The 142,955-nt window shown below is 46.1% G+C and overlaps 4 protein-coding genes across 7 annotated transcripts in view; 3 read left to right on the top strand and 1 right to left on the bottom strand.

The window, feature by feature from the left end:
• The window catches only part of PALM (paralemmin), a 73,985-nt gene extending 72,770 nt beyond the window's left edge, over positions 1 to 1,215 (top strand). For both annotated transcript variants that reach the window (XM_034755612.1, XM_034755611.1), the window contains one exon: positions 1 to 1,215. This exon is cut by the window's left edge and continues 5,078 nt beyond it. The gene's annotated coding sequence lies outside the window, so the exon portion shown is untranslated.
• Positions 1,216 to 10,071: 8,856 nt separating this feature from the next.
• Positions 10,072 to 30,845, top strand: MISP (mitotic spindle positioning). 2 transcript variants are annotated; one of them, XM_034755359.1, is made up of 6 exons: positions 14,942 to 15,038; positions 18,363 to 18,417; positions 22,232 to 24,470; positions 25,775 to 25,992; positions 27,363 to 27,401; positions 30,195 to 30,845. In XM_034755359.1, the coding sequence occupies exons 3-6, from the start codon at positions 22,364 to 22,366 to the stop codon at positions 30,282 to 30,284; spliced, it is 2,454 nt and encodes an 817-aa protein (XP_034611250.1). In that variant the 5' UTR covers positions 14,942 to 15,038; positions 18,363 to 18,417; positions 22,232 to 22,363; the 3' UTR covers positions 30,285 to 30,845. The 2 variants fall into 2 exon arrangements, with proteins under 2 accessions (XP_034611249.1, XP_034611250.1); XM_034755358.1 differs by lacking the exons at positions 14,942 to 15,038; positions 18,363 to 18,417 and adding an exon at positions 10,072 to 10,317.
• A 6,589-nt stretch (positions 30,846 to 37,434) lies between these two features.
• On the bottom strand, positions 37,435 to 75,017 carry LOC117869049 (uncharacterized protein KIAA1958-like). The gene is made up of 7 exons (XM_034755536.1): positions 74,846 to 75,017; positions 71,403 to 71,508; positions 49,121 to 49,198; positions 46,443 to 46,587; positions 45,053 to 45,147; positions 43,171 to 44,392; positions 37,435 to 39,094 (listed from the first exon to the last, which is right to left on the bottom strand). Exons 5-7 carry the CDS (start codon positions 45,053 to 45,055, stop codon positions 38,247 to 38,249), a joined length of 2,073 nt encoding a protein of 690 aa, XP_034611427.1. The 5' UTR covers positions 45,056 to 45,147; positions 46,443 to 46,587; positions 49,121 to 49,198; positions 71,403 to 71,508; positions 74,846 to 75,017; the 3' UTR covers positions 37,435 to 38,246.
• PTBP1 (polypyrimidine tract binding protein 1) lies at positions 74,577 to 124,734 on the top strand. 2 transcript variants are annotated; one of them, XM_034755537.1, is made up of 15 exons: positions 74,577 to 74,701; positions 80,046 to 80,076; positions 96,064 to 96,139; positions 97,179 to 97,351; positions 98,687 to 98,833; positions 108,461 to 108,631; positions 110,635 to 110,745; positions 111,153 to 111,327; positions 112,424 to 112,498; positions 114,196 to 114,344; positions 117,115 to 117,148; positions 117,661 to 117,753; positions 118,394 to 118,610; positions 120,971 to 121,048; positions 121,516 to 124,734. In XM_034755537.1, the coding sequence occupies exons 1-15, from the start codon at positions 74,694 to 74,696 to the stop codon at positions 121,646 to 121,648; spliced, it is 1,671 nt and encodes a 556-aa protein (XP_034611428.1). In that variant the 5' UTR covers positions 74,577 to 74,693; the 3' UTR covers positions 121,649 to 124,734. The 2 variants fall into 2 exon arrangements, with proteins under 2 accessions (XP_034611428.1, XP_034611429.1); XM_034755538.1 differs by lacking the exon at positions 96,064 to 96,139 and having other exon boundaries at positions 74,591 to 74,701.
• The last annotated feature ends 18,221 nt before the right edge of the window (positions 124,735 to 142,955 follow it).

Raw genomic sequence — 142,955 nt, 5'->3', positions numbered from 1 at the left:
GGAGGGCCGGGTCCAGAGAAGCAGATCCCAGTTAGTCACTTGCTATTTTTCCACTAGGCTGGCCAGTTCTCTTCGGTCCGTGACAATCATTTCTCCAGGGGTAGACGGAGGCCGACGCTTTCCTCTCCGTGCTCAGCCTCCGACCCTTGGCCTTCAAACACAGCAGTATCACAGATGCTTCTCCCCTGGGATTGGGGTATAGACGAGCTTCCCTGTGTGACCCCTGGAAGAGGCACCCGGCTTCCCAGCATTGGGTTTGGTGCAATCCAGGATGGACACTGGCAAAGCTTCACCTGAAGCCGATTCCACCACCCCTCAATTATTTCATTTAACCAATGGTCTTAGCCCCCATGGCTGAGATCTTTGCCGAAGAATAACGTTAAGGACCCTGTAATCATGTCTATTCTCAGGGGGTGAGGGGGTGAAGAGGGGTGTGGCAGGGCGGTGTGAGAGTGACCCAGCTGTACAAAGAGGGACGTTGCCTGCCCGGCTGCCCTTGCCAGGTGCACGTTGTCCTCCTGTAGCCCCTTCCTTGGTCCCGTCCCAACCTGGGGTGGGGCCAGGCTGCGTCCTCTCCTCCACAGCAGGTGGCTGTCGAGAATCAGCCAGCTTCGTGCCACCTACTGGGCGGAGATCTGTCTCCTAGGGCTCCACGGATCCGCCCTTAGTCCGGCCCCGGGAGCTCTTGCTGTTCTGGGGGCAGACCCGCCCCCCAGTCCACACATGGGGCAGATGGGGAGTTACGCTACGGGGCAGACCTCCCCCAGGTTCCAGTTTAGCTCTGGACCCAAGTCAGTCTTAAACCAGGCACCAGCCTAGTCACATAGGACCCGAGTCTGCTCCTGGTGGGCTTTCCGCTGCTGCTGTTAATGGACTCCGGATCGGGCCCTTGATTCCTCAGCTGGACCAGGGGGAGGGGGAGAAAGCAGGTGCCCAGCACATTCTGAATGGGAGACTGGTGTGCAGCCCCCTCCTCTAGCCCCTTTCCCCCACATCTGCCTGGCCCCTTCCCAGCCGGTGTGTGTACAGGGCGGTCCCTCTGTGAGTCCACACCCACCGCCCCCCCCCCTTCCTCCCCGCCCCCCGCTGCGTGACTCGGCTGAAGTGCACTTCCCGTGCTCCTGTGCTTTTTAATTGTGACGAGCCGTTTGAAGTTACAGCCCCGTTGTTTGTAATACACCCGAACTAAGCCAATAAACTGTGTGACTAATCAGACAGATGCCTCCGCCCTCTGCTTTGGGGCCAGCCCCAGAGGCCCGCGTGGGGAGATGGGACGTCACCCTGGATTCTTCGCCACCCTGGTTCTTGCATGGAAGCATCCCGTAGGGTGACCAGATGTCCTGATTTTATAGGGACAGTTCCGATTTTTGGATCTTTTTCTTATATAGGCTCCTATTTCCCCCCCACCCTCTGTCCCAATTTTTCACACTTGCTGTCTGGTCACCTGTAGTGGGGTGGTCACCCCACTCCTGCCCAGAGGGGTTAAAACAGCCTGGAGAGGGCTGCAGCTGGGAAAAGGCTGATTGGGGAAGCAGCCACAGGTGGGGCCACGCCCCAATCAGACTGCGGCTGGCCCTATAAGAGGGCCGAGGGCCAGAGACTGGAAAAGAGATTCTCTCTCTAGCTTTGTGAGAGAGAAGGACCTGGCTGCTGGGAAGCCAAGGAGGGGACCTAGGGCGGTGCAGTGCTGGGGAAGGGCAGAGGAAGCTGGGGAGCTCCAGGCTAGCTAAGTCCCAGGCTGCAGGCCAAGCTAAGGGCCCACAAAAGGGTACTAGGGCTGCAGAGGGGCAGCCCAGATATAGGTGGGGATAGGGGATAGGGGTTCCCCTGGGGGGGGAGACCCAGACAGAGGGTACCGCGGTGGGCAGAACCCCTGGGCAAAGGGCACCGGGGTCCGGGAGGGACAAGGGGCCAGCGGCAGGCGAGACATCAACCGGCCTGTAGAGGGCGCTCCAGGCTGGAAAGAGCTAATGCCCTGGAGGACCAGCAGGAGGCGCCGCGCCAGTGAGTCGTTGCCCCACCACATCACCCTAAGCGTCCAAGGGCTCAATCGCAGGATTTGCATCAAAGGCTGAGAGGCACAGTAAAGTGTGGGGGGCCATATAAGTACTATAGATAGAGGGGTGTGTATGGGGATGGATGGATGGATGGGTGTGTTTAGGGGTTTTTCCCTTCCCCTGGTTTTTGTCACGCAGACAGGAAGCAGAAGACCAGAAGTCCGAAGTGCAGGCAATGCGATGTTTATTGGCATTCGTTTCAAGCAAGCATACGCATAGCTCTGACGAGGACGCTTCAGTCAGGGACAGGCCTTTCTTTGGCCCTTTAGTGTTTCTGATGCTTCCCCCGCCCTTGTTCCTCCCAACTGGTTGCTTGACCTTCTCTCGGGAGCGGCGTTTGAGGCAGGACTGTCCTTCAAGTGTTCGCTGGTATATTTACACTCCCACCCTGCCCAGCAACACTTTAGCTCTATCATCTGTTTTCACCCCATCTGCTTGCGGGCAGGTGTACCACTCCGTGTCTTTGTTCACACATATTGGTAAGAATAGAAAAGTATCAAATGTCAAATGGGCAAACAAGACCCAAAATTCTCTCTCCGGCAAATATACAGGCCTGAATATTAACACTCCGAACAGGATGGATGTGTATGGAGATGGATGGATGGATGGATAGATGGGGCATGTATGGGGATGGATTGATGGGTAATGTATGGGGATGGATGGATAGATGGGGCATGTATGGGGAGGGAGGGATGGATAGAGGGGTGTGTGTGGGGATGGATGGGTGTGTATGGAGATGGATGGATAGATGAGGCGTGTATGGGAATGGATAGATAGATGGGTAATGTATGGGGAGGGAGGGATGGATAGAGGGGTGCTTATGGGGATGGATAAATGGGTGTGTATGGAGATGGATGGATGGATAGATAGAGGGATGTGTATGGAAATAGATGGATTTCAAACCATGCCCCCTCCTTTGGATCAGGATTTTGGTGCAGGCCATTACACCCATCACCCCATCTTGAGCCACAAAGAGGATAATGACCTACTACTGCTACCAGCCAAGGGGGTAACTCTTGTAGCTCAGCTGGCAGAGGTGCATGCTGAAGCGCCTGGGTTCAAATCCCATGGGGGTGGGAGGTCCATGCCATGGATCGGACCCTTTCCCAAGCTAACGTCCCCTCCTCAGATCATTGAGATGGAAATGGCCTGTTAGTTCCCCTCCTCTGTCTCCTGCAGGGTCTCTGCATGATGGTCTCCTGCTAAGGGCCATGTCTGGCCTCGCATGGAGCATTGGGTCTTCATGAGAGGCAACTCCCCAGCCTGGGCTAGCCCTGTGACTGTGCCAAAGCCTCCAACAAGGGAGAGCGCTAGGTAGGTAAGGAAGTGGGCATCAGGAGGGGAAGGATAATACAGACCTTAATCTCCTTTCTATGCAGATAACGATCTAGGCGCACAAGAAGGGGAACCATGCTGACCAGCTGGGAAGCCATTAGCTGCTGGCAGCGACAGCCGCCCCACGCCCCATTAGTGCTGACGGCAGATCTGCTGGAGCGATGCTGGTATTTCCAGCCGCTTGTGCACGGTCTCTGGTTAAAAAGGAAGCGGGGAGGGACAGTCTGTCTCTTGTGAAATGGGGAGCAGAATAAACTGGGAGCTAGGGGCATAGCAGGATAAGTATCTGCATAGATCCCGCAAGCTCTTTGCATGCTCTGTGGGGAGCTTTTTTGGCAGGGTGGGGCTTACTGGCTTGGATCCTGGGGGTGTTTGTCTCGTCTGAGCAGCAGGCTACGGGGAGGGTAAGGGAAGCGTTCCCCACCACATCGCTCGCTGCTCCCTCACCTGTGCTGGGCTTTTCAACAGCCGCTGCACCCCACCCCAGAGGTGGCTGCATGTCAGAAGTTGGAGAAGTTAACCCCGATCTGTTGCTTCATGAGGATGGCCACGATAGGGGTTGTGAGGCTTCACTGGTATGGTCTATAGCGTGACCATGACTTGAGCTCCGTGGCTGGAGGGCGCTAGAAAGATGCTAAGCGTGGTGACAAGTCCATGGGCTCACTATGCTGTGTGTCACAGTGGGGCCCGAATGTGTCTCCTTCTCTTGTGTCAGCACTAGGCCCCCACCGATTTGAGCTCAAGGAGAATCCCCAATTGCTGCCGGCAGTATAGGGTGTATGACACACACCGAGAGTTAAGCATCCCTGATTCTGTCCAGTAGAGGACAATGGTGCCACCTACATGCTAGCCACTTCATGACACACATTACATTTTCCTTGGGTGATCTAGGCTGGGGCGTCCTGTCCAACTTCTCCTGCTCTTCCCTTCCCTTGGGGGCTCGGGGTGAAAGAGGATGCGCCGGGCTCTGGCTTTTCCTGTCCTGGTGCAGAACTTTCCTGCATCCCTTTTTATCCTGATGATTTGTTTGTTCCAGCCCGGGGGGAGGGGGAAGGGGGTTGTTGTCGATGCTAAAGCCCTTCCTTTGATCAGCAACATTCCCATGGTCTCACTGTCAGCACCCCTCTGCCCCATTGTCTGCCCTTCCCTACAGCACCCGGGCTGGCATTTCCACTGTCAGCTCCTGGGCCTCTGCCCAGCCATCAGCTATTGTTGTCTGCAAATCCCGGTAAAGCCCGGCTTTAGCTGACAGATGGTCCAGAACCTCAGGCCTGCCGAGTCCTGCAGCTGCAGACTGAGGGCCGCAGGGCCGTGATCCTGGAGGCACCGGACCCCCTGCCCCCCCATGGGACTCCCCAGAGATGCTCCCCTACAGCAGGTGGGTGACTATCCGGTGCAGCAGGGCAGGGCAGGGGATCCGTCTGGCTATTACTGCTCTGAAATGGTTTAAGATCCGGTGTGTCCATCCGGCTGGGCTGGGCTGCTCCCGGGTGGCAGGGTCGGGGATGGGGGGGCGGGCAGAAGTATGTGGGGAGCTCTTCCATTTGGCTTCTGCCACCTCTCGGCCCAGGAGACCTGGCTCCTGTCTTCATTGCAGGGCGTTGCCAGAGCCCCTCTGCCCCAGCACGGAAGAAGAAGCCTCCGTCCTTGGCTAGTTCTGCCGGGCTCCTGCAGTGTCCGGACAGAGCTGGAGTCCCCAGATGCACCAGGGACTGCAGAAGGGAGCTGCCCGTGGAGCCTGATCCTGCAGGGGGCTGGGCACTGGCAGGGCGCTCAGCACCCCCATGGGATTGAGCTACGCTGTCGGGATGGGCAGCCCGGTGAGCTTGCCCACCTCTTCGCACCGGCTGATCCCTGCCAGCAGGAGACGCTGACCAAGGAAGCCGGGCTCCTAGGAGCCCTGTGGAAAGGGAGCTGCTCTAACCTGGCTGGGAAGAGGGGCGTTCTGGGGAACCCTGCTTTAGCTGTGATTACCCTCGCTAAGCAGGGAGGAGCCTGGAGCCAAACCCAGACCAGCCCCTCGCCCCAAACTCTGGGGGTGACTTTCCCAGTGGCCCAAATCCAAACCCAACTTTTGGGGGGGACTCAACCCCAAATCCAGTTCCACCTTTTGCAAATGGCCCCTTGTCTTCAGAACGGGCTGAAGCCAAACCCAATTCTGAAAACATTGGGGGGGAGGAGGGGTTCAAAAGCCAGAGCTGGCCCCTGCCCCCCGCTGGAGCCAAAGCGGGCCTCTGGCTAGCCGGAAAGCAACGTGGCAGGTGGCAGGGGCCAGCCCTGATATCGGCGATCCCAGAGCACTGCACCAGCCCCAGCGGCCTAGTGGGTGGGGCACAGTGCTGCCAATCCGCTGCACTTCTGCCGGGTGACCTTGGACATGCGCTGCCCCGCTCTGTGCCTCGGTTTCCCCAGTCACAGGATTGGCTAATGCAGCTGCCCCTCTGCCGCATGCTGAGGCCAGAGGACTGGGACGGTGCACTGTACCAGGAGCTCAGTCCGCACCCACCCGCCCCAGTGTCTATTCCTGAGGCTCTAACGGGAGGCCAGGCAGCTGCCCGAGGGTGTCAGTGAACTGAGCAGGGCCACAGCCGAATACAAAGTGACTGGATGAAACAGGGGAAAGCAGCTGCAGTTTGGACTGTGCCCTGTGCGAGAAGCACGCGGGGAAGCTGGTTGGGCCCTGTCACGCGATGTAACCCCACTGCAGGCTGGGACCTGCTGGAAGAATACAATCAAACACGGTGGAGGGGATGGAGAGCCGGGGTCGGAGTGGTGAGGCCGGAAAAGCCCCTCCAGGCTGTGACAGGAATGACAGACGAGGCCTCCTCGTTCTTACTGAGTCTGGGTTTATCTTGAAGGGAAAAAACAGCTCAAATAGGTGCCGGGCTGCAGCCGCGATAGGACTCCCGCGTGAACAGCCCGGGAGAGCGATTGGCTGGATCCTAGACCCTGCCTTTGCCACGCTCAGTTCTGTTCTATTCCCTTCCCGCCCTGGACAGCTGAACCTCCCCGACGGGCTGATCTCCTGGGATTTCCAGTCCAGCTCGTTCCCCGCAGCAGCAGAAACCTTCCCTAAAGGGGCCTGGTTTCCTGCTCTCCTCAGCGGGAGGCAATGGGCCCTTTGCCTGAGCAAGGACTGCAGGATCCAGCCAGATTTCCAACCTGGAGCAGCTTCGTCCCCGAGTCCCTGCCCTGAGCGTGACAAATCACTGAGGTCCCTCCTTCCCTGGGGGAGCTACACTGATCCATACATGGCTACCCCTTTCCTCAGACGGCAACTACAGATCCGCCTGCCAGCCCCTGGACACAAGGCTCACGCAGGCACTTCTGGTGCAACAAAAAGCATCCTGTCGGCTGCCCCGATCTCTTTTCCCCCTGGGCCAGACTTGGCACAGCGCCGCCAGCTCCACACTGGTCCCGCCCCAAATCAGGGGCTGCAACTGCTGGCACAGGCGACAGTTGCCTTGGGGGCTGCCCGGAATTGTGCCCCTGCTTCAGCAGCCTCTGGACGCACCTGGTGTTGCCAACTCGTGCGATTTTTCTAAGGAGTCCCGCAACGCTGGGATGTTTTCCTTGCAGCCCCAGCTCCTGGAGTCCTGGGATTATGGGAGATTCTCCACTTTCATTGGAACAAATGTCCATTCCTAGCCCTCCAGCCTCCAGAACTGTGACCCCGACACACACACACACACACACACACACACACACATACACACACACACACACGGAGGTTCAGAGAGCGCAGAAGGCAAATAAAAGGAACCCCCACTTTTATTACTGCTTTAAAATGGTGTGATTTTTAAGCCAATCTCATGATTTGGGGGCAGGCCAGACTCTCGGTTTTTCAACGCCAGAGGCTGGCAATAGCTCATCTCTGGCCCTGTTCATCCTTTGGCCATCTATGGCTCCTTCTCCTCCAAACTGCTCCTGGCCTAGAGCAGGGCTTCTCTAGCCGTCTTCCCAACCCGTGGGGTCCTCCTAAGCACGCTCAGGCTAGCTAGCCTGCCAGTGACCCACGCAGACCCTGTGTATGGTAAAGGCCGGACGCCAGTGGGTAAGAACACCACAGAGGCGCCGCCGCATTCTCCAGCGCTTTCAGTTTCACTTTGCAACCCCTTTCGAGAGGCCTTTGCATTTCCTGGAACTCGACACACACAGAGCAAAGGTCAGTGGTGCAATCTCTGGGTTTTGCTTGGCACCAGCAAGGCTGCAAACAGCCATGGGTCCAGCACTTACCTTCTGCTGAGCCGGGCTCGGCCTGCTGTCCGGGCCCTGAACCCAGAAGTAAAGGCTCCTCTCAGCTAGGGTCAGACGCTCCCTAGAGCTCCCTCAATCCTCCGGAGTTTCAGCCCCCCATCCGCACCCCATTGTCCTGGGCGCCTCATGTCCTGCTCTGCCAACGCATCTCGGTTCTGACCAACAGTACCCCTGGCCAGTCCAGCCCTGGACTTCGGAGCCGGACGCTCTTGGCTCTGCAGTGGCTTTCTGATGTCGACAGATGTCCACTGGCTTGAGGATGAGAAAGTCCCAGCTGCTCCCACCCTCTTCTATCACCTTTCTTCCGACTGTTTCCAGCCAGGCGAAATCACATCACGGCAAAGTGTGACGTCGCGGCCGGTTGTTTCTTGTGCTGCACGATCCAAGCGCCGTCTGCCCACTGGGCCATCTAGAGAAGGCCGCTGGTTGTAACCAAGCCTCTAAGGGTCTCATGATCCTTTGCACCCCGACGGAGTGACTCTGCTCCCATTCAGAGCTTTCCCATCCTGTCATCCCACTGGTTTCCATGCCAAGCTCAGCGGATTGACCAAACCCAGAGTGGAATGCCACCCAGGGACGCTGGCTACTGCTTTACTCCAAGGCGCCATCTGCAACCCATCAGTGGTATCTCCCTTCATTTCAACCTTGCGCTTCAGCATCATCTCTTCTTACCAGTGTGGTCATGGGGCAGAGGAATCTCGGGGGTTCGTGGTTGTGGGGAGCGGGTGTCGTATAGCAGACAAGCACTAGCCTAGGGAGAAAGGCCGTCAGCCTTCCGGAGGAGTCAGAGGGGATATCCCCTCAGCTAAGCTAACTTCAACCACAATCAGGATGCAGGAGCAACGTGTGGGTGTCTGTGTGACCCGGGGCTTGCCCTGGTTTTTTGTCAGACAAAGGAAGAAAGAAGAGACCCCTCCATGTGCCTGGGGTGGCGGGAGCAAATCCGTCACTTGGGGCAACCATCCAAGATTGTTTCGTTCTCCCAACACCAGGAAACAATTTCTCCCTGGCCCTGGCAAACAAGCCATGATATAACGCCACATTCTGCCCCATAGGGCTTGGCTGGGGCAGGGCAGGATGGGGCTGGGGGCCAGGCTGGGAAACAAGGAAAAGGAGCTGATTTCCAGGGCTGAATGAATGAAAGCGATTTTCCAAAGGGTTAATTTCTGGATGCCGCTGGACCTCTCTGCCGTTGAGGAAGCAACATTAAGGTAAATTAGATCTGATCAGTAGGAATGTCAGACTGTCCAGGCCTCCGGGCCACCAGGTGTTTCAGATCATTGGATCCCAGTGGCCCAGGAATTCTGGGGGCTTTCTTGTACATGTCTATCCCTGAACCTGGAACCAGATCCAGCTCTGTGTGTTGTAGGGACACGCATGACGCAGACATGTGCAGAAGACAGGGAAAGCTGTGTAATCAGACAACTTCAGCCTGTCTCTCTCACACTCAGGCGTCCTATGTGTTCACAGACGCACACCAAGCACATGTATGAGTGTGGCACATAGGATCACACCACTGAGGGATGGGAAAGACCTGTCAGTCTATCCCTGTACAGGGGACGGATCAGAAACTGTGCCCAGCCTTTGCCAAAAAGCTAGCTGGGTGTTGCTCTGCTCAGATACCCTGTTAAAGCACATGAGGCCTAAACCCTCCCCACGATCTAGTCATGTGAGAGCCAGCCGGGTCCCTGTTATACACAGCCACATGGGAGCCCAGCTCTCAGCCCATCCCTCAAGGAGCCTGGGGGCTCACATCAAACGTGGTCTGCCACAGAACCATGCACAAGAAACAGGTGTAAGTGATGCCTGGAGCCCGTTGTCCCCTGATCCCGGGGCATCCAGATGAGGTGGGCCCAGCTCCTCCCTCTGTTTCCCTGTCCCGCCCACCCCCTGCAGCCAGTTCACCTCTCCCAGGGATACTCACTCCTTTCTGATGATCACGACAGGTGGGATACTGTGGTGTTAGTGCCACCCCCCTGCTGCCTTTGGAGATGACAATCTGGGGGTCCAGGTTTCCCAGGGAGTTGTGGGAGCCCAAGGGAGTGTGTGTGTGTGCGTGTGTGTGTGTGAGAGAGAGAGAGACACACACACACACAACCTAAAGCAGGCAAAGTGGTGGGGACACCCAACCAGAAGAGCAGAGGGCTGGATGGGAGCTCAGAAGCACAAGGGAAGGGAGCAGCCAACCATGAGGTTCACCTGGCTTTTCCTCTCCCCCCCATGACCTACCCCTGCGGGGCTCTTGGCTGGGCTGCCTTCCCCATTCCTGCTGAGTGTCGTGCGGCTCTTGCTTAAGAGGGTGCAGCCAACTCCCTGCAGCGCCTAGAGAGGAAGTGGAAGGAGGAGCGCTCGCCAGCTGGGATTGGCTCCAGAATAACTGGTCACTCCCCAGCCGGGTGTAAACAGACTAAATCCCCTTTCTCTTTCTGCTCCAATCAGTCCTACGCGCTGATGGATCGCGGTAACCTGCAGAGGCTGGGAGCCTCATCCCCATCAGACTGACGGCCGTGGGCCTGCCCTGGACAGCGGCTCTTTCGCCTAGGACCCGGCATTGTGTGCCACGGGGCAGCCTTCCTGGCGCAAACTGTGATTCCAGGGGCGAGAGAAGATGTTTAAATACACCCCGCCGTGGCAGGTCCTGTGTTCCACCCTGGAGCCCAGGGCACAGGTAAGCGCAATGGTGAGACATTCTTAGGCTGTTTCTTCATGTGAATCTTCACCCCCCAGCGCTAAGAGGAGGCTGTGTGACCTAGTGATTAGAGCAGGGGGGAGATGGAACTGTGAGCCAGGACTCCTGGGTCCTACAGCCTTTCCATCCCTGGGCTGGAGTGTGCCCTAGGGTTAGGCTGGGGATCCGGACTCCTGGGTTCTGTTCATGCCTTGAGTACAGTTTAGTGATTAGAAAGGGGTGGGGGAATGGAAGCCAGGATGCCTGTGTTTTCTATTCCCAGCTCTGGGAAGGAGTGCACCCTATGGGGTTCAGACTGGGTGCCAGGACTCCTGGGTTCTATTCCTGGGTTTGGTTGGGGGTATGGTCCAGTGGTTAGAGCAGGTGGGTCTGGGAGCCAGGACTCCTGGGTTCTATTCTTGGTGAGTGTTCTCTAGCAGGTTAAGCAGGGGATTGGAAATCAGGATTCCTGTGCTGGCCCAGTGCTTGGCTACATTCCACATCAGCTGTTGTTACCTCCAAGTGACCCTGGCGGACACCAGACAGACTGGTTAGTTCACCGCTCCCCTGGAAGCTGCTGGCTTTCTAACAGCCCTGGCGCTCGCAGGTGTAAGAGGAGAGCCGGTTGTCCGTGCAGGGAGCCCTGCTGGGATCAGGACTATGCGAACATCAACATCCCACTCACATCAGAGGGAAGTGAGAGCCTAAATCACCTCTCTGGAGCACCGCAGCATAATGGGTGCGTCCTTCCTGGACTTACCTGCTGCAGGTGTGTTCTATCCAGACTCTGCTGGTACGCTCACCAGCGCGGCAGGGACCTTCCACCCGCATTCACCTGCTGTATTCAGCCACACGCCAGGTACCTTCTGTCTGCCCTGCCGTGAAACACTCAGCAGCTGGGAGGTGTCCTCTGCCTGCACTCACCTGCTGTGTTAAGTAGCTGCGCTCTGCTTGAAGCTGTCTGAAATGTCCAGCAGCCGCTAGCAGCGTTCTGTAACACGCCCCAGGGCTCTGAGACCCAGAGCTAGAGCATCGGTGACACCTGCCAAGGGATACAAGAAATCCCAGCGCCTGATTTTGAACTAGACACACCCTCGTCCTGAGGGTGTGGTAACTTTCTTACCCACGTTAACAGACAGTGGACTTTGTTTCAAATCCATGGGGAACGAGACCCTGTGCTCCCTGCCCAGAACACATCTGCTTCTGCATACTGGAGCCTTAGCCCCGGTCTACACTACGAGTAGGTCAAATTTAGCAGCGTTAGATCGATTTAACCCTGCACCTGTCCACACAACGAAGCCATTTTTGTCGACTTAAAGGGCTCCTAAAATCGATTTCGGTACTCCTGCCCGATGAGGGGATTAGCGCTGAAATCGACATCACCGGGTCGAATTTGGGGTAGTGTGGACGCTATTCACGGTATTGGCCTCTAGGAGCTATCCCAGAGTGCTCCATTGTGACCGCTCTGGACAGCACTCTCAACTCAGATGCACTGGCCAGGTAGACAGGAAAAGTCCCAGTGAAAAACAAGAGCGACACTCACTAAAAAGACCCTGCCCGAGCTGGGTGAGGCCTGGGGGACTGGGCGGGGAGAGTGTTTTTTCACTGGGCTCACAGCAGAGCTGGTCAATCAGAGGGCGTGAGCCTGCCTAGAACACCTGGGATTTTCAACTACAGCTTAACAAGCCCCGATCTAGGGTTTCGGCATCGTTTCTCCCAGGCAAAGGAGAGGCGGGATTCTGCTGTGAGCGGGGATCCCAGCCCTGGAGCGATGCCTAAATCTGATGCCGGGCGCCCTGGGCGCATTGTAGGGAGTGATGGGGAGGTTGGCTGGGGAGGGGACATCGCGGTGTCGCTCTCTCGCGCCCAGTCGCTCTCATTTACACACTGAGAAGAGCTTGGGCCCCGTCCCTCTGCTGAGACGCCACGTTGTTGCTCAGCAGAGTCTCCCTGGGGGAGAGGCCAGGGCCCGGCAGAGGGTGAGGTGTGCCCGGCACTGGTCTGAACTTGCTGCAATGCCCCCTGGGGAGTGGGTTTTCCCCTCTCTTGTTCAGCTTCCAACTGGGGCAGGAAATCAAAACAGGGACGGGATTTTTGTTCGGTGTTTGTGCAGCGCCTGGCGCCTGGGTCTGACTGGGGCTCTTAGGTGCTAGAGTAATACAAATACTAAGGAATAATAATCATAATTATAAAGCAACGGAAGAGGCCACTGTACCACCACGGATCAGCTGCTAAGAAACACCAACCCCCCGGACACCCCCTGCCCCTGGAGGCATTGGAACGTGGGGCTTCTCTGGAGACCTCTCTGGCCAGGGAGAAGCGCAGTGCTGGGACTGGCCTTGAAGGGGTCGAAGCCACGTGCCGTTGTCAGGACGGGGCTCTGGACGGCACTATCAGGCAGCAGCGCTATGTATCAGGAGGCGCTCTTGTCTGGTGCCACTGTTGATTGGCAGGTAGCATAGGGTGCTGCCGTTTACTGGTCGCTCGCACTAGGTGGCACTTCCAGAAGGTGGCGCTGTGAGCGTCATGAGGCTTTCCCCCAACCCGTGAACTCAAAGGATGCCGGAGAACGCCCCCTCTCCTGCCCCTGGCGCTGGCTTGTTAGATGGAGGATGCACAGGGGTCCTCTGCAGAGAAGCATTGATTGCATCAGCATACCCATGGAAAGGGGAGGCCTTTCCCCTTAGTCTGACTTCCTCTTTCCCCTTGTTGGTCTTGCCTCCAGGAGACGTGAGATGTTGCTGAGGTTTATTACGAGCTGCCCAGAAGCACCTCCCGCCAACTGGTCCTTAGCAGAGCAGGGTGATGGTGGCAGCGCCAGTCCCGGGGCCGGGGAGGCTTCCGAGTTAGTGCCACACCCTAAGGGGAGGCAAGAGAGGCCAGAGTTCGATTCCCAAGATCCCCAGGATGGCATGGCCTGGGAGCAGCAAGGCAGCCAATGAAAGACTCCTGAGGGATAAGCCCTCTCCCAGGAGGCTTTGCAGCTGCTGAGCTGAGTGTTCGGGGGCTAGGGTACCGTGCGTTGGCGAGAGCTCCCATCTCAGCTATGCAAGAGCAAACACTTGGGGTATCAGACATAATACACAGCTGGGACAGGAGAATCCTGGCCGGGGAGAGGCGCCCATAATGTAAACAGGACAGTGCGTGTGCCTGAACCCACCTCCTCCTGAAGTGTTTGCTGAGCAAGGCCGTTTTGGTACCCTTCAAGGGCTCTTGGGCACAGTCCTGCCCTTTCCAGAAATTTGCTTCCTTTTCAGCAATAAGCCACAGGTAAAGAGCTCTGACTACCACGCTCAGGTATTGGGGCTTTGTTCTAGCATCTCCACTTGACAGTCACTAATCCAGTGTCTCCCACGCACCGGCTGATGTGGCAAGGAGCTGTATGATCTCCCAGCCCTCGGGCAATTTATATGACGTGGGTGACAGTTACAAGGGTGCAGGTAGCAAATTCCAGATCCAGCTTTGAATCCAAACAACCGTCGCCCTTCTCTGGTGCTGTGTGTCGGAGAAGCTCCAAGCTCTTTACATAGAGAGAATGTAGCACTTGATTGGACCGTGGCCACAGGGGCTGCTGGGTAATAGAGGATGTGGTGCTTGGCTGGGCAGTGGCCCCAGAGGCTGCTGGGTAATGGAGAATGTGGTGCTTGGTTTGGGCAGTGGCCCCAGAGGCTGCTGGGTAATGGAGAATGTGGCGCTTGGCTGGGCAGTGGCCCCAGGGGTGCTGGGTAATAGAGAATGTGGCGCTTGGTTTGGGCAGTGGCCCCAGGGGCTGCTGGGTAATGGAGAATGTGGCGCTTGGCTGGGCAGTGGCCCCAGGGGCTGCTGGGTAATGGAGAATGTGGCGCTTGGTTTGGGCAGTGGCCCCAGGGGTGCTGGGTAATAGAGAATGTGGTGCTTGGTTTGGGCAATGCGCTGCACTGCACTGATGAACTCACACTCACAACTCTACTCGTGCAATGGGTCAGCGTCATCTTTATACAGATGGGGAAACTGAGGCCCAGAGAGGGGAGGCGACTTGCCCAAAGTCACAAGGCAAACCTGTGGCAGAGGTAGGGAAAGGATTTCAGCCACAAGATTTCCCTCAAATGTCAGGATGGTTTAGATCTAGGGCCTCCCTAGGGTCTGGATCTAAGAGGGTCTAGTTTGCTGCATCAGAGAAGCTGATGGGTGGTAAGGGATGGCATCAAATGTATTAAACCGTGGAGCCCGTGTCTCTGCCAGGGGAGGGGGTAGTTTTCCCAGCAGATGTCTCAGTGCATTCCAGGCTGCAGGACAAAGGATCGAAAGCCACCTCTCGATGCAGCCAATGCGAGGCCTGCCGGAGAAGGGCCAAGCCTGTGGCCCTGGCTCCCTCCCGGTGAGTCTCTGCAGTAACTCAGCTGCCGGATAGTTCCAGGCTGCTGCAAAGTGCAGGTCATCACGATGAGGTGCACGTTGGGGGAGGGAGCAGGGCACTAGACTCAGGTTCAATAACCCTTTGCCTCCAACAGCGAGCCCAGGCAAATTCTCAGAATTCCTTCACTGACTTGGGGCCAGGAGCTTATCAGGACAATGCAGCCCGTGGTCTCCTGGCAGCTCCGGCAGCGTCACCCCACCCTGCCCCCAACCCAGACCTGCGTAGTTCAAAAACACACTCGCTCGCAAACACCAGCCCAGCCGGATGCCCCCTAAGAGGTCTCCATGGGGAACTGGAACGCCCGTTCTGGAGGGTCCATTTGACAGTACGTGCATTGTGCTCTGGGTGGGGTGGGAGGGCTGGATCAGGGGTGGGGCCTCAGTAGACTTTGCAGCTCCTGCATAACTTTCTACTGCTACTGGTAATACAGCCTAGCTCTTCTATAGCGCGTGTAGCCAGGACTCTCAAACGCTTACACTGTACTGTATGCGTCGTCTGTACACCAGTCCAGTGTGTGCAAATGGGTCTGTGTGTGTGTTTATGCATCTTTGTGTCTGTGTGTGTGTGTGCACCTGTGGGTGTGAGTGTCTGTGTACGGATGCCTGTGGGTGCTCTGTGTGTATGTTTTGGTCAGTGTTCACGCATGAAAGGAGCGAGAACCAAGCCAGTTGTGTTTGTGAAGAGCCTGTGGTGTTAAGTCTGGGGAGGGACTGGGGGCTGCTGGGTAATAGAGGATGTGGTGCTTGGCCTGGGGAAAGCCCCAGGGGCTTCTGGGTAATAAAGGATGCAGTGTTGTGTATGGGCAGTGGACCCAGGGGGTTCTGGGTAATAGAGGATGCAACGTTGGGTCTAGGCAAAGGCTGCAGGGGCTGCTGGGTACTAGCGTGTGCGGCGCTTGCTCTGGACAATGGCCCCAGGGACTTCGGTGCCCTTTTTAATATTTGCGGGGCAGACCCTGAGCAGTCCATGAATGCTACAGAAATGCCAGCGCCCTGCGGGGTCGCTCCCTGCTCGTCCCTCTCACAGTAACGAGGTGATGGCGCTACTTCTGGCCTCTCTTTGCAGTCGTTCTACCGACCAGGAACCGGAGGGCAGGAGAAGGGGGCAGTAAGGAGCAGGGTCTGGGAAGGGTTGGGTTTTGCCCCACTGCCTCCTTAGTTTCTCTCCCAGCCTTGGGAAGCAGCAATTCAGGTCTTGCTTTTCTTGTCCATGTTGCTGGCAACAATACATTGCTGAGGAAATTATTACAGAGAGTGGGGGTTGCTGTGGGCTGAGTGTGTGGGGGGCCGGCGCGGCCCAGAGCGATGGGGACCGGGCACGTTGGGGCCAGCGCGACCCAGAGCGATGGGGACCGGGCACATTGAGGCCGGCGCGGCCCGGAGCGATGGGGACCGGGCGCGTTGGGGCCGGCGCGGCCCGGAGCGAGGGGGACCGGGCGCGTTGGGGCCGGCGCGGCCCGGAGCGATGGGGACCGGGCGCATTGGGGCCGGCGCGGCCCGGAGCGATGGGGACCGGGCGCGTTGGGGCCGGCGCGGCCCGGAGCGAGGGGGACCGGGCGCGTTGGGGCCGGCGCGGCCCGGAGCGAGGGGGACCGGGCGCGTTGGGGCCGGCGCGGCCCGGAGTGATGGGGACTGGGCGCGCTGGGGCCGGCACGGCCCAGAGCAATGGGGACCAGGCGTGTTGGGACGGCCCATCCCAGCGCCCTGGTGAGGAATGTGCTGTAAAAGAAACTGGCCCTGTGACCAGAGGCCCTTTAAATATGAGAAGCCACGATCTCTAATGCTCCTAAACGTTCCATGGTCCACAGCTACACCCATCTCTGCCCATCCTGTTGTGCCCCAGCTCCCCTCTGGAGCTGCAAGGGGTGAGTCCCTGGGCATGCAGTGTGGGGGCTGGGTCCAACTGCACTGGGCTTGACACCCTGTTTTCGCTCAGCACCCATGGGTTGTGTGGCACTTTGTGACTCAGCCCTGGCCAGCAGATGAGAGTTTCCCCAGTCAGCAGGTCACCGCCAGGCAGGGATTCCCTCCCTCTTGGCTGTACCAAATTCTCCCACGGAGGGGGGTATGATTTGGTCTGTGGGCTCCTGTCCATGGTCTCTCATCCCCTCCCTCCTCCTCGCCTAGGCCACCAGTGCGCTGCTCATTCTCCCCCTCAAACTACAGGGCAATGAACCCCACAACTAGCAGAGGCTTGCCCCATATCTTCCTATCCGGGCGTTAGAAAAGGTTCAGAGAAAGGCAATTAAAATGATTAGGGTTTTGGAACGGGTCCCATATGAGGAGAGATTAAAGAGGCTAGGACTTTTCAGCTTGGAAAAGAGGAGACTAAGGGGGGATATGATAGTGGTCTATAAAATCATGAGTGGTGTGAAGAAAGTGAATAAGGAAAAGTTATTTAATTGTTCTCATAATACAAGAACTAGGGGCCACCAAATGAAATTAATGGGCAGCAGGTTTAAAACAAATAAAAGGAAGTTCTTCTTCACACAGCGCACAGTCAACCTGTGGAACTCCTTGCCTGAGGAGGTTGTGAAGGCTAGGACTATAACAGGGTTTAAAAGAGAACTGGATAAATTCATGAAGGTTAAGTCCATTAATGGCTATTAGCCAGGATGGGTAAGGAATGGTGTCCCAGCCTCTGTTTGTCAGAGGGTGGAGGTGGATGGCAGGAGAGAGATCACTTGATCATTCCCTGTTCGGTTCACTCCCTCTGGGACACCTGGCATTGGCCACAGTCGGGAGACAGGATACTGGGCTGGATGGACCTTTGGTCTGACCCAGTCTGGCCGTTCTTATGTTCTTATCCCTGACCACCTGCTTTAATGCTCTCCATAGAGAATCCTCTTCCAGCGCTGTTCCGAGCCACAGTGCTACCCAGTGACCACTACGGAAATCCCCAGGGTGGAGGGGGCCATCCTTGGGGATTCCCACCATCTGCTGAGCGACTCTTAGCATGACCAAACTCCCCTTCACGTTCACACACGCCCCATTCGCTATCTGTCCCCTCCCCTCTCCTCCTAGAAAGAGCCGAGAATAGAACCCAGGAGTCCTGGTACCGCTGTCCCTTACTGTAAACATAACCCATAGCCCTCCCTCAGCCCCCTGCCCCCAATCCTCTGCTTGATCAGCTCCCCTCACAATGTTCCTCCCTCTGTAATTGGGAAATCTGGCAGGACGAGCAAAGAGCCCTGTTGCTTCCAAAGACAATGGAAGTGGGCGTGGGCCTTCCTCGGAGGTAGGTCCTGGATCATGAATATCCATCCAAGGGTTAGTGCTTCTTCTCCTGCTCCATTCCCCGGGCTCCCTGGGAGTGGGGCAGGGAGTTTAGGAACCTGGCCATTCATTCAGGTGCAGGCCAGGGTGTATGTAGAGGGTACAGGCCAGGAGTATGGTTGTGACATTGTTCCCTCTCAACGCACAGAGTGCTGCATGTGTGGATCCCGTGCACGTGTGACATACGGGGTGGGGGATCCTGGGTGGGGGATCATACAGGGACATATTTCCTGCCTGCCCGCCCCACTGCACAAAAGCCAGAAGCAGGGAGCCAGAAGCAGCATCAAACTCTCATGCTCTTCGTTGAGGATTCCCTTCGTAGACCTCGCAGCACTTCAGAAAAGTGGTTAAGTCTCATTATCCCCATTTTACAGATGCGGAGACTGAGGCACTGAGCTGGGACATGACTTCTGCGCAGCCAGCCAGCAGGTCTGTGGTAGAACTGGGCAGAATATATTTCCTGCCCATGTCTCCCCCCACTTGGCCACGCTGCCCCCAGACCAAGATTTCCAAAAGTGACTCGGGACTCCGGGTGCCCAACTTCAGACACCTTACAGGGGCCTGATCTGCTGAGTGCTGTCTGGTAATCGGGCTCCTTTAATGTGTCTAACGCTGAGCACCCCAAAAATGGAGCCAACCCAAATCACTAGTCCCTAGGGTCCTTTCCCATCCGACACGGCATTGCAACAGTGGGGAATGTTTTCAAAGGCCCACTTTGGAGTCTAAGTCCCATTGGCTTTACCCCCTGAGGTGCAGATCCTCAAAGGGATTGAAGCGCCTGACTCCCACGCGCTTCCCACTGAGGCTCTGGGCTTTGGAAAAGGTTCCCGCTCCAGGGGCCTGCTCTAGCTGGCAGCTCACTCCGTGGCAGCGCCGTCAGAGGAACGTGGAGCGTACAATGACGTGTCCAGTGCTGACAGCCACCCACATTCCACAACGGCAAAGCCACTCCCAGCAGGGACTTTTGACCCCTGGACAGGAGATAAGCTGCAGGCGGGTGATAAGTTTCCAATCTCCGTGTAGTCAGGAGCTATAAAGGAAGGATAATTACCTGCCGGTATGAAATGAGAGAGTCATATAAGAATTCAGCTGAGCATAAACTCTTGGGAACTGCAGCTCCATTGGATTTCGGTTCCCAGTGTGCACCGGGCCCAATCCATCCCTGGAGTCAAGCATCTTACACCTGCTGTCCCCGTGACTCTCTCTAAGCAGGTCAGTGTCCGTGCAGTGAAAAGCCTATGGGAGCCAGTCAGACCTGCTAGAAGCAGAGGTGGCTTCAGTGCCAGTGCATTGCACCTGCTTTCTCCAGGTGTGAATTTGACCCTTTCATCTGGGGGCAGTGGCTTCCCAGAAGCACTGCAGAAATGGCTTCGGAACGAGTCGGAAATAGCTCCAGGGTCTCTTCTGCTTGGAGCAGATGTTCTGCACCAGTCACGCAGTAGGAAGGGCTGCAGATACCGTTGCCAGAGAGGGGGTGTTGTAGTTCGAGTAGGGGACAGGGAGTCAGGATTCCTGGGTTCTCGTTCAGGGAAGGGAATGGGGGGTAGTGATTAGGAGTGGGACTCAGTTCTGGGAGGAGAGTGGGGTCTAGTGGTTAGAGCAAGAGATGAGGCACCCTGGGTTCCATTCTACACCCTAGTATCTCGCTCTAATCTGTCAGTCAATTTCCTCCACTATAAAATGGGGTGTCATAATATTGACCTCACCTCCAGCTGGGAGGCTGAGTTAACTGTATTTGTAAAGCCCTCAGCTCCCGGGAGGAACAGCTGTGCAAAGTTCTCCAGTGGCTGGCAGAGCCGTCCCTCACATAACTCAAACATGAGGCTTGTCGCTTCTTCGTGCCTGACGCATGCAATGGCTAACCTTAGCAGGGGACACCATTTTACTGACCGCAGCAACGTCACAGCTGGGAGAGATGCGACCGCATCACAGCAGCCCTTTCATCGAGCTGTACAAGGCATTACAAGGTCCAGTGGCTGGAAGCTGAAGCTGCAGGCTAGAAATAAGTGGAAGTATTTAAAAGTGAGGGTGAGGGGCATTAATCATTGAAACAACAGACCTACGGTGCTGGGGGATCCTCCAGCACTTGAAGTCTTTACATCAAGAGTGGGTATCTTTCCAAGAGTCGCTGGGTGACTTTCTCTGGCTTGGGTTATACAGCTGGTCACACTCGATGATCATGAGGGTTTCTGATGGCATCGAGAGACCTATAGTCAAGGTTGTGAAGAGATGTTGTGAAGGCCAAGGCTATAACAGGGTTCAAAAAGGAACTAGACAAGTTCACCGAGGATAGGTCCATCAATGGCTATTAGCCAGGCTGGGCAGGGATGGTGTCCCTAGCCTCTGTTTGCCAGAAGCTGGGAATGGGCGACAGGGGATGGGTCACTTGCTGTGATCTGTTCATTCCCTCTGGGGCACCTGGCATTGGCCGCTGTCGGCAGACAGGACACTGGGCTAGATGGACCTTTGGTCTGACCCAGGAGGGCCGCTCTTACGTTCTTCTTATGTTCAAGGTGCAATATACACCTCTACCCCGATATAACGTGACCCACTATATCACGAATTCGGATAGAACGCGGTAAAGCAGCACTCCAGGGGGGCGGGGCTGCGCGCTCCGGCGGATCAAAGCAAGTTCGCTATAACGCGGATTCACCTATAACGCGGTAAGAGGTTTTGGCTCCCGAGGACAGCGTTCTGTCGGGGTAGAGGTGTACTTACTTTGAGCCTGATGCAAGACCTCCTGAAGCTATTTCTATTAACTTCAGTGGGCTTTGGGTCAGGCTTTTACTGGTTACATGTAATCACGTCTCCTTCTAGTGTCCCCAGCTATGATAACAGCTGGCTACGTACTACCCCTGGATGGAGGGTCCCCTTTAGCTCAAAGGGAGAACTCTGGTTTTGGTGCTGTTTTCGATTGCTGCTGACGTGTGTGGCAAGGATTATTACATAGATAGCCTGGACTCCCAGCCCCGCCCCAATACATAAATGAATGCACTGCGTAGATATCTATGGAGCTCCCCATCCCTGAGAAATCTGTGCTCCACTAATCGACTCCGGATGCAATATAGCTCCTGCAACAACAAAGGAGGTAACTGGTTTACAGTCATCGGAGGATTAGCCTAGACTCTCCTGCTGCTGTCGCCACCTTCAGCAGGTTTCATAATGAACAATTGGCATGAGAAGGCATAAAAGCCAAGGTCAAGGGCTGGAATTTATTTCTGTTTTGCACGATACTTGGGTGAAAGTTCGCTGCATTTTATGAGTCATGGAACTGTGTTTATGATCCACACCCTTTCGATCATTTCAAATATATACCCTAGTTGCTGGCGCTTATCGTTCCCTGGCTCGAGAGGGGGAAATCTGCGAGAGCTACAAAATGTGAACGCTAAATGACATTCTTTTTCCATCCACAGGTTCATTCCCCTTTGCTATCTGAGCTTCGTTGTCTTTCCCTGCCTAGGTCTTCTCTAAATATGATCATTGCTGAACAACCTGTGTCCATAACGCACCCATGGACATAATCATTGTGCTAAGCACCACAGCCACAGAGAACTTTATAGCCATAGAACTCAGATCCTCCTGCTCCAGACACATAGGTCTGTAGCACTGAGCTAAAGGAGAATCCCTTGTGCCAGCAATATAGGGCCTATGACACATAGTTAAGCAGTCCTGATTCTCTCCAGTAGAAGGAGCATTATGTGGGTTATAGCAGCTGTCACCAGGTGGCGCTTTTCCAAGTTCTGAGTGTGTGAGCAAGTTTTGATTCTCAAGAAGATACGCAGTGTTGTTGTTAGTTTTGGCTTATGCAAGGGTTTCGGGTAGGGGCAGCTTCAGGAGAGAAGGGGCTGTGAGAGCAGCACGAGAATTTGCTGCCTGCCATGGACTCTGATTTTAGGCAATTCTTGATGCAGAGTTGCTCCCGGGGAAGCAGACATTAGTGTTGGGCTGAGATTCCTGGAGGACTGCCCTGCATGCTCTTTGACCACCTCTGTTCGGGAACTGGTGTATATGTGTAAATAAAACAAGTTACACTGAGAATATATCCATATTCTGCATCGCTGATTTTTCCTCCACTAGGAAGCTGACCTGCAGGGCCCTGGACATCAGCTACTGATCAGCAGAGGAGTAACTCTGGGGTCAGAATGGAACACTGGTGTCAGGAGAATGAGCAGCGTTCTCATACTCATTTGTGACTTCGGCTCCTTGTGTTTCTCTCTAACATGTGACTTCCCTCCCGCTTTAGGGACAGCAAAACGTCTTTCATGCAGAAGGCCTTCAGGTGTATGAGGAACCCGTGATTAACCCCACTGGTGAACCGCAGCTCAGAGTCCAGGAAGACGCTTCTGAAGAGTTGATTGAGGAATCGCCCCAGGAAATGGACAGAGTCACCAGAAACCTGATCTTCCATATCCCTCACACGACTCCTGAATACAACACTCACCAAGGCAGCTCGTCTGCAGAACTGAGAGCTGAGAGCAGCGATGACGTGTTTGCTCCTTACAGCCAGGGCAAGGCTGAAAATGGCCACGACTGGAGACCCGGCTGTCTGCCAGAAGACAGATCTGAATTAGCAACAAACTCCCTGGATGCTGGAAGGGATCTCTGGACTCCACCTCCAGACAGAGAGTCCAAGCTAGAGCTCGTGAAGTCGGGGATGTTGTATGATGTCAGGGCTTATAAAGAGGAGAGGAAGCCATCCAAGCTGTACTCGGATGATGAAGAAGAGCTGAATTACCCGCTCACCCATTTGGACATCTCTCCCGAGAAAGCAAAAGAGCTCGAGGAGGAGAGGAAAGAGGTCATCCAAAGCCAGGTGGTGAGGAGAAGCTCCACCATGGCTGAGAAGCAGAACTCCACAGAGGAGCTGGATTCTCTAAGCACAGGCTTAGCTGGTAGGTATGAGGCTAAGCAGGGAGGAAGCTATGCCACCAGCTTTGCCCTTTGCTTTGATAACCCTTCCCCGGCTCAAGTGAGGACGACCGTCGACCCTGAAAACATAGACAGGGAGCAGATCAACTTTGCCGCTGCCCGGCAACAGTTCCTCACGCTGGAAAAGACTAACCCAAGCTTGCTCTTCAGCCCGAGGCAGCAAGTTATGCCTCCAAAGCCAGAATCAACTCAGAACACCTTTGAGGGAGCGTGGCACAGCGCTGAGGCTGTAGTAAAGATGTTTATGGACTATGACGATGCCAATGCACCCAGCCAGAGAGAGATCAACGGGTATGATGTGGTGTACAAGACACCCATGGCTGAGGAGCTGTATGCTCCCAAAAAGGCTGGCATAGAAAGGGACGATCCCAACGGGAGAATGGCCAGCTTGACCAAAACCTCTTCCAGAGATGACCTGGACTCCGGCTTGGGTGAAATGTCCAATGAGTCCAGCGGGGGTTACGTTAGCGATGGAAGCCTGTCCAATGAGGTCTTCGACACTCAGCTGGATTTCAAAGCCAGCAACCAGGATCCTGCCAAAGAGCTGAAGGCCAGGAATGAGACGCCCATAGAACGGGAAATCCGCTTGGCAATGGAGAGGGAGGAAAGCCTACGGAAAGAGAGAGGGATCCAGAGACAGACCAGCAGCCGTGAGCTGGTGGAAATCCAGACCAAGCCCCTCCTCTCCACGTCTCTCTCTTTACCTTCCTCCAGGAAAGTGAAAGACAAAGGCCGTGTTTCCTTCTACGTCCAGAGGGAGATCGAGCAGGAAACCAAGCGGGAAGAAGATCTGAAGAAGGAAGGGAGGCTACTGGGGATGTATGATAAGGGGACGCAGCAGGAACTGGGGGAGCGCAAGAAAGTGTTTGAGCAGGAGGGTGCCTTCCCGGCCCCACACAAAACAGCGTTTGCAAAGAAATCAGAGGACCTAACGGGGACCCTGAATGGCAAATTTGCACTAGAGCAAGCCATGGATGGCAGCTTCAGCCCCACGGAGAGCACCACAGATGGAAAGAGAGTCCCTAACCACAATGTGAATCTAATAAGCTTCCAGGCTGATCAGCCATATTCTACGCTAAACACCAGTCAGAGAACCCCGGCGGATGAGCTGCTGTCATGCAATCAGCCCTCCGGCCGCTGCAGCAAGTTGGTGGATGAGGATTCCTTCGGGGCAAGGTGCCCCAGCAGTACAGAGAGGGCAGATTCCACACCAAGTCCAGAGGAGAGGGTCAGGGTGCACAAGGAATCCTTTGCCACACCGTTCTGGAAACCCAAGATCTCCTTTGTGAGCGACCCGGGGACACAGGGCCTGCTCGGAAAGGAAAAGATGCTGGAGCCAGCGGGCACCCAGGAGGACCAGTACACCCTGAAGAAGGGCAAGCCCCAGACGTCTTGGCTGATCGAGGAGGAGATCCGGAATGCTCTGCAGAGGGAACAGGAGCTGCAGGAGCAGCGGAGACACAGGCTGCTGACTGACAGCTTCTCTCCAGCCACCGATGACGGCTCTGCCTGGGAGAAGGGCTTCCGGTCTCAGCTTTCATCTCAGAGTTCAGGTGAGGAGAGAGAGACAGAACTATGGGGCTTCGCTCCCTTGGGGCCAGCGTGAGTCCTATGCATCACCAATGTCCTTATGCCCTGGGATTCTTGGCGACAGCAGGGCCCCTTTTATCTGCCCTGGCTGCATAAGGGGGCCTTAGAGTGAGTGGAAACAGCCCCAGGATGATTTTTGCCCCCCCGAACACACTCCGGTGCCCCCCCCCCGCCCGGCCCGGTTCCCAGTGTAGCAGGTGGATTGGAGTCATGACCAAGAGCTATTCTGTGCTTCCAAAGGCCCCTAGGAGACCATGGGAACCATTGGGCAGGTCCCTGCACAGCCCCAGAATTGGGGGAGCACAACCAGCCTACCTCACCTTCCCCCCTGCATCCTTGTCCTAAGCCCAGGAATGGAGTAACTGAGAGCCAGGCCTTTAGGCTTTAGATAGTGCAGAGAGTTGGTGCTGGCCCCCTGAGCAGAGAGGAGTTTTTCCCTCAATGGATATCCAAGGAGCCTGCAGCCTAAGAGAAGGGCTCACAAGGAGTTAAACTGGGACCCCAGATCCTTGTCCCCCTACCCCACCCCACCGCTTCCCACGTTTGAATTCAAATCCAGCTCCAAAGTTCATGGCTCAAGCCCCATCTCCAGCGCACAAGCATCTCCCCAAGGAGCGCCTTCTGGTCTGACTCAGGCAGATGCCATGCCAGATCACCTTCCCCTGTTTGCTCATTCCTCTCCCGTGTCAGCCTCCCACACCCCTGGGAATCCAGTCACGGCTTGCAAGCTGCCCAGCTGCAAGCAAACAAACAGAGTAAAGGTTAAAAATGCCACGTCCCCTCCACACCTCTGGGGCAAACATCCCTGAGAACAGGAGTGGGTGGGGGTGGGGATTGGGGGGGCAAAAAAACTCCTCCCTGCAAGGACTTGCTCAGCTCTCCAGTAGGATGCCCATATCCTGTTAGCAAACAATGCCTGCTGGAGGATTCCATTACTGGAGCACAGAGCGGCTTGATCCGGAGCCCACTGACGTCCCTGGGAGTCTTTCTGTCGATTTCCGTGGGCTTTGGATCCAGCCCAGACTGCCTGGGTGGAGGCCGGGTTGGGGTGGAGAAAGCATAGAGGGCGGCCTTAATAGAATTAGGGATGGGTCAGAGCAGGAACTGCAGACCCAAGACTCCTCTGGATTCTGGGGGTGCTCTGGACTCAGGCCAAAGGAAAACTCCTGAGACCTTGCTCCTGTTTTTTATATCCCATGGGCCCAGTGACCTCTGAAAACGCATCCCCGGTTTCTGCTCCCTTTGCACGTGTGTCTTTCTCTTTAAGCCGCCTCGGGCATCGCTGACAGCTACTGGGTGACTGAATCACCCGTCTCTGTTCCTGCCTCGCACCAGTCAGGGACGCCGGGGTCAGCCTCTCCACCTAACGTGCCCAGTCCTTATCAGGGCTACACGGGCAGACACGCCTCTGAAACAGCCCATGACGGTCCCACGGGGCCCCCGCGGGATGAGAAGAAGAAGATGAAGCTGAAAGAAGACAGGAAGGTGAGCGCTCCTGCCTGGCAGCCTCGGGGCCGGCCTGGGGCACAGTCACGTTCTAGCAGCGGGCTGGGTGTGGGAAGCATGGCCGTGCAGTTGCTCAGGTATAAAAGGCAATGAAATTTTGTCGACGTTGCGCGTGGTGCTGGCTGTGAGAGGAAAGGCTGAGTCTCCCCTGCTGCCTTATTTCACCTGCCACTTGGAAAAGCGGTAGGTTAAGGCACCAGGCCAGGGCTTAGGTGACCTGGGGTCTATTCCGGGCTCTGCTGCAGATTCCCTGGGTGTGACCCAGCTCAGCTCCCTGCCTGTGAAACCTGCCTACTTCCTGGGCCTGCGGGTGCCCACATCCTGCAGGGAGGGAGGCTGGCTAGACGGTGCAGCAGCTGCACTGCCTGAGGGCCTGTCTGTGCCACAGTCAGAGGGGTGAGTGCACATGGAGACCTGCCCACGCTAGCTTTGATTTCGCTAGCAATAGCAGGGACGCTGTGGCAGCCTGGGCTAGCCGCTTGAATACGTCCCCAAGGGGCTGGGTGGGCTTGTACCAATGCTGCCACGTCACTGCTATTGTCCTTGGAGCTAGGCAGAATCATAGACTATCCAGGTTGGAAGGGACCTCAGGAAGGGATCCAGTCCAACCCCTTGCTCAAAGCAGGACCAACCCCAACTAAATCAGAGCTCGCTTGGCTACGTCCACGCATGCTTGTGCCCTATTCCTCCCCACCCACTTTGGGAGGGCTGGCGGTGGGTGGGGTCTGTGCTCCACCGCCCCACAAGCAGGCGCAGACTCCTTGAACCTTCCCCTCCACACACACTTGATGCAGGCCCAGCACCGTCTGTCTCTGTAGGGCAGGGGTGGCCCACGTGTGGCTCCGGAGCCACATGCGGCTCTTCAGAAGTTAATATGCAGCTCCTTGTACAGACGCCGACTCCGGGGCTGGGGCTACAGGCGCCAACTTTCCAATGTGCCGGGGGGGGTGCTCGCTGGTCAGCCCCTGGCTCTGCCACAGGCCCTGCCCCCACTCCACCCCTTCCCGCCCCCTCCTCTGAGCCTGCAGTGCCCTCGCTCCTCCCTCGTCCCACCCAGAGCCTTCTGCATGCCATGAAACAGCTGATTGGGAGGGAGGGGGAGGTGCTGATCAGCGGGGCTGCCGGTGGGTGGGAGGCGCTGGGAGCAGGGCAGGGGCGCTGATGGGGGGCTGCTGACGTATTACTGCGGCTCTTTGGCAATGTACATTGGTAAATTCTGTCTCCTTCTCAGGCTCAGGTTGGCCACCCCTGCTGTAGGGGGTTGCCCCTCGTGCCTGTATTCTCTTTATCACCCTCCCTGTTTCTCTGCCAGGTTCCTTTCGTCTGACCCTTTTTTTCCCCTCTTGCAGTATGCAAGCATTGAAGCAAGCGATGACGTCAACGCAGAGGTAAATACATCAGACACTTAAGCCTTGCCTCAGATTTCCCCTGTCTTCTCAGACCCGCCTCCCTCCTCCCAAATACCCACATGGTCCAGACCACGTCTGCATTTCTCTGGCACTCATTTCCTTCTAGCCAGGAAGATTCCAATCACTGAGCAGAGCTCCGAACGTCAAGTCCCCCTCCAACAGGCACTTCGGGAAAGAGAACTGTGAGGGCACCTCTATGTGTGGCTGTGGAATGCCACGGGCAGGGAAAGGGTTAACAGCCTATCCTTGCGCAGTGTAGCTACTTTGTCTGGCGTTGCATGGAGGAAGTTATTCCATTGTGAGAGGAGAAGAATAGAAGTTTTTTTCTAGCCAGTCTCTCACTCCAAGGTCAGACTGTGCTAGGAGCCAGCCCCAGCCAGGGTTAAGGGAAACTCCAGTGGGTTAACACTAGTAGTGAGTTCATTAGAAATAGGCCGGATCCAAACAGCCTCCAGCATTGGGGAACATCAGATGGGAATCCAGCCCCTGGAGGCTAAGAGACCTCTTGGCCGAGTCCAGGTCTCTGATCGACTTTGGGAAGTCCTGATCTGAGTCTCAATCCAATTCTAGGTTTAGTTTTGTGAGCTCAGGCTGTGGGGAGCCTTCATTGGTCCTCTTGGGCACACATCGCAAACGCACCATGTTAAATTCCTAAAGTTTCAAGTCAGCTGATGGAAAAGGAACGTTACTGAAATACCCGAAACAGACAGGGCCTTGAGTCTCTGCTACTCTGCACCTTGTGCTGTTGTTGACATCTGTGCCAAAGGGATGTAAAGGGCTACTCAGCCGGAATGGTAGCGGATTACACCCATCTGCCACTGGTGTCAGAGATGGCACAAGGTCCTGGGCAGCAGTGAACCAGGCCTGTAGTGTTCAAGCCACGCAGTGGCTTAGGCCTGGCGTACGCTGGAATATTGCAGAGAGCTGGTCTCTGCTGGGGATGGAAAATTCTTCTCCAAACTTCATGGATTACTAAAGAGCATCTTCAAACAGCTGAATTGGGCTGACTAAACACAGCACTTAGGCAACAAAGATGTTTCCAAGCATGAGAGAGAGGAGTGGGCTGACAGAGACACCTCCAAGAGTGAACGCTCCCGGAAAAGAAGAGGAAGGACAGTCTGGTGGTTAGCAGCCTGCAACTTGGGAGTCATGGAGTTTAAAGCCAGAGTGGACCACTAGATCATCTTGTCTAAACTCCTGTATATCACAGGCCAACACCAACACCAGCCAGCACTCGCTCACTAACCCAACAATCGGAACGAGGCCAAAGTATTAGAGCTTACAGGAGACTAGACTGTTATGTGCCACAGGTAGAGAAGGAGGAGCTGAGGTGCATCAGTGCCCAAGGCCCTCACAACGGCAGGGAAATAATTAAATGAGACTCAGATTCAATTTCCTTCTCTGCCACAGACTTCCTGCATGGCCTTGGGCAAGTCACTTAGTCCCTCTTTGCCTTAGTTCCACATCTGTAAAATAGGGATAATAGCACTGCCCTGCCTCATAGGGGGCATTGGGATGATAAATACATTAAAAAGAGTGAAAAGCTTAGACACTACATTAATGGGAGCCATGTAAGTATAATAGATAGATCCTGCTTTCTCGTTCTGCACAGAGGGCAGGGTTTAGCTGGACAGGTGTCTCAGCAGCCTGGCCCTACTCAGTGCTTGTTTAAGACACTTTCCTTGTGGATGTAGACATGTGTAACTAGCCAGTCAGTCTGGCAGATGTGCCTGGTTCAAAAGCAAAACTCCCACCAATTTCACTGCGAGCAGGACTGGCTACCTTATCACCGCCTTCCTCCGTAAGGGCCTGTAGCGGGGTGCCTACTCTGCTCCTAAAATAGAAGGGGTTAAAAGCAGCCCTGGAGAGGGCTGGGCCTGGGGTTGGCTGATTTGGGAAGCAGCCGCAGCTGGGCCACGCCCCAATCAGGCCACAGCTGGCCTGTATAAAAAGACTGTAAGCGAGGCCCCCAAGCAGTCTCTCTCTGCATTCAGAGAGAGAAGGGTCTGGCTGTAGGGAGCTAGAGACAGGGTACCTGAGTGGAGCAGGGCTGGGGAAAGGCAGAGGAGCTGGGGAGCTCCAGTCGGAAAAGCCCCAGGCTGCAGCCTAGCATTAGGCTAATAGGTACTGGGGGTTGCAGAGGGCAACCCAGGGGTAGGCCAAAGCAGCAGGTCCAAACCCAACCTTGACAGTGATGAGTAGGCTGATACTGCTGTCTGCCCCAGGGTGTGGGGCTAGACAATGACTGGCAGTAGCCTTATGGTGAGGTGGGAAGAGTGGGTGGGGGTTCCCCAGGGAGGGGAGACCCTAAGACTGAGGGGTCACTGCTGGGAGGGTAGCATCCCAGGTACAAGGGCACTGGGGCTAGGGAGGGACACGGGGGGCCAGAGGACAGGCAGATCACAAGCCTGCAGAGGGTGCTCCGGAGCTGGAGTGAGCTAATTCCCAGGAGTCACCAGCAGGAGGTGCTGCAGGGGTGAGTTTGCTCCTCTACAGGGCCTGATGTTGGGATTTTTTTAAAAGCGGCCTCCAACTTGAGTCACCACGAGTCAAATTTTCCATGAACTGTGGGTGGTCAACTCTTTTGAAATCAAGACAGAAATGTGTCAAATTAGGCACTCTGAACTTAAGACAATTCAGATCAGTGCATGCTGCTGAAAATGTTAGGCCTAAGATTTGGTGGGAGGAAGGGAAGGTTAAGGAACAAACAGTTTTACAAAAATAAAAAGCCAGTGCATAGGAATCAGTCTATAATTTTGTGTTTAATTTTAGATTTTAGAAAGCACCAGAGTGACACGCCACAAGAATGCCATGGCCAAACGCTGGGAATCAGGACAGTTCTTCAACAAAGAGAATGCCTGAGGAAGCTCTCGCAGCCAAGGGAAGAGCAGTGACCCCGCCAGACTCCGCTTTGTATTTACATTTACTCCGCTTTGGATTCAATCTATGCTAAGTACAAATCATCCAATTGTTTCTCCACATGATGATTGTAAGACTCATGGACTTTTGAAAATTGCATATGTTTAAATCTCAAAAGGCGACTGTTTAAAAGTTTTAGCTTGTGCTTGTATCCCCGCCTGCCAAAGGAATATTTTTAAGGTGGAGAAATGGATCACTTTAGTTTCTACTTCTCTGCAAGTAGATACAGGCTAGATGAAATGAAACGCGGACTGTAATTTAACTCCGAGCTGTGTCCCTGTGGCTGGCAAAAGGAGTTATTTCTGAAGTTGTCTTAGGTGCTTAGCTACCACGCCATTAGAACGTCCCTTGATAGACAGATGTCTTCGGATCTTCACAAGCATCAAAATGGGAAACAGAGGAGAAGTTGATATGATCTGTGGAGATGAGTGCTATATAAAATATATATATTAATGCTGTTGTTTATTTTGCTAATAATTTATTAAAGAGTCATACCTCCCCTCATTCTTCCCAGCCTGTCTTGTCAGTAGAGATGTTCAGGTGAAGTTGTGTTGGGGATTTGAAAGTGTGTGTTTAGGGAGAATGGGGGGAAGGGAGGGGAAAGCCCTTGAACTGCAGTGACAAGCTTTCCTGGAGGAAAGGGTAAGTAGGAATTCCCAGGAGGCCTCTTTATGTCTGGCCCAAGGCATTCAAAAAGCGGAGGTGCTGCCCTGCTCACAGGAGTGGGAAAATATAAGCAAACCTCAGGATACTAACTAGGGCTATCAAGCAATTAAAAAATGAATCGTACAATTAATCGCGCTGTGCAACAATAATAGAATACTATTTAAATAGTTTTGGATGTTTTCTACATTTTCAAATGTATTGATTTCAGTTACAACACAGAATGTAAAGTGCTCACTTGATATTTATTTTTTATTACAAATATTTGCACTGTGAAGAAATAGTATTTTTCAATTCACCTCCTACGCATACTGTAGTGCAACCTCTTTATCATGAAAGTTGAACTTACAAATGTAGAATCACATACAAAAAAATTACTGCATTCAAAAATAAAACAATCCAAAATTTTAGAGCCTACAAGTCCACTCATACTTCTTGTTCAGCCAATCACTCAGGCAAACAAGTTTGGTTGCAATTTGCAGGAGATAATGCTGCCGGCTTCTTGTTTACAATGTCACCTGAACGTGAGAACCGTCCTTCACATAGCACTGTTGTAGGTGGCATCGCAAGATATTTATGTGCCAGATATGCTAAAGATTCATATGTCCCTGCATACTTCAACCACCATTCCAGAGGACATGCGTCCATGCTGATGACAGGTTCTGCTCGATAACAATCCAAAGCAGAGTGGACTGATGCATGTTCATTTTCATCATCTGAGTCAGATGCCACCAGCAGAAGGTTGATTTTCATTTTTGGTGGTTTGGGTTCTGTAGTTTCTGAATCAGAGTGTTACTCTTTTAAGACTTCTAAAAGCATGCTCTACACCTCATCCCTCATAGATTTTGGATGGCACTTGAGATTCTTAAACCTTGGGTCGACTGCTGTAGCTATCTTTAGAAATCTCACATTGGTACCTTCTTTGCGTTTTGTGAAATCTGTTGTGAAAGTGTTTTAAAACGAACATGTGCTGGGTCATCATCCGAGACTGCTATAACATGAAATGCAAGTAAAACAGAACAGGAGACCTACAATTCTCCCCCAAGGTGTTCAGTCACAAATTTAATTAATGCATTTTTTTTTAATGAGCATCATCCGCATGGAAGTACGTCCTCTGGAATGGTTGCCGAAGCATAAAGGGGGCATATGAATATTTAGCATATCTGGCATGTAAATACCTTGCAACACCAGCTACAAAAGTACCATGCAAATGCATGTTCTCACTTTCAGGTGACATTGTAAATAAGAAGCAGACAACAGTATCTCCTGTAAATGTAAAAACAAACTTGTTTGTCTTAGCGACTGACTGAAAAAGTAGTGGGACTGAGTGGACTTGTAGGCTCTAAACTTTCACATTGTTTTGTTGGAGTGCAGTTATGTAACAAAGAAAAATACATTTGTAAGTTACACTTTCACTATAAAGAGATTGCACTACATTACTTGTATGAGGTGAATTGAAAAATCATGTTTATCATTTTTACAGTGCAAATATTGTACTCAAAAATAATATTGTATGCTTTGTATTCTATGTAGTAATAAAATCAATACATTTGAAAATGCAGAAAAAATCCAAAAATATTTAATAAATTTTAGTTGGTATTCTATTGTTTAACAGTGTGATTAATCATGATTAATCTTTTTAATTGTGATTAATGTTTTTGCATTAAGCGCGTGAGTTAACTGCGATTAACTGACAACCCTAATACTAACATAACCACTGGCATGTCCATCTTCCAGAAAAAGGATCCCAGTATGGTGGGCCAGACTGTGTTATGTACATTCCACTAGGGGGCTCCAGAACAGAAGCAAAAGCAGGATTTTCAGGAAGGTGGATGTATTTCTTGAAGCAGCCACAGTAGGGAATTGAAGGGCAATAGTCAAAAGTACCCTTACTTGGGGTGAAATTCACCTCAGTGGAGACAGCCCAGTGACAGACTCAATCTCTCACTTGGCGCTGGTGTAAATTACTACACATGACCCAGAGTAATGGAGAATGGGGCCTGTGGAGCGTCCACCAAATTGTCTCACCAGGGAAGGGAGAAGGTGGAACAGGCAGAATTCAAGAGAACTCCTATTGAAGAATTGGCTTGTCACCACTAGAGATCTACATCCAAATTCTGACTAGGGGTAACATTTTCAAAAGCACCTGTGTGATTTAGGAGCCTAAATCCCCTTGGTTTTCAATGAGATTTAGGCTCCTAGGGCCCAGATCCTCAAAGGTATTTGTGGCGCCAACTCCCACTGAAGTCAATGGGACGTCGCTGCCTAATACCCGCTAAGAGCCTATGCAGCTTTTGAACATGGGACTCAGGCACATGTTACCGGACATCACAAGTGAAATGAGCATGAAGTTCTCATTCAAATCAACGTTGCCCCATTCTCTCAAGCCCACCATGCAGCATGACGCTGGCTCTATTTCCCAGGCTCTGGATGGAGCTGCTTGGAGGTCAACGGTAGAAATGAATGGGGGAAGCCAACACACCATCTGCTTGGACGAGCCCTTGTCAAAGCCAGCGCTGTCAACCTCAGCTCTAAAGTCAGGTAGAAATTGACAGGGAAGAACAGACTCATGCGGTTGGATTACTTTGTGTAACCACTGAGGGCAAACATTCCCTTCTTTCACTGCCTCTTCTACTTCTCAAGTCTTAAAAGCAGCACCCGGGAGGACTCGTTTTATTAAAAGCCGTATGCACAAAAAGAGGAAGGGAAGCTGAGTTTTGCCTGAGTTCTGCTGCAAAGAGTGAAATTGCTGTCTCCATTCTGCAAATGTTAAACTCAGCCGGGCTCAGAGGGGTAGCCGTGTTAGTCTGTATCAGCAAAAACAACGAGGAGTCCTTGTGGCACCTTAGAGACTAACAAAATTTATTTGGGCATAAGCCTTCGTGGGCTAGAACCCACTTCATCAGATGCATGGAATGGAGGGCTCGCCTCTCCTCTGAGCAGCCAGTAGGGGGTGTCAAGCCCTATTTATATCTTGCTCCACCACCTATTGTTCTCCACACAGCAGCTAGGAAAGCACTGTGTGAGTCCTGTTCCGCCATGTGTGCAGGAGGCTACGTGACCGATCTTTTCTCCATCAAATTCTTGAGCCCTGTGTTTGGGAGGGAGCCCAGTCCAGGGGCTAGGGAACTAGATGGGGAATCACAAGACTTGGGTTCTCGTTCCAAGTCTACTACTGACATGCTGTGACCTTGGGCAAGTTGCTTCCCCTCTCTCTGCCTCAGTTTCCACATTTGTAAAATGGGGAGAATGACACTGACTGTGCTTTGAGATCTCTGTATGACAAAGCACCCGTATAAAAGCTAATTTACTGTAAACATTCCCAACTTCCTTTACAGTCCAATATTATAGCATTTGATTCCTTTCTGGATATGTGAATTATACAGACCGGAAGTACTGACAATTACTCAGACCGGTGTATCACTACAAATCTCTAATCTTCTCTGTTTAGGAGGTGGGCAGCTAACAGGTGCAGCTTGTCTGTCTGTAAGCCTATCCGTTCATTTGCGATCACAGTGTATCCTGAGAGAGAAATGACGGCATCATAGCCTTGCAGTATATGGATGACTGGCTCGTTTGCAGATTAGAGGTGGAAATATTAGAAAGCCGCAACACCGCAAAGGTTTTCTTTGGAACTATTAGTAGGATGGACCGCTATTTATATTTAAGGAGTCAGTGCCCTAAAAATTTTTTTTTGAGACATTTGTAATTCAGCCACTTTAATTTGCAACTGTGTACAACTTGGCATGCAAGCAGGTATTGCCTTTTTTAATTTAGATGAGAGCATTTCAGTGATTTGTGTTTTGTTTTTTTAAACACACACGAACTAGAGGGAATTACATAGACTTTTCAAAAGAAAATAAGGAAGGTAAATTTAATTCTGGGCCTCATAACCCAGTCTGAGTCCCTTTAAACCTGCATCCTCATTGTTCCCCTTAAAAAGATGAACTTGCATCAGCCAATGAAACAGAAAAAAAAAATCCCCTGTAATAAATTAAATTTCCTCCTGGAATTCCTCTAGCAATCCTATTAGTGGATCACAAGGATACCCAAATCACCTGTTATCCCAGTACTCTGATTCTTGCAATGAGGACAGCTCTTCCCACATGTTGTATGTAGCTCAGAGGCTACCTCTCCTGACTGCCTGGTGTCTGATAGTTCTCCCCCCCCCCCCCCAAAAAAAAAAAAAAAAGCTTTAGGAAACCAATATGGGGACAACTGACATCACCTTCCAATGCAGGTAACCATTTGTAAACTATCTTGTGTGCACAGAAATCCCATTGATGTCAATGGACTAAGGATAGAATGTCACACCCTAAAGAGTAATGTGGTGGAAAGTCTGGAGGTAAGAGATGGTTTAAACAGCATAATGGTTTCTTAGGTATGAGATACAGTATCTGACCTGATTTACTCTGGATAGAGTAATGGAGAACAGCTGTGCAACAATCTACAAGGGAATGATGTTACTTTGGTCCCTCTGTGTATTCAGAATTGGATGTATTTACATAGACAAATGCATTCCTTTTGCTTAACTTCTTACTCCCTATAGCCTACAGAGCTAAAACAGCTAGAAGAGTGACTTGGAATTCATTATCAGAGGGGTAGCCGTGTTAGTCTGTATCCACAAAAACAAGGAGGAGTCTGGCGACACCTTAAAGACTATCCAATTTATTTGGGTATAAGCTTTTGTGGGTAAAAAACCCACTGCAGATGACTCCATGCATCTGAAGGAGTGGGTTTTTTACCCACAAAAGCTTATGTCCAAATAAATCGGATAGTCTTTAAGGTGCCACCAGGCTCCTCATTGTTTTTTGTGTTTTATTGTTGTGTTGTTTTTTTTTTAATCCATTCCTTCCTTGCTTACTCAGTACCAATCAGTAAATTCACTGACAGCACTGAGACTGCACAGGTGCTAAGTGGCTTAACTGGATATGTGGCTATGCTTATTTTCTCTTCTACAACAAGTAGCAATTAAACTCATGCTATCTACTTCAGCAAATCTAAACAGAATGCGACCAAGGCATGTGAAGTGCACTCAACTAGATGTTTAGTTTAAGAGCATTGTGAGGCAGGAATAGATGTGATCTGGGACAATCTATATACAACTGCTAGCAGATGGAATTAGAAGAAATAAGCTTTGTTAAATGAACCAGTGCTTCTTTCACAACCCTAGCTCCTTTTTGCTACTTCTAGGGCTCTCTTTATGCTGTTTCCTGCACACGTTTTCTTGCCGATAAAAGCATAAGTTATGAAATTCCCATAGAGGTTACTATACCGCCCCCATCACTGCTGTATCTGAGTGCCATCCAGCCATGCATTAAGTGACATGACTGACATCTGCCACATATGGTTTGTTCTTTCTCTCATCCCATCCCCCAGGGGAGGTTTGTATATGCAGTGTTTGAGGTTTTTTATATGAATATGCTGCTCTGTGTTTATACCGGAGAAGGTAAGGTCAAAGTGCATCTTGCTCTTGGAGCAGAAGTTTGTGATGATCCTCCAAAAAAATGAATGATCTTTGCTTTCTAGAGCCTTACTCTAAGTTACCTGTACAGGCTGGCAGTGTTTTGACTTCTAACAGCCTCCATTGTTAAGTATTGATTTGGCTGAGAAAGGGTTAAGTGGGTTCTGATGACTCATTGCCCCACCTGAATATAATGGAGGTAGGAGTGGCTCTAGTCTCTAGGGAGCGGCTATGGAGCCTGGGGAAAAGTTTTGAGCTGCTCTTTATCTTGTTGTTGGCTTTACTTTATTAATAAAGCCAAATCCCCCTAGAAAAGGGGGGAGTTTGGATTTCACACTGTGATTGCAGAGCAATTTGGTAAAGGTCCCTGGTTACGCTGCCACTTATATAGAATCTATATATATTAACTTATGTTGATGAGATACTAAAAATGCTCCAATTTTTTTTTTTTTTTTCCAAAACGAAAGAGGTAGAGATTCTGCCATAATGACTCTCCCATCGATACTGCAGGCGAAGCTCTACAGCATAGGAAAGTTAGGAAATATGGGATATGCCCCAAGGTCTGCCACTGATTAGTTTTATATACCTTTGGGCAAGTTAGTTCAGTCCTCTCTTTCAACCCCTGTAGAAAGGGAAGAAAAATTCTTACTCAGCTTTGTAAACTCCTTTGAGATCTATGGATTAAAAGCTGCTATGTACAGGACTGGATCCTACAATGGGATCCACCCACACGGATCCTCATGCCTGTGTGGAATCCCACTGCAGTCAGATGGACTTCATATAGCTAGATTCCTTGGCAGGATCAGCTCCAGAGTACAAATATTGTTAGTCACTTGAAGAAAAGTCAATATCTGATTACTATTAAACATAGTGATTTGAATGACAGAAATGAAGCGATACCAGTTCTGGGTTACTAGTTTCACCTTCTTGGAACAGACTGACAGTAATGAAGTAAAATTTTGTTTATTATGAAATGCCAACAATTATGACTGGACATTAAGAAAATACATCTGTTAAACAACTTTTGAACTGAATTACAGAATTTGACTACTGACTCTAATCCTCTACAGACTATGGTTATCACACAGAGGAAAATAGCTGCTATAAAACTTTTCAGTGCTATTAACTGCATTTGGGAGGTTGGTAACTTACTAAAACACATTCAGAACTTCTTAAATGTAAGAATTTCTTCCTCATTTAGAAAAATAAGAATTGATCTAAACACTTATGTATAAAACATTCTGATTAGCTATAGATTATTAGCTGGCAACTACTGGTGATCTTTCATCATTCTTCTTCATTCCCAAAGCCAATTCCACCTGTTTATCTTTTTATTGTAAAGAGAGACAGATAAATTACACATTAGACCACAAGCTTGGTTTACAACAGGATCAATTTCTCCCCGCCCTATCCCAACTGAACATACCTGTAATTCTCAGCCAGGATATTCAAACACAGGTTCTTTCAACATTAACATTACTGAGTTAATTCAGTAGAACATTAACAATGTTTTAAATCCAGGATTCAGATTTAATTCAGTAAATAGAATGTAAGAATTAATTATATGCTTGGTCTTTTTATTGATGGAAGTCCTTCATGTTGAAAATGAAGGTGGTGGTCAATTTAACAACAAAACTTTGTAAGTACTTTGGGCAATCTGCTGAGAAGAGGGGTTCCCTCGCTACCTATACTAACTACTGTCATTTTAAACAACTCCAAAACGGATTTAAAACATACTTATACCAAAATAGGCACAGCAGAAATCAAACTGGTAACTCTTATTTCATGGACTTTTTTTCAGATCCTTTAACTTGCTGGACAATGACTTTCATCATTTTCTCCATTTTGGTTTTTGTCAGTGATTTTCTACAGTACCATATTTGGTCCCATATGCAGCACAAAGGTTTAGGAGATAAGTAAAATGGATCGCGGTCATGATGCATATCCAATGGCCTTCTCTTAGCATACTCCTTATAGTCCCTGACTGGACAGTTGCCTGGATTATCAGGTTTGGCATAAATACATAGAACTGACTCTTCTGTGCTTGCCTGTGATTTCCGATCATCTTTCCACTCCAAGTACTCTAATCCCTCCTCGTTCTTTTTTAACACAATCTGCCCCCACCACAGATTTGGGGTCTGACTGTGTGTGTTTGTCCCAAAGCCTCGGATGATGTTTACAAGCATTAGGTGCAGAAATCCTTCGGGATGCATTCGACTCAGTATGCCCTTTTTACGAAGATCCTCTACATCTTTATCTGTCAGGTTTTCCAAAATATTCCAATCTCTCTCCCTCTCCTTCCGTGCTAGATTCTGGCATTTTACTTTTAAAGCTTCCTGAGATGCTGTGAACTCAGGCCCTTTAATCACATTATACTCGTATTTGTGTTCCTTGAGGTATCTGTCTATACTGCTCTGAAAGAAGAATAAAGAGTTGGCGGAAAACTCTGTGCCATTCTGTTTCCTGACCCTAGTATAGAAGGAGGCGAGGTAATTATCAAGGTCTGCAGGTGGCAGTGTGAAGATCTCACGCGTTTCAGAAGGATAATGTGACGCCAACCAGTCTCTGAACATTTTTATATCACCAATATTACGAATTCTCTTACTCTCCGACTTCTTCAATGTCTCTAAAAGATAAGAGACAACTCTGTGGACAGAAAGAACTACAGAGGCTATCAAAGGCATGTAAGGCGATGCAGAGCCATGTTCATCTTCCTTATTAAAGCATTCAAACATTCTGGGACTATTATGATCCTGCTCCGTTTAAGTTTTGTGTGATCGCATCCTCCCACCCATCCCACTGTTTTGTTCACCTGTTGCATCCTGTCTGACACCTCAACTGTAAGTTCTCTGGTGTAGGGAACTGTCATCTTTGTTATTTTTCTGTGCAGTGCCTAGTGGTTTGAGCATTGGCCTGCTAAACCCAGGGTTGTGAGTTCAATCCTTGAGGGGGCCACTTAGGGATCTAGGGCAAAATTAGTACTTGGTCCTGCTAGTGAAGGCAGGGGGCTGGACTCGATGACCTTTCAAGGTCCCTTCCAGTTCTAGGAGATAGGATATCTCCATTAATTTAATTTAAATTTTAATTTTACAGTAGGGTCCTGATCCTTGATTGGCATTCCTAGGTGCTAACATATCAAATATTTAAAAACTCATCATTCAAGGGGAGCAGGCTTAGGCCTTAATGAAATTTTATACCACTCACTGAAATTATGAAATTCATCCCTATAAGTGAGACATCTTAAGTTATATGCCACACTTAAGACCTCAAAATAGGGCTTAAGGTGGAACTTGAATTTGTGTGTTGGGAAGGGGGTGAATTTCACCCTGTATGATCTAAAAATTGAGGCCTAAGGCCACAATCTGCAGCTCTTCCTTATGGAACTAGTCACATCACTAAGGATTGCATGATTGGACCTGAAATGTGGACTCTGAAACTGGAGCAATCCAAAAAGGGATAGTCTGTATAAAAATTCCTCAATTTGCAACTATTGTCATGTGTATACGTTTATAGTTAAATAAGGCACAGCAGCGAGTCAAATTGTGTTCTGTTATGCTCAGGCAGTCCCCGGAAAATCAATGGAACCTGGCCTGTGTGCAGATCTCAGGATTTGGCCCAATATTAAGCTGCACTTATTTTACATGTTGGATGTGCTGCACAAGCCGTTAAGCAGAATACACTTCGAAGTGGTCTCCAGCACAGACGCTTCTTTATTAAAAAGGAGCTCTAGACCTGAAACATAAATGTCAGCTGAAAGTTAGCTCTAGGGGCTGAGAATCAGGAAAAGCCCACCTGTTTAAAACGGAACAAGTAAAAATATCTCTTAAAAAGGATTGCCAGGATTCCAGAGGGGTTCTTCTCAGATTGTTATGAGGTTGTCACATCTCTATAGTTCCATGTAGCCTAAGAAGAGAATCACTTAGGGTGAAATTCGTCCGTAGGCAGAGGGCCATCCCAAGGTCTATGCATTGCCTAACCCCTCAAGGTGGGATGTAAATGGCTTGAAGAGTAAGGCGAGGGAAAGCAATCTCAAGAAATGGTGGAGATTTTATCGGCACTCATGGGAGTGGGTATCCCTGCCATTAGCTACACAGGCATACATCCTAGGGGGCTTATTGGAACGCTGTTGCTGTTGGATCTTTAGGTAGCACTTGGCAAGGAGACCTTTTCTTTCAGATACAGACCTCACCACAGTCACCCTCATCTTTCCTACCTAACCTTCAAGCTGGATTACTGGTAATGTGCTCTGAGGAGGACACCTTGTTTAAGACCATTTGGGAACAGCAGCTAGTGCAGAATGTAGCTGCCAACCTCTACTGAGTGGCATTTCTATATGTAGCACGCTACACCGCTCAGCCCCATTGATTACACTGGCTACACAGTGGTTTTCAGATGAAGTTTAAGGTGGGTTTTCAAACCTGGGCGGCCTTAAATGGTTTGTGCTCCCACCTACCTTTCTCTCTCCTCCTATGACTTCACTTCCCACAGCCCACGTATGATTGCTTCAGGGTATGCTGCAAAGGTCCATGTGCTCTCCTGTGGGTTTTTTCCAGGTGTGAAGAGGTGGGTGCTGAGTGGGGTTCTGAAGCTGATGGCTGTGAATGTCTCTTGTTGGTAGTGAGTCATTTGGTACATGATTTTTGGTTTCATTACTATTGTTTCTGCACAGAGAGTATGGATCTAGAAACCTAAATATTGCTGCTCCTTTTTTACGAAAACTATTGCATGGTCTACTTGAAGAAATAAATGGATTGTAAATCAATGAACACTGAGACTGCAAGCTAAGGCTGAAATTAAGATAAAATGGCTTATGATTCATTGTTCAGCAAAAACAATTCTTGCATAAATGTCCCCAGGTGAATTTACAGCGGCTGTTGATGAGATACACTATCAAGTCAATTTCAAAAATACTCTAACAATATATTCACCAAGTGTAGTCATGCTGCAGATTTTTAGTTTTGTAAGGGCTTGTCTAAACAAACACCCTACCTTAATCCAAATTCACTCTCAAGAGTAGACAAGCCTTAAAACACTATTCCAGTACTTTGTTCAGTCAAGGGAGAATTCTATCCAATCTTCTGCATCACAGAATCTTACAGCAGCTTTTTTCTCTCTTTAATGTACTAGCTAATTTAGCAATATGGACATCTACCGCCAAGTGGATGAACTGAGAATCATTCAGGCATGTCATAAGCCCTAATAATGGTAGAGCTAAAGACTATGTTTCTTTTAGCTCAAGTGGCTGGGGATCTGTAACTCAAGAACTATCCATGTTCTATCATGGCTTGCTGTCACTGTGACATCTCAACAGTCACAATGTGCAGTTTACTGGCAACCATGAAATCCTAAGGGGCTCTGGATCTGCCACAAAATCTACATATACATTTATTAAGCACCACCCTGAATTTTCATATTGCTCTTGATGGCCATCAGTCAGGTAGACGGAGTCATCGCACCAAACAATTGTGGAAAATTAAACCTACAATCCCGACTTTTGGGACTGTTTGCCTGAACATTCAAAAGATGGCTCTATATTTGCACCTGCATTTTTGCATGCATAAAAATCATTTGCATAAAGATCAGGTAGACATCCAGCTGCCTGATATTTTATGTGAAGCACCGTTTGCAAGCAACAAAAAAATCAGATGCAAATTTATTCGCTCTACTGAATCCTCTTTAAAAACTTGGCCCTTTGCTACTGCTTTGATGTTTTTAATCACTAAATTAAATCAGTATGTGTGTAACTGGCACTAAAAATCCATTAGCCACACCTATGCTAAAATCACAATTGTGTTCTGGTTCACTTCTAAAATGAAGCAGATCCATTTATTAATGGTTCCCAATATTTGGCAAGAAGGACAGTTTGTTTAACAGTTTATACATACACTGTACATCATCCATTTTCTTCTTGAACAAGGCAGTAACTGTCTTAAAAGCTACTATAATCACATGCCACATTTTAGGTATTCATCAAAGAGCATATTTTTATGAGGAATCTTATGACATTGTCTCATGTAAAAATGTGCTCTATGCTGACACATGGCATGAACGGCAAGAAGTGAATTTATTTTACAAATAAAAAAGTCTGTCCATTTTTAGTTACCAAAAAATGTTAAAATCCCAAATTATAACAGGATACACAAGACATCAAACTTTTAAATTAATTGCTTTAATATCTTTAGCGCTTTTAAGAAAAAGGGTAAAATTCTGGGCTCATTGAAGTCAATGGGAATTTCGCTACTTACTTCAATGGAGCCAGAATTCCCTTGCAGTTACTACACTAAATCGTTTTAAAGATCAGTTCCTCTTTCTCTTTCCTGGGGAAACCTGAGTTCATACTCCTGGTTACAGCTTATTGCAGGGACCACATCTTAAGAGGTACAGTGTGTGGTGCTATTGTGGTAAAATCAAAGTCTAAAATGTTCCAACTTAGGTGGCTAGCTTTAGCAACCCAAATGTATATTATAGGGCATCTAAATAAGTGGCTTGATCTTCAGAAGTGCCGATTGCTTAAGGCTCCTATTATGTCCGTGGGAGATGAGGGTATTCAGGATCTCTGGCAATCAGGTGTTTTTATTTAGGTGCTCAGATATGGATTTAGGTGGCTAAATGGAGCCACCCAAATTGTAATAATCTGGCTAAAAGAGACATATACTAAAAAAAAAAAAAACCACCCAGGAATAAAACTCCAGAAATTCTTACTTTTGTTTGAAGCCACAGGCAGACTGTCCTCAGAGTTTTCATTCTCCAGAGTAGGCAGGGCTAAAGAATTTGCAGCATTCGGTGGTCCTGGCTGTTTGTTCTCCTCGGTAGGTATTTCAGCACGGTTCCCAGCTAGTCCCATTCCTGATGTGGTGCACACAGACGGGCACAGCTGGAGCTGCTGATGGACAGCTCCAGTGAGTGCAGTGTCATAGAAAGCCAAGATTGGGGGGGGCTCAAACTGGGCCTTTGTTTCCATGCTGGAGACAGGAAATGGCTTCAACTGTTCTTTGGATGGTGTTGATTCACAGGAATTCCCTGCTTTAGAGGTTTTGCTTTTGGACTTTGTAGGATGAAAAGCTGTTAACTTCAAGCAGTTGCTTTCCAGGCTCCTATGATGGCTGTCTTCTAAAGTCGCCTGTAAACAGGGAATGACTGCAGCCTTTTCTTTAAAGACAGAAACTGATGTCTGGATGGCTGCTCGTTTGCTAATGACCTTACTATCTCCATGCATTTGCAGTTCCTCCTCAGCAGATGCTTCTTTATTCTGGAATACTCTTTCAGAATCACAATTACTTCTGCGTAGTTGGTCTCCTGTATCTGTTTCAAATTCTTCTTCATCAGAGATGTCTTGCAGGTCCTCCCTGCTTTCTGGCTCTTCATTACCGTGGTCAGTTCTGGCATGATAGTCAGTTGATGGAAGACTCCGCTCCACAGCAAAGCATGACCTCATGGAGTAGCTGTCATTCTGAGGAACTACTCCACTCTGCTCTTCTTTTGTCATTGTTGTATCAGAGATTACACAGAATGCGTCCTCTTTCTTGCGCATTATTTCGGGGGACCTGCTGCATGATCCCAGGTTAACTGAGTCAGCTTTCTTTTTTTCAAAAGGTGAGGCTCCCCTGTACTTCTTTTCACTTAAATTATGTTCCATTGACCAGGAGTCATAGCTTCTGGACCTCTTTTTCCGTTCTGCAGCTTCCTCCCTTTCCTCCTGGCTTTTGAAGTATAATGCCCCACAGGGCCAGTGATATGCATGTCCAGATTCACATATCCACAAAACAGAATTGTCCCTGGTGGGATGTCCCATATTCTGTATAATTTCCAAGCTTGGGATTTGACTGCATATAGTTCCATGAGTATGTGCCCAAGTCACTAAATTAGATAGATCCATGGCAACTGAGCTGACATTGTTGTACATGTCATCACAAACGTTCTCGTTCTGCAAAAGGGTTAGAATTATCTTAAGATACGTAAGAAACAGGATGATTTTAGCAACAGTTAATGGGAGCTGTTTTCAACCCCATCTATTTAAATTTTAAATATTAGAATAATTAGCTTGACAAAACTTGTGAAACCTTTCAAATTATTTGTTTGAACAGTTTCTTTGCTCAGCTATAAGAGATGGAAGGGAATTTGTGGATGTATTTATTAACTTATTTGATGAATTTCACAATAGATACAACATACAACTTGCACATGTATCCTATGATCTGAGCAAACTTACAGCTGAGGGGATCTTATACAATGAAATGGGAATTCTGAATGGAAGATGCATGTATTGGGAGAAACCATTCAGGTTAGCATTCAGCCAGTTTGCCATCCTGAAAATAATTATACCCATTCAAAACTAAAAAAATAATTTATCAATCATCCCCCATGCACCACGGTGTTCAGTGGCCCTGTACAATAACTTCATAATTGATTTATATAATATGTATCTAATAAAACAAACTCAAAACTACTCACAAGGATAAACAGCAGGGAATTTTTACATAAGAAAAAGGGCAAAGGATTTTTTTTTTGAGTTCACATAAGTATATATTTAAGCAAACACAGTTGAATGTGCAATAATCGATGAGGTCATTTAACGTGTACTCACCATGCTGCTGTTTTTATTTGATGGAATATGCTTTCAATGGGAATTCAAGGGATAAATGTCTCCATATATTTAAGTAGTCCTTTCTTTCACAGAACCTAAAATAAATTATCATATATATTTTTACTTTTTTTATTTTTGGAGGCAAGTTCCATTCCACTAAACTTTTCAATATTCATTGAGCACAAACTAAATGGTCCCAGTCTTGCAAAGACTTCACTTATGTGAGCAGTACCATTGAGCTTAATGGGACTACACACAGGAGGAGTTACTCATGCCAATTTAAAGGGAAACAAAATATTAATTATGAAAACAGAAGTTTTAAAATGTAAACGTTCTTCGGGACTACTGGAAACCTGACCACAATAGCACTGTGATGGGTCTTGTTTAATTCTTCAAGCGGAGGGAAAAAAAGCAGAAAGAAATAAAAACGGTGAAAAGCAAATTAAATTTTAATAATTTAACTTTTAATAAAGTTGCTAGCTACACAAGTGAGGCATTTTCTATGTAATTCCTATTTATCCCAATAGACTTAAAAGTTGCACCTGTCTATACATAGGCTCTTTTGAAACTCCTAGCCTTAATTAATTAACACCTGTGAGGTGGGATGGAGAAGACCATCAGTCAAAGTTACTGTTAGTATGTACGTGGTGGTAGAGTCAAGAGCAGCGGTTCTCAAACTCTGGGTCAGGACCCCAAAGTGGGTCATGACCCTGTTTTAAAGGGGTCGCCAGGACTGGTGTTAGACTTGCCTGGAGCTGAAGCCAAAGCCCTGACCTCACTGCTCGGGGCCAAAGCTGAAGCTGAGCCCTACCACCAAGGGCAGAAGCCCAAGGGCTTCAGCCCTGCGCAATGGGGCTCAGGCTATAGGCCCCCCACTTGGGGCTGAAGTCCTTGGGCTTCGGGTTTGGCCCCTCCCTCTCACCCAGGGTGGTGGGGCTCAGGCTTCACTCCCTCCTCCTGGGGTCATGTAATTTTTGTTGTCAGAAGGGGGTCACGGTGCAATGAAGTTGGAGAACCCCTGGTCAAGAGGGTTTATTTGGGAAGAGTCTGTCTTCATGTACTCCTTTTTGCCTACAATGGCTCTCCCAGACCTGAAGAAGAGCTCTATGTAAACTTGTCTCTCTCACCAACAGAAGTTGACCCAAAAAACAATATTCCCTTACCCACCTTGTCTCTACAATGGCTTCAGACAGCTACCCATCTACCCACGCTTAGGGGGAGAAACAAGAGCTGTTTGCTTTGATGTTCTACCTCTGGCCCCTTGCTGAGCTCACTGGCCTGGTTTTGGGCAGCAGGGCAAACAGAGCTGAAAAACTGACATCAAGGAGTATTGGCTGGATAAAGGTAACGCCCGCTCTAGGGTGTTTGGGGGCTGTTCAGGGGAACAAACCTGCACAGACACACACCCGCTGGGGGCTGAAGATGGTAAGCTGTCCTAGGTTCACGATGGGTGGTCAGAATGGTAAGCCTCTAGGTAAGTCAGGTGTCTGTATAGACTATTTTACAAAACCTCTTTCTCTGATGCTTGGTTCCTCCTGCAAAGATTAAACAATACTTTGGGGTCAGAACGTGGCGTGGTCACTGTTTTCCCCAGTGATCAGACTCCTGAAGGGGTACCGAACCCAGTCAGACTTGCTGGGTAAGCATGTGCGGAGTACAGTAGCCCAGGGCCTGGTCTGAAAGCAGCAGAATTGCATGATTCCACTGCACGCAAGTGAAAGGCGTGAGACCTGACAGCTGCGGGTGTGCCCTTAGAGAGGGTTCAGAGATGCAGCTAGCCCTGTAGTTGTGACACCCTGTACCCATAAAAAGCAGGTAGTTGGAGTGGGCTGGGGGAGCCAGGGCCTCTGTGGGGAGAGGTTGGCAGAGACAGACAGAGGAACTGGGGACGGGGGAAAACTGGAAGGAGCCTGGGGCATCCGGGGGAGGTGAGAGGGTTACCAGGAGAGTGACCCTGGATGTGGGGGGGAGATCCTGGCCCTGCTCCTCCTTTTCAACCTGTTCCCTCCCCACTCGCTGCCTGGCCCCAGCCTCCTCCCTTCTGCCCCTCACCTCCCTCGCAGGGGCAGACGCTGCCCTGCCAGCCTCCTGCACCTCCACACTGGCTTGGCTGGCTCCAGCCCAGGGAAGCGGTGGGAGAGGAGGCCAGCTCAGATGCTTGCAATTCCTCTGTCACAGCAGCCCCTGGCAGCCAGGAGGAGGAACTGAGGGGGAGATCACTGAGCCCGGCTGCAAGCCATTCCAGCAGGTTTCTGGGGAGGTGCCATTGGAGCTGCCACATGGAATGGATGTCATGCTGTTGGCCTGAGATTTGGCGCAGACTGGGAACAGATGAGTGATAGCAGTGCGGGCTTCCCCACAATACCCTGCAAATGTGCCTCAGGCATGACCTGAAGGGAGCCCATGGAAGATGAGAGGCCTCTCCCTTGGGACTGCCCAGCAAGGGGCTTGTTAGTGCTGGCGAGGATGAGCATTCTGTGATATATGGGCACCTGTCCACTGGGAACTCAACTGAGATCTACCAAACTCCTAACACATTTTTCCAAATCCTATGGGGCCACGCCCCTCAGAAGAGTGAGTAATAGATACACATTTTACCAATCTACAACTTCCAAATAACTTGGTTTTGATGCTCTCGCCGTGTAAGGCTCTGAACTGGCAAGGCACTGAAGCGCACTTTTAAAGTTAAGCATGTGCTTAAGTCCCAGTGACTCAAAAATTAAGCATGTGCTTTGCTGAATTCGGGTTCAGGGCCTAAATGAGGGTGAGATCAAAAACAGTGAGAAGTTTTAAAAGCCCATCATCACAAGAGGGAAGAAGGCTTTAAAAATGGCCTAAAACAATTAATCAAAAATAACGAGGGAGATCTTGTTCCAGACGATGGGGACTAGGGTTAATAACTAAATGACAAATACCTGAGAGGAGCATTGAATGAATTTGCAGCAGCTCAGCAAGGTAACTACAGTTCTAACAGGAAGGGAAACAAAAGTGCCACTGATGCCTATCTGGACCTCCCCAGCACTCGGGTCACATAACAGGGTGTCCCATTTAAAGAGACCGTGCTGGGTCAAATTCTCTCTTGCCAAGTTTATTTTATCGCCTAACAGGGAATGGGTAACAGTCAGGAGAACACTTCCTGCTTAGGAGTGAAAAGTCCTGTATGTTAGCAATGCTGTATCATTGCCACACTGGGTCCCCTTGTAAAGGTCTTGTACACAAATGTATCTCACTAGTGTGTCTCCCCAGCTTTTCCTATTGATGGCTTTCCAAGGATGATAGGGATAGCTTTAGCCTGGAATGCTGTTTCTAACAGGATGTTTGCCTATGCTGGGCATTTGAACCACATGTAAAGCTAAGATTTTCAAAGGTGCTTGAGGGAGTTAGGTGCCCATTCCCACTAAAATTCTTTGGCTCCTTTGTAAAGTGCTGCCGAAAACATTTTAGCTGAAACCATGTTTAAACTGAGTCTTATACCATTTCAGCCAATGCACTTTGAACCCCAGGCCTGTCTTAATTTAGGGCAGGCATTACATTGAGCCCACCATGATCCTTGTCCCATTCTTGCCTATGGGTTTGTTCCTGCTCCCATTGATGTCAGTGGGAGTTATGACACTACCTTTAGTGAACAGTTTCCCCCTAAAGGGCTGCACTACCTGGACAGAGCAAAAGGAACTTTGGCATTTACAATTACTGTGGAACAAGGGTAATAAAAACAGAAGCTTTGCCTGGTCATAAAGCATGGAATTATTAACTTGGCAGCTGAACTTCTTGATTGCTATCATGTCCTACTCAAAATTGGACCTTTTGATCTCTCTCTATCTGTAAGCATGTCTTCCCTTTCCTGATCTCTCCTGAAAAGCCTTTTCTTTTGATCCTTCGCTCCTAATAAAACTCCAGTGATCAGCTATAGTACCTTCAGAGTCCAGATCTGCTCTGACGTTAGTGTCAATCTGGAGTCACTCCATAGAAGTCAATGGGGTTACTCTGGATTTACACCAGTGTAACTGAGAGGAGAACTTTGTCTTAGCAGTTAAATATTTACTAAATAAGAATGAGTCAGATCCTCACCTGGTATAAATCAGCAAAGCTTCATCAAAGCCACTGGAGCCACACCAATGTACCTCAGATAAAGAGCTGGCCCAATGCCTATAATTTAAAAAAAAATCTTTATAAATAGCAGTTGCTGCTTCAGTATCTCTGTAACTGTGAATACTGGGGCATTTTAATGATATTCCAGCAAGCACTTCCATTTGATAATGGACTTGAGAGCGTGAACAGGATATTCCAAAGTTGTGAGGTAAATGCTCTCTTCAGATGAAATGAGCAGGGGTTAAAACTACAATTAAATAAACCCCCAGGATTTAGAGCACTGTCCACTTAGTCCTATGAGGGACAGCAGGTTCTCACTGCATGTGCCAGCTTTGGGAGACACTCTGCTGGTAAGTGCTACTCCACAGAAACCTCATTATGTGATTTCATATATTTTCATAGAATCGGGCACTATTTTTTGTTTTTACTTCCTTCAGATCCCAGATCATCTTCCCCACAGTTGCCCTGAATTACATCTCCTCTCTCAAGTTCCTGTTACGGAGACACTATTCTTGCAGCATGACTAAGCTCCTTGAGGCGATTATTATTTATTATTATTACTTTTATTTTTTAAGTATGACAGACACTAAAAACAGATGTATGGGGGGAAATTAATTACAAAATATCCAAATTTTAACACACTGAGAAGGAGCATGAGGGAAATTGAAATTAATGGGAAACAAATTATGAAGCAGCTCGTCAAACATTTTTACTAAAAACTCTCAAATGTAGAAAATAACTTCAAGTCCTGATCCTGCAAACACTTACACATCTGAGTAACTCCATGAATATGAGTAGTTGCACAAGGGAACAACCTGTGTTATGTAAAGTTACATGCAAGTTTGCAGAACTGGGGCCTTTTTTCTTCATAAGATTTTCTCTGGGCATTACTCTTGGCGTGTTAGGCCCCAATCCTGTACTGTACATGAGCGTACCTCCGCAGTGCTCATTGCAGGATCGGGGCCTTACTTTGTTCCTCAGACCCATATATGCAAATAGAATCATAGAACTGGAAGGGACCTCAAGAGGTCATCTAATCCAGTCCCCTGCACTCAAGGCAGGACCAAGTATTAGACCATCCCTGACAGGTGTTTGTCCAACCTGCTCTTAAAAATCCCCAATGATGGAGATTCCACAACCTCCCTAGGCAATTTATTCCAGTGCTTAACCACTCTGACAGTTAGGAAGTGTTTCCTAATGTCCAACCTAAACTACCCTTGCTGCAATTTAAGCCTGTTGCTTCTTGTCCTATCCTCAGAGGTTAAGAAGAACCATTTTTCTCCCTCCTCCTTGTAACAGCCTTTTATGTACTTGAAAAAATCCATCTTTCATCACTGAAGAACTGGAAGAGGGATGTGGGATGTCAAAAGTGCATTTCTCAAAGACATTAAAGCAGTGTTGTCAACTCTCACAATTTTCAAAAATCTCATGATATTTTAACTTCCTTAAAGTACCAGCTTCTGGAGTCGTGTCCTCCGCTTTAATTTATTTAAATAAGTTTCAGTCCTTATGATTGCAGAAAAACGCTTGAGCTCAAAAGGCAAATAAAAAAAAAAACAAAATGCATAATTTTTTTTTAAATCATGATTTTGGGGGCTTGACTCATGATTCTTGAATGCTGGGGTTGGTAATCCTGCAGTAGTAATTTGTTTTCTGAAAACAACAGATGCCAACTTAAATTTAAATTAAGGATGTGTTTTGTATTTAACAATTTAGGTGGCAAAGTCTTGCTGAAATTTACAGCTGAACAAACCTGTGAATTTACAGATCTTCTCCACCAGAGGCTGCTACATTGTTAATAATAATAATAGTGAAACCCTGGCTAGGAAGAGCCAATTGATTTCAGTCCTATTTTAGGCTCACACCCAATCCAGACAGAAAGCATTCCGTTTCTGCAGGGTAGGCTGACTGAAAAGAGTGTTTACACATCTCCCTTTGGCCTAGGCCTAACAAGGAAAGCAATGGCCTGATCCTGCTTCCGAGAAAAATCTTACTACTAATCCAAGGTCCACTTATGGTGACCAGATAGCAAGTGTGAAAAATCGGGACAGGGAGTGGGGGGTAATAGGAGCCTACATAGGAAAAAGCCCCAAATATCGGGACTGTCCCTATAAAATCGGGACATCTGGTCACCCTAGTTTCCACTCTTCTGCTAAACGTTAAGTTTGCAAGGGTGAAAATACCCTCCCAAAATACTGTTCTCCATAGCTGCAAAAAACAAACAAAGAAAAAAAACACCCAACTACACACATGAAGTACCAAACACACCAAAAATAGCAATAATTAATATAAAGTCCTAGACTTAGCTTTCCTGGCTGCTAAGCAATGCTGATTCGGGGGGGGGGGGGGGGGGGGGAGGGATGTTTAAACCTAATGCTACAACTACAATGCAATTCTAGGTTGACTAATAGTGTTATTTTAATAGTGTTATTTTAGCTGAATACAGAAGCATCTCCATTTATAATCCTTGTATGTAATGGGTTTGTATTTTAGTTCTTTTCTATCTGGCTGAAAATTGGCATAAAATTTCCTCAATCTAAGACTGCAGATTTTGTCCCTTCAAAAAATCCCTTCTGAATTGGGATAGTGTGCGTATATGTGTGTATATATAATGCCTACTATTCCTATATACATATAGATACACACCGCTACCCCAATATAATGCTGTCCTCAGGAGCCAAAAAATCTTACCAGGTTATAGGTGAAACTATGTTATATCGAACTTGCTTTGATCCGCCGCAGTGCGCAGCCCCGCCTCCCCCCCCCAGAGTGCTGCTTTACCGCGTTATATCCAAATTTGTGTTATATCAGGTTGCATTATATCGGGGTAGAGGTGTGGGGTGTGTGTGTATAATTATTTATTTATTTTCCAGGTATTGCTGAGCAAAATTTTTTTTTTTTTCTCAAAAATTCATCTACAAATAGTGAAGTAACACAGGCCACTTCCCTACTCATCTCTTAACAAAGAAATTAAATGGTGCTTTATATTGGAGATAGCACATTCCAGTGCTTAGGGGACTAGAGTGGGAGCTGGGAGCCCTGAGTTCTAGTCCCAAGGATATGCTGTGTGCCCTGGGGCAAATTACTCTTCTCCACCCCCCCCTCTGTGCTTCACTTTCCCTATATGCAATTTGTGGGTGATACCCTACCACTGTAAGATGTTTTGAATAAAGAGTGTTCTGTTATTTAGTGGGGAAGATGTGCCTTGTAACAAAACTTTTTTTTTTCAGTGAGACTTTGCCACCTAAATTGTAAAATACAAAACACATCTTAACCATTAAGATTGCATCCTTCCACCACCGGACCCGCCCCAGGATTTTGCCTTTTAAGAGCACTTTTTAAATCTACTTGATCAAGGGTGGCTCAGTTTAGGGATAGGGTGCAGAAGGCGAGGATCTTATCCTCCTCTGAGCACTCCCCTAGGCGTACAGAGTATAGTGATGAAGTAGAACTGGGGACTGTAGGGCTAGTCAGCAGGGCAGTCAGAGGAAAGCCAGAAGCTTCTATGAAAGTAGCTTTCTGATGTCCAAAGAGGCCTTGGAGGATGCAGAGTTCCTTTTATGCAGGGGTATCTTTCACAGGATCTTCCCTGGGGGCTCCGGAAAGAATTTGGATGCCCAGTTCTGGCACTGAGGACAACACTGGGAATTTTCAAAGCAGAATGTGTATGGGAGGGATGCGTGTTCTTTGACAAGCTGATCTCAGCACTGGGTGCCTGGGGCTCAAAGCCTCCATGATCTGCATGGCTCCATGTGTGACGCTTTTCTTCGCAGGGGGAGAGAGCCACAGATTCTCAGCTCGAGGGCACCTGAGGGAGAGTGGGATGGCATGAGGGGAGCCTAGCCCTTGCATCCCAAAAGGTGAAGATTGGAGGGAGCCTAGAAAAAAAATGGGGGGCTTGGGGCAGCCTGTGGGTGAGGGAGCCTTGTTGTGGTCAGGGATGGTGAATGGGCAGGAGAGTCTGGGGGAGGACCTTGTGCAGGAGAGGACCTGCCTGGAGCAGTCTCCCATTCTCTCCCCTTCCTTCCCTTCCCAATTCCTTTGCCTTCAGCCTCTGAGCCTCCTCCATTCTGTACTTCTCCTGCCCCCACTTCCTTGAGCTTCTCACTTCCCTGATGGCAGCAGCTGTCTTCATCTCCTCCCTGCTGCCAATGGTTTTACGATTGTTGGGCCCCAGCAGGGGGAGCATTGAGAGTAGGGAAGGAAAAAGGCTCCAAGTTCTCAATGCCAGTGTCCCCACACTCACTGGATGCAGACAGATGTATCAATGCATGACCCTTAGCCGCCTTGCAAGCTGTCTCAGGCTCAGCTGTGTGCCTAGGTGATGGGCATTTGGAACCCTCATGCCATATGATGCTATAGTATTCTCCCTGATTATAAATACCACTACTTCCCCTCCTTGTTCCAAAATCACCACCACCACCAAAATCACTTCAGCAACCCTCTCACAGGGCAATCATAGCCTTTGGGGAACAGTACAATGGTCTCATAACACATGGGGTGATAGGAAAATCTTGGAATAAATAGGGAAGAGTGGGGAATTGGTTACTGTCCTTCAAAAATGACAAAGCAGCTTTCCCATGTGCTGCTCAAATGATGCAGGAGTGAAATGGGAAGCAGAAAAGGAGGCAGTTTCTCCACACTATGGCCAACATTTTCAAAAGTGTGAGGGGAGTTGCCCTACTAGAAATTTTTAGTTATTAAAATTTAGTTCGAATTTTTAGTGCCAAAACTGCCTGAGTACACAATGCTGGATGCAGTTTTCAAAAGTGCCCTTAGAAATTCCCTGCTTTGGGTTGAATAGAAATGCCCACAAGGTGCATATTCACTTATGTAACTAATCACTTTACATATGCCAATTAGGCCTGGATCTTCAGTGGTGAGCAAGGCTCCTGAAGATCTGCCTTTCTATCTTCCCCCCCTCAGCTCACCACAGATGCGCAGGCTCACACATGAAGCCATACACCAGCACATCTGTATGACCCATGCCTCAGTGAGGGTGAAGAATGTCCTATGAAGCAAGGAAATTCAATTAAACTAAATTTAAACTAAACTAAAATTACATTAATTTAGCCTTCTGGAGAAATATTGTAGCACTATTGCATTGGCAAGGGCATCCTGTTATCTGAGAAACCTTCAGTACATAGGTAATATGAAGTCAAAGACAGACCTACACCATATTAAAGATACCATTTTGGTTTTTTGGTTTAAATAGTTAGTTATGGTTTCAAAGTTTAATCTTACTGGTCTATGCTGTGCCTGCAGAACATGCACAAGCATGTAATAGTATATACAAACTAGGAAGCCGATCTTACAAATGACAATTGTGCAAACACGCATCAATAAATTGGTACAATTACCTAGTTTTGCACACACGGATTAAGCCCTTATGATTGACATTTCAGGCCCAATTCTGTAAGGTATTAAGTTCCTCCTGCAGGGTGCTATCTGTCTTTATGTTCACATTATACTCATTGCCAGAGTATCTGAGCATCTTAAACATTCGAGAGGATATGTTGTTGTTTTTCATTCCTTTAGCTGTTGAAGTCTGAGTGCCTCCAATTCCCACCAACGTTAGCATCTTGCAGGATCAGTCCTTTTGTCCTCAATATTCTTTTAATGCTCTAAAGGTATTTTAATATGCAGCAGAATTGGAAATATGCACTACACTAACTTTGGATGATTTGAAAATTCAGCATAAACTAAATAACAGCAAGGATTCCTAGCATGAGGCAAGTAGCAGCATTCATTTTCAGAGATTATCTGGAAATGTGAAAATAATGTAATGTGACTATATGGCCAGCCTCTCTTGCGTTAGACCCATTGTTTAATTTATTTATGACACAAGCCATTTCTCTTAATGCACTTCCATCTAGACAGTTCAAGTAAGAGTAATGATAGTTTAATTATCAGACCAAAATTGGAACATTAGTTCTCAACATTTTTCAGCTGAAACATAAGCAAGTCCTCATGCCACAACAGAAAAACCGCATAGCTTTGGGAACGAAGCACCACTGTGTTTTTCCATGACATAACATCCTTCAGGAACATATGGGCCGGCAAATAGAAGACACCCGCTGCATAATTATGGCACTGACAAACCAATTGAACCTCAGCAGCTGCCACTGGGGAGGTTTAATTCATTCCTGGTATTCTTGCCTTTTAAACTTAAGTGGCACTGGAACAAACCCATCTTTGATCCAAGTAGAAAATCACTTGGAGCTTGATGTTTAATAGCACTTAAGATCTGGGAAAATGATGTCTTTATTAGCCTGACAATGCAGGACTCATGGCAGGCATGGTATACACAAGGGTTTGGTGTCTGAACTGAACTCTATTATTCTTTTGGACATACTTGAGTATATGCGTTACTATGCCAATACAGAGATGATTACAATAATACATTGTGTTTCGTTAGCACACGCACTGAGCATCCCTGACTCTGCAGGGAAGCTTAAAGGAGCTACACAACTCTCAGAACAGTGCCAGCTGACTGCTTCCAAACAGGGCGAAGACCTCTCTGTAGCCTGGACAATAGAATGAAGGGGCTGGGATAGACCTCCCCCCACCACAACTCCCTGTGGGGACCACTTAATTTCTCCTTTTATCTCCCATGGCAGCTCCACAGGGGTTACTACAGCATCAGGCTTAGAGCAGCTTCCATAGGACTTGTACAAAGAAGAGAGAGGGCACCAGGATCCCCATAATAAGTCATCAGGTGGGCATGGGAGATCACTGGCATGAGCGCCTCACCCCATCCAAGAATTTGAGTCCACTCCATGCCCTTTCTATGCCTGCCTAGCTATCCTCAGGATTACTCAGGGCAGTATAGAGCCCCAGTCTGGGGGGCACGATTCACCCCTGCCATTTACTCTAGCAAAAGATGCTGTCAGTATTTATCCCTAAGAGGAAGGTGATCCAACTTCATTTTGATGGAGTGTACTTTTCGCACACAACATAAGGATGATACAGTGTGTTGCATTACATAATTCAGTAATGTATGAGGTGCTTAGATACTATGGTAATGAGGGAACATATAAGTACCTTAGATCAGTGGTCTCCAAACTTTTTTGATCCCGCACCTCTATCAGTAAAAAAATGTTGAGCACGTACACCCTGCTGTGCCAGCTCTACCATTTTTGCCAAAGCAAAAAAAAAAAAAAAAAAGCCACTCGGACTCCCGCCCAAACTGCTGAAGCAAAAAAAAAAAAAAGCTCCTCCGGCCGTGCACCCGCAAGAATCCTATAGCCCACGAAAGCTTATGCTCTAATAAATTTGTTAGTCTCTAAGGCCTTGTCTACACTACGAGAGTAGTTCGATTTTACTTAAATCGAATATTTGGAATCGATATTGCAAAGTCGAACGTGTGTGTCCACACTAAGGACAGTAATTCGACTTTGTGAGTCCACACTAACGGGGAAAGCGTCGACATTGGAAGCGGTGCACTGAGGGCAGCTATCCCACAGTTCCCGGAGTCCCCGCCGCCCATTGGAATTCTGGGTGGAGCCGCAAATGCCTTCTGGGTAAAAAAAAAAGGGGCCAGGGTGCTTTTGGGTAACTGTCGTCATCCGTCCATCACTCCCGCCCTCCCTCCCTCCCTGAAAGCGCCGGCGGGAAATCATTTCGCGCACTTTTCCAGTCATTGACAGCGCGGACGCCACAGCACTGTGAGCATGGAGCCCGCTGCAACCATCGCTGCAGTTGTGGCCGCTCTCAACGCCTCGCAGCTTATCATACAGGTTGCCCTGAGGCAGATGCAGAAAAGTCAGGCGAGGAGGCTACGTCAACGCGGTGATGGCCTGAAGTCTGAGAGTAGCACAGACCTCTCAGAAAGCAGGGGACCCAGCGCCGAGGACATCACGGTGGCAATGGGTCATGTTGATGCTGTGAAACGGCGATTCTGGGCACGGGAAACAAGCACTGAGTGGTGGGACCGCATAGTGCTGCAGGTCTGGGATGAATCACAGTGGCTGCGAAACTTCCGCATGCGGAAGGGAACTTTCCTTGAACTTTGTGAGTTGCTGTCCCCTGCCCTGAAGCGCAATGACACCCGGATGCGAGCAGCCCTGACTGTCCAGAAGCGAGTGGCCATAGCCCTCTGGAAGCTTGCAACGCCTGACAGCTACCGGTCAGTCGCGAGCCAGTTTGGGGTGGGCAAATCTACCGTGGGGGTTGTTGTGATGCAAGTAGCCAAGGCAATCGTTGATGTACTGCTGCCAAAGGTAGTGACCCTGGGAAACTTGGAGACGATCATAGATGGCTTCGCAGCGATGGGATTCCCAAACTGCGGTGGGGCCATAGATGGAACTCACATCCCTATCCTGGCACCGGACCACCAGGCCAGCCAGTACATTAACAGAAAGGGCTACTTTTCCATGGTGCTGCAAGCACTGGTGGACCACAGGGGATGTTTTACCAACATCAATGTCGGATGGCCGGGCAAGGTTCATGACGCTCGTGTTTTCAGGAACTCTGGTCTGTTTAGACGGCTGCAGCAAGGTATTTACTTCCCGGACCACAAAATAACTGTTGGGGATGTGGAGATGCCTATAGTGATCCTCGGGGACCCAGCCTACCCGCTAATGCCCTGGCTCATGAAGCCCTATACAGGTGCCCTGGACACTGAAAAAGAACTCTTCAACTACCGGCTGAGCAAGTGCAGAATGGTGGTGGAGTGTGCTTTTGGACGTCTCAAGGGGAGATGGAGAAGCTTGCTGACTCGCTGTGATCTCAGCGAAACCAATATCCCCATTGTTATAGCAGCTTGCTGTGTGCTCCACAATCTCTGTGAGAGCAAGGGGGAGACCTTTATGGCGGGGTGGGAGGTTGAGGAAATTAGCCTGGCTGCTGATTACTCACAGCCAGACAGCCGGGCGATTAGAAGAGACCAGCGGGAAGCGCTGTGCATCCGGGAGGCTTTGAAAGCAAAGTTCCTGAGTGAGCAGGGTAACCTGTGACTTTCTAATTTTGTGTACAGAGAAGCCTTCACCCCACTTCCAACACACGTTTCAAAATAAAAATAGTTCTACTTTGTTAAAGCACACCGTTTTCTTTAATACTGTTTTCGCGGGAATTTTTTAAAACTGGGACGCAGACTGTGGTGCGGAGTGGGTGTAGTGTAGTCGCGCGAATGCAGCTTCTAAACTCAAGGACTGACAGGCTCCGCTGCGGTGGGATGGTTCTTTCAACGGAGCCTGTCACCCCTCCTGATACGGACTGTGTGTATGGGGGGTCTATGTGAGTTTGTGGCAGGGGGGGGACGGTTACAGATCCCCTGCTGTGTGGCTCTGTGATCCTGCCTAAGGACCGCCGCTTAAGATCTCTAACTGCCCTCCCCTGACACAAAGTCACAGAGCAACCCACCCCCCACCACATAACATGAAAAGAACCTCCCAGACTAACCAGGGTAAGTAGTCACTGCATCACTGCACTATGTATGTGCCCTGCTGCTGTGCCTGCCCCCGACTATGTACCCTGCCAAAGGTGACTGTCCTGTCCAATTACCAACCCCCTTTCCCCCCCTCCTCCAAAAGAACATGATGGAAACAGTAGTTAACAGAAACATATTTTTTATTATCAACTACACATGGGACTGGGAAGTGAAACTTGGACGGGGGCTTGTGTCAGGCGGGAAGGAAAGAACTTGTCAAACTTTGGGGAATGAGAGCCTTCTGCTGCTCGAGCTCTCTGCAGGGGTGGAGTGAGAGTTAGCAGGGACTCTGCCGCCTCTCCTTCTGTGCACTTTGGGTGAAGGGAGTATGGGACTTGGTGGCGGGGGAGGGCGGTTAGAGATGGACTGCAGCGGGGCTCTGTCCTCCTGCCTCCGTTCCTGCAGAACATCCACAAGGCGCCGGAGCGTGTCCGTTTGCTCCCTCAGTAGTCCAAGCAGGGTTTGAGTCGCCTGCTGGTCTTCCTGACGCCACCTCTCCTCCCGATCCATGTTGGCTTGGTGCATTTGGGACAAGTTCTCCCACCACTGGGTCTGCTGTGCTGCCTGGGCTCGGGAGCAGGCTATAAGCTCTGAGAACATGTCCTCCCGTGTCCTCTTCTTCTTATGCCTAATCCTCCCTAGCCTCTGGGAGTGTGATGACAGGCTAGGTTGTGAGACAGTCGCAGATGGGGCTGTGGGAATGGGAAAAAGGGAGTGAATTCCTCAGAAAGATAAATGTAGTTGTGAACAAAAAACATAGTCTTTCTCTGTGAACAGGACCATGCACAGCACCTATCACATGCGCACTCAGCACAAGGTCGAATTCTCGGCCTTCGCATTCAGTGTCTGGGGTTTTGCAGAGCACTTTTGAGAACCCTGTCAGGACAACGGAATTGCTCTTGCACGCAGACATGGTAAGCCGTAGATTCGTGGCAGCTTAAAACTTTAATATTAGCAATGGCCTCATTTCACATTGAAATCAATGTCGGTCCCTGCTGCCAGCAATCCGGCAAGCAGGAAGTCTGCTCCTGTCCCACACCCTCGCGGCTGTCCCCGGGAACGATCCCTTTCGGCTGACCCTCTCCCGCCTCCACCGCGTGGCTGCAAACCAGCGGTTACAGTTCTGTAAAGGAACGGTAAAGCAGTCCCAACACTAACATTCCCCTACCTCATTCAAAGCAGGTCATCATGAGCGACATCACCCTCATGAGGATCTCTGAGAGCGACAGACAGAGAATGCTCCGGGAAAGCCTTCAAAGACCAGGGCCGTATGCCGCCATGCTGTGCCAAGCAATGATTCCGGAGTACTTGCTAGTCTCGTGGCGCGGCAACGTGTCCTACTACGGAGGACCCAATAAGGCCGCTCTCCCCAAGAACCTAATGCAGCGGATTTCAAATTACCTGCAGGAGAGCTTCCTTGAGATGTCCCAGGAGGATTTCTGCTCCATCCCCGGACATATAGACCGCATCTTACTGTAGCTGCAGTAGCAGGGACTAAACAGTAGAGCGGCTTGGGCAGGACAATCATGCAAAACCGGACATTGCTAGATTTTTTTCAAATAGTTGCACTGCCCATGACTGAACCGTTAAGTTAATCAAACTAATCATGAGAAACCCATTTTTTAAATTGTTAATAATCATGTTCTGTTACAAATAAATGTTTAGATGTTTACAACACTTACTGGATGATCCTTCACCAGATTCTGTGTCCGGGGTAACGGCTGGGGAGGGTTGGTAGGGGATCTCTGTAAGGGTGATGAAGAGATCCTGGCTGTCGGGGAAATCAGCGTTGTGAGCGCTGTCGACTGCCTCGTCCTCCTCATCTCCTTCCTCATCTTCCCCGTCCGCTAACATGTCCGAGGATCCGGCCGTGGACACTATCCCATCCTCAGAGTCCACAGTCAGTGGTGGGGTAGTGGTGGCGGCCGCACCGAGGATGGAATGCAGTGCCTCGTAGAAACGGGATGTCTGGGGATGGGATCCGGAGCGTCCGTTTGCCTCTTTGGTCTTCTGGTAGCCTTGCCTCAGCTCCTTGATTTTCACGCGGCACTGCGTTACATCCCGGCTGTATCCTCTCTCTGCCATGTCTTTAGAGATCTTCTCATAGATCTTTGCATTCCGTCTTTTGGATCGCAGCTCGGAAAGCACGGACTCATCGCCCCACACAGCGATGAGATCCAAGACTTCCCGATCAGTCCATGCTGGGGCCCTCTTTCTATTCTGAGATTGCACTGCCATCAGTGCTGGAGAGCTCTGCATCGTTGCCAGTGCTGCTGAGCTCGCCACGATGTCCAGACAGGAAATGAGATTCAAACTGGCCAGACAGGAAAAGGAATTCAAATTCAAATTTTCCCGGGGCTTTTCCTGTGTGGCAGTTCAGAACATCCGAGCTCTTACTGCTGTCCAGAGCGTCAACAGAGTGGTGCACTGTGGGATAGCTCCTGGAGCTATTAGCGTCGATTTCCATCCACACCTAGCCTAATTCGACATGGCCATGTCGAATTTAGCGCTACTCCCCTCGTCGGGGAGGAGTACAGAAGTCGAATTAAAGAGACCTCTATGTCGAACTAAATACCTTCGCGGTGTGGACGGGTGCAGGGTTAATTCGATGTAACGGCGCTAACTTCGACATAAACGCCTAGTGTAGACCAGGCCTAAGGTGCCACATGTACTCCTGCTGTCTTCACACAGCTGTGTAACTATGTAGTGTGTGCTCCAGGACATGCATTATAACTTGCAAGCTTAGAACTAAAATCCTACCCAGAATGAATCTGGTACAGGGGAGGTAGTGGTGAATTGCCAGCTGCATGAAGTTGTTCTACCCCACCAGGGCAGGATGTCTCAGAACACATGTTACTGATGGTGGCATATGATCTACTCACTCAGAACTAGCCTACCCCTTTTCCTGCATACCACACCCCTGCAGACCACAGTACACAGCCTTGCATGTTATGGGTGCATTATGATAAAAAGGAGAAAACCTGTTGTCTGTATCCTATGTAACTATAATTTGATAAGAAAGGGCAGGATTTAGCCCTAATACCACAGCAATGGATTGTGCATTTGCAAGCCTTGCAACAGTGTAGTTATTGAAAATCTAATAAATCAGAGTCATAAAAAGACCAATAATGATTCAGTGAATACAGTCAGAGAGAACTTATGCTCAGAGTTCATTCATTAGAATAGTTCACCAGTCTCTGGTTGTGAAACATTAAGAAAGGTGCCAGTACTCCCCTTCCGAAAAGACAGTATCAAGTGTGTATTTAAAAAAATGAATTTCACTTCCCTCTTGCGTTTTAACAATATTCCACCTACATACTTGAGACACCATTTTAAAAAATCCTAAATACATTATGTTTTCAAAAGCTGCTTCAGAAATGCTGACAAGGAAGTACCCAATCAAGCCACGATTGACCAAATTCATTGGTGGATTTAATTTTAAAAGAGATGGAACCAAGTTCCTCTCTTAATTTGTTCAACTAAGAGCAGAATTTGGCTCATGCTCAGGGCAAATTTTTACATCTTTAGACAAGGTAGTGAGTAGCTTGCAGATATATTTGTCTATAAAGACACAAAATAAAGAAACTCTCTGTATAGGGCCCCAGTTTCATTTACATTTGCTGCATTCAGATCTTGAAATTAGCCTGTTGTAGTCATCTAGCATCTGTGTAATCCCCAATTAAACAGCAGATGCAATGGGAGGTGACCTGCTGCCACAAGCACACAGGTGATGAGCTAGCATTTCGGTGAATGATACTCCTATCTGACAGGTGAGAGATGGAGAACTGGAAGAAATAATATATGAGCTTTAACTCTGAGTTGTGTTACCCTTCTTGGTGGTGGCCAGATGCTGTTTCATCTACCACTCTGATCACTTTCATACTGTCAGCTTGTGCATTCAAGAGTTGAAATAATTAATATACCTCCATGGCCTGCTCAGAGGTTTGGGGAAAACTGGATTCTCAGAATGACTGAGAACAAACAAGCCCTAGGATTCTGGAGATTGAGTTTCTGCAAGATACACAGAGACACTGGGATCCTAACCTGCACCAGGACTCTTTTTTGAAAGGAAATTGTCACCATCATTAGAGGGTACAAAAAATATAATCTGTGTAGGGAAATGGACCAGAATGCTCTTTGTTTTTTAACAGATTTGCAGCCATGGGGAAGTGACTGAACTGTGCTAATCTTTAATTGAAGAATTGCCTCCTGATAAAATGTCTAGCAAAGCAGCTTTGCAAAGGAGAACAGAAAGAAAAATGATGTTTATTGCTCTGCCTTAGGATAGCACACTGAGATGTGCTTGCAAGGATGGATGTTTGTATAAATAAATGTTCATTCTTGACTGTGGAATGCAAACTATGCTGCAGGGTTGGAAACAAACCACTTTATAAAGCTGAGGCCAGGGTAAGGGAAAGACACAGGGATTGCGGGGAAGAAATTCACATTCATTTTTAGCAACTTAGAGTTTCTCAAGCATTTTTGACATTTTTAATTATGGTGTGGAGTCTATTCCAAGAACAAAAGTCATGCTTTTTCAGGGGACTAAAGGGTAAACAATTAAGAAACTTAATGCAGATCAACCTAATGGTGGTGGTATTGGTTGTGGGATGGGAAACCTAGCTTCAGCACAACTTCATATCTTGTGTTTTGTGGACAAATGGACTTCAGATGCATTGTACAAATCATGTGCAAGGGATAGTGGATTCCTAGGGAGTTAGGGCCCAATCCTGCAAACACTTTCTACTGGGATAGTAACTACTACTAAGAGTAGTCCAATTGCATTGAACAAGGCAAGGAATGGATGAGTTCATGCTGTTGCTATTTGATCAGAGAATTTCCTGCAAGGCTGGGAAGCAACACATTGCTGTGTTTACATTAGCCAAGTTAGGACCTGTAACTTTGCAATGGGAAAAGGCAGAAACTAAAATTTCTTTTTTTAGACAAAATATTTAATTCTGCTGAAAGGCATTTCCACAATTTAAAAATCACAGAAGCCACAGGGGTTTTTTTTATGTCCGTGATTTTCTACTAACCTTGCTAGTGCACCTTTCATGGTTATACCATTGAGAAGGGCGTGATGGAATACCCACCCACCTTCCTTACTGAAGAAAGACAGGGAATTAGAAAATATTGTATATAATATAAAAATATTATAGTTCCATCTGGCCTGACTCTGGTTAGGTCTGGCATTGGAACAAAATGCGCTCCTATTCATGGCTGAGTACAAATATTACTGAATAGTAAGGGAGCGGTTTTGCGCACACGCACCTGCTCTAAGTAGTTTTGATAGATGCCACATTTTGAGTGCTAATGAAGAGAAGACAAGGGTTGCTGTGGGTACTTGTACAATATATTCAATTTAATAGGAACTTTCATTCTATTACAGTTAATGGAAAGTCACAGAGGAGGTAACCAGCTCTTGTGCATGAATCAATCATTAAGGGTATGAATTATTCAGTGATAATCCACACAGCAGTGCTATATGCAAACTCAAAAAGGGCAGTATCCCTAACCCAACAATTCTATTGTTTAATATCCTTCAACACATAACAGATGTACGACAGGCGAGTAAACAAGAATATTCAGAAAAAAATCATGGGAGAAGACTTTAAAAGGAGCAAATCGCTTTGTAGCAACAAAGAGTTGGGACACTGCAGGCTCAGGAGAACACTACTCTCAATTGGGTCACCATAGCAAGGCCAGCCTCTAGAATAAGACATTTTGCCCAAGGTGGCTTTCCACAACACAGTTATAGGGTCGCACTAAGATGAAAAACTGGGAAATAGTTGTGCAGGAAATTAAGGGTGTGGGGATGGAGATGAGCTGAAATTATGAAAACAAAATTAAGAGAAAAGAACAATGTCAAACAGAAGAGTTATTCTGGTCCGTATCTACTATGAAAACCAATATCTCTGTGAGCTGAACTAGTCAATAACAAAATTAATTCCAGTGCACATAATCTTGCTGCCATTTATTAAAATAATCAAAAAGTCATTGGGCCAGATACCTCCTGTAATTTCATTTTCTTCAATGCCATTATCCTCTGGATGAATTTGGCACATCATATCTTTTTAAATGTCCTATTTGCATGCATTGAAAATGATTGGATGAAATTAAGAAAAGGTTTTGCTTCTCGTGCACTAAGATATAATACCATGAAATTTGGATCTATGGAATTATTTTAATTCCAACACACAAAAAAGGATACTGAAACCCAGACTGTAGGGGGCATGCTAATGATCCCAAAGCAACATTGTGACAATCTGGCAATATTACCCTTTCATAACATTGAAATCAACATTCACTGTTCCAACCTAACTTGGAGGGGGGGGGGCAGGGAGGAGGTCTGACCAAACAATAGATCAACCCACTCAGAAACTTAGCGCTGACTGGTAGAAGAAGTTCCTGAATTCAATAGCCAGGAAATGGCTGGTTCATTCTGCACAGGAAATGAGTCACCCAAATGCATCCAAGAGGAGCAATGAAGACAGGAAAGAGCTGAAACAACATGAACTGATAAAGACTGGAATAGTATAGACCAGTGGTTTTCAACCTTTTTTCATTTGCGGACCCCTAAAGTATTTTGTATCGAGGTACGGACTCCTTTGGAAATCACAGACAAAGTCTGCGGACACCACAGATTGAAAACCACGGTTCTGTGGTAATGACAGCCTTTTGCAGACACGTTTAGACATAGTCTGCAGACCCCTAGGGCATAGACAGATAGCATTCTCTCAATTTGTAATAGATTAAAGAGGGAAAGAAAAATAATCACTAGATTCTGTAGTTAAACTTGGAATTTTAATTTGTTCAGTTGTATACATACAAAGTATATCTAGGTTTGATTTGACACGGTTATCACATTAAAATCCCAAACCCAAAATTTATAATGGAAACACTGACAGACATTTCAAGACTAGTGCTTGGGTAGTACAATGCTTAAGGCCCTACTTGAATTGCGGGATGATTGTCAAAAAATTGTAGCTGAGTTGTGGACATGCCTTGGAAAATTGGAGAAAAGTAATAATGGACCTTATTATTTGGGGTAATAAAGTCCATTATTACTTTTCCATGATTTTCTACTGTGAGGCGCCTGGGGCTGAGAGCTGGAGATCCCGCTGTCGGCTGCCCAGGGCTCAGATTGAGGGTCCAGGGCTGAGAGTGGGGACTCTTGCTGTCGGCCACTTGGGGCTGAAAGTAGGTTCCCAGGCCTGAGAGTGGGGGGGTTGGGGTTGACAACAGGGGCTCAGCTTTCAGCCTCCGGGTGGCCAGGGCTCCCACTATCAGTCTTCTGCATGGTGGGGGCTCCCGCTGTCAAAATTATGGTGGAAGCCTAATATTGCGGAATTCACAGTTTCCACAATATTACAAGTTAAGTTGAGCCTTAACAATGTATTAACTGATCCTTGAAAGTCAGGTATCAGGAAGAACCAGCATTTGGCTGTGCCAACAAAGCAATTCCATTATAAAAGTCTATTTTAGGGAGTTGTTAGCCTGGTTATAAAAAATTCACTCCTCGTTGAAACTTAATATCAATATAAAGGTCTCAGTTCCAAACCCAATGTATTTAGGAATACAGTGTTGCTACTTGTAAGATACAGTTACAGAATGCAAGCCCACTAATTTAATTTATTTTCATTTTTAATGCTTCTGTATCCCCAAACCTTTTGAACCGATGGGGAAAATCCTCCAGTTTCTAACTATGTAGGTTGCTTCTGAATCCATATCTGAGAAATATGTAAAAAGAAAATCAAAATCAAACGCAAGGAGTATTTTAGCAGGACTCAGAGTAGCAGCCGTGTTAGTCTGTATCCGCAAAAAGAACAGGAGTACTTGTGGCACCTTAGAGACTAACAAATTTATTAGAGCATAAGCTTTCATGGGCTACAGCCCACTTCTTCGACTGACAGCAATACAAAGATACTTCTGCAACAGAAATACAACAGGGAGTGCTCTCTCCACTAGGTCTAGCCTAAGGATTTCCAGAGCTGCACTGTGATATCATTAACAATGCACAAGAGAACGTTCTGGTATCTTAATGACAGGTTTCAGAGTAGCAGCCGTGTTAGTCTGTATCNTATGATGTCCTGCACCTTTCCTCATACAGGCATACTGCAAGTTTCCAAATTAGAGTTCCAGACTTCCCATATCTATGGGTCTGAGAAAGTTGGGTCTGGATTAGCTGTTACACTGTGGTGGAGGGCCTACATCGCTTTATGTGTTACAATTACCAGTTGTGTTTCATGGATCTGTGCTCTCCTTAACCATTGCAGTACACATTGCAGAATTAGTCTATGTAATAATAGGCCATTAGCCATAATAATCCACAGTCACACTGAGAGCCCTGACCATTGTAATATTGTCCATCATATGGGTCACCGCCAGAAGCATTGCTTCTCCTCTTTGGACAGGATTAAGATTCTTCTAACACCATTCTGGAGAACATATCGTAAATGTGTCCAATTGTTGGCTGTTCTATCACGCTACTCCTGCAGGTTTTGCAGGTTTTTGTTCATATCATGAGTCCATTGAATATCCATGTAATATTATAATCACTTTAAATCTATCTTTTGTAGTCATTACATTTGTTTAACTGTTTATCTTAATGACAGGTTTCAGAGTAGCAGCCGTGTTAGTCTGTATCCGCAAAAAGAAGAACAGGAGTACTTGTGGCACCTTAGAGACTAACACGTTTATTAGAGCATAAGCTTTCGTGGACTACAGCCCACTTCTTCGGATGCATATAGAATGGAACATATATTGAGGAGATATATATACACACATACAGAGAGCATAAACAGGTGGGAGTTGTCTTACCAACTCTGAGAGGCCAATTAATTAAGAGAAAAAAAAACTTTTGAAGTGATAATCAAGCTAGCCCAGTACAGACAGTTTGATAATAAGTGTGAGAGTACTTACAAGGGGAGATAGAGTCAATGTTTGTAATGGCTCAGCCATTCCCAGTCCTTATTCAAACCGGAGTTGATTGTGTCTAGTTTGCATATCAATTCTAGCTCAGCAGTCTCTCTTTGGAGTCTGTTTTTGAAGTTTTTCTGTTGTAATATAGCCACCCGCAGGTCTGTCACTGAATGACCAGACAGGTTAAAGTGTTCTCCCACTGGTTTTTGAGTATTTTGATTCCTGATGTCAGATTTGTGTCCATTAATTCTTTTGCGTAGAGACTGTCCGGTTTGGCCAATGTACATGGCAGAGGGGCATTGCTGGCACATGATGGCATATATCACATTGGTAGATGTGCAGGTGAACGAGCCCCTGATGGTATGGCTGATGTGATTAGGTCCTATGATGATGTCACTTGAATAGATATGTGGACAGAGTTGGCATCGGGGTTTGTTACAAGGATAGGTTCCTGGGTTAGTGGTTTTGTTCAGTGATGTGTGGTTGCTGGTGAGTATTTGCTTTAGGTTGGGGGGTTGTCTGTAAGCGAGGACAGGTCTGTCTCCCAAGATCTGTGAGAGTAAAGGATCATCTTTCAGGATAGGTTGTAGATCTCTGATGATGCGCTGGAGAGGTTTTAGTTGGGGGCTGAAGGTGACAGCTAGTGGTGTTCTGTTATTTTCTTTGTTGGGCCTGTCTTGTAGGAGGTGACTTCTGGGTACTCGTCTGGCTCTGTCAATCTGTTTTTTCACTTCAGCAGGTGGGTATTGTAGTTTTAAGAATGCTTGATAGAGATCTTGTAGGTGCTTGTCTCTATCCGAGGGATTGGAGCAAATGCGGTTATATCTTAGAGCTTGGCTGTAGACAATGGATCGTGTGGTGTGTCCTGGATGGAAGCTGGAGGCATGTAGGTAAGTGTAGCGGTCAGTAGGTTTCCGGTATAGGGTGGTATTGATGTGACCATCGCTTATTAGCACAGTAGTGTCCAGGAAATGGACCGCTTGTGTGGATTGATCTAGGCTGAGGTTGATGGTGGGATGGAAATTATTGAAATCATGGTGAAATTCCTCAAGGGCTTCTTTTCCATGGGTCCAGATGATGAAGATGTCATCAATGTAGCGCAAGTAGAGTAGGGGCGTTAGGGGACGAGAGCTAAGGAAGCGTTGTTCTAAGTCAGCCATAAAAATGTTGGCATATTGTGGGGCCATGCGGGTACCCATAGCAGTGCCGCTGACTTGAAGGTATATATTGTCCCCAAATGTGAAATAGTTGTGGGTGAGGACAAAATCACAAAGTTCAGCCACCAGGTTAGCTGTGACATTATCAGGGATACTGTTCCTGATAGCTTGTAGTCCATCTTTGTGTGGAATATTGGTGTAGAGGGCTTCTACGTCCATAGTGGCCAGGATGGTGTTTTCTGGAAGATCACCGATGGATTGTAGTTTCCTCAGGAAGTCAGTGGTGTCTCGAAGATAGCTGGGAGTGCTGGTAGCGTAGGGTCTTAGGACAGAGTCTACATAACCAGACAAGCCTGATGTTAGGGTGCCAATGCCTGAGATGATGGGGCGTCCAGGATATCCAGGTTTATGGATCTTGGGTAGCAAATAGAATACCCCTGGTCGGGGTTCTAGGCATGTGTCTGTACGGATTTGTTCCTGTGCTTTGTCAGGGAGTTTTTTTAGCAGATGGTGTAGTTTCTTTAGGTAATCCTCAGTGGGATCAGAGGATAATGGCCTGTAGAATGTGGTGTTAGAGAGCTGTCTAGCAGCCTCCTGGTCATATTCCAATTTATTCATGATGACGACAGCACCTCCTTTGTCAGCCTTTTTGATTATGATGTCAGGGTTGTTTCTGAGGCTGTAGATGGCGTTGTGTTCAGCATGGCTGAGGTTATGTGGCAAGTGATGTTGCTTTTCCACAATTTCAGCCTTTGCACGTCGACGGAAGCAATCTATGTAGAAATCCAGTCTGTTGTTTCGACCGTCCGGAGGAGTCCATGCAGAATCCTTTTTTTTGTAGTGCTGGTAGGGAGGATTCTGTGGGTTAGTATGCTGTTCAGAGGTATGTTGGAAATATTCTTTGAGTCGGAGACGTCGAAAGTAGGATTCTAGGTCACCGCAGAACTGTATCATATTCATGGGTCTGGAGGGACAAAAGGAGAGGCCCCGAGATAGGACAGACTCTTCTGCTGGGCTAAGAGTATAGCTGGAAAGATTAACAATATTGCTGGGTGGGTTAAGGGAACTACTGTTGTGGCTGCTTGTGGCATGTAGCAGTTTAGATAGTTTAGTGTCCTTTTTCCTTTGTAGAGAGGCAAAGTTTGTCTTGTAAATGGCTTGTCTAGTTTTTGTAAAGTCTATCCATGAGGAAGTTTGTGTGGAAGGTTGGTTTCTTATGAGAGTATCCAGTTCTGAGAGCTCATTCTTAATCTTTCCCTGTTTGCTGTATAGGATGCTGATCAGGTGGTTTCGCAGTTTCTTTGAGAGTGTGTGACACAGTCTCTCAGCATAGTCTGTGTGATATGTAGATTGTAATGGATTTTTTACCTTTAGTCCTTTTGGTATGATGTCCATCTGCTTGCATTTGGAAAGGAAGATGATGTCTGTCTGTATCTGTACGAGTTTTTTCATGAGGTTGATGGATTTCCATTCCATACGGCTAAATGCAGTGCCTTGCATAATGACAGGTTTCAGAGTAACAGCCGTGTTAGTCTGTATCCGCAAAAAGAAGAACAGGAGTACTTGTGGCACCTTAGAGACTAACAAATTTATTAGAGCATAAGCTTTCGTGGACTACAGCTGAAGAAATGGGCTGTAGTCCACGAAAGCTTATGCTCTAATAAATTTGTTAGTCTCTAAGGTGCCACAAGTACTCCTGTTCTTCTTTTTGCTGGTATCTTAAGTTGCTGCAAAAGTTGCAAATTTTGTTTAAAACAAAAACAGCCATGTTAATTGTAGGTCACTTTTAAAAAATAAGGGGACTATTTTTTTCCATTTTGCAGAATGATAGAAGTGCCTTGGGGATGATTTTTTAAAAAGTCAAAGGCCTCATTCCTTCAAACGCTTGCAAGCATGCATCGGCACTGGTGGACACCCTTCCACCCCCATTTACTACTGTGACTAGTTCAATTGATTTCAATTAGACTAGTCACAGCAGTAAAGTTATACAAATACATGTTTGCAGGATCAGGACCTAAGAAACTATTATAAACAATGATGAGGATAAGGAAAAATAGAAAGGGACTATGTTTTTTTCTATAACAAATTATTTAGGATGTTATTATCATTGTGTACAGTATATTTGAACACAGACGACCTTCTTGGAGAGAGAAGAATTGTTTGTTTTCATTTATCTTGAAAAGCAGGGCAGCTATCAGGAAAGCAAGGTCATGGGGGCTGCTGGTTTTCACAGAAAGTAACTGCATGGAAAAATTACCTGCACAAAGCATTTTCAGCTTGAAAACCATTTTAAAAAATACAGAGAGAGAGATGCAGGGAAAGTTTCTGTGAAGAATGTGTTAAACTCAACAGAAGATAACACATACAGTAAAGGTTTAAAAGGGGGAGGGGAAAGCTGGGTGTCTCTCCCAAAAGAACCTTCAACCGAGACATGAACAACCACAGGACTGGGGGGGGGTCAGGGAGAGGCTCTGTAAATCAGACAGGGCTCCCTGCTGACTTGTACAAAAGAGGCTGAATCATGCTGGAGTTTAGCCCATTTTCAGTTGGGTGGCTGTTTTTTGTTTCTGGTGGAGAGAAGGTGAGGCAATTCCTAGGGAATGGATATTTTTAAAATGCATCATGTTCGCTCCAAAGAAAAATTGTATATTACCAGATGGTATATTTACTACATGCACTGATTTTCTCTGTCAAAAGAAAAAGACATGATAAAAAAATAATAAAAAAAAAATTAACTGAGTAACTTTATTACCTGGGCAACACCCTTACCAGTGCACACAGGACTGAACAAATGAGTAGCTGAGTAACCTAGGACGCTTCAAAATCAGACTTGCTTTTATGTTGTCCACAATCAGGCGCTGTAGGAAGAAAGCTGGTAAAATATTGCTCAATCTGAAAATCTGTTTATCTGATATATTGATGGGAAATCTGAAGATGAGTGCATGACATTAAATAACAAGTTTCAGTTACATTTCATTCATTCTTTCGGTTTTTAATAAACCACATCATGACCATGCGAAAGATGGCTTGCACAAGCAATAGGTCCTTGATGTTGAGTGCCTGTTTTTGTTCAAAATAAGTGGGATGTCTGCATATGCTATAAATTGATTTGTTAATTTTAATAGTTGTCAGTTAAATTGGGTTTATTTTTTATAATTAATCACTGGATTTAGTGCTAATGAAATTTCCCTTGCTAATTTGTTGCCTCCACATCTTTCCATATTGTGAAATGGGGATGATAATCCTTTCTTTCCCCCCGTCCTTTGGATATGTCTATGCTCAAGCACTACAGTGGCACAGCTGCAGTGTTGGAGTGTAGGCACTACAGTGATAGAAAGGGTTTTTCTGTCACTGTAATATATCCCGCACCCTAGAGAAGTGGAAGTTGGAAGAATTCTTCCATCAACCTAGCTGTATCTACAGCAGGGGTTAGGTTGACCTAACTACATTGCATAGGGTGTGAAATTTTTCACAGCTCTGAGTGAAGTAACCTAGATCGACCTACATTTTAGATGTAGATCAGGCCTTTGTCAGATTGTAAATGCTCTGAGCACAGTCTGTGCTTCTTATTTTTAGCACCTAGAACAGGACTTTGATTTTGGTTGAGGCCATTAGGCGCTATTTAATACAAATAAGCATTAACAGGTAAGAACTTACCTTTTCCCCACCTCAGAAGCAGCAATCAACACAGTGATCCATGTGTGAGGAAAAGTGATGGTATGTTCCAACACTTTCACAACTTTTTTTTACCTTTTCTTTCAATCTGGCAGCAATAAAACCTTAGCCTAAGAAATGCACTTATGGTATACCTGATCAATTTGCCTGAAGCTACATGGAATCAGCAGCCTGCAGGATTTGCCTCCAAATCTATGCTAGACTATTATTTTTATATATCTATATTTATATATCTTCTGTCATTACAGATCCACCAGTGGTAGCAATGATGGGATGGCTACTGTAGACAGAGTTCAGGTGTTTCTACCACTGTGTCACTGGCACTCTTTTAGCCCGGTGATTCCATTTTGCTACGACCAGTGAAGCTATGCTGGTGGAAGTGCAACAGTGAGAACTTTTAAAGAAAAATTTCTAGTGTGGGCCCAGCAAGAGAAGGAAACATGTCATACTAAAGGTCCTGTCTACATGGCAATCAGAAACATGTAAGTTACAATAACCTTTCAAACACAGTTTTAACCCGTGCAGCTCTGATCCCAGGGTGGATGGAGGAGCATTTCATTCAGTGCTGCAAAAGGGGATTTCAGTGAGCTCTGAGCCTTTACTGAAGGATATGGCAGTAGTTAAGAGATGGGATTATTACAAATAAGAACAATGAAAGTGAATTGCTGCTAGAATTCCAGATGAACAGACCTTATCCACATTTAAGCAGAAAATTGTCATTGCATCTATGGAAGCATGCTGCTGTACAGCAAAACAAGCTAGAGAAAGGAAACCAAATAACTATGGTGCACCATAAATAGGTTAGTCAGGGCGAAGAAGAGTGATTATTATTTGAATTACAGTAAGCACTAGAGGACCTGATTAGAGTCCCCTTTGTGCTGCATAGGGGCAAAGTAAAAATACAATGCCTGTCCTAGAAAGCTTACAGTGGGACTTCATTTGGGCACAAGCAGCTATCTGCATGAATCATTCTGAAGGAGTGGGGCCTAAATACATACAGCATGAATGAAAGACAGCTACCTCTGGAACGGAAGGCATCAACTAATCCAGGGGTTCTCAAATTTCATTGCACCGTGACCCCCCTTCTGACAAAAAAAAAAATAAAAAAAAAAATTACTAAACAACCCCAGGAGGGGGGACCGAGCCTCAGCCCGTCCAGCCCCACTGCCCCAGGCAGGGGGCCTAAGTCAGAGCCTGATCCCTATCGTTCCAAGCGGGGGTACCAAAGGCAAAGCCCAAGGGTTTCAGCCTCAGATGCGGGACCTGTAATCTGAGCCCCTTCGGCCCTGCGTGGTGGAGCTCGGGATTCAGCTTTAGCCCCAGGCCCCAGCAAGTCTAACACCAGCCCTGGGGCCCCCCTTAAAACGGGGTTGCAACCCACTTTCGGGTCCTGACCCACAGTTTGAGAGCCACTGAACTAATGAATGCAACCCATGATGGGTGTATGTGTGTGCGGGGTAACAAGAGGGGAGATTTTGGGGTCAAGGAAGCTGGTGCAACCCTGACTCTTATGAAGAGAATCCTAATGTCTGGACTGAGCAGATAATTCTTTATCTCTTTCATAAAATATTATTGTGCTCTCACAGGCAAATAGAATAATTTTCTCCCCAAAACACCAACTCCAGTTAAAATAAAGTTGATTTTATTATATAATTTTTAAAAAGTAAAAGAATTCGACGTATTTGTAAATGTTAATTAACTGCATTTAAAAAAAAAACCCAAATGACAAAATGTGTTAAATATTTAAGTAGTTACAATGTACTTGTATAACAGGCACATGGACCTTTTAGCTTCCTGTCCACACTGGTTGCCCAGTGCGTGAGGCCTTTTGGGGCTTCCTTGCCCACATTCACTATGGCTGCTTAGCGTGGTCTTTGGACGGTTTCCCCATATTTAAGATGGCTACCCCCTGCATGCGTACCCATATTTAACATGACAACCCAACAGGCGCGTTGGAGATCTTGCCCATAGTCAAGATGGCTGCCCAGTGTGGTTATTCCGTTCTTTGCCCCTATTCAAGATGGCTACCCAGTGTGGCCATTGGGCTTCCTACCCGCTCTCAAAATGGCTTCCCTTCACAATGCCGGACGTTCATCCAATCGCGCTGCGCAGCCACGCTTCAGCCCGCCCCTGGCCTCCCTTGCAGCCAATAGACTTCGCAGCAGCCGCCCCAGGCCCCTCCCCGTGAGGCGAGTGATCCCCGCCTGTGTCGTCAGGCCGACAACGGCGGCAGCCAATGGGGTGTTGGCGCGGGTGAGGCGGGCCGGACGGCGCCGCCATTTTGTGAGTCTATAACACGGAGCCGTTGGGTTCGTTCCTGCTATTCCGGCGCCTCCACTCCGTTCCCTGCGGGTCTCCTCTCTGTGCAATGGACGGGTGAGTCCCCGCCGGGCCGGGCCCGGCGACGGGCGGAGACAGGAGGGGAGTTGTTTGAGCCCTCACTGGGCCGTGGGGAACTCGGCACCTCCTAAGGGGGCTCGGGCGTTACCTGCGGGGGCGAGCGTGTGGGGGGAGGGTTACCTGAGAGGGGTCCGTTGAGGCGGCGGGTGCCCGACGGGCTCCCCTCCGTCGCCGCCGCCTCCTACTTCTGCCCCGGGCCCCTGTGTCGCCGGGTGGGGGCCGCAGTAAGGGGGAGGGGCGGCCCCCCCGATGCCTCCGCTCCGAAAGTGAGGCGCGGCCCAGAGAGCGCGCGCGGTGCCTCGTGCGGCCACCCGGGCGTTCGGAGCCGCGCGCGCGCTCGGAGCTCCCCTCCCCTCCCGCGTGCCTCCGGCCGCCTCGCGCTCAGCTGCCCGGGCGGGATCGCCCCCGGTGCGTTTGGAGACATGGGCGCGTGAGACTGGCTTCCTCGTCGGCGCGTGGCTGGGCCCTGCCCCGGTCCGTGCACCTGGGGGTGGGGGACGCGCGCGCTCACCCCTTGTGGCGCCCCCTTTCCGTGCACCTAGGGAAGGGGGGGTGGCTCTTCTCCCCCCTTTCCCCAAAAAGAATCCAGACTCCCCCGTGCGGTCGCGGAGTGGGAGGAGGATTGCCATGTTTCCTGTAAATTGCCTGGGTGTGGGCCGTAGCGTCTGCTTGGGGAGGTGCCTGGGAAGCGCTGCAACAGGCACCCACTCACCTTAGGAGTAGCAATCACTCACGATTGTACCGGGCGGGGACTCTTTGCAGGCGCCAAGATTATGGCTTTGGTCGCACCCAGAGCTGCCTCAGTAATGGGTTACACTGCCATTGCCCTGGCCTTTCCACAGACGCTTTTTGAAGTGTAATTTGGCTTATACACGCTCACGCTACAGCTTTGAGACGCTTTAATGCCTTCAGGCATAGTTAGGGAATTTAGTGGGAGTATGGCGTCCCTTGCCGTGTACCTGGACATCTCAGGTTAAGCTGTAACAACACAACAAGCCTTGTGGTAGTGTTTCCTTACCCTTTTTCCAGATAAAAATTGCCATGCTAATGATGTGGCTCCCGTAGTTTTGCAGGGAGCAACTTTTGTATGCCAAGTAATGTTGCTTCTCTCTCTAGAGACCACCCCATCTATTTTAGAGGCATTTCCAAATGTGGTGCTTAATGAAGACATCACTTAACAGAAATGAGGCCTCTTCCTACTTACCTTGACTGGAAGGGTAACTACCGCAGTGCGCTGACTTTTAAAGAGAACAAGGTTGTTAGTCAAGCCAAAATATTTGGCACTTCCAAAGAGACAGTAATTAAGTATCCCAAAACCTTAAATTAGAGAGCCTAAATTAATGACTGGCTTCATAAAAAGTTTAATTCACAACTCTAGATTTGAAAGGGATCAGAGTCTGGTTCCTTATGTAAAGACTACCTTAGTTTGCTCAGGAATTTCAGTTCAGCTTGTTACATTTTTAACAGATAACTGCTCAACATGTTAAGTTGGTATAAAACAGTTATAGAAAAACCTTAATAATTTACAGCTGTAACTAATTTGAAAAACTCTATTGTTTTTGTGATGAGTATTCTTTCTACTATTCAGGGTAGATTGTAGGAAAGCTGGCTTAGTTATGTAAGTTAAAATACTTATTTAGACAGTTGTAGCTTTTCATCCTGTGCAGCAGAAGTGGCAATATGGGCTGAAGCCTAAAATTTTATTTATTCCATGTCAGTTAAAGATCCCAGGACATGGTTCACTTTTTCCTTTCAGAGCCTAGCTGCTGTTTGCTGGGCTCATGATGAGATGTGGAGAGTTTCTTTCTTCTGGAAATTGTTCCACTTCTGCATAGCTAGCTGTCCATGACCTTTCATCAGTATTTCTCATGCTTACAATCCTGCTTAGTTGCATTTTTTGTCCTTAAGTTGTTTTTGGTATAAATTGTCTTGTTAAATATGCAAGGGAGCTTGATATGGCAAAGATTGCATATTAGAAAATGGCCCAAAAGAATGTCATCCCAGTTCACTACTTTCAGTTTTCTGTCCATCATTCCAAAGGGAGTGTTGTTCTTTCTATGTGAAATTAAATTTTGCTAGAAGTGGTGGCCTGTACTGTTAAACTAGGAGAAAACTTGGTAACTTAAACTTGGTTGCCAGGACCAGTGAAACTTGCTTGAGAAACAGCTGTTTAAAAGTATATTCAAACTGAAAATTGATGGCGTACTTTTTAAAAAATTGACTAAAAGCTGTTGTGTTGTGTGCTATTCATGTGGCCTTAGTTATCAGATAGATTTACAAAAATATTCCGGAACCAAACAGTTTTGGCAAATAAAAAAGCTGCTGTTGCTGGATAATTTTAAATACCATTCCCTGTAAAGGCTACTTTATGTAAAACATTTCCTGTGTGTGAGGCCCTCAAGAGGAACAGGAAGCAAAAGAAATTGCTCAAGGATAACTTTGAGAGGCTTGGAAACTTTAGATGCTCCTCATTATTTTTCTGCCTCTCTGGGAGGTTTTTCTTTGATTCAGGTGTGCATAAAGCACTCTGGTAGAAATGGTATTTTTTTAAACTCAAAAAACACCAGTATGTTAAATAACTTTGGAGTGGTTATGTGCAGCAGCATTCAGTTGGATTTTCCACTGATGTACAGATGGGTTTAATTACTCCACTAAAGCTTTCCCCCTCAAGATAAAACAAAACGCATCTGTCTTCATTGGTGACTCTGAACACCAGTGGGATTGTAAAATCCTGCAGTCTCATTCAGAGCTTTTTTTAATAGCAGTCTGAGTTAGAGAAACCATAGTGTAGTTTCCTGGCATCAGCCATTGGAGTAGATTGTGACTCCAGCTGTAAAATTGCTGGGTTATGATGACATGGCAGGCTGGTTCTGAGGAGGAAGTATGAGAAGTTGAGCTGGCTTATGCTTGTACCAGGGATTGTTTAAATTGGTGAAACCTGAATGATTTTGTAACAAGTGAGAATAGTGTTTAAGTACCCGAAAAATTACTAAAATGCAAGGGAAAGTGTAGCAAATGTAGGTTGTGGTAGAATTAAATCCTTTGAATACTAAAATGTTTCTTGATGCAAGCATGGTTACTTTTTTCATATTGCTGTGCAGGATTTAGTAGAACCCAACTTTTAGCTGTTTTCTGTGATTCAGTAGTGGGTCACTGCAGACCTATTGGCTTGTGACTGACTGCAGGATCCTCTGTCATTCCAAGTATTTGTTCAATGTACCCTGTACTGGGGAAGGATGACATAAGAATTCAAGGTTTGTGGCATGGTGTGTACCCTGAAGGGCTACAGGGTCAATGGGTATGTGCTGCCCAACTTTACATCACTACTTTACCATGTTTTGGACTTCCTCCAGCCCAGTACTTTAGTTATGCTCAAGCAATGGTTCTCAAACTGTGTCGGGATCCTGAAGTGGGTCGCAACCCCATTTTAATGGGGTCGCCACAGGTGGTGTTAGATTTGCTTGAGACCGGGGCCAAAGCCCTAGGGCTTCAGCCCTGGGTGGCGGGGCTCAGGTTACAGGCCCCCCTGCTCAGGGCTCAGGCTTTGGCTTTGGTCCCCCTTCCTGGGGTCGTGTAGTGTCAGAAGGGGGTCACTGTGCAATGAAGTTTGAGGTTCTCTAGCACAAGGGTTTTCAAACATATTGAAAGAATTCTCCCTCCATCTTGAATCGTTTTACAAAAAAGGTGTAAATGTTGGTAATATGAGTATCTCATTACCTTGAACTGCATTCTCTGTTTGGCAGACTAGTGACTCTCAATAACAGGAGTTGCTATACAAGATCTGATCAGTGGTCCATATAGTCCAGTATCCTGTCTCTGATAGTGGCTAGTGCAATATGCTTTGGAGGAAGGTGTAAAAACCCTGCGATAGGCAGATGTGGAATAATCTGTACCCACCACTAGGTGTCATCCAGGTCTCTAATGGTAGTCTCCACAGGGATACAAAACCTGTGGTTGGCCAAGGTCAGCTGACTCATGCTTTCAGGGCTCAGGCTCTGGGGCTGAAAAATGGCTATGTAGATTTTTGGGCTGGGGCTGAAGTCGAAGCTCTGGGACCCAGCCTGGGTCTGAACATCTACGTAGTGATTTTTAGCCCCGCCATCCTGAGTCAGGTGATCTGGGCCAGCTGCAGCCGTGCCAGGGGTCTTTCATCCCTGTGTAGACGTACCCCAACAGATTAACCTCATGCATCAGGGCATACGTCAGTGTTCTTTGCAACATTTATTAAGCTGTGTCTGCACTGCCACTTTCAGCGCTAAAACTTGAGTTGTTCAGGGGTGTGAAAAAACACCCCACCGAGCGATAAAAGTTTTAGGCTGAAAAGTGCCAGTATAGACAGCGCTTTACTACCAGGAGCGACCACCCCTCATTCGAGGTGGGTTTTTTTTTTTATTGCCAGGAGAGCTCTTCCCCCAGTGATAAAGCATGTCTACACTGCCCACATCACGGCGCTGCCAAGCTGTAACGTGGGCAGTATAGACATACCTTTAACTATAATCACACTCAATATCCATATAACACTGAGAAATCACCTTTGTTGTTGTTTTGTTTGCTGGGTGGAAGTTATTCATTGTAGGAAGTGTATCCTCTTTTGGGTGTTTGGGAGGGTTAACAAGGTTTTGTTTTCACTAAGCACTTCTAACAGTCGTCCTGCTAGTAGTCTAATAATTGCTGTCACCAGTGGAGCTGCACTGTAGTGGAAGGGGTACTGTAAATCAGGCACAGGCTGTTTTATTCAGGTTTAGATGAGGCAGTGGTAAGCCTGTCCACCGTAGCTTGCACCATTAGTATTGCATCATTCTTGGGTGAATTCTGGATGCATTACTAACCCATCTTTGTAGAGGTAGCCACCCCGAGGGTCAGCTCCCTTGAATTCTTCTGCTGAATATTTGTGCCAGCTTGATAGTCTAAGTATAAAGTTTTGTTTTAAGAATGCTCTAGATATGGATTGTATAGACTATACAGGTGAAGAATACTAGTGACTGTAGGAGAGTAATTTTGACACTTCACGCTTGCTGTGACTTGGCTCTTGGTACACTGTTTGACTTACATTCCTGTGAAGAATACTGGCTTTGGTACCTGCATACTCCTTTCTATGGTTCACTGGCAAAAAGGGGAAAGTTCCACTGTTAGAAGTGAAAGAGGTGCACATTCCTAACACTTCGGGGCATTGGGTCTTCACCGCAACCTTTTTTTTTCCTTGTATGAACTCTTTGGCTCACTTGTGAAGATGGGTGCACTTTGACTAGCTTTTTTTCTTACTGCTGGATATTTGTGGCAAACCTATGTAACTTAATCCTCTTCTTTCTTTTTTCTACAGCATTGTCCAAGATATAACAGTTGGTACAAAGGTAGGCACTTCTCAGTTTTTCTCTTTTTGTACTTGCTCAGCATTTGACCTAGTTTAGTGTTAGTTATAAACTTACAAAAATTAACACTTCAGTTTTTAAAGGGTCTGTTTCTTATACTACATCTCAGTTGTTTTTTAACCAGAAGGCATATTTAATTTTCATATGTATGGCCTTGTTTTTACTCTGCTGTTGGAGGGCAGAAAGACTGTTGGAATTGTCGGACGAGATGTTTAAAAACAGAAAACACAAATGATGTTGGTGTTGAGACAAACTTGTGTTGTATCCATGTAATGGACAATATATCTTGAAAGAGAAATTGACAGTTCATTGGATTGAGACTACTCAATTTACTTCACGTTTTTGTGGATCTCCTGTTCATTTGGATGTTGTGATCCTTTTAATGCTAAAATAAAAAGCATTTTACACATTGATTCTTATCTCTTGGGAGTACAGTAAATAGGACTTTTACCCTGCTAGTGTTTGGTTTTGAAAGTGCAGCCCTAACCCTGAGACTCAAGTGCTGACAGGAGCCTCCTTATCAATGGAGAATGATAATAGGCTGCTGTTCATAGGAGGAAACTTCGTTCCTGAGAACTGCTAAACTGGAATGTTCAGGATAGACTAGCACTCCTCAGCTTAGTTCATTATCAGAATCATAATTGTTAGTTTAAAGAGTTAAATTGGAAAGATTCATCAGATGTGACAAATGTGAAAAGTGGAACTGTCGGTGAAATGTTGCAGTTTGGGACAGGACTAAGAATTTAAACTGAGCTAAAGATTCATGATGAGACAGGTAGTTTACTTCATTTATCTATTTTATATATTGTCTTAAGCACAGGGCTATTTTTGCTCCATAAAATCTAAAAGCACAACACGGAAGCTATTAAAGCGTAGTGTCTTTCATATTGAAAGAACAGAACCAAATACTAGTAATACCATAACTGTGGGCAAGTCTGTTAAAGTTCTGTGTGGTTCCAGTGAGCAGCAGACAGATGGAGAAGAGATCGGTTTAACATCTATAGGGGGGAGGTTACTATTTGTGCTACAGTATTTAAAACTTTATTATTAAAAAGTATGAAAATGGCTTAGTGTGTAGTTTCTGCTGTGACTGAATTTATCCTGGCTTTCAGCCTATCTGCTACAGGGAGTTCACATTTTGAATAGGTTGCCATGCTGCTTTATGGGGAAGGGAGAAAAAAACTGAGTTTTGACATTAACAAGAGAGATTTTTTTATTAGACTAATATAATCATATAGGTTAGACTTCCTGGAATGAGTCAGTCACCTTACCCCTGGAGGATCTTTCCATGTAGTAGAACTTTTAATGATTTCACTGTAATTCTACTGTAGTGCTAAAATGTACTTAAGGTGCTGTAGCCATAGGAAGATCTCTAGTTATGCAAAGGAAAGCTTTTGCCCAGAAGGGTTGTGAAAGGTTAATTTTTGATATTCAAGCTCCAGTGATGGCAAGAACTTCAGGATGTGTTATTACATTTTGGGCATGCAGTTCTTGTATGTTGCATGATTTTAATCCCTTAAGGAGGGTATGGTTTGTCATCTAAATGGGGATTGGAAGAAATCACATGTCAGCACTTCCATTTCTAGCACAAGACAAGATTCACTTGGGAATGAAAAGCTACACAACTAGTATCCGTTCCTGAAAGCTGTTCTGAGAGAGCGATTGCTGGCTGTGCCCCTAAATTGTTGGCATGGGTATTAGAGTTAGATACAAATATATTTCTTTTAAATCAGAAGTGTTAAATGATCTCCCTCCCCTATCATCCCAAATTATATTCAGGATATGCATGAACGGAGATGGAAGAAACCGTATTCCTTTCAGTTCATTATTAGCTTGAAAGATCGTTGATTTTTAGTGACTTTTTTCCAGACTGTCTTGGTCCTTTTGTTAAGCAGCACTGTAGAGAGAGAATAGTAAACATCTCTTGAACTATACTGTTAGTCAATATACTAGAAAAAAGTGAAGACAAACCCAGCAGACTAATGTGGAAAGGTGAAAGGAGGGAAAAGCAATAGGGGAATGAAAAGTTACAAGTTATTTTCCTGAAGTCTCCTTTTAGGTTGTCAGTCCTAATGTTTTAGAAGCTTACAGGCAGCTCTTGTGTGGTGTTCACACTCACGTTCTTTAAATCAGGCACTTAAATTAGACCAGTGTGCTGTACTTCATTCAGCCCAGCAGGCACACAGTAATTGAGTAAGCATCTCCACCCTTAATTAACCTGTTTTAGATACTTGGGTGGGCTCTTTTTTATTATTCTGAAGTCTTCGAAATATTGTACTCCAGTAATTTTGCTGTTGAGAACACTAAGCAGTATTTCAGTCTCGAGAATAATAGTCCTGTAATTAATTTTATTGTGCTTTAGTGCATTGCTAGATAATCTTAAGTATTTTCTGGATCATAGTACAAGTTAGCCAGTCCAGAGGTTTAAAATATGCATATCACGTGTCCTAACTGTGGGTTTCTTCACATCTTAATATGCAGATACAGCTAGTTTAGGAAATGTATTACTGTTCTGTTGCTCACAAAGCCCCACAATTATTGGAGACCCTGATGGAAAGAGTGCTGCAGCCATAAACATGTGATCTGCTTAAGACTTCCTCTTTCAGTTAACTGACTCACTATCTGAAAAGAAAGGAAGGGGATAGCATTGTGGTTGAGACATTAGATTTGGACTACAAGCTGGATTATTTTTCTGGCCATGTCGAAGACTCCATTTGATGTCGGGTGAATTACTTAATCTCTTCATGCTTCAGTTCTCCATCTGTAAAATGGGGGTAATATAGCCTCTCTGTTTTGTCTGTTTAGATTGTAAGCACTTCAATTCAGAGATTGTTTTATTAAGGGTGTGCAGTGGGACTTTGATCTCAGTTGGCATTCCTAGATCTTCTAGTAATACAAATAATTATGGTAATTTACTATTTTGTGCCAATGCACCATTCTTTGGGAAGAGAACAAATGGTATTGTATTTCATAACAATGAATTGCTGTAAAAATAGCTACCTATTGGATAATCCTAAACGTAAAGCTCCATAGTGGATAGGCCTAAACACAAAGCTCCATAGTACCAGACCCCGAGCTGTGTCTGCACTACCATTTATGTTGCTCAGGAGTGTGAAAAATACCCTTCTGAGCAACGTAAGTTTCGCTGGCGTAAGTGCTTATGTGCACAGAGCTTCTCCCGCCAACATACTACTGCCAGTCGTTGAGGTGGTTTTATTATGTCGACGGGTCCCCTCGGCATAAAGTTACTACACGAGTGATCTTGCAGTGGTGCAGTTGCATCGATACAGCTGTGTCACTGTAAGTCCGCTAGTGTAGACGCAAGGCCTTAGAAATATACAGTTTGAAAACAGAGAAATAGCATCTGCAAAATTAACTCTTAAAATATTGTAGAACAAGTTTGGTTAGAGTATGATACAGGCTGACTGCATAGAAGTGGTTTTGTGGTCAAGCCAGGCTCTTTGCCATGGGAACAAGTAATTATGGCTTCAGGCAGTAGGCCAAGAATGTGGTGAGGAAATTCCAGTCCCCTCTTATGGCTCTAGTTCAAAGGCTGCAACAAGCTGGCTCTTGTGGACTTGCTATTACAGGCGTGATCACACATGTAAGCCACATGTGTTTAATATGGACACAAGGAAAGCAGTATCCCAGTGGCATGGTGATCAGAAATTGAGGCAAATAGCTGCATGTAACAAGAATGGTAACATGTTTTTGTGGAAGGAACATAAGGAATCTAATGTCATCTGATAGATTTTTATGTACAGCTACTTCAATTTATGGATAGATTATTCATCTTTATGAGCAAATGGAAAACTCCCTCTAATGGAGTAAAAGCAACATTTGAGTTCCTAATCTGCAACAATGAATTGTACATATTACTTCAACCTGCATTATGGGTTGTAAGCAAGAGATTCCAGGTAGCACATATTCATCTGCCAATAAATCATTGTTGAGAAGTGCCTTGAATCACATCTAAACCTTAGTTTATTCTAAATTACTCATTCATTCTTACGTAGAAATTAATTAGAATGACTTGATTCATAGCTTGCTTAAGCTCCTGCACTGGTTACTACTATAACTTTATTTTTCCATAAGGGGATTCTTAAGGAAACCCCATGTGATGAAATGGTTAAATGAAAACATTTTCTCTCCAGATCTGAAACTTGAATTTTTATTTTGTAGACTAGCTATTATAGTTAAAAATACTTGAGACAATATTTCACAGGCATTCAGTAATCCTCCTCACTCCTGTGATTTATCATCTCCATTAATAGGTAAGGAAACTGAAGAGAGATTCAGTGACTCATCAAAGGCTACAGAAGGAGTCAGAGTCTGTGGTGGAATTAGAATTAATGAGTTTTCCTGGCTCCTAGTCCTGTGATCAGTGTACTTAGACCAGAATAAAGGAGCTCTATCTAAAACCTAAAATCCAAAGTGATCAGTTTCTTTTCCAGCTTCGTAATCACAATCTGATTTGAAGTTGGTCTTCATCTCTAACATAACAATGTTTTGTTCATAGAAATTCTGACCTAAAGGTTGCTAGTATTTACCAAAGCAGGTTTTTGACAAACCACCTCACTATTGTGTAATTGCACTTTTTAGGTTAGTTTTTGATCTAAACTGTGTATGCATTCCTTAAACTGTATGTACAGGGTGAAATTTTATAGAGTAATTCACGTAATCAGAAGATGTTAGAGCTCTCCTAAGTGATCCCTTATTTTGCTAAGCGAGGTGAGTCATTCAGTTAACAATTATTTTCTGGCATGTAGAAAAGCACTAATTGTACTAAATGTTTCCTATTAATGCTATGTAAAATATAACCTTTTGGTTTTAAGCACTCTCAAATAATCTTTAAACATCTTGTTGGTCACAAAGCAGTTAAGTTAGGTAGGAAGCCTGGAACATGATATGAATGCTGAAGGCTATTAGCTGGGGTGTCTATTACCCTATAGAGCAAGAAATGACTAGCTTACATCACTACTTTTAGCACAGGAATTTTGGGCCAGTTAAAATGGCCACACCTTTTATTGGCTCAAAGGGCAGGTTTGTTTTACAGGGTGTCTCCATAGTAGCTGTCAAGACTAGTTTTCGTAAGAATGAAGGTTAGGGAGAGGCAGACTAGATGAAAGGATTGAGGAGCAGGGACTTCCTGTTAGTGCAGAAAGTTTTTAGCTTATCATTGAGCTGAGAGGGGAATAGAATAGGGGTTTAAATTTTTTAAAAGGGGGCAGAAGCAGCAAGTAGCCATGGTACCACTGTAAAAGAGCATGACAAAAGGTATACTTTGATACTACAAAAAGCCCTCAATAGCTGTACAAGTTGCTGTGTACTTAATCTTGTAACAGATTTTAAGCAGAAACCCTTTAAAGCTTTGATTTACTTATGTTAACTATATACTGTTCTGCATTCAGGACCTCAAGTCATCTTGTTTGTTGCAAGGTGTAATCAGAAATAACTTTTTAAAAGTGACTAAAGTAGAAACTCAAGGATGTGCTAACCATCATAGCAGTGCTTAAACTAGGAAAAAGGTATTTTTGAAATTGTTAGCTAAATATATTTGAAACATCTCTTAAGATCTAATATAGGTGCAGTTTAATCTCTTCAGAGTTGGGTTAGCTATTCAGAGTGGATCCTAGAGGTAGACTCCATTTTTACTGGGGGGGGGGGGGTTCTCTAGACAAGGGTACAAGTCTTAAATGTGTTAAAATGTTTTAACTACAATTTTTTTAAACTAACCCTTTATCCTAATCTGCATATGCCTTAGGGTAGTATTAAGTAGTGTTTCAAATGGGACTAACAAGCAGGAGATGTTTTTTAAAAAAATCTTTTTTGCCTAAAAGAATAAGGTTCATGTGGTACCACTTGTACGCCAATAACATCTGAGTGCAGCCAACAGGGAAGAGGCATTACAACCACCATTGGTTTAGATTTGCTTTGAGTTATGATACACACTTGATTATGGCTGAATTTGAAGATCACTGGAGCCACTACAGAGAGTGCAAAGCACTTGTTTTGAGTTCAGTTGGTCAGAAAAGCCTCCAGAAACATCTAAGCTGAAGTTTAGATGTTTGACTGTTTGAAGACTGATGCCTGCTTTGCAATCATGGCAGCAAACAAATTTTAAAACTACTGGTCTAAAGTATTAAATAGACAATAGATGACTTTCATGTACAGGTTGAACCTGTCTAGTCAGGCACCCTTGGGACCTGACCGGTGCCCAACCAGAGAATTTGCCAAACCACGGGAGGTAAATGCAGACTGCCAGCAGATCTCCATAGATGCAGGGAGTAAGTGCGGGGACGGGAGGTGCTGCAGCACACCCAGGCTTTGCACCCAGCGTGGCCCCCCCCCCCCCGGGGGGGCCTCACTGTCACCCGGGGGCCTTGCCGCCAACCCCCTGCCAGGAGGCTCCGATGCTGGTCCCGACTGCTGGCCCCTCGCCCGGGGTCCCAGCTGCCAGCCCCAGGTTCTTCCCCTCCCTCCTGGAGCTTGAATGCCCCGAATCAGCTGTTCGTGGTGCTCTGGAAGTGCTGGGAGAGAGGAGGAGGAGTTGGTAAGTGTGGGCCCGCCAGTGCACAAGAGGCACGGGGGGAGGGGGCAATTTGGCACTGGTGGATGCTCCGCACCCACTAATTTTTCCCCATGGGTGCTCCAGCGCCTATGCTGGACCAGGGCGTGCCCGATTAGAGGTGTTCAACCTGTACTATAATCACAGTTCATTTGTAAGATCTGATGGTGAACTCATCCAACGTTGAGATTCCAATCTTTAGACTTGGCACAAGATCATTTTGCACCATTTTGTCAGAAGCTGGGACTGTCCAACAGGATGGATCACTCAATAGTTGCCCTGTTTTGCCCATTCCCGCTGAAGCATCTGGCCACTGTTAGAAGATTAGATACTGGGCTGGGTGGACTTGGTCTGACCCAGTATGGCCATTCTGATGTTCTTAATGTTAAGTTCGGCTTCAGTTTCAATTTTGAGCTCAGGAAGGAAGTAATTCTGTATTCCAATTGTTCTTCGTAACTGATTTATGTGAAAATGCACCAGATTGCTGCTTCAGTGTGACCCAGACTGTTCTAATTTCCTGTGACATTGATCAACTTGCCCAGTAGATTACTGGGAGGTAGGAGGGAAAGACTATGTGACTAGGAGCAAGTCCCTTACTAGAGGCAATCTCCTGTATAAAATCAAGAAAATAGACATGAGATTTGCCCTAGTAATTCAGACAATTCCTTTTTCTGGGTGAATTCACTCTTGTATCTTAACTCCACAAAGAGTATTGGCATATAGCAGCATAATTCGTGTTCATGCCATTAAGCATTCATTTGTCCTGTTATCAGATACATTAGAATGGAAGTTATGTGAAAGCAAGTCTCATAGATGCACACTTGGTTGAATCGTCTAATGAAAAAACTCTAGCAGTGATCTTTTTCTGGGTGGTGTTTTTTAGGTTTTTTTTAGAGGGGGAAAGAGAGGAGGGGGTGAATCATCCCCGTTGAAAGAGAAATGTTTATCTAGCTGAGACAACCCTTGAATTTTCCTTCCTACTCATAAAGAAGCTTCTACAAATACTGACTAAAGAGCATGTATATCCAGCAAGTGTTTCAAAATTTGTTCTTGGTAGATCGCTTTGAAAGTTCCCACAGTGATAGTTTTGAAGAGCTCACTGTTTTGTGTGCTATTACAATTTAAATTTAGTGTCTCATTTTACTGACATGGATCCCTCTTGTATCTTGAAAGTCTAACTTAACCCTTCAGAAACCAGATAAATCAGTTAATTTCTCAGGGCCTATAGACAAAATTTCTTTCTGCAAGGAAAATGGCCTGTTGACAATGGCTGTCAGCCACAGTCTCCCAGGGGACCTTATCAATTAGTGTTGAAAGCTGTTTAGCTAGCATAGCTATCCAGTGTGTTACAAAATGTGATAGATGGTGAAGCATGGTGTCTGTCATGGTTTTTGTAACATTGTTTCAGCCTGCGCTATCAGTTCAAACTTTTTACATTGGACAGAGGGCACCTGATTTTTTTAACTATTTTTTGTTTGTAGTACCTTAGTGCACAGGAACCCTAGTCATGCATCAGAACTCCATTGTGCTAAGTGCTGTACAAACAGAACAAAAGGATGGGCCCTGCCCCAGAGATCTTACAATCTAATTATGATTCATTTTAGTGTATATGTGACCTAGGAGGAAGCTGTTGCAGGGCATGGACTTAAATAGTCTGTCTCCCTCGTTCTCACAACAGTAATTCTGGCTCTCAGTACCACAGTTGGATGGCCGTTTTAGTGCAAGCCTTGCAGCAGGTCTGCACTTAAAAAGCTGCAGTGACTGGTGCAGCTGTGCAAAGATGCTACTATGCCAATGGGATAGTGTTTCCTGTTGGTGTCGTTAATCCACCTCTGTGCAAGGTGGTAGCTATGTCGATGGGAGAAGCCCTCGCATCCACATAGCGCTGTCTACTCTTCTGGGGAGGGAGTTGGTCAGTATGATTGTGCACTCGGGGTTAGGACTTTTCACTCCCCTGAGCGATGTAGTTATGCTGATATAAGTTTATAGTGTAGGCCTGGCCTTGATGGTCTATCAATTCAGGAGTTTTGGGGTACATTTCATAGAAAAGTAAAGCACTGTGGTGCAGCAGGAAGCCTTCTTACTGTGTTTTTTTAAATTGGTGTCCGTACTGTCTCATTGGCATAAACAATATAGGGGTTGAGAGCTGCATACCTGTACAAAAGGATACATTCTTCATGATGTGTACAAGCTTGACTTCAGACATTTATGCAAGGGAAACGGAGTATGGAAATCTCCGAGTTGTGGTTGGTCACTGTGATAAAGGACGAAAGCCTTAATTGGATATTTTCTTGTCTGATTGTTAAATTTTATCGGGTCAAACGTTGACTTTACCAGTTGACCATTTTCTCTACAGGGGGGTGTGTGTGGGGAGGGCGTTATTCAGAGGTGCAAATGAGTTGTGTCCAACTCCCATTGAAAGTCAATAGGAATTAAGCACTTTCCTGCCTTTTTGTGCCTTTGAACATTTCCCCCCAGGATCCTAAAGAGAGGTGGGTTAACAAATGCGAAGAAGCGGAGTAAGGCACTTCCTATCCAAGGGCTGGGTGTACTGCTGCTTTGCAGTATTTACCACTGTTTGACCCAGAGTTAAATTGATTTTGTATATCTGTATTTTATACTGCCAGTAAACCAGCAGAGTAGCCTTTTTCTAATTCTTGTCATAGCTTAAACGTTACCTCTGCCCCCACTGACAGGCTGTGTAATACAATATTCTGGAAGTACAGGTTTAATTCTGTGTAATAACTTGAAATTGTGGGACTCCTCCACATTTTCATGTCCTATCTAAATGCTTGCTAAAGCTTTATTACAGTTTTCTCTCATTAGTAGCTTTGATGCAGAACATACTGGTATTCAGGTTTTCAATTAGCTGCCACCATGGAACATCACTAGGTTTAGTCTTTAAATTATTCATGACTAAACAGTCTGTCTAGCTTGGATTGCTTTCTAGCCCTTTGCTCAGACAGAATGCAACTAATTTATTTTTTATGGGTGACTAGTCTTTAAGTAGATGAAGGATTATACAGATCAACTGAAAATTTATGGAGTTCCATAGGTGTGCTTTGAGACACATGACAAGGCCCTACCCTAAGATGTTTGTATTCATACAAGCACTCTGTCTTTGCTCAGAAACTCAAGCTAGCTAATTGGAAGTAAAATTCTAATGAAGACAAGGCAGTTTGTAATTTTCACATGAGTTAGTGGGTTGAATTAGATTGGGTTTCCCCCATAGTGTTTAACTTGACCCACTAACTTATGTGAAAAATACCAACTGCCTTGTGTGCTAACTCAAGGTAAAAGACACTTTTTTCTTAGTGAAGACAAGGCTTTGCCTTTATTTTACAAGAAGAGGGGAAAATGGGAGCTGGCATTTGAGAATTCAAAACTATAATTTAGAAAACGTGTGCGAATGTTTATATATTTTATCCCACAGCAACTTCCACTTTTGGTAGTATAGACCTTCCTTTCCAAACATTTTGAGGAAGGAATTATTTGAAGTTAATATTGTACAGCTAGCCTACATGGTTTATAGATGCATTTTATTAGATAAATGCTGCTAGAGCAAAGAACCAGTAGCTGTGTGTGTGGTAGACAAAAGTAGGCTGCTGCCATAGAAACACCCACAGTCAGTATTTAACCTGTTAATATTTTATGATGTAGCTAATCATCAGTGATTTTTTTTTTGGACTACAAAGACAAGGTATACAGCTACCCTGGACAAGACTAATCAACATATTTAAATACACTTGCTATGCTTTGTTTTCTGCAATCAACAAGAAAAGTAATATTTCAGTAGATATAATAGAAAATATGAATTAATAGGAGTTCTTACACTAGCATTAACTCCATTCCTCATGGTGTTCGGTTACTCTTCTGAAATACCAGGTGGGTAAGGGAGGTGGCTTTCAGAAATTGCACTGCAAGATGAATAACGTAGTGTTAACATTTATGATGGGTAATTTCAGTATCTGAAGAGCTATTTGTGCAGAGGTAGAGTACAATAGTCTGGGAACAAAATTGCAGTGTTCTTGTAAAAGTGATGATGCAGCAATTAGAAGGGGAAGAATGCACTACAGTAGAAGATCTACAGGAAGTAGGGCTGTTGATTAATCGCAGTTAACTTACGCAATTAACTGAAAAAAAGTAATCACGATTAATCACACTGTTAAAACAATAGAATACAAATTGAAATGTATTAAATATTTTTGGGTGTTTTTCTACATTTTCAAATGCATAGATTTCAATTACAATACAGGATACAAAGTGTACTGTACTCTATTACTTTTGATTACAAATGTTTGCACTGTAGAAATGATAAAAAAATATTTTTCAGTTTACCTACAAGTACTGTAGTGCAATCTCTTTATCATGAAAGTGCATGTTATAAATATATTTTTTGTTACATAACTGCACTCAAAAACAAAATAATCTAAAACTTTATAGAGCTGCAAGTCCACTCAGTCCTACTGCTTGTTCTGCCAATCGCGAAGAGAAACAAGTTTGTTTACATTTACAGGAGATAATGCTGCCCACTTCTTAATTACGTCACCCGAAAGTGAGAACAGGCGTTCCTATGACACTGTTGTAGCTGGCATTGCAAGATATTTACTTGCCAGATGCGCTAAAGATTTATATGCCTCTTCATGCTTTGGCCATCGTTCCAGAGGACATACTTCCGTGCTGATGACGCTCGTTAAAAAAATGTGTGAATGTTCTAGCAGTCTCGGATGACCCAGCATGTTGTTCGTTTTAAGAACACTCACTGCAGATTTGACAAAACACAAAGAAAGAACCCTATGTGAATTTTCTAAAGATAGCTACAGCACTCAACCCAAGATTTAAGAATCTGAAATGCTTTCAGAACTCTTAAAAGAGCAACATTTTATGCGTAAACTAGAGAACTGCTTTGCATCATTATGGAGCAGAACCCATCATCAGCGTGGACGCATGTCCTCTGGAATGGTGGATGAAGCATGCAGGAACATATGAATCTTTAGCACCTCGTAATATCATGCGATGCCGGCTACAACAGTGCGATATAAACACCTTTTCTCACTTTCAGGTGATATTGTAAACAAGCAGGCAGCATTACCTTCTGCAAGTGTAAACAAACTTATTTGTCTGAGCAATTGACTGAACAAGAAGTAGGATTGATTGGGACTTGTGGGCTTTAAAGTTTTACATGGTTTTATTTTTGATTGCAGTTTTTTGTACATAATTGTACATTTGTAAGTTCAGTTTCCATGATAGAGATTGCACTACAGTACTTGTGTAAGGTGAATTGAAAAATACTTTTTCTTTTGTTTTTTATAGTGCAAATACTTGTAATAAAAATATAAAGTGAGCACTGTACACTTCGTATTCTGTTGTAACTGAAATCAATATATTTGAAAATGTAGAAAACATCCAAAAATATTTAAATAAATGGTATTCTATTTAATAGCGTTATTAATCATGCAATTTTTTTGTAATCGCTTGACAGCCCTAACAGGAAATAAAAGGGGAATCAGTTTACTAAGCTTTTTTTAGTTATTTTGTTTTTTAAAACACATGTAGACTTCTGAGTCTTCAGACATCCAGCATTGAGTGATTCTTAATACGGGCCCTTTAAATATAAACTGCATTCCTTGGTTCCAAAACTTAAGAAATGGGTGAACCTTTCCTTGTGTTTTTTGATGGCAGGAGACTTTAAAGAGCACCAAATTGGTTGGCTGGCTTCCTGAAGTTGCTTTTTGTGGAATAATATTACTAGTACAACTTGAAGCTTATGCATAGCATAGCTTGTGCTAAACTGAAAAAGGCCACTGTTATTCTGAACGAGTATATACACAAAGTTATACTGGTACAGTAATTCTGTAAATTTCCCCATGTAGGCAAGACAGTGTAATTGTAGTTTTCCAATCTCTTCAATTCTCCCTCTTCATTAGCTCACATTTCCAGCTGGGAAGCTTACAAATAGACTGCTGCTTCTTTTGGTGTAAAGCAGTCTTCCCCCTCTACCTTCTGGCTCTTGTCACAGCAGGCATTTAGAATGTCTTGAAGATAAGAGGGGTGTGGATTTGTGAAGTTACACTTTGATTAAAGGAACCCTGAAGTGTGGAAAACTAGCAGCAGTAAGCATTTCATGCTTATATACACTTGACATATTTTTAAGTGTAAGAAGAAAATGGTGTAAATCTTCAAAGTACTACAAAAGCATCCTTCAGGTTGGCAGATTTGGAGGAGCCAAATTCTTTTTGCCATAGTACAAATGTTTGTTTTTCCAGTCGATAGTTTCCTAAACTTACCTCCCAGAGAGGGCAAATAAGTGGCTTATTCTTCTAGTGTTTCTATAGATGTATCATGAGGACTTACTGTGTGAGCAGAACCAATCTCTGCATGCGATCAACTTGATGCTGGAGACTTCTGATTCCATGAAACCTTGCCTGGTCATTTAAATAGAAAATTTAGCAATCATGGTGATTTTTTTTTTTTTAAGATACTTGGGTTAAAACCTGGGATTTGCAAAAGTATTTGAGAGGGAGTGAGACAGTCAACCTCCCTTGGAGATTTTGAAAATCCCAACCAAGTCTTTTTATTTATTTTAAAAAATATATATATATCTTATGAATGTCATAGTAGATGGACACTTAAACAGTGAAATGTGAACCAAGATTATGCTGCTTTAGCTTGTATTTCACTGTTTGGACAATAATAAGAGACTAATTAGGTGCACTTGTTAATAACCAGCTGCAATTTGACTCCTAGTTTCTCATGCAGTAGCAATGTTGCAGTGTTTAGGTACAGCAGAGGAATGTTCCTGAGAACAGATTTATTGGGATTTTTTAAATATCATGGGACAACTTTATCTTAAGTTTTACGAAAGTTTATTTTCAGATTTTTTTAAAAAAAGAACCCTCTAAATTTAAAATGGTGTAATACTTCAGTTCCAATTGCTGTAGTTCAGGGGTTCCCAAACTTTCGCAAGATGGACTCCATCTTAATAGTGAAGTTCTCTTAATGCAGTTTATTGGTAGGAAACAAGGAGAGACAACGTAGTGTGCCTACTCCACTCTCTACAGACCCCAGCAAATGCTTTGCAGATGACCGGTGACCCATAGACCACAAACTAGATCAGGTTCCCAAGTTATCTTGTGGTGTGCACCAAAGTATTGCGTTTGGCTTTGGAAAGTAGTTAGCAAGTCGCCCAACAGGATATTCAACACACAAATAGATAAAATGTATCTAGAATATAACTCCAGTTCATTTTGAGCTTCTTGTATGACCTACTTTTTTAAACCTGCTCAGATGCAGTGAGGAGAGTGCTTTCATCTTTACACAGATACTGTTACTCCTTCAATTGTCACTAGATAGCTGCCATGTTAAGAGAGATTGTTTCCAGTAATTGGAGTGTGAGATGATAAGGGAGTATGGTTTCATCAAGATGTTGGAAAACAGAACAACTTCCCATTTGATTGAGGCAGAGACTATAGAAGTAGATAAACCAAGTTCTCAGTTACCAGGGGAAGTCTTTGTTGTGCAGTAATTTCATGTCTGGATCAAGATAAAAAATAATTGACCTACAGCTAAAAAAATGCCCTTTTTGGTACTACCCAACTTACTTATTCTGAGTGTATAGATGGCGTGTATAATTTTTTTTAGACTTCAGTGTTGAGACTGTTTTGCTGTGTAGCACTAACTTAAATTAAAATTAGGGAGATGATTAGCTTGTTCTAAAACTACATACACCAATATGAATATAAGCCAGACTGATAGTTAATGAGTTTGAGGTTATATGCAGTTTTGCTTTTTCTTCATAGTTTTGCTTTTTTCTTTATAGTAAAAATAGTATGACCAGCTAATGCTGTTTAAGTAAGATTGGCCTTGATCAATAGAAGTAAACTAGGTGGTTGAATCAGTTGAATACTTACATCAGTCACTGTCAACTGTTTCACAGATGTGTCTGGTTTCTCTGGCGATGTTCTTTTGACTGTCGATTGCAGGGTATTGGGAGATACTGAACAGTCTGGTACTTCTTTATTGTAATTGCATTAGTGTCAAGGGTCAGAATTGTCATAGTTGTGATCTGTGAAAAATGTGGAATTTTTAACTGTCTCCATTAAATTTACAGTAGCAATCAGAAGTTTGTCTATGTAGTCTCACTGGTAGAAACACAATTTCTGTTAATGAAAGCAACAATAGTTTGTATCCAAACTGATTTTAAAAATCTGCTCTAGAAAGAAATTTGCATGTTGTCCCATATAGAAATATAACTTTACAATTAGTTACTCAGAGGTAGCACAGCTGCAGGTTGTGCTACCTTTATGTTCATTGGATAGTTACTTGCTCAACAAGGAGCCCTGCTGATTGCACCGTACCTTATGCCTTGAGTAGTCCCACTGAAAAGTGATGGTATCACAGTCTGGCCCAGCGCTTTGGTAATAAATATCTTCTGTATTTCGAAGAGTTTAGTCTGTTCAGCATTTTTATTAGACTAAATGTGTACGTTATCCAAGTGTTTGATTCTAGTTCTCCAGGCACTTATTTTATATGGAAATTTGGGTGCTCTTTGTTACTCTCCAGACTCTAGCTCCTGAGATACAAATTAAAGGACTTAAAAGTAAGATGGCAGACAAATGGCCGCAATACTTTTTGCTGAAAGTGTACACTTGGACTCGGATATCTGGAGATAATTTAATAAAATAAAACATCCCTTAGGCTTATAATAGGACAATATCAAATAAATGGCAAAAAAACTATCTGGGGAAAGACTTGTAGCATTGCATTTTCAGTTCCTGATCTGTCTTTGTAACCTGCGTCTTCTCCTTGCCACTGAAAAACATGCATCATACGTCTTGTTTAGCAGCACCTCACATAGTGTGTGACTTAATGTCACGCAATAGCATTTTTAGATGGCGTGGTTTTAGACCTTATAAGTAAGGGTTTAACTAGCTGTAGTATTTAGAGCTTTTTGACTCGTTCTTTGTAACCTAAGGCAAATATTAGGAAGGGTGGGTTAGTTTAATGTTGCTGCCAGGGTGAATGGAGTATTGTTGTCTTTTTAAACTAAAGAGTGGATGAAAATCTTGCCTGGTATAGGTAATTCTGCCACTAGAGTTTCAGTGCCTGTTATCCTAATAGCTCAGGAAGGTATGCAGTCCAGAGGTTTTTGTTCCTAGTGGTCTTCACACTTTACTCCCCCCACCAAATTTATGTAGCTCTACACATTTGCCTGACTTAAAATTACATACAGGTGAATGAAAGGCCAAGTAGATCTACTGTCAAAGTATTTTCCCTTACACACTTCTGCTTGGTTTCTCTACCATCTTAATTTCTGAATTGTCCTCCTGTTCTCAAAGTACCTGAATAGAATTTAGAAAAAATGCTGTCAACTTACCCTTTTCCATCTTTTTCTCTTCCAGCGGGGATCTGACGAGCTTTTCTCTACTTGTGTTACTAACGGACCCTTTATCATGAGCAGCAACTCTGCTTCTGCAGGTAAAATTGCTAGCAAAAAAGTATAGCAGCCCACGATGAGTGTTGAAGGTACAATTAGCAGGGCTACTTTATTCCACTTGCTCTTGGTTTAAAATCTCTGCTTTCATTCTCACTGCTTGTTCTGGTTAGGGTTTGTGTAAGACCATACAAAATATCTGACTAGCTGCTGTCCTACATCCTTGAAAGGCCTAGCAGCTTGAACAAAATTGGTATCACGGGACAACTGCTAAAATGGCCCTTTAAAGGATTAGACCACACAGTTCATACTATAAACCTCTGCCGTTGAGCATAAATTGATCCTTTGGTTGATTTTGGACATATGTAGTCACCATGATGGGTATTATTGAAACAGTCTTACGCAGTATGGAGGTGAGTTCATAATCCTGCTCTAGATAAACTCATTAGTATTTGAGTACAGAATGCTGCATTTCATGATTTGCTTTATTTGCCTCAAATTCTGCAGCTTTGAGCTAACAATCCTCCAGAGTTATCTTATGTTCTGCTTAACTTCTGGCCTTTCTGCCAAGCTGTATCATCTAGTGTGTGTTAGTATACTGCTAACAATGTATGACTAGCAATCGGCTGATGCAGAATCCAGCTGAGCTAAGATGAAGTCTAGAGTTGCCATATGTTTGCTGTTTGATATTGCCTATTTAAGGCGTGAGCCCCCTCAAAAAGCAGCTTCACCACCACTAATACTCGTCAAAGTGAAAAGGAAAAAGCACACAAAGTGTCTCAGACCTTAGAGTAGAAATATGGGCTGTGACATACTGTAAACATAAATGGTAAAATGGCCACTTGAGAGTTAATTTGTGATTCCATTGCTGCTATGTCACTCAGCTCACTTACATAATTTGAAAAAATGAGTAGAACCATGTGTCTTCATATTTGGGTTGCCTTAGTGCCTGGAATTTCTCTTAATTTGGTGAGTTGAAAACTGAATGTGGGAGGCAAAATGCAAGACACAGTGGTAACCTGATGCCCTGTCTCAGATCAACTGGAACTGTAACAACCAACAATGCTTGTTCGTTCTTTTCAGCTAATGGAAACGACAGCAAAAAATTCAAAGGTGACAGTAGAAGTGCGGGGGTCCCTTCGCGAGTAATCCACGTCCGTAAACTCCCCAGTGACGTCACAGAGGCAGAAGTCATTTCTTTGGGATTACCTTTTGGCAAAGTCACCAATCTTCTAATGCTGAAAGGAAAAAATCAGGTACTGTCTCAGCAATTGAAAGTGGGGATTTTATGGGAGATTTCATTGAAACCATTGTCATGGCATCAGCAAATAAGATGTTTGTTGCTAATACAACTGCCAGATAGTAGTTACTAAGTTCCAGATAAATTTTTTGTTTCAAGATTATTTTAATTTAAGAACTATTCAAAAACACCGCCTCTTCTGACTTCAGTGGCTTCGAACACTGCTTGCATGCAGTCACTTCTCTATATTCTAACTGATTGTAAAATACAAAGCAGGAGAGTAGTTTAGACAAGACTGATGTGAGCCAGCTCTTAGTCATGCTGGCCCAGTAGCCTCTTTGGACTTCTAACCTTTGAAGTTAAAGGAGGCCTAAAAATGTAACGCGTAAACCCCAGTTGGACAATGTAGTAGGTTAGCACTAATTCATGGTGACCAGGAAATCCATTGTGGATTATAAATTAGAAAGCAAAGAAGCAAACAGTTTTACAGTTACTGTATCACATGAAATACTTTTATACTTGAAGAAAAAAATCAGAATAAAGTGTGTTGCTCTTTTGATTTGATATTTCATAGTATATAAATTGCATTTATGCTGTGTATCATAAAAGTAATAACTCACTGCAGCACATTTGCATCTTTGTTAGAAGTAGTATGAGATCATAAGAATAAGCAGATTGTAAGATTAGCAGAAAATTAGTGAGGTTCTACGTTATGTGTGTTAATACATCATGTGGTTTCATGCAACACTCAGTTATTGTTTAGTTTTTTAAATGCTATTTTTAAAAAGTGGGAGATTTTAGCTATTAAATTTAAAATATACAAGAGTAAGGCCTGATTTATATCTACAAAAGAAAAAAGTGAAAGTAGGCTGAAATCTGGGGTAACGCTTCAGTCTGAGCTAGTGTCACTGTCACACTTTTGGCACTGTCAGAATTGATGATCTCTTCAGTCTGATTACTGAAATTCTTTTGCGAACCGTTTTTTATAACAGATCTGTTGCCAAAAATTGATCTGAAGTCCTAAAAATGAGACCCAAGCAAATGAAGCTGGTGTTTTTAACTGCATAGTGAAAACTCTCACTTGTTTTCAATATGGTTTGTCTCTTCTAAAAACAAGACTTAGTTGAAAACTTCTTGCAGTTCTGTTGTACAAGCAAGTGGCCTTGATAGCTTGCATGTCAACACACTCCGAACACACTACTACTGTACATCTTCCTGAATCTCACATAATACCCTGTACAGAAGACCTTCCATCAGTCACATCATGGTATCATCCAACATTCAAATTGCCACCTTAACGTAAGCAGCTCTGCTAATAACCAGGACATGTCACATTTGTGATCCTATGCAGGCTTTCATAGAAATGAACACCGAGGAAGCAGCCAACACCATGGTAAGTTACTACACCACAGTCACTCCAGTCCTTCGAAGCCAGCCCATCTACATTCAGTTCTCCAACCACAAGGAACTCAAAACAGACAACTCTCCAAACCAAGCAGTGAGTAGTAATTCTTTTTATTGTCCTTCAATAACAACTGCCTAGCATGTCATTGAGTACCCTTAAACCTCCAATTGTCAGAAGCTGGGTCTGGATAACAGGACGAATCATTCAAAATTGCCTTGATCTTTGAGCAGTGTCCCTATGGGTGCTCCACTTCATGTGCACGTGTGCCCCATGTGCCTTTGGAGATTTTCATTAGTATTGTCTGTCCAGCCTGCGCCGTTGATATCCTCATTTTGTGCTGAGGGTATATCAGGCTGTGCGAGTGAACTGCCCTCAATTCCTTCTCCACCACCTTGACCTGAGGTGGAGCTTGGCACGTTTGCCTTGGCTTTTGCAGTGCTTGTTTATCCCAATTTAGCTAGCTAGTTAGTTCTTAGTTTGTAATCATAGCTTGTAGTTTCTTGGGGGAGAGGGGAGGAGTTTTTTCTTTTTCTCTGGGGAAATCCTACCAGTGTGGGGCATAACTGGTTTACTGGGATTTAAATGTTACACCTCATGTAGAGGGAGGCTATCCCTATCAGTTCTGGACACTCAAAGTGCATTTGCTGCCTGGGAGAGTCGCTTGTTCCTCAGAAGTGTAGCTTCTGTTTAGCCCCTAATGTAGGGTTTGGAAGAAGTGAGAAGGGAGGCTGTGACTACTGATGGTGGAGCATTCCCTTCACCCTGATTCGGAGCCAGGTAAGAGCTCCCATGTACATCACTCCCTGGGGGCCTCTAGCGCCCCTTCAACTTTGGCACAGCACTCTTCCAGAAAGGGGAGATCCTCAGAGTCCTCTTCTAAACATCCTAAGCAGAGGAGCGCTATCCCTTCCCAAAGAACCCTCCTCAGAGATCTCATTCCCTCACCAGGTCAACCGTCTCAGAGACTACATCCTTGAGGCTCAGTACCATGGAGGCAAAAATATCCTCCAGTGCTGGTAAGCAGGAAATCAGGTTTAAGTCCAGGCATGGTTCTCTGAAGGCCCCATACTGTCTCCAGGAGATTGATAGACCAAACACAGAGGAACAGTACTGTTGGACTTAACTCCTTTCCCCATACCCCCATGGAGTTCTTCAGTACCATGTAAGCCTCCAGCCACATCAGCATCCTAAGCAATCGGTACTGACAATCAAGGACGACCATACTGATCTGTTGGTGCTGCAACAATACTTGGTACCGCAACATCAGTCAGAGCTGCAAGATTTTTAGATACACAAAGGACTTATCGGTGACTGCCGAACCAATCTCCTCATTGCTGGTGGTTACAGAGTGCCTGTTGGTACTGAGTCACTCAGTCTTCAGAGCTCTATACATTTCCAGTACCATCACCCCCTTTTCAGTTGAATATCTACCAATAAAAGAAGAGGATGATTATTTCCCTTCAGCATAGATTGCTGTTCAGGGCTCCCTTATGTTACCCATATATGGACCTCCTTTCTCAGAGTGGTAGGAGCAGTACTCAAGGACCTCAACTCCTGGTGGGAGCAACCCTGGGTGTCGCCCCTTCGCCCATATGGTCCTCAGTGGTGATATTGGAATCCTTGAGTGCTTTATCACAGTTTTCCAGGCCCCCAACCCTCTCCCATCAGAATGAAAGGAAGACTCAAGCTTTTCTTCTCCAGCAAGAGGAAGAAACATTTGAATCCCAAGAAACTAGGTCAGACTAAGCCAATCCTTATACCATTTTGTACCATCTTCACCAGATGAATCTGTAATGCCTCCTCCATCTATGGTGGATGGCTTTTGGCAGTTCCAGGATCTTGTTAGGCGAGTGACAGACTCCTTAGATACCTTGTTGAGGAGGTCAGAGAATCCAAACACAAGCTGCTGGATATCCTTTACTTCGCAACACATCCAGAATTGCCCTTCCTCTCAACAAGGCTCTCCTGGAACCTTCTAAAACCATTTGACAAACCCCAGCTACAGTAATGCCCACATGTCAGAGGACTCGGGGGTCTTATTCTCCCACCCTCCACCTAACACTTGGTGACTGATGCAGTTAATGAACGGGGCAAGCAACATTGTTATAAGTCCTCCCCATTGGACAGAGACCAGAAGTGCCTGGCCCTGCTGGGCAGAGATTCCTGTTCATCAGCAACCCTACAGATCCATATTGCAAATTACTGGGTACTGGAGGCAAAATACGAATACATCAATAAACTATACAAAATTAGGATAATTTAACACCTTCCTCCTAACCCAAAGGGAACAATTGCAGGCCACTATTGTTGACAGACAATTACTGGCCAGGACATTTCTTCAGGCAGCTCTGGGTGCTGCAGATATTGTAGCCCCCTTGAGCTCTACGGCAGTAGAGCTCAAGGGGGCTACATGCTTACAGCTTCCCCAGAGAAGTCTAGAATATGGTGGTGGAGCTTCCATTTGATGGACTGAAGCTGTTGGTGGAAAATACCGATGAGTTTTTTGCATACCCTTACGGATTCCAGGGCCACATTACACTTGTTAGGTATCTACACTCCTACAAGCAAAAGGAAGTTTAGATCACAAATGGCTCAAAGGTGATGCAGTTCTTCCGGTTTCAGAGGGTGAGAGAGCCTCTTGAAAGACACAGGTTTCAGAGAAAAAGATCTAACCTATCTGATGCATCTGCGCAGCAGGCTTCTTCATCAAAGCATCCATTTTGACCGGGTGGTTGAGGGTTCAAACCTCAGACTTCCATTAGCTTGTCAACTCCAGTGTTTTCCCCATTTCCCCCCTTTGGAGACAGAGTCTTCCATTTCCAACAAGCCTAGGAGTGTATCACCTTGGACAAATGGATGTTGGATGTAATATCGGGCAGCACCACCCATTTTACCTCCCTCCTGCCCCCTCATTCCCCTCTTCTGTCCTTCATGGATCCCTCTCACAAGTCCCTATTAGGACAGGAAATAAACTCTCTTCTTTGTTTAGGAACGATAGTCTGGGCCTTGTTCAGCACAGGGGGAGAGGCTTCTATTAATGGTATTTCCTTGAACCAAAGAAAAACAGAGGGTGGAGACCCATCTTAAATCTAAGGCTCATAAACAAATTTGTGAAATCTAAACAGTTCAGGATGGTGATGTGGGGAGCTATAATTCCTTCTTTAACGTCAGGGGTTTGGTTTTCAGCCATTGACCTTCAAGATGCACAGTTCCATATAGTGATGTACCTATCTCTCAGAAGGTTCCTGCATCTTGTCGTAGGCCAGGCTCATATTCGGTATCGGGTGCTCCCGCTCGATCTCTCCTTAGCTCTGTTGGTGTTTCAAAAGGTTCTCTTCGTGGTGGCTGCCTACCTGCATCATCGGGTGGTCATAGTGTTTGTGCCTTGACAACTGGCTGCACAAGGGGTTGGACATACCAAGAGGTGTCATCTGCCACAGCAAAAACGCTTTTCTTGTTCTTAGACTTGGGTCTTCAGTTGAATGTGGAAAAATCCACACTGATACCCATTCAGAACATACAATTTATAGGGACATTCATGGATTCTTTAGCAGACAGGACCTTCCTTCCCATGGACAGGCTTGTGACATTATCAGACCTTGTCAGAATTATTCAAGGGAGCCCCCAGACTTCAGTCATAAACAGTCTTCAACTCTTCAGTCATGTGGTAGTTTATACCATTGAGACAGAACATGCGAGGGTACACCTTTTCTGTTTCCAGGGGTGGCTTGGATCAATTTACTCGCCAAACAAACACAGGTGTCAGTTTCCCAGCTGGTGAAGCGTTCCCTAGACTGGTGGAAGGTTCTTCGCAGTGTAGGGGCAGAGGTTTCTTTTCTTAAACTAGCCTTCCTAGTGGCTATTACCTTCACCCTGTTGATTCAGAAAGACTGGGGCCTTTATGGCAGACCCTCCTTTCACAATTTTCTACATGGCTAATGTCCTTATCTGCATCCCCGAGGCCTTCCTAAAGTGTCTTCTGAGTTTCATCTGAATCAGATCATTTACCTACCAATTTTCTTTCCAAAAACCTCACAAATCCAACATGGAGACAGTGCCCCCTACTCTAGATATCAGAAGGCCATTATCTTTCTATCTATATAGGACTAAACCATTTAGTAAATCCCATAGGGTGTTCGTTTTGTTTGCAGACAGATCAAAAGGCTCTGCTGTTTCTAACCAGAGGCTATCAAAATGGATTTCAGGGCTGCTTATATAGTTAGTATTGCCAGCATTCCACCTTCTGGAATCTTGTCCGCTCACTCCACAAAATCACAATCTGCAGAGCTGCTACATGATCTTTGGTACATACCTTCTCCAGACACTCTGTTAATCGATGCCTCCAGATCTGAGGCAGAAGTTGACAGTGTGGTTCTTTCCTCTGTAATGGACTCGACTCCAAAGCACCCTCTTCCTGATTGGATACTGCTCAGGAGTCACCTCAAATGGAGCACCCATATTGACACTACTCGAAAGAAAGGTTACTCCCCCTTTGCAGTAACCGTAGTTCTTTGAGATGTGTTTCTGTGGGTGCTCCACTACTTGCCCTCCTTCCCCTTTGTTCGGAGTTTGCTTCTGAGACTCGGCATTGGAGAAGGAACCCGGGGGTGGTTCGCCTGCACAGCCTGATATAGCGTTGATGTGGGGCACAGGAATATCAATGGCTCATCCATGGGCTGAACAGACACTTAATGAAAATCTCCAGTCACAGGTGCATATGCACATCTAAAATGGAGCACCCATAGGTGGACACATCTTGAACTACAGTTACTGCACTGGGTGGGTAACTTCTTTGTTCATTCCCTCTAAAGCAGTGGTCACCAACCTGTCAATCATGATCGACTGGTCAATCCTAGAGACTCTCCCAGTTGATCGCGATCTCTGGTGGTGTAGTGGGGCTGCTGCTAAGGCAGGTTCCCTGCCTGCCACGGCCCCACGCCACTCTCTGAAGTGGCCAGTGTGACCCCCATATGGTGGGGGAGACAGGTGTCTCAGTGCGCTGCTCCTGCCTGTAAGCACCGACCCCGCAGCTCCTATTGGCCGGGAACTGTGGCCAGTAGGAGCTGCGGGGGCAGTGTGTGAAGCCACGTGCCCCCCTCCCGCCCCCCAGGAGCGGCACGGGGCCGGGGCAGGCTGGAAGCCTGCCCACAGTAAGTGCCACCTGGTGGGAGGCCGCACCCCTGCCCGGAGCCAGCACTCCGAATACCCTCCTGCACCCCAAGCCCCAGACCTGAGCCCCCTCCCAGAGCCAGCATCCCAAACCCCCTCCTGCACCCCAAGCCCCACCCCAGCGCCAGTATCCTGCACCCAAAGTTCCTGCCAGAGCTTGCACCCCTCACCCCCTCCTGTACCCCAACACCCTGGTTCAGGCTCAGCCTGGAGCCCCCTCCCACACTGCCTAGAGCCCACACCCCGTCCCCGGCTCCAGCCTAGTGAAAGTGAGTGAGGGTGGGGGAGAGCGAGCGATGGAGAGAGGGGAGGATGGAGTGAGTGGGGCTTTGGGGAAGAGGCAGAGGAGGTCATGGATTGCCCTTAAACTCAAAAGGTGATCTTGGGGGCAAAAAAGGTTGGAGATCACTGCTCTAAATCATCGGGCATTGGCCACTGTCAGACAGGGTAAAAAGCTAGATGGACCATTGGTGTGACCCACTGTGGCCATTCTTAACTGTCCGTTTGGTTTCATTGTTGGTCCTGATGCTCCACTAATGCTGTGGCTCAATGATCTGATTTATTAATTTTATACCGTGTATTATTTAAGCACCATTATATGGGATTGAACATTCTGCTGGTTTGAGGCTCAAGCTGGATAAATTCAGTCCTGGATTAATGCTAAAGCACTGCTAGTCCTGATCTACTAACATGCTATCCCGCCTTTATATCCTCCTGTGCACAAGACCCTAGACTGAGGCTGACATGACAGCCTCCAAGGTATGATAACTTGAACAAACAGGACAGGTCTCCAGTAGTCTTACATAATCACTTCTAGTCCTGGTAGATTGCAAAAAATTGGACCTTAGAATCACATGTTTTTGATTGCCCTCTTGCTTTTTCCTCCACTTTCTGATCATTTTCTGTTGCTAACTTAAACCGGTAAAACTAGAAATTAATAACTTTTGCAATCTAGAAAGCTTGAGGATGCAGCTCTCAGGTAGCTAATGCTGTTTACTATTCATTTCTGCATTCTATGGGAGATGAACTGCTAAAATTATCAGTTGAAATGATAGGGGGTGAAGAATATGGTAGCATTTTCTGAAATGCTTCCAATTCCACACTCAGGGCCAGTTAGACAAGCAGAACTGCAGGGCCTCAGTGCATAGATGAGATGATGTTCAAAGGAGAGATTTAGGTTTATTAGCAACTCTGGAACTTTTGGGAAAGGAGGAACCTTTACAGGAAGGCTAAACCAAAACAGAACCAGATTGTTCTAATTTTATATGCCGCCAATCATAGAGGAGACTTTAAACTAAGGGCTGGGGGAAACAGACAGATGTGGAGGTGCACACAGTTCAGATATCCCTTAGGTGAGGATTTATTAAAGGGGACAATCTGTATCCTAGTAAATATGTCATATAAAGACAGATACTTAAATATTGACAAATTTAAGTGCTTGCATACAAATGCCAGAAGTCTAAATACTAATATGGGTAAACTTGAGTGCCTGATATTAAATGAGGATATTGATATAATAGGCATCACAAAAAACTCAGAACAATGATAATCAACAGGACATGGTAATACCAGGGTACAAAATATATAGGAATGACAGAGTAGGTCATGCTAGTGAGGGAGTTGCACTGTATGTGAAAGAAAGCATAGTCAAATATAGTAAAAAACTTAAATGAATCACTGTACCATAGAGACTCTCTGGATAGAAATTCTATGCTTGATTAATTTAAGAGTATAGCAATAGGAGTAGACGACCAACCATCTGACCAGGATGATGATAGTGATTGTGAAATGCTCAGGGGTATTAAAGAGGCTACAAAAACAGAAAAACCAATAATAGGGGGTGATTTCAACTATCCCCATATTGACTGGGTACATGTCACCTCAGGATGGGATGCAGAGACACAATTTCTAGACCACATTAATGTCATCTACTTGGAGCAGCTAATCCTGGAACCCACAAGGGAAGAGGTAATTCTTGGTTTAGTCCTAAGTGGCACACAGGATCTGGTCCAAGATATGAATATAGTTGAACCGCTGGGTAATTGCAACCATAATGTAAATTTAAAATTCCTGATAGAGAGGAAAATATAAAAGAAGCTTTTAACTTCAAAAAAGGGGAACTGCACAAAAATTAGGAAGTTAGTTAAAAGGAAAAGTCGTGAATGAAATGCCTGCAAGCTGCATGGAAACTTTTTAAGCACCATAATAGAAGCTTAAACTAAATGTATACCCCCCCCCAATAAAAAAAAAAGCAAGAGGACCTAACAAATGCCACTATGTAAAAGAGGAGGTTAGAGACAGTCTTCCTTTAAAAAATTGGAAGTCAGATCCTACTGAGGAATATCGAAAGGAACATAAACTCTGGCAAATCAAGTGTAAACATATAATTAGGTAGGCCAAAAAAGAATTTGAAGAGCATTTAACAAAAGACACACAAACTAACAGGAAAACATTTTTAAGAACATCAGAAGCAAACAATCAGTGGGGCCACTGAGTGATTGAGGTGCTAAAGGAACACTCAAGGAAGACAAGACTCTTGAGGAGAAACCAGATGAATTCTTTGCATTGATCTTCACTGCAGAGAATGTGACTGGTAACAGAATGGCAGGTGAAATTCAGCATTGATAAATGCAGAGTAATGCACATTGGAAAACATAATCCCAGTTATACATACTAAAGGATGGGGACTAAGTTAGCTGTTAGATCTTGGAGTCATTGTGGATAGTTCTTTAAATCCATCTGCTCACGCTGCAGCTGCAGTCAAAATAATGAACAATGTTAAGAACTGTTAGGAAAGTGATAGATAAGGCAGTAAGTATCCTAATGTCACTATATAAATCCATGGTATGTCCGCCCCCTGAATACTGCATGCAGTTCTAGTCGCACATCTAAAAAAAATAAAGATATATTAGAATTGGAAAAAGCACAGAGAAGCGCAACAAAAATGATTAAGGGTGAGGAACAACTTCCATTTGAGGAGAGATTAAAAAGAGTAGGATTGTTCAGCATGGAAAAGACATTACCGGTGGAGATATGATAGAGGTCTATAAAATCATGACTGGTATGGAGAAAGTAAATAAGGAAGTGCTATTTACCCCTTCACATAATGCAAGAGCCAGAGGTCACCCAATGACATTAATAGACAGCAGGTTTAAAATAAACATAAGGAAATATTCCTTTGCACAATGTGAATCTTGTTGCCAGGGGATGTTGTGAAGGCCAAAATTATCACTTAGTTCAAAAAAGAATTAGATAAATTCCTGGAGGATAAGTCCATCAATGGTTATTAGCCAAGATGGTCAGAGATGTAATCCCATTTCTAGGTGTCCCTAAATCTGTGACTGCCAGAACCTGGAACTGGATGACTGGATGGATCATTTTGAAATTGTCCTGGTCATTTCCTCAGAAGCATCTGGCATGGACTGCTGTCAGAAGCCAGGATATAGGGCTAGATGTACCATTGGTCTGACTCAGTATGGCCATTCTTACTTTCTTAAGTAAAGTGAACATAGATGTGATTCTGAGAGCCCAGGTATCTAATTAAATAGTAATGTGCACATTCCAATTTCCATTGTGTTCTATAAACAGTCTCAGAACAGGAACCCTCACAAAGGGAGACTTTCTCCATTTAATGAAAGTATTTTTTTCAAGTTTCTTTTAACTTCACTGTCCTTAAAACATCAAGGATTTGTAAACTTGTTTGAACTTCCTAAATAGTTTTAAAAAAAGGTTGCTCATTAATCATTGTTGTGTCAGTTTCTATAGCTTGTTGAAAGCTCAGCTCTGACTTGCCAGTTGTAGTATTACTTTACAGCAGAAGACACTTGCAAACACCATAACTAAAGAACCTTAATTCTAGTTTAATTCTCAATCCTGGGGATGAGGAGTATTCTTTGCACATTTAGAAGGGTGAAGCCCCAGTGTGTCGTGGTGTTACTTTTAGGATAGTTCTGTCTCCATGCTTTTTCTGTTTTCCTCACTCCTGTTCCATGTGTTTCTAGCATGTCCCTAATAAGTTATAAAACGAAATGTGTAATGTTACTAGTGCTGCTTGTTTGGCGTGGTTCCAAGTAATTATACTGGTAATCCAGACCCTTCATCTAGCGTGTGGGCGTGCTCAGCCTGAAGTTCTTTATTCTGGAATAACACAGACCTTGCATCAACAAATGTTGAACAAGATCACTCGGTTTAGGCTTTTGGGAGGGTGGGTGGAGAGGAAGCAATCACTAGTAACAGGATCATAGCAAGTGTGAACTCTAGCTGTCTTCACACGCATGAATTGCTTACAGGAAAACTTCTAGTTTGCATTTTCATGTTGCAATGCTCTTATTGGCTCTGAAGTGGGCAACCACTGCCAGAAACTTTGAAATGTACTGTTACATGAACAGGCTCTTAGTTGTAAGTTTCCTTATACAAACTCCTAATCTCCAATTGTGGTGATCAGTGTTGTGTTCTATGGTAGTTTCCAAGTAGGAAACTTGCAACAAAAAATTAAACTTGAGTACTTCTACCTGCAGTATTATTAACCTGACAGGATGTTTCTTTCCGCAGCGGGCCCAGGCAGCTCTGCAAGCAGTGAACTCTGTTCAGTCTGGAAACCTGGCACTGTCAGCCTCTGCTGCTGCAGTGGATGCAGGAATGGCAATGGCTGGTCAGAGCCCTGTCTTGAGGATCATTGTGGAAAATCTCTTCTATCCTGTCACTCTGGATGTCCTGCATCAGGTGAGATCATGCTCAAATTGCCTCTTGCAGATCAATATGGAAGAAATGGCAACAGCTGTTTGTATGGAGCAGTGTTGCTTTACCCAAAACCTCCTTCATGTGATCATCCCTTCAGTTTTTTCTCCTTTGTCTTAGGTTAAGTCCTTGCATCTGGGAATGTTTACAGCTGTAAAGCACCATGTACATTTACAGTGATACATAAATGTGTTTTAGCAATGTAAAACACAAAAGCATCTCAGAGAATCCAGATAAACTGTTGGCTGGCACATCAAAATTTTCACATTGCCAGCTGTTTTTAAAGCTGAATAGTCAATGACGAAGTATTTGACAAATATTAAATATAGAGGCATTTCAGTTAATAGCACTTCCTGTAGTATCCTCTCATTTTTAATTGCCAAGTCACATTCACAGTATTGGATTGCATTGTATTAATTTGCTAGTGTTCACTCCCCACCTGAAATCTAGCTTTGTGAAGTCTATTGGGGTGATTGGTGTTCAAGACTTGTGGCCCAATAAACACAAGAGCATCCTTCATGCAGTGAAGCAAAAAATTCTGTCTAGGAAAACTTTGAAGTGTAGGCAGTGGTAAGGAAGACTACACTGGGCAAAACTGTCTCAATGAGAGTACTGGTAAAGTTAGGGAGTTTGTGTCAGTGAAATAGTGTCATGGCTTAAACCAGGAAACTTTAGTTGATGGGCATTACATATAATGCTACTAAAATGTGCCACATTTAAATTCTTGTAGATGCTGTCAACCATAACAAATAAATTAGCCTGGTTTAGTTGCACAAGAGTAAAAATTTGTTTCTATTTTAAAGGTATGCTTTTGTTGCACTTGTGCTACACTAGTTTTTTTAATTGCACAGGGCACTGGGGACAATTTTGCTCTGTTCAGTGTCTTTTCAGTTTAAAATGCAAAGCTTGATTTTTGTATGTGAAACATCCTTTTTCTTCAAACCCTCATTTAAAAATACACTAAGTGCAAATACTACAACACATGATTTAACAGCACCAGTTATCCAGCTAGAAGTTGAGTTTAAAGTAATTTTGAGAAGAGCTACAAAGAGTCCTGTGGTACCTTATAGACTAGCAGATGTATTGGAGCATAAGCTTTCGTGGGTGAATACCCACTTCATCAGACACGTGTAATGGGAAAATTCCAGAGGCAGGTATAAATATGCAGGCAAGAATCAGTCTGGAGATAATGAGGTTAGCTCAATCAGGGAGGGTGAGGCCCTCTTCTAGCAGTTGAGGTGTGAACACCAAGGGAGGAGAAACTGCTTTTGTAGTTGGCTAGCCATTCGCGAAGAGCCACACTTCAAAATAGTAGCTGGTCGTGATTCGGAAACAAAGGAAAAGGACCTAATTGTATCTTTTAAAAGGTAGCTAGTTATGCATGCATAATATTTTTCTCATGTTGGTAAGCATGCGTGCAGTGGCACGTACAAAACTGTCATAGACGTTTCTATTCGTTGGAGGAAGCATTCAGGTCTCTTTTGTGAAGAATCCATATTAAACTGTTTACCATACAGGGTATTAGTCACCTTGACTGCAAGAGAAAGATGCAAATTAAAGTTACCAGTTATTTAACCTAACAAAACAGGAAAGTGCCTTTGCTTAAACATCTTTAACTCCAGTGGAAGTAAATAATTTAGTAATTTCCTTGAAGAGTTATTTCTCTTAGCAGGGTTTCAGCATTATCGTACTAAAGTTTTTTACACAGGAAAGCTAAAATCATGCATAATACAGCTTTGGAAATTCAGATTCAGTAAGCCTTTGCAGAGATCCCCAAGCCATTCATTAAACAGAATCAGAACATAGTTGAGAAATATGTTTTAACACCCTATTTCCTAGGTTACTTTTCCATTCTGATCTTAATAAAAATTAGATTAAAAGATGAAAGTGGCATTATTTGCAGTTTCTTATTGTGAAAAGCAGAGATACAAAGAGAAAACAACTATTAGAAACGTGAGATGACATGGTATGCAAACTCTATCTTGCAGATTTTTTCCAAGTTTGGCACAGTGCTGAAAATAATTACATTCACCAAGAACAACCAGTTCCAGGCCCTGTTACAATATGCTGACCCTATGAGTGCTCAGCATGCCAAACTGGTGAGTACACTGGCAGCTCCACACACCTAAACTCGTTAAGGGATGACTTGTAAAAGAAAGGGTTTCAACAGATCTAGGAACAGCTGTGTCTTGCTTCTGTCACATGGAAATGTTCATAATAGTACAGGGTCAAATTCTGCTCTGTTACACATGTGCAACTGTTTCACTGAGGTTTTCTGTGTGTAATTGGGAGAGACTTTCACCAATAAGTGCATTGAAAGTGAAATTTTAACAGTCAGTGTCAGGATCTTGTTAAATAATTTTATAGCATGTTATCTAAGCAAGCTATTTGCGCTTATTCTTACAGTTTTAAGATGTCTGAATAACTATCCAAGTTAATCAGATTTGTTCTTTAGCATAAAGGTACCTTTGACAAGGTAAAAGAGCTCTGGTTTGTTTTTCTGCAGTCTTTAGATGGGCAGAATATCTACAATGCCTGTTGCACGTTGCGCATCGACTTCTCCAAACTCACAAGCCTCAATGTTAAATACAACAATGATAAGAGCAGAGATTACACACGACCAGATTTACCTTCTGGGGATAGCCAGCCCTCTCTTGATCAAACCATGGCAGCTGCTTTTGGTAAGAAAGCCCCTCTAAGAATATATTGACTTCTTCCTAAAAGTCTGTGTATTGTGGGCTTCAACATTCAGAACTTGAGTCAAGTAGTGAAGGTATCTGAGTGTTGACACCTCACAAATCATAATTGCTCATTGCACTGTTGATTCAAACCACTTTCTGTACAGAATGAGATGTGTTGTTGTTCCCTGAACAATACTAAGTATCAATCTTTAGTGGAGTACATCTGGTTCCTCCTTTTCATTTCATAATGACCCCCTCTATAGTGAAATTAACTGTTGGCTCTGAAACTGCATTTCGCAATGCGGAATGTTGGCATTAACCCATGAATGCGTTTTTAGCAACAGCTCCTTACCTCCATTCAGAAGAGTTTCAAATACTGTCTATGGGGGTGAGTCTCTTTTTCCTGCCGGTTTGATTTGTGCGGTAACCAAGACTTCTTGTGTCCAAAGTTGGATTTACTGCTTAACCAACAGATTATTCTGCATTGGATCAGTCAATTTAATCTCCATTTAGTCTCTTTGGTGGCATATAAGTCTTAAGCTAATAACATGGAACACTAATATGGTTGTACTAAAAAAAAAAAAGACCATGCATCTCTGATAAGCCATCTCGCTTCCCTTTACCAAGAATCCTTGCAGATGCTTGTCCATTTGCTGTGCTATTAGTGCCACCTGCTGTTCTGTGAATGATTTGGAGTGACTGGTGTTACTAGTTATATCCCTGGCTCTTTGAGAATGGTGTTATACTGAAACTGCAATGACATAGGAAAAAGTAGCAGACTTTTCAAAAGTGCAAAGTAGGTAGAGAGAACTGTTTTTTAATTGCTGCTTCAAAGCTGGAAAGTGGCTTCAAAGCAAAACTTGGAATAGGAAACTGGTTCTTGGCATTCAGTGGTGACACTCTCTTAAAAGAAACGTTTAGCAGCTTCATTGGATTTTAGAGACGGTTCTAATTTTGTGATGTGTCTAGGAGCTTAGTCTGTCCTCCGTTATGTACATGTCAAGACGTGACGAGACAAACTGGCTGTCTGAAGTGGGGTTGTCTTGTCTATTGGAATTAGATTCATAGACTTACGGTCTTACTCTTTCTTTCACAGGAGCTCCAGGAATAATTTCTGCCTCTCCATATGCAGGAGCTGGCTTCCCTCCTGCCTTTGCAATTCCTCAAGCAGGTACTGTATTTCAAACATTAAACTTGAATTCCTTAGGTTGCCTGGCCATTGCTAGAGCAGTGCCTTTTTAAATGTTTTGTCACTGAACAGCCACTTCGACCCAAGTTGTCTCAAGATCATTAGGTTAGAAAAATAAATATTAATTCCCTCTGAACTGTTAAGTCTGTGTGCTGATTACAGGGTATAGAATGAGATGGTCCTGTAATAAGTAGACAAAATGGGGAAATGGAAGATACTGAAGTCCTTGAAGCCATCTACATGGACAAGTGTGGCTGTAGTAAATGAAGTAATCAACGTAGTGGGAGGGGAAAGAAGGCAAGACACAAATAGTCATGAGTAGTATTTTGAAAATCCAGATAATTACATCTGTTTCTGAACTCTCTACCAAGCGTAGCAAATTTGGTATGTTAGTGGCACTAGAATTTTAACTTTATAGCACTTACATGAAAGCTTCTTCTGAAACTGGAAACCCCTTTCCATTCTGTTTTAATACTTTTAATTGAATAAAGTTCATATTTAAACTTAACTGTGGTAAATAGACAGCCCTATGAACTTCAGGGCTCATTGCCGATATCAAAATGATGCATATATGACCGAAGTGCCAATTTTAATAAATGTCATTCTCAAACCCTTCTCAGTTTTTGGGTAGTAAATACTTGTATTGAACTTCAAATAGTAGGCTAAGCAGTAGGTTGGCTCCTTTTTACTATAGTAAACTATGGAATGAGTTACCAATAAACTGTAGAAACAGCATAGCTAAATGGAATTTGAGATGTCTATGGAAAAATTTAGTCATGAACCAGGTGGTCTGTCAGGCCATCAATTCCTCTTTAATGTGTCATCCCTCTAAGGAGGTTGTACATATGCCCTATAGATGTTTTTAATCATTTATGAAAGAAATCAACCAGTAGCTCTATCAGTACTTAAAGATGGAAAGCTCTAAATTGAAAGGAGTCTGTGCTGTAAAAAAACAAACACCTCGACAGTCTCAGAGCCTGGGTCAGCTGTTCCTGGCTCCAAAATCTGGCGAGGGGGCGTCTCAGAGCTCAGGCTCCAGCCTGAGGGAGAACATCTCTATTTTTAGCCTTGTAGCACAAGCCGAAGTCAGTCGACCCAGGCACTGAGACTTGCTCCTACACAGGTGTTTTTTGTTTCAGTATAGCTGTACCTTTAAAGACATTGTGATGTATGTTTGATATTGTGAGCATCGCATACCTACAATGAGCACCATAGAAATGCCTGTACATAAAATTAATCCTTTCTCAGATTGAGTAATGAATAACTGGTAGGAGTGTATAATATTTGTTTTCATTGCATGCATGGTAACCGAATGAAGCACTTGTAGCATGCATTGGTTGGAATAGTGTTACAAATGCACTGCTTGTAGTACCCTTCCTGCACCCACAGAATTGAGGCTTTGCACTCATACAATTCTGCAGCCTGTGGAACATGTAAAATATTAAAACCAGCCAGATCACATCCAGAGGCATCTGTCATGCAGCCGGCACCACAAGAGAGCGAAATACACTGTTAGAGGAACCGATCAGTAGTATCAGAATTGGAGGCACTTGTCATTATTAAAGTAAATGCTTTTGGACTGTGATTGGTGGGGTTTGAAGCGCTACCTTCTAGTGGAGCGGACACATTAGAGTACATGCTGTTAATTTCTTTACTGGCTAATATTCTTTAATTTCCAGGCTTGTCAGTTCCAAATGTTCACGGAGCACTTGCTCCTTTGGCTATCCCATCAGCAGCAGCTGCAGCGGCTGCAGCAGGACGGATGGGCATTCCCGGCCTCACTGGGGCAGGGAACTCCGTTCTGCTGGTTAGCAATCTGAACCCTGAGGTTAGTGGAGTTGTAATTTCATTTTTTCTCCTTCCAGTTACCTCTGCTTTCACTTTCTGAACACTAAGATTGTGGTGGAACTTACTGAAAGTGAAATCTTACTGTGTCCTAAAGGAAACGGCAAAACTAGAAAAGCAGATGAAATGTGCTCTGCCAGTGCTCTGCTCTTAAATCTCAAAGCAGATCAATACTCTAGCCATTAAAGGGAAATGGGAAGGTCTATCTTTTAAATTGAAATCTTCGCTCTTCCTTGGTTGATAGCCAAGGGTGTTGCCTCTCTGCTCTGGTCCCATAAAACTACAGAGTGTGTCCCTCCCTTGTTGTTGTTTTTTTACAATCTCCCACCCACTCCCATGGATCTTGTGTGATTTGGGTCACAGAATAGCAAAGTCCCTCCCTTCCTTCCTTGGTATGTTCTAATTTTATACATTAATTCAGAACTACAGAGAGAGTTCATTCTGCCCTCTACTCTTTCTGTTTAATGTCTTGACCCCCGCCAGCTTGGCTTCATTGTACCTCTGCAGTGTTCCCTCTGCCATGTGCTCGCTCGCACATGTATTTTTTTTCCTTTCCAAGATTCCTTGAAGTTTTTCTTTATTTATGCTCTTAACTCACAAATTTACATTTTCAATTCCATTTAACTTTTCTCAGAGTTGAAAATATTTTGTTTTTTTTAAATGAAGGCAAGTAAAATTGGAACAATCCTTCTAATAAAAAAGGATGAAATATAAAAGATCATTTGATAAGAATTAAGTCAACTTTTGGCTGCTTGTTGGATTGAAAGTGTAGACTATATTTCAGTTTGTGTGCATTAGAAGATAAGTCTATACTGCCTGAAAAATAATGCTTTACTATATCTGGTAAGATTGTCCATAAAACTTAATTCCTACTATGTGTAATTATAAAACTTTTATCAGTCATGTCAAAGTAACTGTAAAACCTCTTTTGCTTCAAAAGAGAAGTCTGGATGAGATAAGGAATAATCAAAATATTTAATTAATTGATTAACAAATTTAATCTATCAAATTTCAGATTATTCTTTTCACCTGACTATCATTACGGTTTTCTTCGGGGCATGAGATAATGCCAGTGGCACTCTCAGGGTGCTCTGATTACAGGCTAGATCTTGTCCCTAGAGTGGAAATTCTTCTTATGTTAACTCCTGAAGCATCAGTGACTTCCTAAACAAAACAAATGGAGAGCCCCTTAACTGGCAAAGGGCTGGCATTATAATTTTCAGATTAATATTGTGAAATTAGGTGCACTTTGATTCCAGATGTTGTGTTATGCTCAGGTGTCAATGACAGGCACAGCATAATCCATTTTTCTGTATAGGCATTAAAAATTTGGAATTTTGATTAAATTTTTGTAAACTGACTAGGCTTCTAAAGAGCCATTTCTGAACAGTGTGAACTGTACTTTTTGCCGAATGTAGGAATTAAGCAATTACGTCATGCCTTGCATTTTTTGATGCCCTCTTCACTATCCATCCAGCTTGTCTTTGGGTTAGAGAGACTTTGATACTTATAGTGAACTAACAGACTTAAACTTTTTTCACTGCTTGTGTAATCAGTATTTTAGAAACTTACCTATGCAACAACTAGATAGTTAAGAGACCGTATTTCCCTGGAGTGACACTCTCACTCTAGGAATATGTGAAATTTCTTTCTAAATCCTAAGAGCTAAAGTGGGATAGGTAGGGAGAAGTCCAGATTTCTCCCATTTGCATTGAGTTTCCATGTTTATTGTAGACCGTGTGTGCTGGTGTTTGCCTGCAGGTTGAATTATCATTGTGCCCTGGGAGGACAGGCTCCTCCTGCTTTACTACCCTTGCACACTGACCTCTGCAGTAAGAGACTTGCTTCATTAATGTGTTGAGTATGTGGAAATCTCAGTTCCCCTCCAGTACCTGTGGTAGTGTCCCCTTACAGCAGACACGTCTCCTTTAGCAATTCATTCTGATACATAGTTAGTGGTGCAGCAGTTATTCCAGTTCATCTTTGGCTTTGGAAGCAATGATTCATGTCGAGACTGCACTCCTTTAGTTTAGTTGCAGTGAAGTGTGCAACACGAATCCTCTCCACTAAACATTCCCATGTTAAGCAGATACTTCAGAGTGTTGTCACGCTAGTTTGACCGTTAGTACAGGTTTCACCCTCTTTTAGAGGCCAAAAACGTCTTGAACCATTGCTTTGAGAAGGACAGTTGGGATATCATTAATGTTATCGTTCTAGAAGTCACTCCGCAGTGATACGGTCTCTTACTTTCTATGTATATCTTAAGTAAAAATGCTTTTCTTTATCATTGTGTTCCACTAGGTAAAACCTATTAACTATTCCTGTAAAACAAGTATTGTATGTAGAAATCTGTAAATCTGACTGATGGAACACTACATATTCCTTATGTATTTACTGACCTGTGTTTTTTGCTACTTTTTCTTTTCTCCCCCATCCCTGAATTTTTTTCTTCCCCTGATCCGGAATTTCTTTGCCAACTGACTGCACGGTACTTCTGCTTCCTGTTGTTGCTTGAAACAAAAAAAATAAAATAAAAAAAATATCCCCCCTCCAAAAAACCCTGCTCTTCGGAAACCAACCTGCCCTTCAATATTAACCATCTTGAAAACTTCATCATCCATCAACCAATTTCGCCATTTCCTGCGGGGACTCTGCCCTTCCTCGTTGTGGACGATTTGTGCAACCTCGCTCTCCCCTTCGATTCCTTACCTCTTCCCTGTCCCTCCGCTGCCTTGCTCTGCTGTTCTCTAAAGAGAGTTACACCCCAATGCCTCTTTATTCTTTTCGGTATGTTATTATTCACACTTTTTATTACCTTGTTTTTCATTTATTTGAGATTACTTTTTTGATACTTCAAAAATGTACAGTTTGCAGTTTGCCATTTTTGAATGCATAATTTCATTTTTTTTACATTGTTACATAGTTACATAGTTTGCTGTTTAGTTTAGTTTGCCTTTATTTTTGTTCAGTTATGCATGGTTTATTGCTTTGCATGTCTTTTTATAGGAGTTTAAAATTTGTGGTAGCATGCTAAATTGTCCAGTTCAATCCTTGGGCAGTTAGATTTTTTTCTTTTTGCCGAAACCCAGTATCTGTTTTCTTTAATGTATTGTTCCATTATTATTCTGCTGTATATAAGTTTCTCCCCCTAAGTAGAGCAGAATAAGTAAACTTGGTTGGAATGAGATCAGACTGGTTGTGGATGATTGTGGTGTTGAATTGATTTGTTATAAAGTTGGATGAGACTTTTCTTTTCCTGCCTAAAGACTTTTTTTTCCTTGTCTCCTCACTTTCTGAAGGAGTCTATGGTGATGTGCAAAGGGTGAAGATCTTATTTAATAAGAAGGAGAATGCCTTAGTTCAAATGGCTGATGGAAACCAGGCCCAGCTTGGTAAGCATGTTCTGTTGCATCGCTCTGGTAGCATAATGACAGGTTTCAGAGTAGCAGCCGTGTTAGTCTGTATCCGCAAAAAGAACAGGAGTACTTGGGGCATATGCATCCGAAGAAGTGGGCTGTAGTCCACGAAAGCTTATGCTCTAATAAATTTGTTAGTCTCTACGGTGCCCCAGGTACTCCTGTTCTTTCTGGTAGCATAGTCGTCTTTCATAGCATTGCTGCTTGTTTAAAGGTTTAACATCCAACTAAGGATCATATTGTTATGGCAGTCAAGTTAGCAATAAATCAAAACAACACCTCCATGGAAGAGTGATAGTCAGTACTAATGATGCTCTTCAAAAGGTGCAGAATAAGTATCCATGCGCTGAATTGCTTTCCTACATAGTAGGCTGGGGTTTGGTGTTACACTCAAGTAGATAGTCTTATGCCGGACAATCTGCTAATTGTAAAATGAGAGAGGGCAAAGAATATAAAAAGGCGCAGGTTAATAAATAGTAATAATGATAGGTGTCTTGGTGTTTGGACAGTCTGTAGAAGGAAGTGGATTTGATTGAAATTCTAGGTTTGGGTTAAACGTCAGCTTTAACTAGTCTTTCCACTTCTGTTCCCCTTACGCTATTTTTAATTGTTGTAGCAATGAGTCACTTAAATGGTCAGAAGCTTAATGGGAAACCCATCCGTATCACCCTGTCCAAGCATCAGACAGTACAGCTTCCCCGTGAGGGACAGGAAGACCAAGGCTTGACTAAAGACTATGGAAACTCTCCTCTACATCGTTTCAAGAAACCAGGCTCCAAAAACTTCCAAAATATCTTCCCGCCTTCTGCTACCCTTCACCTCTCCAATATCCCGTAAGTACCCATGTGAGGAATGTACATATGATCTGAAAAAGGGACACACTTTGCAAGTGGAGAGGATATTGGGTACCAGGTTCTGTGGAGCATTAATTTAAGATCTGCATTCTCTAGGTATAGCAGAGTTTGGCCACATTCATCTTTAAAACGGGGAGAGTCAACTCTTGCACATGCCTAACTTGCATTATGTCAACTCATCTAGATTTCCCCACAGCAGTTCTAGTTCTAAGGTCCATTTCTTCCAGAAACCGTAAGACAGCAGCTGTCCAAGTTGGTCCCCTTAGTCGTCAGTCCTTGATTAGGTTTGTGCTTCTATGGTTGATCTTTTAGAAAATAATTTGATATTGGTAGCACTTCTTAAAGTGATTTGCACATGTCCATTCAACTTCAGGTGTGTATGCGTCCAGTGAACTTGAGTCAGATTTTTTCCCCCTAGTAGTACCTTTGGAGTGGCACCTGCTTGGTGGTATAAAAGGCAGAACTATCCCCGACCCCCCTCTCAGTTCCTTCTTACCACATGTGGCAGTTGGAGCATTCTACCTTGCTTCTGTGTTTCCCTCTTTTTTAGCATTTCTATTGTATGTGGTTAGTACTCGTTAATAGTTGATAGAACTACAGTAGGACTATAAACTACACTAGTGATTTCCTTTTTGTTCTAGTATACTTAGTGTAAACTCCTGGTTCTTGCGCGTTTGAGGTACCAACACATGGTGCCATGGTATGCTTTGGTCCCCAGGCTTCAAATCTTGAAAGATGCAAGAGGCTGATGCCTGAAGTGTCTAGGAGAAGCACACACCAGGGCGGGTGCCACATCTGCACCGTATACTTTAAGCCCAGAACTAAAAAGGACTAGCCAGTCACATCAAAGCACCTCTTTATGGAAGGAACCCTGTTTCCATCTTCGTAACCTTTCCGTTTGGGGTGGGCGTCGAATGCCTCTGCTTCAGTTAGCAGCACTCCTCCAGTCATGGCAGAGTCTCGGTGCCAGTCATAAGGATGAGAAGAATGTTAGGAGAGCATTAGCATTTCACTTGGATAGGCCTAAACAGTTTAGCTTATCCTCACGTTTGTGGTGGTTGCGGACAGGATGAAGGGCCTTCCAGTCTCATCCCAAATAATTTTGTTGTGGACTTTCTCCTGTATACATTCGTGACGTGACATGACATGGCTGATGTAACTCCACCGAACAAGGTGCTAGCACATTCAGCAAAATCACAAGCAGCCTTTCTAGCTCCACTGCTTGTTCTGGACATTTATAGAGCTGCAATTTGGTCTTCAATACATATTTCTGCTTCTCATTGTACCATCTCTCAGCAGTCTAGAGATGGTGCCAGATTTGCATATATAGTCTGTCATCGTTCAGATAGACTCTGATCCCACCTCCAGATTGAACAGCTAGTGAGTACCCTGAAGTAGAACAGAGATGTGAATCACTTCCAAGAAGAAAACTGTTACTAATGTGTTCTGTAATTGTTGTTCTTTGAGATGTTGCACGTGTCTATTCCACCACCCACCCACCTTCCCCTCTAAAGAACTGAGGGAGTCAGGTGTCAGCTATGGCCTTTTATGTCAACACGCAGCAGCGCGAGGCAGAAGAAGGTGCATGCTCTGCCCTGTTGGTACTGCTAAGGGGAAAATATCTAACACTGATGCACTGGCCATGCACACAATTGAAGTGGAATGGACATGGGCAACACATCTCAAAGAACAGTTATAGAATAGGTTCATAACTTTTTTGTTTTTTAATAAAAAAGAGTTACAGCTAAATCTCAGGGCTCCTGTGAACTGCTTAGTGGTGGCAATAAGGCAAATTATAGTAACCTAGAGGTCAGTTTATTTCTGAAAATCTTAGGGGAGAGTCTCCTACATAAGTCATGTTTTTGGATCTATGATTGCTTGTCTGCTTTTATTTTGGGGGGTGTTTTTCTGCCCATGGCAAACCTTAGTAGCTCACTTCTGTGATTCAGAATGTTGCAGCATTTCAGGGGAAATATTTCCAGAGGGAGGAAAATGTGTAATAGTGGCAAGGCAGGAGCGCATAGTCACTCTGAAAAGTATGCGTATGCAAGACAAGCATCAAAACTTTGCAATTCTAAATTCCAGCAATGTTACCAGAATGCTTCACATAGTGTAAAGTAATGACTCACTCATCAGGAGTAGGGGGAATGCCATATTCCATTGGTAGCAAGAAGAAATGCTTATCCATTGTTCTACAGTCTGACATCTTGAATGCCAGTGCAAGAACGACAGTAGAAAAGAGTTCAGGAAAGGAACTCGTAAAATGTATAGTTAAGACATAAATTCCTAGTTCATACCCGTTGACTGGAAAACTGACTGTAATTTCTTGACTTTTTTAGACCTTCGATAACTGAAGAAGACCTTAAGATGCTGTTCTCAAGCAATGGTGGGATGGTGAAGGGATTCAAATTCTTCCAGTAAGTCTAAGATTTTAAAACTGTCCTCTTGGGAGAAAACTGGTAAAGCTAAATGAAATCTACCAGTGAGTTCTCCACAAATTTGAAGATGCTAAAAGCACTGGATAGTAACTGTCTCAGACCAGAAATTTAGCTTGGCTGAATTATTGGTTGTATGGAACTGTCATTCCTGGATATCTCTGGGTTAGGGAATGGGGGAAAGGATAAGTACTGCACATAGTGTTGGAGATGAAATTTAGTCTAAGATTACTGGGTTGGTGGCTTGGATGCATGTTTTCATTGTAGAGACTACTCAGTCCTGTGGGAGGAAAGGAATAAACCTTTTTAATGAGCAGTTTTGCCTGCTGAGATGTATATTTGGCTTTCAGCATCAGACAAGAAAACGTCTATTGAGTCAGCAAGAGTGAGGCTATACAGACGTAGTACCAAACGTGACCTAATACTGACTGACTGACTTGTCTTGGCAGGAAGGACCGTAAAATGGCTCTAATCCAGATGGGCTCTGTGGAAGAAGCCATTCAGTCACTCATCGAGCTCCATAATCATGACCTTGGTGAGAATCACCACCTGCGTGTGTCCTTCTCAAAGTCCACCATTTAAAGCTTTGGAAGGCATGAGACAGAATGGACCTGACTAAAACCTCATAGGTTCAGCCCTGACCTTAAAGGGCTGAATGCTAGGAGACAACTTCCATCATTCCAGAAAAAAAAAGCCACTTTAAAAATGCAGCTGAAGTGACCTTAAAGACCAGAGATTTTATTTTTTTAAAGAGAAATCAGTTTACCGGTTTTTAAAAAAATTAAATCTAATTCATATTGCTAACCTTGCGGTGATGGGATAACAATCTTGATGGCTGTTCAAACAAAAAAATCACAAGTTAAAGTTTACACTTTGGAAACTGCTCTGGGAATTTTCCTCTTCCTCCCTCCGTCGCGTCCCCCTCAAAAAAACAAACCAACAAAAAAAAAAAACTGATTCTAACAAGCTTATCAGGTTTCACATTGATGCCTTTTTTATTTTCTTTACCCATGCAAGCCTTGGAAGACCCAGAAACCACTGTGTGAATTCACATTAGCGCCTTTGAGTCCGGATCTTGCAGGAGATCCTAACCCACCCAGTGCAAAGGGTTTTAGGGTAATGTTTTCTAAGCTGCGCATCTGCTATCCTGTGCCTTAAATTCTTTTTATTGGGGAAAGAACATCATCTGAACTGTAAAGATTAGATTGGGGGAGTTGAGGAGAACAAGTGAGTTCTGATTGTTGGATCAACTCGTAATGAAGGACAAGTGAAGCTGGCAGAGTGGATAAAGAAAATATTGGGCTTTAATTCCTTAGGCAATTGATTGTCCCACTGTCCATGAAATGTCTAATAATCTGCATAGTATCATGTATCTTCTTGCCACTTTTCTAGTCCACATGTGGTTTTACCTCCATCTCTATACTCTTCTAGGTGGGAGTTAATTATGCTTGGTTGATTTCATTCAAACTAAGCAGAAAGGTCTGCATGGGGAAACATTCCTATGGCCTCGTTCTATTCCAATGTTGGTAGCAAGGTGACAGGCTCCCTCTTCACAAGAGCCTTGATCAAGCTATAAAATTAACCACTGTTGGAAACTTGTGAAGAAAACAAATCAGTATGAGCTTGTCTGAATTGTACATAAATCTAAACACTTGACTAGGATTTGAAGAATTATTGGATATCCCATGGTTAGAAAGGGGTTTATCTGAGTCACCTTCATGCCCCTAAGTTGACAATTAACAAGACCAGTGTAGCTCCGCCATCATTCTTGTAGCATGTCTTCAGCGTTTGAGCTTTTGTTTTAATCCTTGTATTATACTTTTTGATGCAGTTGCTGTCATCTGTACCTAGCAATATTTCCAGTTGACCAAATATTCTAATCTCTTTATATGCAAAAGAAATAGTTTAAGTAACTTTTTTATAGATCAATAAGATGATATAAACGTAATCTAAATTTACTCCTTTTGTTGGTATTACCCTTGTATACTGTACTTATTTTATTCTTTTTTTGTAATTGAAACTGTAGGGCAGGAATTTAGTTTCAGGCTGAGGTCATGACTGAGGATGAGTAATGTAATGAAACAGATACAACATGTTAAGCTAAGCAGAGCTTTTTTAAAAAGCAAAAGGTGTTCAAAGTAGTGAACACCAGTGACTTCTGATTACGATTGAGTAAATGGACCAGGCTAAAGTTTTTACTTTTTTTTTTTTTTAAACCTATAAGCCCAGATCTTTTTAAGTTATAGGAAGGAAATTTGTTAAAAGAAGTAGAATGCGGCAAGTTGGTTTTTTCCCAATGACAAAACCACTGTTAAACTGAAATACCATTCCTCTGGCTTACAACTCTTTCCCGTGCCGTTCTGCCTTCTATTTTGTATAATCCGATGTTGCCTTACATTTCCCTTTAACATGCAACCTGTTTGGATGCAAAAATAACAATAATCTTATACTTTTTTCAGGGTTTTTCTGCAAATAGTGGACCAAAGTTTGTTTTTTAATTGTCTCTCTTTGTGTTGCAAGTTATGTTTTCCTTGCCTAGCATGGAAGCTCCTGACTTGCCTGTCACTGAGGGGTTGGAAAAGTCTTAACCTTTCTTAGTTCCTCTCTGAGCTCTTGTGGTTGTGAACTATGCTGGAGAAGTGTGTAATGTCTGAGTGAGGGTTCAGCTTGGGTTGCTGGCATGAGCTTGGTAGTACTGGCCTGCCTTATCTCCATCTTCTCCTTGCTTGTGGCTGAAAGGAGTTAGAAGCCATCTTAAATGAAACAATAGTGTTGCCCACAGTTTCGAGTTGAAAAAGGGCTCCGCTAACAAGTAGATGCCGGCTCCAATTACCATAGATCCTCATAAGCTTGTTACAGAAAAGTCTTATGATCTCCTTATCTGAAAAGGTCCAGATTTCCTTGGCCAGCATCTTGCACTCAATAGAGCAAATTAACAGTTGTTCTAGTCATTGCTAACAACCAGTTAATTTGCTTCATCTCGCTTCCCTCAAATCAAAAACAGTAAAACAATTTCCCTTGTAGCTAGGGGACACTAGCTATTGAATGTGTACCCTTGAACATGCCACAGGCAGCATTCTACCTTGAAGAGAGATCCATGCGCAACCCAAGTGGAACAGCTGCAGTTTAATTTTTAAATGCATTCAATCAACCTCACCCAAGAAACTGGGAAGAGGCTTATTGGAATGAAACCTGTTTGCTAGCTGCTAACATTGGATCAGTCAGCAAACAGACTATATATTTTGTAAGATGCAAGCAAATGAATTGAGGTGACCCCAGAACCCAGACAACTGTGGGTTTATCCTTTGGATCCCTATGTTTGCATGTAAAGAATGAGTAACAAAAGGGTGTAAATATTTATAATTTTTTTATACCTGTTGTAAGACATGAGGGGGCAGCAAAAACCCAGTTTTTTATGGTGAACAGATGTATTGTATATTTTGATAACAGCTATTACAGGTTCAGTATTGTGGGAGGGTGACCACACACAACATCAAAATTCCATTGCCTCTTTCAAAGAATGTTTGTAATGCAAAAAGAATTGAAATTAAAACTATTTTATAACAAACTTTGTACCTTTCTGTAGATCTATTATTTACTGTTCAGATTGTAGAAAGCAGTTATTGGCCAGTCTGTACTTGTGCTTTCAATAAATTTCTTCTGTATTCTTTGCTTCTGATTTTCCTATCTTTTTATTGTGCTTTTTTTTGTTTTTGCTTCTGATTTTTCCTTCTAATGTAATTTCAGCTGCCTCATTTTATATAACTTTGACTTTCGCATACCTCTGGGCTGGTGGAGTGTTTACACTAGCGTTTTTGACTACGCTGAGTAAAGGGTGATGAGAGACGGATTAAGAACCAGAAAGGACAAATATAGCATATTTAAATAATCCGCTCTAAACTCTTCACACTCCAGTCCTTCCATGTTTGAATGGGTGAAGTTCAGAGGTATGAGGTTACAGGGTCCTTAACTGATGCTCTGCCTTTGTCACATTCCAACACTTTTTACTTCATGTTCCTAAACTTTCCATATACTCTAGCTAATATCCATGGAATAACCTAACCTTCAAGTTAAACGTAATACCCTTTGCAGTATTCTGCTCTAGAGATGTCTGTAAACTTTTGGTTAGCTTGATATCAGCGCAGTGAGTGCTCCACAGCCTATGTTCTTGTCTCTAACCCAACAAGACTCCTGTTCCAGTCACATTTCAGAGGTAATCTGAGAGATGCTCTTGATGGTTGCATGTGATTTCAGTGTGCACCTGCCCAGACAGCCAATATGCTGGGTCTCTTTGAGTTGGTGATTATGACAATGACAGATAAGAATTTTGTTTCTTGAACAACTCAGTGAATTAACAGTTCTGGATTACCAACGGTAAAACCTTAACCAATTCATCTGGAGATTTAAGGATATAAAGTGAAAAACATTAGTTCTCTTTTGTTGAGTTTACATCTCATTAAAAATGTTGGTGAATTTCCCAGAGGAAGCTATGGTAATCCAAACACTTAAAACTAGACTGTACTTAACAAAGCTTGTCTTGATGTATCGTGGGCAAAATGAGTATTCTCATTTCTATGAAAGTGTGATGGGTGGCTGCTCCATTAATACATCTCGCCTAAGTTCTTTAACAATATACTTTCATCCCTAGCCTCTCAATACAGTGACAGAAATGCTTGAGAAAAACATGCTTTGCATCCTTTTTATTCATAGGTTCAGTGCTGTAAACGGCCAGAGACGTGTCACTGCTGTTGTCCATAACAGGAAGGAAGTGTTGGTGCAGCACAAGGGGCTGCATTGTTGTGCCCTGGGCCTAATAAGTGATGAAAACCCAGTTGAGTTTGACTAAACATCCCCCGGGGGGGAATAAGGATAGTAGAAAAGCTCATTGAACTGGGTTCAAAATATGAATTTGGGTCTCTGCTGTTTTTTAACCGTTTTTAGTGGAGGGTTAATGCACATTAGCATTACTCCTGCCTGTCTGGTCTCTAGACAGATCGGTAAGACCAGCCTCCAGAGTTGCCAAGCTGACATTTTTCAGGACCTTTAAACTTCTAATAGAAGGAAAAGATCTTTCTCTCCCCCCCCCCCCCCCCCGTGTCATGGGATTTGCAGTAGCCTCATTTCCCCCACCTAGGCTCTTGCTCAAGTGGATATGTCACACAAGCTATAAACAGCATCACCCATGAGCCAGTGAGATAATCACTATTCATGGAAGTAGTGTGCAAGAGAAGTTTCTGTCGATGGGGGGGTTACCAGGGCTGTCGCCCAGTGCCAAATGGCAAAGATTTAGTTAAACAAAACTATTCTTTTTAATGACTCTAGGCAGAGTGGATCCTCTATCCTCAAGGGCAGCTCTAGGCACCGGCCCAGCAAGCAGGTGCTTGGGGCGGCCAAGGGGAAGGGGCGTCACATCGGGCTGTTTGGTGGCAATTCGGTGGCAGGTCCCTCTTGGAGGGAAGCACCTGCTGCCGAATTCCCGCCGAAGAAGAAAGCGGGCGCGGTGGAGTGGCCGCAGGAGTGCCGCCAATCACAATTGCAATCACAGCTTCTCTTCCCCCATCTGCCCCCGGCCGTTTGGGGCGGCAAAAAACCCTGGAGCTGGTCCTGTCTGTCCTTGCCATCAAGTTTCCAGATGGTAAAACTCCTGTCTCCTTTCATTACTGTCAGGAAGTCCATTATGACCTGACCTTCGCTGTAGAAGAGGAAAGTGCTCCTTGAGAGCAAATGCAGCACAGCTACTGTGCCCAGGTAATTCTGATATCCTGACCCATGCTGAGTAAATTGTGGTGGTGGTACAGAGGCACACGTTTGGCCCTCAGACCACACCTGTGCTGCAGCAGGCACATATAAGCCCCAAGGGGTCCTGCTGTGTCCTGAAAAGTTGTTTCCTTTCTCATTTAGTTCTTCCTTCCAGTTAGAGAAGTTGGTCGGTATTTCTAGAGGGCCCTTCTGCTGTGCTGAAATCCCACCCGCCACACTGCGATGTCTTGTTGGTCTGAGGCCTGTGGTAGGGGATCTCCTCCCCCTTCAGAAAATGTGCCTGAAAGGGAAGTATTGAGCTTCCTAGAGCAGACTGTGACTGCCTAGGAGGGGAGGAATCAGGGCTTGTCCTGCATTCCTGTCCCTCTCAGCCTTGCACAGTAATGAATTGCTAATTATCAGCTGTCTGGTGCAGTAATTATGCCCTCCCAGATCTGCCACTCTGGGCAAAGCAAATATCGATTGAAGGGACAGGCAGGAGCATACAGTTGGGACCGTATCTCCATGGAGACGGCTGCGGCTGTCAGAAGGCGTGTATCCTGAGCTCCTGGCAGCTATTCCATCTTATTCCCACACACACGTCCTGTCTCTCCCAGCACATGCGGCTAAGCAGCCTGGCTCATTGCCATGGAAACTCCTTGGCTGGGGTCCAGCACGTGCACAGCTTCACAATGCAGAGAGCTGGGCCAGGAGGGTTCTTTAAAGGACCGTTTACTGATGTTTATCTAGTTTGTAGTGGTTACCTGGCACCAGCTTGATGGGTGGTCTGTCCAAACTAGGTTGCTGCAGCGTGCTGATCTAGTGGAGGGTAGGAAAGGCAAAGGGGACAATGCATTAACTTGAGAACAGATGTGCATTCTGGTCTGGCCATAAACCCATGTGGATATATGATGGGAGTGTCTATTCCACAAGTACTCCTGTTCTTTTTGCGGATACAGACTAACACGGCTGCTACTCTGAAACCTATTCTAGGTTTGCTTCTATCCCCTAGAATTAGCTTTTTCCTATTCACATGCTCTTAACTGGACCGTCGCTCCCTCTGTAACAACGTGCAGTAAGCACCACTAGTCTCTTGTGACTTTTAAATTGCTGAGAGTCTAAAAGGGCTAAGACTCCTGCACCTGCCAGAAGAGACTCCCCAACGCGCACATGCCGCCCAGGTGAAGTATAAGACCAGGTGTGACTAAGGCTGTGTGAGAGCAGGGAAAGCGTGTAAGAGTTGTCATACCCGTGGTTTGTGCTAAAGCTTTGATCTAACCAGTTGCGCAATCCAAAAGGTGCAATCTCCTTTGACCTCCTTGTGGTGGGCATCTCCCTGCAGTCTGAATAAACTTCACAATCAAGCACTAGGGGGAGAAACTAAGTTTCCAAAGCATCTAGGTATGTCTTGCCTACAGTAAGGAAATGATGCAAACTTCAACCAATCAACAGGGCTGTAAATACTGTCCTCTAAGCCTCCTTCGAGCAGGTCTATGTGATCCAGTGTTGGAAACATTTGGCACCTATTCTACATGACCACTTCCAATGTTGCTAATACCAGTGCAGTCGAACCCATGTTTGCAAAGACAAAATACCCCACGATCAGCTTGTCGCCAAGGCCTTGCATGTTAAAACTTTTTGAAGATGGAAAAGCGCTATGTATCTTTGTCTTAATACACCAGTGTGGAGGCACCTAGCCCGCTGCTACTGCAGCGTCTGACCTCAAGATTTCTTCCCACCAGCGTCTATTGCAGACTGTGATATTGACACAAGAATAAACCTGTCGGCATCAATAACTTTCATGAGGCACTGGAAGCAGTTAAATGCAGATGTGCTTAAAGCGCTGCTGTATGGCTTACAAGCCCCTTGCCCCAGGAATGAGCACGTTTCTCAGCAGGCTCTCTGCTGGTCACACAACTCTTCACAGCACTAGCAAGAAGAAACTTAAGCACTTGAGGGGAAGTGTATCCTTTCCGCCCCAGTGCCCCGAGTGGACTTGGCAAGGCCTGAGCAGCGTGTTGTACTGAGGTTAGACTGTCTTACTGCATTCATCCTAAGAGATCCACAAGGTGACTTCAGTGATCTAAAACCCGCTTCTCTCATTTCTAAATGTGTAGAAGTGGAGCTGGATTATTGGTTACTGTTTGTCCTACAATCTTCCACATCTGCCTTTCCTGCCACAAGTTCCTTATCTGTTGGTTCAGCCTTTCATTGGGTTGTTTTATTTGGCCCTTTAGTTTCTCCTTTCCTGCTGGTTTTAAAGAACTAAGGAGGCTAATTGACAGCATAGGGTAGATTTCCAGTGTTAACCTTTCAGTACAGGCTTGTTAGTGTGTAGGCTATAAAAACCTTCTGAAAGTGAGGTCAGAAAACTGACCTATCTTTTTAAAAATGATTATAGTCTGATACATTTGCCAGATTAGTTTAAAAATACTTTCCTCCATGACACTTCCTACAGTTTTATTGAATTCTATACCGGGAGTTCGACTGGATCAATAAGTCTCTTCCATCTCCGTGTCTGATTTTATGATGCAGGAGTCTAAACATCTGGATTGTTTTTAATCCACTGTTCTTTCTGAGACCTTTTAAAAAAAAAAAAATAAAAAATCTGTATCTTAGGTACAACTGGGATCTTCGTTAAGAAACTGATTTTAAAAAAAGCCTGCTCGTGCCTGGCTCGGCAGGACCAATTAAACATTTCTGGGTTGACAACTGTGAAGCTGGGCCCCTGAGGAAGGGGAATTAACAAAAACACATGTTGATTTCAAATGTCAGAAATGGAGGAGAGGAAAGTGTGTGTAGTGGGGGGAGGGGGTCAAACACACCGGGAAAAACTTTAGGAAATGCCTGGAAACTTTTAAATCACATCTCAGGGGGCAAACTTTCTCTGGCCTGGGGGTTAGGCAGGAGGTCAGACTAGACGGGTTCCTTGCCTGTGGCAGGTGAGCTTGAAAGTGGAACTCAAAAATCTTTCAGTATGAAGGTAACAGCAGCCCATGCTCTGCAGCGTGCCCTGAAATGTCTAGGACTCAAGGTGCCCTCTCCTGCTTGTTGTCAGTCACGTAATGGCGTATAACTGGCTGAACGTGCCAGCGGCGTGTTGCGTGGAGCGCTGGGGCTGTGGGCGTGGGGGCTGTACTCTCAGCTGGGTAGTGTTCTGCTAGGTGTCTGTACTGAGCTGCACAGCTCAAACCGAGTGGGGAGCAGTAGGGACTGACCCCCATGATAGATATATTGTGGGGTCTGCCCCTGCAGTATGCCCACTGTACCTAGGGAGTATGTGAGATGGGGTAGACCGGACCCCTCAGCCGGAGGAGTGGGGTTGCCGGGAGGTAGAGGCTGGAACTGGGCCGGGTGGGGAAGGAGCAGCTGGCTGGAGCCACATAACCAGGGACGGAGGGAGGGCTGTTTCCCTTACGGGGCTGGGAAAGTGCACCTCTGTTCTGTTCTTGACTGTCACTGACCTGCTATGTGACCTTAGGGAAATAACTTCCTCGCTCTGTGCCTGTTTCCTCACCCATCCTTGATCTGCCTTTAGACTGTGAGCATCTCAGGGCAGTGACTGTCACTAGGGGTATGTCTACCGTGCAATCAGAGGGGTGAATGCAGCACTTATGGCCAGAGGCATGCTAGCTTTGATCTAGCTACTGCGAACAACTAACAATAGCGCCCAGGCGAGCTGCTCCAGGGTCGTGGACAGGGTTGTACAGTTGCAGCTTTGCTGCTATTGTTGCTCACGCTAGCTAGATCAAACCAATTGAGGGTGGGTGTGCACTTCGGTCACACCTCTCATTGCAGTGTAATCTACCCTTTGGATTCGTACAGCTCCTAGCACAGCAGCGGCCTGATTTCTGCTGGATGCTACCATATTACCCATAGAAGCCCAGGGGAGACATATTTTCTCTTTCCAGTACAGATAGGGCCCTTTTTCTTTTAAAACTAACTAGCAAGAACAAGAACATAAGAACGGCTGTACTGGGTCAGACCAAAGGTCCATCCAGCCCAGTATCCTGTCTGCCGACAGTGGCCAATGCCAGGCCCCCAGAGGGAATGAACAGAACAGGTAATCATCCAGTGATCCACCTCCTGTCGCTCATTCTCAGCGTCTAGCAAACAGAGGCTAGGGCCACCATCCCTGCCCATTCTGGTTAGTAACCATTGATGAACCTATCCTCCATGAACTTATCTAGTTCTTTTTTTGAACCCTGTTATGGTCTTGGCCTTCACCACTTCTGGCGAGGAGTTCCACAGGTTGACTGTGCGTTGTGTGAAGAAATACTTCCTTTTATTTGTTCTAAACCTGCTGCCTATTAATTTCACTCGGTGACCCCTAGTTCTTGTGTTATGAGAAGTAATAAACCACACTTCCTTAAAGCTGAACCTTTGTTACTGAGTTTGGCTATATTAGAAATGCCCTCTGTTGAAAATCAATATAGTTTCACCAGAGCAACCCCCTAACATCAGCAGGCTTCAGCCAGTTTATATCTTGTTAAGTTTGCTGACCTCAGTAGATGGAGCTTCCTGCTTTAAACTAAATCAACCGAAGTGAGGTTTAAACCAATTGAAGCTCGTCTGCATTAGGCGTTTGCAACCATGTTACTTTTCTGGTGTAGAACAGCCAATACCTACGTAATACCTGTAGCCCACGAAAGCTTATGCTCAAATAAATTAGTCTCTAAGGTGCCACACGTACTCCTGTTCTTTTTGCAGATACAGATTAACACGGCTGCTACTCTGAAACCTCCATAAGAACGGCCAGACTGGGTCAGATCAAAGGTCCATCTAGTCCAGGATCCTGTCTTCTGACAGTAGCCCAGGCCAGGTGCTTCAAAGGGAATGACCAGAACAGGCAATCATCGAGTGATCAATCCCCTGTTGCTAGGTGATCCACCCCCTACCTGGAAGGTAGCCCACATAATCCATACTCTTTGCTGCCAAGGGCTTCATTTCGGTCATAACATGGTTTGTTGATACAGAGCTGGATTTTCCATTTTCTTGCACCTTGTAGTCATTTTCCACCAAGGTAAAGTGGGTGTAACTCCTATCCTCTTGTGTTGGTTGCATCTTATACCCACTTTGCCCTGCTGTAAGCGGTTGCATGAGGCTTGGGTTAATGGAAAACTGGGACCTTTGTTTTACTGTTCCCTGTTCTCCATGGTGCTCTCTGGTGGCAGGGGCTCTAGTCCGCTTGCACCTACAGTGCCTGTCACAAAGGGGTCTGGCTCAGGGGGCTCTAGCCACTAACCATAAGAATAAACCAGTGCACCATGTAACAGCTCTGTTAGGCGGCAACAGCCTTTGAAATGCTTTAGGAAGCCCCAGGGCAGGTGTGATTTGTCTGCAGTGTTGACAACATTTCGTGACTCTACAAGAACAAACCAATTTGTGTGTTGACTTGAATCCTACCTGCTTGGGAGGAGGGGGGAGAGGGAGTTAAGATGTACTGATTGCTTCCCAAAGAGATGATCTCTGCTGGGAGGAGTTTGCAGTCTTACTGCAGGTGCCTCCTAGCCAGTAAATGGAGCAGGGGGAGGTCATTACAACAGCAGTGGCACGGGGTTACTGGTGGTGTTTATGATCAGTTATTTGTACGACTGTAGTACTTAGACAAGGCAAGAAGAGGGCCCCATTGTCCATATGCTGGGTAGATAGAGTGAGAGAGGGTCCTTGTTGGGTTGATTGTCGATTCTCTGGGGGCAAGACCGCTAAACGGTGGGAGGGGACGCAGAAGCACAGCGGGCAGACAGGGACTTGGCCCGGGACGTAGCTAGGAATAGTGGATACGAAATGCTCCCAGCTCAGAATTCTCTACTCCCACAAGCAGGATCATTGGACATGCCACTTCGGACAGGCCGAAATGCTTGTGCAAGGCACAAGGCCAGGAAGAATCTGGCCCCTTCGATCCTTTGACCCCCCTCATGGTCTCCTGCAATCCATCCTCGCTCTGGGATGCTCTCAAAGGGCTCTTGGCATTTCAGTCAAAACTATTTATTGAGCACGGAGTAAGTCCCTCAGGCCAGCTCCTACAGTCGGCCCCGTCCGCTCCAATCCGCCAGGCAGCCGGAGCAGCACTCGTCCGCTCCTCATGGGGTTAATAAGAAAGTCGGTTGATCAATGCCCCGAGGAGGTTGTCTTCATTACCTCCCCTGCCTGAACCAAAGGAGGCTCTCTCTCCCCTGGCTGCTGCAGCCAGTTATGGCTAGAGAGAGGGAAAAGGAGGGGGAAGGCTCCCACGTTCACAGGCAAACGCTTCTTTGAATAAATGGAGCTAAATCCACTCCCCCAGCAGAGTGGAGGTCCTTGCAAGGTACCGTGTGTCTCCCCTAGCTGGCCCTTCGTTTCACCCTAACTAACCAGGGGAGCTGGTCCCCCTGGGTATGTCTGTCGTGCAAGCGGAGGTGTGACTGTAGCATCGCTATGCGCTCTCTAATTTAGCTAGCCTGGTAATAATAGCAGTGTCAGTGAGGTGGCAGGGCCTTCAGCATGCTCTAGAAAGCAGAGGACAAGCTCACCAGTGTGTAGTCTGGTTGCTAGCGCATGCTGAAGCCGATGCTGTAACACTTACGCTGTGGCTTCATAGATCCACAGGCCAGAAGGGCCCACTGAGACCTCATCTCACCTCCTGTATGCCGCAGGCCGGAGCATGTCCCTAAAATAATTCCTGTGTGGGGATCTCGAGACGTCAGCTCTGGCTGGAGAAGCAAGAGCAGGGAGCTCAGCCCAGGGGCAGAGTTGGTGATTTATTCCATGACTTGCCCCTTCCCCTCAGCCAGGGGAAGGAGTGGGCTCGAGGTGGGACTGAGGGCAGAAGAGTTGCGTGTCCCCCCAAGGCCGAAGGGTAATGAGAATGTCGTATACGATTCCCCAGCATGGGCTGTGCGCTCAGAGTGCTACATGGTTGTGATCTAGTGGTTGGAGCAGGGGCTGGGCATTAGGACTCCAGTTCTATTCCCCGCTCTGGGAGGGGAGTGGGGTCTAATGGTTAAAGCGGGGAGGGGCGGGGATTCCTGGTTCTAGTCCCAGCTCTGGGAGCAGAGTGGGGTCTAGGGGTCAGAGCAGGGGACTGGAGGTTTGGACTCCTGGTTCTTTTCCCAGCGCTGGTGGCATTTGTGGCTAGAGCAGGGAGCTGGGTGTCAGAACTCCTCCTTTTGATGTCTTACTCTGCCCGCCCCCTCCCTGTGTCTCGGTTTCCCCATGTGTAAAATGGGGATGCAAAGAATAGGCAACTGCCCCCGGGGCAGGGGGAGTTGCCTCGCTAAGGATAGCTCGGAGATCTCCGCAGAAGGGGGATTCCTGTTGGCCTGGCCCCCCAGGCACGACTCTGACCTGGCCCCCCCAGCTATGCAGAGCATGACACTGACCCCGGCTCCCTGAGCAGCCCAGGGCCTGGGGGGAGCCAGGAGGACACGTGCAGCACGCTGAGGAGGAGGGGGGAGGAAATTAAAGCAGGGGATGGCTGTTGCTATGGAAACTGGGAGGTCAGAGAAAGCATGAAGCAGTGTGTGAAACCATTAATCATTGTAATGAGGGGTGAGAACTGTTCTGTGGCGGGGAGGGAAGCAGCATCTCCTCCCCCTCCGCCTACCCCACACCCCCGCAGTCCATTCAAAACAACTAGCCCCTGTGTGTGTCTCACTCTCCCCATCAGAAGGGATGCGGGGGGCTGGGGGATTATGCCACAAACACTCTGTGTAGCTGGAAGCTCCCAGCCCTGTGTGGTACCCCCCCCACACACACACCCAGCCCCCAGGCTTAGCACTGGGCCTCCCCATCCCCAGCCGCTATTGTCGGTTTCACGGGCGGAGCCTCTCCCTGTTCCTGCTGCATGACCGGGCCAGTTGGCTTATGAAATGTTTCTTTTCCGTAGCCTTGGGACTGACCTTGAAGCAGGTGAAAGATGAAGACGTGGGGGTGGTTACTCCGCTCTTGTCCAATGTTGCACCTGGAATAGCGGGCGGGGGGGGGGTATAATCGGGGTCGGGTTGGTCTGAGCTGTTGTATGACCTGAGACACCAGAGACCTGATATTTCAAAAGCGCTGAGCCCCTCCCCCATAACTCCCGCTGGCTTCTCTGGGCCTTGCCGGTGCACAGCTCCGGTGAAAATCCGGCTGAGACAGCACCCAGGGAAGATGCTGCTTTTGGTGCCTGCGCGGGAGCTGATGCCCGGCTCTGAGACATAGTTCTGCTCAGCGTTGCAAAGCCAAGCCCCACTTTCCGTAGTGATTTAGGCCCTGAGTCCCATTGAAAGTCAGTGTCTAAACCACTTAGGCCTAGTAGTGCTGACCGAAGCGATGCCTAAATACCTCTTAACAATCAGGGGGCGAGCTTCTTGCATCCGCTAGCCTCGGGGCTCTCAAATAGGGCACCCAGATTCAGTGGCTGCTTTTGAAATGTTCACCCTACGTATCTATAGGCCAGAGAGCTTCCTGGCCTCCTTGGCATCTGATGTATTAGCTACACCTCTCCTGATCAGCAATTAGGTGACAAAGTCAAGAACTTGCTCTCCATCATCTAATCAAACAAGTCCCCCGAACAGCCACGTGTTATCCCAGCCCTCCATCCACCAGCTAAAACATCGCGTAACTATGCACCTGACTCCCTCCCCAAAAAACTCAACCAGCAACCAGCCAGCCCGCTCGTGCAGCAGACAAGATCAAAACCACGTGAGCTGGTGCCCACCCACGCCATCAGGCAGTGCCCACAGTCCTTGGGTGGCTTCTCCAGTGTGGAGAGTCAGGGCTGTGATGGTTAATCCATAGCCTTGCAAGCCTGAAGCTGTGGGATATTTGTTGCTAAGCCAATTGGTGAGAGCAGTTTAGTGTGATAGTAGTTTAGTCCCTACCAGGCTGTGGTCCGTTCTCAGGAGAAATGTGTCCCACTGCCTCCAGTCCAGCTCCTAGGTTTGATGTGTTTTGGCTCATGGCCCATCTGCATTTTTGGCCCCAATTCACAGTGACACATCCCTACATTTGGCACAGCAACAGCTGGAGTGTGACATTGGCTTTGAGCCGCCTCTGTGCTCCCTGTGTTCTGGGGCTGTGAAGGCACCTGCCCAGCAGGGGAAGCAAATAGACTAAGTGTAGGGCACTTTATCCGTGCCGCCAATCTAATCCCCCCTGATCCAGGACCTGGGAGGAGAGGCCTCATCCCACTTCTACAACCGTCAGTGTGGATACTCAGGGAGCCATTCCCACCCCCGTAAGGTCCTTTTACACTGCCAGAGGGGCCGAAAGGGGCTTAATATAACTGAGACTAAAGTCCTGCCCACTTCCTATAGTGCTGAGTAATAGCGGGGGCTCAATACCCAGTAATAATCTTCCCCCGTGTTCCCTCCCATGTCATTCAGCCACCAGGCGGCTCGGGGGCTGGCCCTAGGTGGGACGCGATTGCAAACTCACGTCCCACAGTCAGACTGAGTCAGCGGTGCCCGTCCAGGGTGGGGGACTTGATGGAAACTGGCACTGCAAAGGTGGTCCCAGAGCGGGGCCTGGCCAATGAGGGGCTGACACTGGAGGCCAACGGGCTCGTGTTATAAGTGAAGAGAACACCGGGCCAAGGGCGGCCCTGGGGAGCTCGCCCCAAATGGAATCGGAGCTCGTTTTCTTTCTATCGGCGCTGCTCCCCTCCCCCGTGCACCGAGGCACTTGGGCAGCTCTGCCCGGGAGGGGGCGGCTGCTGTGCTCATTGACCGATTGGCATTAAAAAAAATTCACATGTGCCAGTAACTCCGGAATGATCGGAATTCCCTTTTATCTCCGGGTTTTGCTACCCACCCGGGTCAAATTGTCTGAGGACAAAAATCTATCCTGCTTATCTACCCCCTATCTGTCTCTCTATCCCCATATATATACACACACACCCCATACATCCCCATATACACCCATCCATCTATCACTCCTAGCTCACTCTCTGATAGCCACGCGCTGGGCTTGTTAGACGTATGCCTACATTAATGCTGGCCCAGAATTGTGATCTGATCAGACCTGGCTTCACACCCTTGGAGGGACCCAGAATAAATCGCAACCCGGCTCTACTCCCTGATGTCATGGGCTGGTTTTCCACTCCCTTCGTTTCCTGGCTTTTCTCATTCCCTGTTTGCAAAGCCCCAAGGACGACGCTGGATATTGTGCGTAACAGCCAGTGCCCCCTGGGCGGAATTATAAACCGTGACAAATGGGAGCAGATGCTCCAATGAGCAGGGGCCGGGGTCTGATTCAGTTTTTCTGCCACGGTCTCGAGAGGAGCTTTGGGGAAATGGAGGTAGGCTGAGCGGAATTTGAATTCGTCTCTGGGAAATTCCTCTGCTGTGCCCAGCCTCTGGGACACTGAATGGCAACGGCTGGGGTAGGGGCTTGCGGGCCCAGGAGAAGGACCAGCAGAGAGTAAACACAGTGGCTGGCAGGGCAGACTTGACCACTGCATGCAGCCATAGCTGTACTGTGCCGAAGGCTGGTCTTGTAGCTAAGGTACTGGTCTGACTCAACAGCTCGCAGTTCAATTCCCTGCCCTCCCCTGAGCACTGGGTGAGGTGAGCAAGTCACTTAGACTCTGTCTGTCTATCTCAGTTCTTCATCCATACGATGGAGGTGCTGATACTTCCTTGCCAGGGTCTATTTAGATGGCTATGGTCTGTCTCTTACACTTTGTGCAGCACCTAGCACAAGGGCGCCCTCATCTCAGCTGGGGTCTGTAGATGTTGCTATACTACAAATAAATATAGACCACATGCACCTGTTTGTTCCCGTAGGGACAGTGTGCTGCTATCATGCTGTTTCTGTGTACATGTCTGCAGGATGGGGGGTCTGTGTGGCTGTTGTGTCATCATTAAGCTTCAGAGTTAACACCCATGGAGATGAATGTGGACTCTTCACACCTCTCTCTCAGAGCCACTGCCATGGTTTCTATGGCCCAGATCCTCAAAGGTATGTAGGCTCCTAACTTTCATTGAGTTAAATTGAAGTTAGGAACCTAAACGCCTTTGAGGAGCATGGCCTCTGGGCCTGCAGACTGTCAAACAGCGCAGCCTCAGCTCACCTGGGGGGAGTTTGCTTTGCAACCAAAAACGTGTTTAAAAAACAATCATAAAAGCTTTAAATTCTGCAGCAAATGACTGGGCTGGTAGAGAAGTGATTGGTAGAACCAGCCCAAGCCGATCTCTTGTGTTAACTGGGCCCTCTGTGATCTTGTATTCCCAGCGTTTCTTTCATCCTCAAGTGCTTTCTAAACTCCTATTGCTATGAACAGTAGATGTGCGAATTGCATCTTGGCTCACTGCTGAAATGCAGCCACCTCTGGGGTAAAACACAGCAGCTGTTTAACAGTGTCCAGCAGCGCTACACAAGAGTTTAAGACAGAAAGGGAAGAATACCTTGGCCCGTCAGACAACAGTGGGTGCTTCAGATGTCTATGCCTTTTGAGAACATATGGAATGGTTAGGGAGGGAGGGAGGGTGTGTGTGTGTGTGTGTGTGTGTGTGTGTGTGTGTGTGTGAGAGAGAGACATCATCGCTTGCACTTATATAGTACCTACCATAGAAGCTTTGACCGCATTAAGCATTGCAACAAGCCTTGGGAAGTAGGTGAATATTGTTATCAATAGAGAGGAAGACTGGTCCAGTGGGTAGGACACTAGCCAGGGATCCCTGCTCTGCCACAGACTTCCTGTCTGGCCTTGGGCTATACCTGTGCTGCCTCGCCCTAGATGGGGTTCTGCCTGACCCACTTCCTATCACTAATGATGTAAAGGAGGGCTGCCCACCTGGTCCACCCTCCTATAATCTCTTCAGTCTAGTCTTGAGCAGCAATGCTCGATGATGCACCAAGAGGCCTGAATGCTGGTGCCAGGATATGTTTCTGAGCCTCCGGAAAATGATTTAAGCTGAGCAGACGGCGCTCATCCACAAAGGTCTTTGAAGCCAGCGTGCATGAGCTGCCGTATGCCGATACCTGTACGCTATAGGCACATGCTCTACAATTGATTGTGGACAGGTTTGCAGGGGCAGCAGAAAGGTGCGGGCTGACAATCTGAACAAGACAGAGGTCGGGTATCAACCAGCTCCGAAGACACCCTCAACGAAACCGAAAGTCATAATCAGCAACGCCCAGCGCAAGGCTGTCACAGCCTTCTGCGGCCTTTGTGGGATATTGTCAAAGGAGCTCGCCCTAGACAAGCACCTGACAAGTCGTACCAACGAAGCCAGTTCATCATCCGCCCGCCTGGCAGCAGGGTGGTGGTAAGCTTCAAACCAAGCTAAAAGCCTGTAAAGCGGGTTGTGCTGCCCAACTGGTTGTATGGGTGTGAGACCTGGACCTGCTATAGGCATCACATTAAGCTTTCGGATACGTTTCATTTGCGAGATCTGCGTGCCATTCTCTGCATCAGATGGCAGGAAAAAGTGACCACTAACGAGATTCTGGACCAGGGGTCGGCAACCTTTCAGAAGTGGTGTGCCGAGTCTTCATTTATTCACTCTGATTTAAGGTTTCCCGTGCCAGTCATACATTTTAATGTTTTTAGAAGGTCTCTTTCTCTAAGTCTATAATATAGAACTAAACTACTGTTGTATGTAAAGTAAATAAGGTTTTTAAAATGTTTAAGAAGCTTCATTTAAAATTAAATTAAAATGCAGAGCCCCCCGAACCGGTGGCCAGGACCCAGGGCCGTGTGAGTGCCACTGAAAATCAGCTCATGTGCTGCCTTCGGCACGCGTGCCATAGGTTGCCTACCCCTGTTCTGGACCATAGTCACTCCAAAGGGATGGAAGCCAGGCTTAGCACATCACAGTTACACGGGGCGGGTCATGTATTGAGGATGGACGATGCCGGAACGCCATTTGGCTCGAGCTGGCCAAGTGAAAGCGGGCAACCGCCTAGGAGGCGGCCAGAAGTGACACGTCAAGAATAACTGGAAACAGGGCAACCTTGATGTTGCCAGCGGGGTGTCGCCAGGGACGGCTGGGTCCCGCTGGTGAGCGGCAACCAGCGGTGGGGTTACCCAGTGCGAGAGCAATCCCCGTCTGGATCTTGAGGCACAGAGGCTGAGTCGTAAACCGGGGCCGGCTCAGCAGACGCAGGCTGTAATCCCTTCCTCCGGAGCGCACAACGCGCGTCAGGCGGAAAGGACCGGCTCGCACGCATCAGCCTTTTTAGCCACAGCCGTACTCACGAGACGTAAAACCGTCGGCAGTGTCGAAAGGACAACACCGTAGGTGTGCTCTCTGTCCCCCTCTAGTGGCTGGTCTGCAGAGGTTTGAATCTCTCATTGCTTCCCCCTATAGGGCTTCTTCGGTCCAGATCCACAAAGGTTTTTCAGCCCCTAACTGTCATTGAAAGGTCCTAGGTCCAGCTGTTGGCTGTCTAGGTGCACGCTCTGGTATCAAACCAAGGAGAGCACGCTGGCATGAACAAACAGAACGCTCTCAAACTGGTCCAGAGTGAGGGTGATTGCATCCAAGTCACCTCTCCGCTTTGGGAATCGGTCTGTCAATGCTCCTCAGTCATCGTTCCCCTAAGGGCCCAGGCTCTGCACTCTGCTGTTCCCCCTGCCGAGCAGCTGGCCTGCGGCAGGATCGCAGCGGCCGTTGTCCCCACTGGAGACAGGGAGAGCACTGCATCAGATTCATCCACCAGACACTAATGCAGGGAGAGTATTTGCTGCTGATCTTGTTCCTGGGAACATGATCCTGTCGCCCCCGGCAGCGAGGAGAGGAGCCTGGGTTTGTCCTTCCTCTCTCCAGTCAGGCGTGGGGGCATGGAAGGGTGGCTGACTCACTAGCTGGCAATAGCGATTCCTTTGGATTTCCCAGGACCAGGAGAGGGGCTGTGTGAATCGAGCCCGAGTTGGAGGTTTGGGCTGTCTGATCCAAATGAAAAAGGAGGTCATGGGCTTTGGATCGGGCCTTTGGGAATGGCCGTGATGTAGCCACTCCAAGGCAGTCTTCTCTCAGGCCAGAATGCTGGAGGGTTCCTTCACGTGCTCATGCTCCAGTGGCAATGTACCCCATTAGAGGAACAATGGGGGGCACCTTTTGCCTCATGCCCATGGTCATTTAGGCAGCACCCAAGTAGTGAAGAGAGACAGAATGACTAGCCCCTTTAAGGCAGCATTGGGGTGACCTCCCCTGCACCAATTGCACTGATATCAGTGCAACTGGTGGCAGAAGTGGGATCACTAGCATTTTTTTACCACTCTGTTGCCTAACCCCAGGCAGCCCTGCACAACCCAGTGATAAAAACACCTGAACCCACTCTGAGAACAGTGGTGGCAAAGGAATAGGAGGGCTTTTGTGCCATTTCCCACTGCTGGGGAGGGCTATGTCTGCACGAAGAGGATTTGGGTGGTAATCCTGACAGTAGGCTCTAACTTCTTGCCCTGTGGAGACATTGCATGGGGTGGCGGAGATTGGGCAATAGATGCTGAGTGCAGCCCTGCGACGCGAGCGATCAATGTCTGGGCGGAGGGAGGGTGCGAAGGCTGCTGTTCCACCCCCTCCCCCCCACCTGATACACAATACTCCAGGGGCCAAGCTCCGGCCCACAGCTCCTTGCTGTTGTCATGGCAACGTGGCAAGAAACTGCTGCAGAGCGGGTTTCTCCCGTGAGCTCTGCCGGATCTCTGGGGGTTCACGCGCTTCCGGTGCATGAGCTTTTCCCGCCTCGGGCCTGCCTCGGCCTGGTAGCCACCTGTGCAGCGAATGCAGCCAGGTCGGCATATGCTGCGGGCGCGTTCGGACGGGTGAGCAGCAGCGTGTGCCCGCCCTATTGGCACGTCATATGCCTGTGCACAGGAACGAATGTACATGATCTGGTGTGGGGCGCAGGGGGGAATTGTGTGTGCACGAGTAATGGCCCCGGGCTAACAACCCGACAACTCTGCACTATAAGGGTGTTCAGAATCCAAGCCGAAATCCCCCCGGAGCAGCAAGCCGGTCCCTCCACGACGGCTGGGTCCAGGCCCAGCTTTAAGAAGGTCCCATGAGATGACACAAAACAGCCCCAGCTCAGAGCCTGAGAACCAGGGAGAACCACAGGGTCAGGCTACGTCCAGCAGCCCTGCTGGTGAATCCCCCTTTATCGGCATTTCAGCCTACTCCTGCCTCTTCCAGGCTCTGAAAGGGGTGAGACCCTGGAGGGGTGGGTGGGGGTGTCCTCCACCCACCTCCAGCCCTCTGTGAATTACAGGGCAGCAAAGGAGAGATTACGCTTTGACAGCAGCATGAAGCAGCCACTCCCCTGCCTGCTCTGTCCCCCTGCAGCCTAACGAGCTCTGCCCGGGGCGTCCGGCTCTCTCTGTGCTTGGGCCAGCCCCGTCTCATAGCTGGGGCTCTCTCCCGCCTTGTTCAAACAGCACGGGGAGGGCTACGGCAATGGGGCATCTTGCATTGCCAGCAGCCACTCCCCCTCAGAGGTTCGTGGCCATTCCTACCCCACCACCCTGTCCAGTAGCAACCCAGGCACTCCTGGCCCCATTCCTCTCAAGCTGGACTGCTCCTTCCGTGGGCACAATGCCCTGCTGCACGAGCTGCCCCTTTGCAAATACCCGGTCGTCCAGCCACGCTGGAGCCATCCTGGTGCAGCGGGAGGCAGCGTGGTCGGGGACTAGAAGTGGGAACTGGGAGGCAGGACTCCTGGGTTCTGCTTCAGCCTGTGTTGGCCTGCTCGGTGCCTCAGTTTCCCCATCTGTCAAACGGAGACGATGACACCGACCCACTCGTCCGCTGAGGTTGCCGGCACTGGCCATAGCTGGAGACGGCAGACAGGGCTCGATGGACTCCAGGCTGGCAGCGCCTGTGGTCCTAAAGTGCTTTGGGGATCTATACGAAAACTGCTAAGGATAAAGCCTCAATCTGCTGCTGCTAATGCACTGAGGGCCGGGCTCCCCTCCCCGCCCCCGCTATGTGCCAGGTGCTGGGCTCCTTCCGCTGGGTTAAAAATAAACAACGTGCCAGATGGAGCCCATGAGCAAAACCTCCCCTCTAGCGACCAAAAAAAATAGAGAATAATAATAAAACTAGACCCAGCCCCTCCCCCGCAACTCTGAGAACTCTGTGACACCCCCCACCCCTCCCAGTGCCTCCCCTTCCAGCCCAGAGTCCACGTTCTGCCTGGGTGGGGTAATCTGGCAGCTCCTTGGAGGCCAGGAGTGCGAAGG

The sequence above is a fragment of the Trachemys scripta genome, chromosome 22 (genome assembly GCF_013100865.1).
Source record: "Trachemys scripta elegans isolate TJP31775 chromosome 22, CAS_Tse_1.0, whole genome shotgun sequence".
NCBI classification, from domain to species: Eukaryota; Metazoa; Chordata; order Testudines; family Emydidae; genus Trachemys; species Trachemys scripta.
Note: the sequence above shows the minus strand (reverse complement) of the source record. Positions and strands in the feature narration are given on the sequence as shown.

What these genes read in the sequence shown, in the direction of transcription:
- LOC117869049 (XM_034755536.1), bottom strand. An exon ending in GCCTGTGGCTTCAAACAAAA is followed by an intron (nt 39,095 to 43,170) that starts GTAAGAATTTCT and finishes CTTATCTTTTAG; the next exon opens with AGACATTGAAGAAGTCGGAG.
- MISP (XM_034755358.1), top strand. Translation starts at nt 10,258, where the DNA reads ATGTTTAAATACACCCCGCCGTGGCAGGTCCTGTGTTCCACCCTGGAG. An exon ending in GCTTTCATCTCAGAGTTCAG is followed by an intron (nt 24,471 to 25,774) that starts GTGAGGAGAGAG and finishes TTTCTCTTTAAG; the next exon opens with CCGCCTCGGGCATCGCTGAC. An exon ending in AGCTGAAAGAAGACAGGAAG is followed by an intron (nt 25,993 to 27,362) that starts GTGAGCGCTCCT and finishes CCCCTCTTGCAG; the next exon opens with TATGCAAGCATTGAAGCAAG.
- PTBP1 (XM_034755537.1), top strand. An exon ending in ATATAACAGTTGGTACAAAG is followed by an intron (nt 80,077 to 96,063) that starts GTAGGCACTTCT and finishes TTTCTCTTCCAG; the next exon opens with CGGGGATCTGACGAGCTTTT. An exon ending in ATGCCTCTTTATTCTTTTCG is followed by an intron (nt 117,149 to 117,660) that starts GTATGTTATTAT and finishes CACTTTCTGAAG; the next exon opens with GAGTCTATGGTGATGTGCAA.